Here is a 116,732-nt window from a genome sequence, read left to right on the forward strand (position 1 = left end):
CTTGGGAGAGGTGACAGGCTGCATGGACTCCTGGAAGGGCAGGTCATATAGGGTGGGACTTCTCCATCCACCCCTTAGAGCAGCGGTCCCCAACCTTTTTGGCACCAGGGACTGCTTTGGTGGAAGGCCATTTTGGGGGGCAGGGGGGCGGGGAATGGTCCGGGCAGTAATGCGAGCCATGCGGGGTCGATGCGGAGTGGCAGATGAAGCTTCGCTGGCTGGCGCGATGCTCACCTCCTACTGTGCGGCCCGGTTCCTAAAAGGCAGCAAACTGCTGTGGGGGAGGGGGAAACCCCTGCCTTAGAGAAGCGGGTAAACCTTGAGGGGGACACAAGTCTCAGGGAGCCAAAGAGGAGGGGCCGCAGAAAAGTGAGGGGGGAGGGGTCTCAGCGAGCAGAGGGGGAGGGGCCTCAGTGTCAAGAGGGCGGGGCTCTGAGAGCCAAGAAGGAGGAGCCTCAGGGAGCTGAGAGGGAGGGTCTCACAGAGCAGAGGGGAGGGGTCTCAGGGCCATGTCCCCAGGGCTCTCTGGCTTGACATTTATATCTATGATTTGGATGAGGACCCAGTTAATCGGAAATGGCTGGCTGTCCAATCAAGACTTACTGGGAGGAGCTGGAGAAAATGTGAAGTCCCAGTTAGAGGAGAAAGGAACGACCTGGCCCTTTGGAGTGGGTGCTCAGAAAGCCTTAACAGAGCCCACAGGGTTGAGCGTTCTCAGACCCGACATACGGTGCCGGGAAGATGGCTGCACGCTCAGGCCGGGCCTTGGGCTCTGGGCTAAGCCATGCGTCTTAGGGGGCTCTTAACACCCTACAGCACTTCAGAGAAGGACCTAGAAACCACACCACCTACTGAGTGGTGGAAGGAACCACAAAAGGGAGAGGCCGTGATTCACTCCTTCATTCAATAAATATGTATCATTACCTACTATGGTAATTGTTCCAGGCACTTGGGCTAATCAGTGAATAAAAGACCCCTGCCCTCGGGGAACTTACATTCTAGTGCGAGGAGACAGACAACACAGTAACAAATGAACAAAGCATTCAGTATGTTAGGAAAGTGATAAATGCTCTGGAAAAAAAGGGAAAGTGGAGAAGCTTAAGGGAGATGGGAAATGCCATGACTGGGCAGGTGACAGTAAACAGGTTAGGGGGGACAGGACCCATTGAGGTGGTGGTGGGAAGGGGCTGAGGGAGTGAGCCGGGCAGATACCTGCGGAGCAGGCCCACAGGACGGGGAGAGCAAAGGCCTCAGGTGGGACATGCCTGGCATGTTCGGAACAGCAGTGAGACCAGTGTGGCAGAAGTAGAGGGAGGGAGGGGGAGAGAGCAGTGGGAAGGAGGTGGAAAGGGTGATGGGGGCCGATCAGGAAGGACCTTGTAGGTCTTGGCCTTTAATCTGAGCGATGGGAGTCCTTGTGGGGTTTGCCTGGGGGAGTGAGGTGACTTGTGTTTTGAAAGCTGGCTACCCTGTGAAGAACAGATGTGCTAGGAGGCCACCGCAGTAACCCAGGCAAGATGTTATGGTGGCTCGGACCAGGAAGGGAAGTGATGGGATGTGGAGAGGGTGAGAAGCGAGGAGGTCCTTTGAACCAGCCAGATTTGCCGGTGCACTGATGTAAGGTGAGAAGGACAGAGAAGTGTCACATGACTTCAAGGGCTTTGTCATCAGCTGAGAGGCCCGGGGAGGAAGAACACGATCTCATCTTGGGCACAGCGAGTAGATGTCTGAGCGGAGATGCTAAGAAGGCAGCTGGAGAGCTGGGCCTGGAGTCCTGGGAAAAGGTCTGGTCGCTACCTTCAGACAATAAAGCAGCTGTCAAGTGGAAGAGGAGTGAGAGCTCGTCACTGAGGTCCCCCAAGGGCTGAAAAGGGCGGGCGGATGAAGGGGTGGGAGTCAAAGTGAAGAAGGCTCTGATCCAGTGCGAGGACCTCTGAACCATTCAGAGACTGAGCGAGCAGCCTCATCCGGGCTGTCTTACACTCACTTTTCAGTCTAGTCATCAAATCAGCTCTTTACAGAGGGAGTGCTCTGTTTGTCTGTTTGCTTTCGTTACTTGTGCCTTCCTCTTTATTTCAAGCAAGAATATTTCAGGGATCCTGGCCTCAGCCCCTCAGAATGACAAGTGGGATCAAAGAAAACCTCACTATGGGGAACTCAGTCAGCCTCTCACTTACAGCACCACGTGGAAGGAGTCATGCAGGTAGAAATCTACAAGACTAGGGTGGATTTCTATGCTGACCTCTGGCGTAAAGTGTTACCCCTCTTCACTAAATAAGCACATCCTCAGCAAGTACACTTGGCAAAACACTTAGCACATTCTTGTAGAAATCTACAAGACTAGGGTGGATTTCTATGCTGACCTCTGGCGTAAAGTGTTACCCCTCTTCACTAAATAAGCACATCCTCAGCAAGTACACTTGGCAAAGCACTTAGCACATTCTTAAAGCTTTTCTTCGCTCATCCACGTATGCATTCAGCAGGTATTACTGAGCGCCCATCACGTGCCAACCGCCACGCTGGCTGCGGGTGTGCAGTGGTGAACCGTGCCAACGCGGTACCAGCCGCCACCAAACAGCCTCCATCGAAGGTCCCACCCTCCACAGGGGCCAGAAAGATCAAGCCACGGCACGAGGAGGCCAAGTGGCAAGAGCAGACCTCTCAGGGTAGCTTTTTGTTTCCCTGCTTTGGACAGAGACCTGGCTCTATCTTCTGATAGAGACGGCAGAGAACTGTGGCTCTCCTACAAGAAAACAACAGGACACGTGTGCTGATAAGCCTGCCTGGGAATCAAGCAGGTTCCAGGTAGTGGTGCAGAGAGAAGCAGAAATGGAGAGAGCGCGGTCCCATGCAGAGAGGGCAGCCTGCACTCAGCATCACTGTTCCCACGTAGGGACGCCAGCTCAGGGTCCCCGAGACCTCCATTTCCAAGAGAAGACAGAACTCTTGATTTTTTGTGTGAATTCTGCCAATTCTAAATATTCACTCAAATTTTTAATTTTTTTAACAGAAGTTTTTAAAAATTTTTATTTTTGGCTGCACCGCACAACATGTGGGATCGAACCCGCGCCCCCTGCGGTGGAAGCGTGGAGTCTTAACCACTGGGCCGCCAGGGAAGTTCCCACTCTAATTTTTCTTTTTAATTATTTAACTTGACTAAAATACATCTGGCAGCCTGCTTTGACTGAGGCAGCCATTTTGTGAAGCTAGTCTAGGGGTGAATGAGCTATAATCGGCTGATTATAATCAGCTCTTAGAAAGTTGATGTTTCCTGTGTGACCACAGAAATTAACCTGCAATCTCTCAGAAACCAGGGTCAAAATGAGTCAGGATCTGAATCACAAGTCAAAACCTACACCTTTGCCTCAGACACTGGGTATCAGGTTGCCATTACCGTTTATTTCTGCCCGACAGCTTTTCTTATAAATTTCTAGGAGAATTAAAGGAACAGTGTCTAGAATGCAGTTTCTTTTCTGACCTTTGGAAAGAGAATGTAGCCGCCTGGAGCCTGTTTACAAGGCCCGATGAGAAAACAGACAGAAAGACTCAACCCTGAGTGACAGCATGCCATTGATAAACGCATTCTGGGCTGCCCAGAGGACCAGCTGGTTTTGATCTTTTATCTTGAGCAGCTAAAAACTATGAAAGGCAGGGGGTCTCTGATGTGCAAGCAGACCTCGGACGGAGTGGCTGGTGGCTGGGTGTGCGCCTTCACCGCTCCCAGGGCACGGCTGGACACACACCCCTGTCCCCGGGCTCTCCCCATCCCCGACCTCTTCCTCTGGCTTGAGCATCAGGAGCAAGCGGGGGCTCCACACGGACAGCTGTAGTAGGTAGTGTGTTTAGGTTTTAAATCAAAATAAGGTTGGAGAGGTTCCTTTAAAACAGATGAGGCCCCCAAAGACAGATATATAAGCCCCAAAGCTTTCCTGCAGCTCACGCTTTGCCGCAAAGGCAACGTCCTCCACGCTCATCTCATGTACGAGCTACGCTTCACCTCCTCCAAAAAGCACTCGAGGTAGCCTCTTATGAAAGGACTTGTGGAAACCACAGAGCCGTCAAGTGATGGAGAAAGAGCAGGTCCACTGCAGGCCGAGCTCCCAGGCTCTATTTCCTAACTGTTGGTGAGCGGCCACAAGAACCCGCCTGCTCTGGAGTTACTTTAATCATACCGCCTTCCTGGTCACCACCCAACACAAGATGCTCAATAGGGGGCCCCTAGCTCTGTCTTTACTTTTACTGCCTTGTCATCCCTCTGCCAGGTCAGTTTTCCCTGCCCCGGCAGGTCTAGTTACTCCCCACCCTCTAAACCATCAAGCTACCCACCAGGCCCCTCCCCTTCTCTTCCCCGGATCTCGCAATCTTTTTTTTTTTTTTTTTTAATTTATTTTTGGCTGCGTTGGGTCTTCGTTGCTGCATGTGGGCTTTTCTCTAGTTGTGTCAGGCGGGGACTACTCTCTGTTGCGGTGCGTGGGCTTCTCACTGCGGTGGCTTCTCTTGTTGTGGAGCACAGGCTCCAAGGACGCAGGCTTCGGCAGTTGCGGAGCACGGGCTCAGTAGTTGTGGCTTGCAGGCTCTAGAGCGCAGGCTCAGGAGTTGTGGCGCACGGGCTTAGTTGCTCCGCGGCATGTGGGATCTTCCCGGACCAGGGCTTGATCCCGTGTCCCCTGCATTGACAGGCGGGTTCTTAACCACTGCGCCACCAGGGAAGCCCTCAATTCTTTTCCAGATTTACATTTTGTGAAGCTGCCTGTCAGGAGCTGGGTTCTCTGCAAATAGACTCTAAGATGCAAACTGTTGAGAGGCAAACTGTTGAGACGTAAAATGTGTATTAGGGACAAACCCCTGAGAAAGGAAGGGCAAGGATGCAGGACAGGCCGAGGGAGACGGTGCCGCGGAGCAGGCTTGGTGAGCCCAGCCCGCCTGGAGGAGGCTCGTCGGTGACTACGACCTCTCAGAGGTGACCCGCCTGGATTTTTACACCCCCATCTTGCTTTGTCACCAGCTGTGGGTGCCCCAAGAAGGGCGTGGCTTCCAGAAGGCGGCTCCAGGCAGATGAGGCAGACCCTGAGGGCGCTGGGGCCCGGGACTGGGTGCTGACCACGCCCCGCCGCTTGGCAGCAAGCCGTTCTCGGAAAAGAGCTCTGGGCAGAGCACCTCTATGTTCACCACAGCGACCCAGGCTAATCCTACGGGAATCCGGGAATCCAAGGGCCCAAGCAACCCTGCGGGTGCACAAATACGGCCCATTATTGATACCGACCCGTGTTCTTGGACTCTTTAATCAGTAGAAATTGATACGAGGCCAGACGAGAAATGCAGGCAAGACTTTACTGGGACGCGTGCTGCAGCGTCAGGAGCCAAAACAAGTAAGAGGGGCCCCTGCTCGCTCCCCGAGGCAGGCGTGAGCTGGTCCCTCGAACGGAGTGAGGTCGGGTGGGAGGAGTGGCTTACCTCGTCTGCCCGCCCCCTTGGTGGTGCTGCCTGTAGGGATCCTGTGCGGTTCCCTCCTTTTATTCCTGGCTCCTCAGAAGTGGCAGCTGGGTTTTGACCTTTTCGTAGCTTTGCTGTTCATAATTTGCCCCAACTGCACATGCGTGCAATTATTTTTAGTCCCTTATAGTTTCTTCATATTCTGTTGCTTGAGGAGACGTTTGTCCAGGTGTAAGCACTGCAGTAAGGGGTCCCAGGTCTCAGGTCCCAGGCTGTCTCATTATGAATGTCTTTGACCTCACACCCGTCATCTCAGGCATCAGGGTGCACATATGCTAGAGAGTGATCCTCATGACCTCATCTGGCTGGTTCCCTAGAACAGAGCTTCCCAATCAGAGATCTGGGAAAAGGAAGGCCAGGAGATTTACCTCTTAAGCCCTCAGAGCAAACAGGACGATGCTGGGCCAGTTATCTGCAGTTTATCCCATTGTGCAGAATAACTTATCATTTTTAAAGCTTTGGGATGCCCTGCTCTAGAGCCATCGATTCTTGATCCTTCATTCAGTCACTGATCGTTTACTCTGGGTGTCTTTATGATGCACCAGGCACTGAGCCAACCATGGGAGAGAGAGCGGGGAACAGGCCACATAAGGTCACTGTCATTGAGACACGTAGATATAGTGGAAAAGAAATATTGAACAAGTAAACATGGAAACAGAACCATAACTAGAAACAGGGTAAGTGCTCTAGGAGAGAATAACAGAGTGGGAGAACAGAGAAGGAACAATAAGACAGGAAGTCAGAGAGACTGGCAGGTGCCACATCTCCAGGGCCCTGGGAGCCCTGGAGTGGGGTTCACATTTTATTCTCCGTGCCAGAGAAAGCCATCGGGGGATTGTTAAGCAATGCATATCCTGATGTGATTTATATTTTCCCAAGAACACTCCTCGTGGAGAACGACTACAGGACAGCAGCAGTGGTGACGGGAAGGCCAGTTAAGAGCATGTAGCAGTAATCCAGACTAGAGATGGTACAGTTCACTGCGGGTAGTCACAGTAGAGCAGAGAAGAGAGGAAGGATCTGAAATAGATTTGCAAACGAGAATCAATCCTTCCCGCCATCGAGAAGTTCACACTCTGTTGGAAAGACAGATGTGCAAACAAACTATGTAATATAGCAAAATCGTTACTTTAATGAAAATATAGAAGGTACAGATGGAGCATAGGGTGGAACATGGAAGACGCCCCGGGGGGAGGTAGGTGCTCACAGCTGTGCTAAATCCGGGGAGTAAAAATAGGTGTTTGCTAAGTGAACTAACACTTTGCCGAGGGGGTGGGTGGTGCTTCCAGCAGGGGGCGTGGCCAGGAGCACGTGCCTGGCAGACGTCCAACCACAGGGACCTTCACTGACCAAGGCCCCACAAGCTGTGTCTGTACCACCCTGCCTGGACCTCTTGCATTGTGCTTGCCACTCTGTGTACAGAAATCTGTTTGAATGTCTGTTTCTCTCCCCAGTTTGAAGCTCCTGGAAGACAGTCTATGTCCTGATCACTGTAGCAATAAATAGTTCTTGATGAGTAAGTCAAAGTCTTCTCTAATGACTGCACCACTAAACACCAATGGCTCCTTCACTTTCCAGCTCTCCTCACTGACTTCATGTTGTGCAGTCATTCCAAAGGCGCTGCCTTCAGATGTGGTCTCTCCAACCAGCTCCTGGAGGTGTAAAGCCTCTGCCTTCTCTTTTTGTGCCTTTTCACAGGCCACCATGTACTGATATGCATACTCAAAGGGCCATCCCAAGACCACGGAATGCAATGAGTGAACGACATGCAGTAGGTAATTCCTGACTAATGGGGTCTTATTCCTTTCTCGGTTACCAGGATGACGAAGTAGTGACTCCGCCTGCTGCAGAAGGCTTTCCTCTGCTAAATGCCTCCCAGCATGTCTGCTAGAAATCTCCAGCCATCGGGAGCATCACCTCCTCACCCTTCCACAAGTTTCCACCACTCCACGCAGACCTTGTCTTCACAGGAAGAAGGTACTGAAGGAGATGAGGAGAGTTCAGTGGAAGAATTTTTATTTCTTCAAGAGTTAGAGAGCCCGGAGGAAGACCAGTACCTGGAGGAGGAGGAAAATTATCTGAAAGGAAAGGAGTATCTGGATGAAAAGGAGTATCTGAAGGAGGAAAAGTATCTACAGAAGAAAGAGCTGCTGGAAGGAAAAATGTTTCTGTATGAAAAGTTTCTGGAAGAGGGTGAGTATCTGGGGCGAACATCCCATAGATGGTAGTTCTAGTTCATCACGATGTCGGGGAAAAAAGAACAGGCTTGAGATACAGCCAAAGCGCAAATGATCGACCCTACACACCGCGCTGGCATGCTCGTGAATCATTTCTGACCAAGTTCTACTCACAACTTCAAGAGCTGCGCCCCCCAAGCACTGAGCCTACGGAGCAGACAAGGAGACCTGATGAACGGGAAGCGCCTGTTCATAAAAAACAAAATAAGACAAACAGAAAACACCCCCTAACTTGTATCTTTTCTTTTTCCTTGTTGCACAAGTAATACATGTGCATGGTAGATGTTTGAGAAACCGTATATTCATAAAAAGAAGAAAGCAAAGATCACTCCCATTCAGAGATGATAATCGCTTTTACACTTTGGTTATGTTCTCCCCAGACACTATATAGTGCTTGCAACCTGCCCTTTAAGGTATATTTATTTCTATATTTCTGTATTATAATTACATATAAATATTACATACTTATAGGAATATCATTTCATGCTTTCAATTTTCTACAAGTCATTTTAATGGCTGCATCACATTGTATATTTTCAAACCGTAACATTTTAATTGATTTCCTATTACTGATCATTTATTGCTTCTGATTTTTTGGTTACTCTTTAAAACAGCACTTTGATAAACACCCTTAGAGCTAAATTTTATTAATGGGCTCTAATTATTTCCTAGAATACATTTCCACAATCTGTTACTAAGTCAGCAGAGACTAGTATGCTTCCCAGGGTGCCTGTTCAGCCCCTGGAAGGCATCATCTTACCCTGCTGGAGGGTATTTAACTTTGCAGTGATTTCTCTCATCCTAGAGCTGACATTTTTCCAATACTGTTTCTGCAACTGGCAACTTTTCCTTAAGCTGGGTTTTATTATTTGGCAGTGGTCTCCTTGTGCTGTCACTCCAAGTGGCTGATATGCATTTATTCACAGGCCCACACAGTGTCTTCCCTCGACGTTATGACTGAATGGACATATCCAACCGGGAACGGAAAGTTAAAAATCCAGGTCATCTGCATCGTCTTAATGTTGACCTAGAAACAGAACTAAACTATTTTTTCTGGATCCCGTCCTGTTACCAACCGCAAGCATCTCAGGGAGCTTGAATTTTTAAATCCCAGTCTGATTGCACACTGCCTACATCCTGAAAGCTGCGTGGATTCGGCAGCCACACAGGTGTTGTGCCTTTACCTCCTCTGCATCAAATCAGATGTATCATCCTACATTCCTACTGCCCTCACAGAAGTTAGTACGTTGGAGAGCTCATTCCTCTGTTGCTGGGAAATTCTCTTTTCTGTGCGCCTCTACCACTGAGCTCCCTTTCAGAATCCTAATAACCCTGCTGTTCAAGGACCAAGTGTGATTCTAACACTGAAAACTAGCATTCAAGCCATTTCTTCTGCACAGTATGAATCAAGCATTCTTAACATGTCCCTGCTATGTGTCGGACCTTTGTAAATATATTACCCACTAGAATAGGGCAAATACAGTGCTGTCAAGTGAATGGAACTGTTTATAAAAGCAAAAGCTTTGAAAATAAATGCCCTGCTAGCAAAAATTGGAGAGGCACTGAAAAACCTGTAGGGGAATACTAAAACGCCTTTGAAGGCACATGGAAGCGTGTCTTAGTCTACGAAAACCCAGGGTGCCAAGCCAGACTGTACACAACAGATTAAGTTAAGAAGGGGTTTACAAGAGGATCTTAAATCTTCAAAAGAATTTACATCACAATTTCTTTAGGTATAATTTCTCCCCAATACCTTTATGATGTAACTTTGTTTATCTCTTGTTTTGAACCTCAGAGCCTAACAAGAGCGCTTTCCTGACTCAGATCCTCAGTAAATGCAAACTGAATCAAATTCAGTTTCATTCATTTCACAAAGCCAGGCATATATATACACACACACACACACACACACACACACACACACACACACACACACACACACCTTTTTTCTTGTTTTTGTTTTTTGTTGTTTTTTTTTTTAATTTTTATTGGAGTAAAGTTGATTTACGACGTTGTGTTAGTTTCAGGTGTACCACAAAGTGAATCAGTCATACATACACATATGTCCACTCTTTTTTAGATTCTTTCCCCATATAGGCCATTACAGAGTATTGAGTGAGAGTTCCCTGTGCTATACAGTAGGTCCTTATTAATTATCTATTTTATATATAGTAGTGTGTATATGTCAATCCCAATCACCCATACTTATTTTTTAAAACAGCATTATGAATTAATCGGCGCCTATAAAATGACAAATGGGCTTCCATCTCGCATGCTGACGGATTAATTATTAGAGGTTAGTGGTGAAGCACTGCAATGAGAAGGATTTTGACACCTCGTTTGGGCTCAGCAGGAAAGTGTGCCACGATCCGCCAGTGATGTCTGTCACAGGGGCAGAAGAGGAGAAAGGAGCATGCACGCTATTTACTTGTCTATTTGGTGGCAGACATGAACCTGTCACAGAGAACACTTTTTTTTCTTCCTCTCTCAAGACCTTGACTGCATAGGTTTGAACACCAGCTCTCTCCCACTTATTAGTTGCATGAGCTTGGGCAAGTCACTTAACCTCTCTGTGTCTTAGTTTTCTTAGCTGTAAATTAGGAATAACAGTAGGCCTACCTTATAGGATGTTTGTGAGGATGAAAGGGGTTTAATTACGTAAAGCATTTTGAGCTATGCCAGGCATATAGCATTTTAAGACTATGTAGGTGTTAGCTATTATTGTTATTATTATTATAATATTAGATTTTATTATTTCCTTACCATTGACTTGTGAAGGGTAAATTACATCCCCTGGCCACATTTTCCTCTTTTGTGAAATGGACAGAACAAAAACACAAGAGAAGATGCAATGAACTAGGGTGTGGGAGGAATCTAGGGCCCCCACCCAGCTACTCTGCAGCAACGTCAGAGTCTCCCATTGCCCTGGACCAATCAGGGTACGTCAGACTAACAACCCTCACCCCCTCTCTTCTTTAAAAGAAGGGATGATCTTCTCCATGATTTGTGAGAAAACCCAATAAAATTAGATGAGCAACTTGAATGTAAATGCAGCATCGACTGTCACTGAATAATCAATACCACATGTGACTGATCTCCCCCGATTGGAACTGGGAGGTTCCAGATCACCTCTGTGAAACATGGGTGTAAACCCTGTGATGTCAGAGTCAGAAGACCCAGCACAAGGGTGGGCCTTTGACCTTGGGCATGTCAACTACCTGCTCCAAGTCTCCCTTTCCCCATGTGAAAAAATTCCTTGTGATTGTGGCAATTAAATGAAAGAACATTCTGGAAATGCTGTGAAAGCTCTCCCACCCCATACAACTGTCAGGTGTAAAAATGTTTTTCTGATCTCACAAGGTGCAGGAAGGAAGAAGTACGATCTACATTTCTGTCATGCTGTCACAGAACAGGAAACCACCCCACAATGAGGCCTCTTTTGTTTATTTTGAACCCAAGACCTTCCTAAAGATGAATTCTGCTCTGTGGCAAATAAGGCCGTAGAGGTGTCACAGTATATTCATTTTGATTAGTAATGTTCTTACCTAATGGTATTTTGATGCATATACTCGGCTGGATTTGATTTTCTTTCCCCTTGCTAGCTCCTCTTTGGTGGCTCTGAATGCTATTTGGCCGAAATGCTATAATTTGGTCGCCATTTCCAGTTGAGAGGTGGTGCCCCGAGGACCATTTCCAAAGGGGGAACCTAGCAATTCTGTGTATTTAATAAGAAAGGTTTGAGATACACCGATAAGGCAGAGATGGGAGAGCCAGACAACCTGTCCAGCAGGAAGTTCACAGATAGTGGCAGAGCTTCCCCATCAGGGTGCCATGAGTCGGCCACTACTGGGGGGAGATGCTGAGCCCCAAGACCAGTCGCCCCAGGCTCCACTCTGCTCCTGTACAAACAGTATCACTTTCTGTGTGTGTCTTGCCCTGAAGGTGGGGAGCACAGTCCAGTGGCATAGGGTGTACAGTGTGTATTTCGCAATCTGTTTCCTTCAATTTTCCAGCCACTCTTTACCCCCTGCCCCCTTCACAGATGCGGATCCTGGAGTTTGAGAGAGGGTATGTGACTTCTCCAAGGTCATGGAAAATAATTAGAGGGGCCAAGACAGCCTCCCAAGCCTTCTCTTCTTTCTCTTCTAGTCACTTCTCTTTCTTTTCTCCTTTCTTCCCTCCTTTCACCCTTTGTTTCTGCTTTTTAATAAATTACATGCATGTTTTAATTTGAGAAGAGTAACATAAAAAGAAGCAAAATCTACTTTTGTTCATTTTTTTAGTGGAAAATTTGAAAAGTAGAAAAATAACGCCCAACCTACCAACATCCAAATATAAGTAAAGCTGATTCACATTTTATCATTTTTACTCTGCTCCTCCCGCCCTCATTTTTTGTGTGTTTGGTGGTTGTGGTCCTTGTTTTGTCCTGTTTTTACCACTTTAAATATGCTGTATATAAAAGAAGTCTGTATTTTACTTTTGTAACTTAGTATTGTGACTTCCATATTTGCCCGTATTGCTTAATTTTTGTAGACGTCATTTTTTTTTTTTTTTTTGCTGTGCGCGGGCCTCTCACTGCTGTGGCCTCTCCCATCGCGGAGCACAGGCTCCGGACGCACAAGCCCAGCCGCCATGGCTCACGGGCCCAGCCGCTCCGCGGCACGCGGGATCCTCCCGGACCGGGGCACGAACCCGCGTCCCCTGCATCGGCAGGCGGACTCCCAACCACTGCGCCACCAGGGAAGCCCCTGTAGACGTCATTTTAATAGCCAAGTGATATTCCTCGATAATAGTCTGTCTCATGGGTAAACTATGGATAAGTGTTGAACATTCAAGTTTCAAGTTCAAATTTTCTGACCATCATCTCTTTACTACTTCCACTGTGCCATTCTCTAGAATCTATACTCTATTTTATCCCAATTGTACCTGAAATTCTTGATGTCATATCATTCAAAGCCAACGGTCAGGGCTTCCCTGGTGGCGCAGTGGTTGAGAATCTGCCTGCCAATGCAGGGGACACGGGTTCGAGCCCTGGTCTGGGAAGATCCCACATGCCACGGAGCGACTGGGCCCGTGAGCCACAACTACTGAGCCTGTGTGTCTGGAGCCTGTGCTCCGCAACAAGAGAGGCCACGACAGTGAGAGGCCCGTGCACGGCGATGAAGAGTGGCCCCCGCTCGCCGCAACTAGAGAAAGCCCTCGCACAGAAACGAAGACCCTACACAGCCAAAAATAAATAAATAAATAAATGAATTAATTTAAAAAAAAAAAAAAAAAAAAAAAAAAGCCAACGGTCAGGTGATTAAATGACACAAATAGAGTCTTTACAAGCAACTCATGCAGCTCAATATCAAAAAAACAAACAACCCAATCCAAAAACGGGCAGAAGACCTAAACAGACATTTCTCCAAAGAAGACATACAGATTGCCAACAAACACAGGAAAAATAATTTTTAAAACATTTATATCCTCTGAACCTCAGCCACCTCTCCTGTATAGATAGATGTCCTTCATCCTGTGACAGAGGGAGGCCTCTGTAATAACTCAAAAGATTAACAAAGCAAACCTAAATGTCCCAATTCCATGATTTCACGAAAATTACCTTCTCGAGTTCTAATTTTATCAAATTTCAACCTCATAATTTCTAAAGGAAACCATTAAGAGAGACAATGCTAACGAAAAGCAAAAATAGAAAAATTCTGTAAATCAGGGCCTCTCCACCCCAATCCCAGCATCACATACTTAACAACAGATTTTTTAATAGAAAGATTCTTTTTTTTTTTTCAACATTGTCTTTCTGTTCTTTTTTCCAACAGAATTCAAGGCTCGTTCATCGCAAACCCTGCCTAGTCTTAAAGCAAGGTAAAAGTTTTTGATTTTTTTTTTTCTGATAAGTCAGGTGGAAGTTCATGCTTAGGGATGATGCTTCAGAAGCCTTTGCAGTCCCAAAGGTGGAAAGTGGGGGTGAGAGTGGGGTGGGCCGCAGGGAGCAGGACCCCCGAGGAAGGCGCAGTTCAGGCGGGGGTCTCCTAGAAGTCACACACAAAGGACCTCCCGATACAGCTCCCCTCTGCTGTTCAGCCACTCACAAGCTGAGGGACGAGTCCCAGGATCAGGGTCCTGGGCGCCCAGAACTACGGAGAGGAAAGGGCAGGGGACAGCTGAGTCTGGAAGGAAGGCTGAGCTGGGGAGAAATGGCCAAGGGCCCCGGGCAGTGGTCGCAGTGAAGAGACAAGTGAACACCCACAAGGCAGTTGCCGTCTTCCTTTTGCTCAGGCATATTCCAAGCTCTAAGTAATCGCTCAGTGAGTGTTCATGAAACTCCCACCACGGGACTCAGCCCACGCTAGACGGTCACTGACACAGCTGTGGACAGAAGCCTCTGTGTGCTCAGCTCTGTGGAAACCCATGTGGGGCAGGGGGCACAAGACCTCTGATTCACAGTCCTCGTCCCCTACATCTGCCCCAAAGGATGACTGGGGGAAGGCAGTCATTGGCCTCCACCGGTGAAGTGGGTTGACACTAGCTACAAAGAAAGCCCAAGGCCAGCTGGGTTACGCTGAGAAGCAGGAACGAAACCCCAGCTCTTCTGCGCAGGAAAGACACAGGCTACGATCTGAGGGTACAGTACTCTGCACGGGGCTCCCCTCCACCTGGTGAGGCCAGCTCCCCACTCCCGCCCTCTACCGGCCCCTCCGTTCCACGCTTCACGCTTCCAGAGGCTCAGCACCGTGTATCTGCCAGGTCCAGCCCTACTAAGGCAATCCCTAAGAGGGAGTGCTTTCCCGAGGCCCCTGCACCTCAGCTACTGACACTCACAGAGGAGCAAGCAACGTGGTACTGAAGGGGCCTGATGGTGAAGTGACCCTCTGGAAGGCTGTGATGGAGAACAGGGACCCTGGAGCCAGGGACCCACACCTGCCTGGGTGTGAATCGCAGCTGCTCCACCCAGTCAGCTGTGTGCCACAGGGCAGCCACCTAATCTTCTGCCTCAGTTTTCCCACCTGTAAAATGGGGACAGGAAGAGTTTCCGACTCCCGGGGCTGTGGTGAGGATTAAAGGTACTAACTGACAGGGCGCACGTGAAGCAGAGGTTAGCACACGGGGCACGTGCGGTGAGGGCTGTGGATCGCTGTTATCCTTCATTCTGCTCCCACGAGCCACCACGTGGAAAACTTAGCACATGCTGAACAAGGAGCTTGATTCCTGGTCAGCTTTATTCCAAACACAAGCACCCGTCCAATCTTTTATTCGTATCGCAGCTGAGTTTGTTTCCTGTTCTTTCCCGGGGCCCTGCGGGGAGCCTGGGGCCTGACCTGGGTCTGTCCCTGAGCAATTCGGCTCGCCTCCCCCGAGTCCAGGTCTGGGCCTGGGGGTGCTCAGAGAGGCCCTGGATTTTCCTCACACAAGGGTGCTGAGAGACCAAACCCTCTACAAACCCCTTTGGGCAAGAAGGGTCGCACTCGTGTTTCTTTGCTAAGGCAGGGGGGATGAGAAGGAAGCAGATTCAGGTCAGGTGTTTCATGGGTCCCTTGTAAACGGGAAGGCCCCCTCTTCCACATGCGTCCCCGAGGTCCCCAGGCGCATGCCAGGCCCCTTCCCCGCTCTGAAGCGGCTGCAGGATCAGGCCTGGGATCTCGGGACAGGGGCTCCTGCTTGCAACATCTCCGCATTGCCGATGGGGCAGGGAGGTGGTGTTTGGCCACGCAGGCTGGAGCCCCAGTCCTGCTTTCCGGGTGCTGAGGCCACAGCAGAGCTCTGGCAGGCACCCCAGAAGCCCTGCAACGTCCCAGCCTGGGGCAGGCGTGGCAAGGAGAGTGCTGGGCAAGTGTACATGAGCATGGAAATGACCAGAGCGGCCCTCCATGACCTTAAGTATAATCCCTGTGTTTGTCGACAGCTTTGATTTGTCAAAGTCCATCCATGGGGACCTGCATTATCTCCTTGGGTCCCCGTGGGCACCTGGTGAGTGAGGTAGGACAGGCATTATCCCAGCAGAAGGATAAGGAAACAGAGCCCCGGGGGGTCTCCTGATGTGGCCTTGAGGCCTGGAGCAGGGCAAGGATTGACACTTGCCTAAAAAGCTCACCTTTCTCCACTGGTTCTTGAGCCCTGTGGTCACCTGACCTAAGACCAGAGCATCTTGCCACTTGCCCCCGGGGCCCCTTGCTAGTGGTGCATCCTAAGAACACAGCTGCTCTGCCCCAGCCCACAGGCTGGCACGGACCCTCCCCCGGGTCCCCTAGAACTGGCACAGATCTGCCTGGCACTCCCAGCAATGCTGAAGGGAGAACAGCTTTCTGGCTAGAGCAAGCTACCTCCTCTTCTCTTCCTCAACTCTTCGCCCCCAGCCTCAGACTGCGGCCCCTCTGCCCCCCACCCCTGATCCCTGCATCAGGGAACCCGACAGGGAACAGGCCCGTCTCATGAAGGGCCACTGAACTTCTCATTTTCCCTCTACGAACAATGACAGCCAACACTGCCCACTCTCGTTTTGTCCTCACCTGTGCGGACCTGGGGGAGGGGGTACAATTACCGAAAAGGTGCGGAAACCGAGGCACAGAGAAGTTAGGTGGCTCACCCAAGGTTACTCCACTCTAGCGCAAACGCCAACACTTCAGCTCGGACCGCCTGACACCAAAGTCTAGGTTCTTTCTGCCGCCACAGTCTCTGCCCCCTGACAGGCCGGGCATCTCCCCTCAGGCCTGTCTCTGCCAGTTGGGCCAGTTTCCACGAGATGGCTTCAGGGCCAAAAGCCCCTCTCATCCCTCTGAATCACAGGTTCTTGTCCCAGTTAAAAGGCAGAGATTCCTGAGGAAGGACACGATGTAGGTCGGGGTGCTGGGTCACCCCTTTTGATCCTGAGCTCCCGGGTAGCAGGGCCTGCGCCTCACACCCAGCGCCCTGTCATCAGGCCCCGCGGAAACCTTTCTCGAAGATGGTGGTGTGTGCAGTGGGCAGACTAGCGGGGACAGACGTCGGTGCTTGGTTTGAAGCGGCTGCTGATTTTTTCCGCTCTGCCTGAGGTAGCTCTGAGGCGAGAAGGACGACTGGAATGAGCAGGGTGGTGAGCCAGCAGGGACACAGAATGTTCTGGAAGGTTAGACTGTCCGGCACGGAGGTCTGGCCCGTTGATTGGCCTTTGAAGGCACCCCCAGAGCCTGTCACTCTAAGTGAAGCTACGCTTGGCACCCAGAATGGCACACAGGCCTATTTTCCACGGTCCACAAGGTGGTCCCTTCCAACCGGTGACAGCCACCACCAACGACAGGCCGAAGTCCATGGGGACCGGGAAGCAACCGCCGCCACCACAACCTCCCCGCAGGCCACAGCTCTGGGTTCCTAACCCGGCCCCTGTCTGGAGGTGGACCGACCCCTTGCTCCCCTCTGCTGCTGGCGTCCCTCGGGTGACCACCTTCTTTGCTGTCCCTCCTCCCACCCCCTGAACCTGCCAGCAGCAGGCTTCTCCTCGGTGACACGATGCCGTCTACATCCTTGGTGAAGCACGATGGAGAGTTCCTGGACTTGCAGGACAAGAGCACGCAGACGGAGTGGAGCTGTGAAAGCCAGCAGGGTAAGGGACCCCAGAGCCGGCATCCACCTCGCGGCCGGGCTCCTGGGGGCTTGGGGAGATGTGGCCTTGCGGGCGTTCCGCGGATGTGGAATACGGAGGCTGGAGTGGTCGCCATCGGGCTGATGACGCATGATGCTTCCTGTGCCACCCTAACCCTGGGACCCCCTTCCTCATCCCAGACGCCCCTCAGAGGAAGAGCCTCTGCAAAGTGCTAAGACAAACACCTCTGCGATCTTCCCCTCCATTAGTTTTCCTGTTCTTTTTTTTTTTTTTTTTTTTTGCGGTGCGCGGGCCTCTCACCGTTGTGGCCTCTCCCGTTGCGGAGCACAGGCTCCGGACGCACAGGCTCAGCGGCCATGGCTCACGGGCCCAGCCACTCCGCGGCATGTGGGATCTTCCCGGACCAGGGCACGAACCCGCGTCCCCTGCATGGGCAGGCGGACTCTCAACCACTGCGCCACCAGGGAAGCCCAGTTTTCTTGTTCTTGTTCTACATGAACACAGGCCCTATTTCCCTCGGGGACACAGGCCATTTCCTTCCCAGATTACAGGCTGATTCCCTGCGGAGAGAGGCCATCTCCGAACAATCACATGGTGAAGGGACTGGGACCCACCCCAGACTCTCCATCTCAGCGTGCAGTCAAAGCCAGCCCTGATTCAGAACGAGCCAAGACCATCCACAGGGGGAACTTCTGTGGCCACAACTAGGAGACACTCAAGAGACAGCTGGGCAAGACTGCACTGAGGATCTTAATCCTCTGCCCAATGAAGCCCAAAGGTTCCTCGCCCTAGGACCCTGGGGGTGCAACACTGAATGGCATTTCTCGCCATTAGCAATAATTTAAACCCAGCCTTAGTGAGACTGATCCATCACAGATTCACACATGCGTTTCGCATCTGTAGTCGTGGCAGCGGTAAATTAGATTCCCGACCAGCACCTCACTCCCCTGCCCCCATCCGTGCCTGCTAAATTTTGTAGCTCAAATGTAGTTAAATGAAATTAAGAGTCAGAAACTCTATGAGGGAGAATGGCGCGGCAGAGGCAGGCCCACACAAGCCAGGAGTTCCATGGTGCCGGCTGCCAGCACGTGACGAGGAGCCTTTTACAGGCTAAATCGGTTCACGTGGGATTTTTATTAGTGTGTGTGCTCCGACGGAGCCCTGAAAACAGGAACCATTTCAGAGTCAGTAAGTATGACAGCTGGAAAAAATCTGAGCGTTCATCTAAATATTCATAAGCAGGATTCTCGAAGTCATTTACTGGGTAGTCACCTGAAAAGTGCCAATGCTAAGCTTGAAAGGATGTGGGAGAGGAGAAAGAGATAGGAGAAGCCTGGGGTGTGGAAAGGGAGTCACCAGAGCCTGTTCATACCACTATGCGCCCACCTCCAGAGAGAGACCCTCCGGAAATCACCGCTTCATTTGCCGTGTTCATTCACGATCCTTTTGGTCCCCAAGCTTCATTTACAGAGCCAGTCACGTCTGGATCTAATTTAGGTTTTAAGCGCTCTGCCTATTTGGTCTGTAGGGGCATGTTTTGCAGCTAAGTCTTTTCCAGGACTGAGTTCCTTAAAGCCGACATGTATTTAGTGTTTAGCGAAAGTCTAGCCACCCGCAGCAATACCTACTGATCAGATCCTGTGATGTTGGTGGCCTGGACCAAAGGTGTGGACACTGTTGCAGCAACTAAAGCCAGGGTCAATGTCATACCCCAGGCTCCTGCAGAGACATGAGGGGATGGTGGCTACGGCAGAGATTGGAACACAAGGAGAAGTAAGCAACTCCCTAGAATTCGTGAAGGTTTTTCTTTTCCCTTCTGCCTATGGTTTACAATCAATCTTTTGGAGAGTGTTCATAATAATTGGGCAGAATTTGCTGGCAACACGTAACTGATTGTGTCTGGACAGTGGAATGGGGCAAAGAGGCTCATTAAGAGACTCCTCTGGAAGAGTGAACCGCTGTAAGAGGAGGTAACCGGGGCACGGGTGCAAGGGGAATCCAGGAAGCATGGAGCCCCAGGAAGGAGCTCAAAATCGAGGTAAGAGGAGGCAGAGGGCCCCTGCCACGAAGAAAAGCCAGTCCTTTTGCAGGTGGAGGACAGAACACTAAGGGTTCCCGAGCACGGTGGATGCAAAAGAGAATCTGCTTCTAGCCCAGGGCAGAAGCCACCCATCCACTTGTTGGAGAAACACAGTCAATCAAGGCAAAAGCAATTCAAAGTGCTGACTGAGGGCCCCCAGGAGTGAGCGGAAGTGAGGGTGTTAGCAGTGTTACTCCTCTGGGTCCAGGACTGTGCATCCCCAGCCCCCGCTGCCTGTAAAGAAGCAGATTCCCAGGCTTTCTCATCAACATCCCTGCCTCATCCTTAACAAGATCCCAGAGGATTCCAGGCACAGGAATGGTGGAGAACCAGAGAACCTCTAGGGTAGAACAGATTTCATGGGTGCTAGTTTCCTATTTCTAAAGCATTTTTTATTACGGGACTATTCAACTCCAGTGCGCCAGAAACAGCATTTTACATGGACTCTACAAACAGCACTTTGAACCAAATATGGAGGTGTAACACCCAGATAAATAAATCCCTGAAACCTATTACTACAGAGAGTGGCAGGTCTGACATGGAAGGAAGGGTAAAGGCACCGGGAATGTGTCGTGGCTCGTGGGAGTAAGCAGGTGGAAGGCCAGAAAGACTATTTAGGGCCTCAGGTGTCCACCCAGCCAGGCACAGAGCAGGGTCATGAACAAAGTACACCAGAAATTCTAACACAGAGCATTATAACCCTGCTTGTAGAAATCCTCAAGACTTGGCGTCCTGCACACAGTAAGCGCCTATAAATATTTGTTACATACTTGCGAAACTGCTGCTGAATTCTCATCAGGCTCAAGATCAGCTATGGTGATGAGAAGGTAGATGATGAAGAGGCAGTCTTGGTTAGAAAGGAGCTGTGGGGCTTCCCCGGTGGCGCAGTGGTTGAGAGTCCACCTGCCGATGCAGGGGACACGGGTTCGTGACCTGGTCCGGGAAGATCCCACATGCCGCGGAGCGGCTGGGCCCGTGAGCCATGGCCGCTGAGCCTGCGCGTCCAGAGCCTGTGCCCCACAACGGGAAAGGCCACAGCAGTGAGAGGCCCGCATACCGCAAAAAAAAAAAAAAAAAAAAAAAGTGCAAAGTAGTGTTTGCACAGAGCTCCTTTCAGTGGACTCGGATTTTGAAAGATCACATGCAGAGGTTAAAAAAGATATGATTGTTACCTACGATAAAAGTAGGAAAATGTCTCGAACTTTGAGAAAAGTGTCAGGAGAGCTGAAGCCCAGGGTAAACGTATTCTTACCCAAAAGTAATAATGATAATACTGCAGACAGCAACAAAAGAAGGGGGGTCCTTTTCAAATATGATTCGGGCAAAAAGTAGATCAAGGCACACAGAGCCACTGTTTAGTGCCTGCTGAGGAACGATTCAAAGAAAATCATGTTCTTCCATCGCTATTGAATTCTGACTTCTCTGTGAAAGAAGATGATCTTCAGATTGAAAAGGGTACAGCAAAGTTAGGCAAGAAATAGCAGACACCGGGAGGGCTTCCCTGGTGGCGCAGTGGTTGAGAATCCGCCTGCTAATGCAGGGGACACGGGTTCGAGCCCTGGTCTGGGAAGATCCCACATGCCGCGGAGCAACTGGGCCCGTGAGCCACAAGTACTGAGCCTGCACGTCTGGAGCCTGGGCTCCGCAACAAGAGAGGCCGCGATAGTGAGAGGCCCGCGCACCGTGATGAAGAGTGGCCCCCACTCGCCGCAGCTAGAGAAAGCCCTCGCACAGAAACGAAGACACAACACAGCAAAAATAAATCAATTAATAAACTCCTACCCCCAACATCAAAAAAAAAAAAAAAATAGCAAAAGATTGGTGAGAAGATCAGAAAAGAATGGTAACTGCTGTGTCCTGACCGAGATAGTTTACCCCAGAATATCTACAGAGAGAGAAGAGTTTAATCATGTTTATGGTTTTTGAAGAACTGGGGAAATGAGTCTGTGACCAATCTGGGGCAAATAACTGAGAGCAAAATGACCACAAGGAACCAGCATAGGATCAATAAGAACAGATCAAGTAATACTGGCTTTTAGGTCACTTTTTGACAAGGTTATTAGATCAGGGAACTGTGGAATTCGGAGGCCCGAATTCCAAAACACATTTCTTTTTCAAAGCCTTCCTCATGTTCCTATGGATGACATAGACAAATACCAGGTAGATGCTAGTGCAAGACAATGGCATGATCGCTATTGAATAACCATCCAGAGATACTGTTTAAGGATCAGAGTCAACCCAATTTCCAGTCAGGAGCCACAGGGCTCTGTCCAGTCTGTATCCACAGACTCGGATACAGATGTAGGAGGAATATTTATATCCGTACATGAGTGGCAGCTGTTGGGTGATGCCAATAATGTGATCAGATTCTAAAAGTTCTTGACAGGGAGAAACACTGGATGGGGACTGGCTAGATAAAACAGAATGGTAATTTAGATTAGACCCTGCTCTTAGGCCCACAAAAACAGGATGGAGAAGGACAAGGGGGGAATGCCCTGTCTGTTGTAGATGATTTACTCAACCACAGGCTCAATAAGTGAATGGTATGACTGGTGTGACTGCCAGAATAGTTAATATAACCAAGAACAATTAAAAGGTTATGTAGAGGGAGACGGGTCCTGCTCTAGCCTGCACTGCAGAAGCAACCCTGGGGCCGCTGTTCACTTTGGGGGATCCCACACTCTATGAGGGTTAGAGGCAGACTGGCCGGGGCTCAAGGAGAGGGTGGTGTTAGGCCAACCTGGAGAGCACACCGTACAAAGAACTGCTGAAGCAAATGAGGGCGTTAAGTCTGGAAGACACGTGACTCTGAGACAGGATAACTGCCTTCAAACACCTGATGATCTGACACACAAAACCAAGACCTGACCTCTCCATCTGCACGGAAGGGCTAGAACAGGACCAGCTTGAGGAAAATTAGTTAAGAAATAGACGTGATTCCCAACAGTCGGAGCCATTTATGGTAGGATGCGCGTCCTTAGAAGATGGAGGGCTCCCTGGCCTTGGAGGGCTCGGGCTCAGCTGATGCACTGGCAGCACTGATCCTGCCCAGGGAGGCTTCTCATCACAGACCGAGCTCAAATCCTGCCGCTCCCATGAGAGGGGAGGGGGCAGCTCGCCTCTGCTTCCTTGCCATTAGGAATGGAGTGTGCGTGCGTGCGTGTGTGCGTGCGTGTGTGCGCGTGGGCACCCACGCATGTGTTTGGGAGTAGGGAGAAGGACAGGTAGGGGTGAGGGAGCAAAAAGGAGCAGGGATCACAAAATTCTAGAAAATATAAAACATGGGTAACCAAGAACTTCACAAAAGTTCTCAACAACCACAGTAGCCTCTCGTAGCATAACCCAGTGTATCTGTACTCGCCAGCCCCCATGCTTCCCCGCCAGCCCCCATTACGCACCTTTCCGGGAGCTCTTGACAACAGAGCACCAGAGATGCCCACTTCCTACAGCGATAGGCAGACGCCATTATGAGTCTACACGGCCTTGAAGCCACTTGGCTCTACGGTTCCTGCAGCTCTTCCTCCTACAGAAAGAGGAATATCCCTAAAGTCTCCCCTCAATCCCAGCCATCCTCCCTGTCCTGGGACCAGAGAAGAAGGCCACCGAGGGCCCACATTTCCCAGTCACTGTTCACTGCAGCCCCAGAGTAAGTCAGCAAAGCTAAGAGGAGGAGGCTGGCAGAGGGAGCGTCCAGTAGACGCCAGCAGTGACCTCCAGCCTGTTTTCTCCTCTGCAGCCTTGGGTGCCAAGAAAGAACCTCAGACCCTAAGCGTCCAACATGAACCCCCTGGAAAGTGTAAGGTTGAAATTGTTAACGGCCACCCTCTTCTGTCTTTTAACAGTACCTTTAAAATCAAAATCTCAAACAGAGGAAGACTCAACAACGATGCTAACCCCCTTAAAGTCTGATTCACAAGGTATCATTTTAATTTTATAGTTCTACGATGATTTTAAATGACTCCCGGAGGGTACGAATCCATCTTTGAGACGGGAAGAAGCACAGAATTAGCACACCCTGAGCCAGAGAGAGTCCTCTTCTGACCATTGTAGATTATGGTAGCCTTCATTAAGGCCAGTGGCCAAGGCATTATTTCTAGAACGTGGTGTCAGGGGTCAAGGCTCAGGGAAGAAACTTGGCCAAAGGGTAAAATGCTTTTAATTTTGAATTAAAATTGAGTTTTGAAAGGGGAGGAAATAATATCTACCACTGGAGTTAGGAGGGGAGATAATGGATTATCCATACTCAGTTCATTCCGTGACATTTACTGTGCATCTACTGATATTTACTGTATACCTACTGTGTACTGGGCAGTAGTTTGTCCATCTTTATACGGACAAAGCCATCCTACCCTCTCAGAACTTAAACTCTAGTGGGAAAGATGAACTATGAACAGACGGAGGGGAATCAATGTGTGCTGAGCATAAGCTACAGGCCTCCAACCACTGACCGTCATGGGATCCCCTTACCCTACAATACGCAGTCTCCACCCTGGTCTCCCAGACATTTAAGGGTTAACAGTTCACCGAACCACATCCTATTCATCATTTTTCCTATTTGTTTTCAGTCTTTGTTCCCACTGAAGAACCGCAGAAGGCAGGAAATGGTGAGAGTCCCACATAACCTATCCAAAGATCCCTGCTCCCCGCAGAGCAGCCGGGGCCAGGGATAGCGCCCCGGGCAGGTGGGTGCCTTGCTGGTCCAGCCGGTGCCGAGTCCTAGAGAGGACCGAGGGACATGCTGGGCACACAGTCCCTGAACCTGGATATGTTTCTCTGTCCTTAACTGAAGAAGGGCGCTAGAACAAGAAACAGAGAGAGGGTCTCGGGAGCGAGACAGAATGACTTGGGAACGGCCCAGAGGTCCATCTCTCTACTCAAGCCCTGTATAGGGACCCCCACATTTAAAGAGGGTCCAGTCGGTCAGTTGCTAGGTTCCCTGAAGTCTGGTCAGCAGGGCTTGACTGGGATGCATGGGCCCCTCCAGACAGACTCATTCGATGGTAGCTTGATAGGGAATGAATTAGAGCCCCTCAGATGGTACCCTTAAAGCCTGATTAAATTTTTATTAAGGAGGGGATAGTTGAATTCTATGAAGGGGAAGGACAGGGGAGAAGCCTTTTGGCGGCAGAATCCCAACCTGCACACGTCACTCCACAAAAGCCCTGCGATTAACCAGACCCATCCTATCAGAAACAACGTAGGGATGATGACGTGCTTGCTGTCTGTCAGCATGGGGGCGGGGGAAGAGGGGAGGATGAGGGTTACCTACACAGGTGGCTTATCAAACTCCTCCCAACTCTAGACTCTAAAATTTTCTTCATCTTATTTCATTTCCGGGGTGGGGGGCGGTCGGGGTAGAGCACTGCTGCTCGGACTTTAATGTGCAGAGCGATCACCCGGGCATCTTGTTAAAATGCAGATTCTGATTGCGTGGCTCTAAGACTCTGCATTTCTCACAAGCTCCTGGCAGCAGCTCGAGCCGCTGATCCATGAAGCACACTGAGTGGCTTCAGAACAGATTACAGATTTGTGCCCATAGCAGCTGCCAGACCTGCCCATCGTTTATCCTTGATTTAAGGACAACAAGGGATTCAGTACGTGCAGGGTGGAGGAGGTGAAAACAGGACCGAGTTTCACCTGTGTGCTCCTTTCTCAGAGCCCACCCAGGGCTAGTCGTCTACTGCTTGTCCCCTCCCTTTCCTCGTTTATAACGTGGGGATCTGCCCTGCAGGGCAAATACACCAGACGCAGACATCTACCCCAATTCAGGAAGTATGCTTCTGGCAAGAAAAAATCGTTACAGGAGAGCCACTGATCGGATCGGGGAGAATTTAGATGTGTTCTTCATCAGTCCGGGACAGGCACACTCCACTTCAGGGAATGCTGTGTGCCCGGCGTTCACTGCATTAGCGCCGGTCCCCTCAGCCACCCTGAAGAAAAGCCTTATGGTCCCCATTACACAGATGACGGGGCCTGGGTGCGAGGGGACTGAGTGACAAGCTGGGAGGGGCCTGGGTCCTGGGTAACAGGGCCGCCACTTAGGAACCTGGCCTGACACCTGCCCCCTCCCTGAGTCCCCCCATAAAGCAACTTCAGGGGAAAATAATGATCTCACTAGAACAAAGGTAGAGGTTGACAGAAATCCCCAAAGGGAAAGTTAATTAGGAAAAAAGCTCTCCCTGCTCATTCTGCCCCAGTTGCGGCTGTGTTCCTGCGGATTTACTGGGCGCCTCCTGACACGCAGACAGTGCCTGTTGATGTTAAGGTTAATGATTATGTGGGACCGAATGCCTCTGAACACTGCTGCTCTGTGTTGATTCACTCCTGCCAACTCCCCTTCTTCCTTTGACAAACATCTACTTCTTTTTTTCCCTCGAATTAACTATTATTCAATAAAGCTTACTAAAATACAGCACTCACAAACCATGGGGATTTGCTAAGCTATCAGGACCAGAGCTGGACTCCTCCATGTTGGGCCGGCACATCCTCAGAGACCCTTACAGGGAGGCTCTGCCACCCGGTCTCCCCAGACCCCTGTTCTACCAGTTCCTCCATTTCTCTCCAGTGACAACCAAACGGAGCTTCCTGAGGTTCTTGCCTGAATTCCCAAGGATTCTTGTGGGGTTATCCCAACAAGAAGTTTTAAAACCTCTAGGCCGCATCCCTGGCAGACAGCCTAGTGACACACAGTGTTTTGGAATGAACGGAAAGGGCCTGGTGCCTTTGCCAGTTGTGAGCACCCCAGCGGGGTGGTGAGTGCCTGGCGGGTGGAACTGGCGGGAAGGAACTGTGGGGGGACTCCCACCACACAGGGGCCACCGAAAGGAGGCAGGTTTCCACCAGGAACAAGCCAAGGCTGGGGTAGGAGGTCTGCAGGCAGAGAGGCCCCTGGGCCTGGTGTCAGTACAGGCAGATGCAGCTGAGTGGAGTTCTCCATCCCCTCAGGGGCCCAAAGGAGACAGCGTTTTCATTATTGAACCAAAGTTGGAAAGAAGTGCAAAAATAACGTGCGTGTATGGAGATCACAAAGAATGCCCCTTCTCTGCCCCCCGAGGCCCAACAGGGACACACATCAGACAGAATCGGTCGGCCCAGTGCCAACCCGGTGGATTTTCAGGGCTCTCGGGATGGCCCAGCGTGGAGGGGCTGGTGTCATCCTGAAGCTGAGACAAAGGCCACCGTAATTTCCCCCGGGGCCCAATTACTGTGTGGGAGCCCTTTCCCCCCAGCTCTGCCTCGGGAGCCACACCTTCCCGGGAGCAGGGACTCCAGGCCCAAGTTGTAATTATCAACTCCTCCATTCGGTCTGCACCCCGTCGACACTGGAGGTTTCCAGCCCTCTCCTGGCCCAGGGTCACCAGGCTGTGGCTGACCTTGAGAACAAAGGCATCTGCTCTCTCCGAGAGATTTTTTTTTTTTTTTTTTTTTTTTTAGCTCACTGGCTTGGCGATTCATCTCTTAGGCTTTGATTAGCAATTACGAACCATGTGCAATTCTGGAAATGGGCAATTTTTGACAAAACTGACGGGCGCTAGGGATATTTCTCAGGATTTCCAAGAGAAAAATCACACTCAGGATAGATCTGTCTCGGAATAAAATCTAAATTCCTTCCCGTGGCCTACAAGGTCCTCGGTGAGCTGGCCCTGCCCCTTCCCCTCTCCCTCCTCTCCGGGCATATTGTGCCTCTTGCAGTTTGTCAGATATGTCAACATGCTCCCACTCTCTCTCGCCTCAGGGCCTTTGCACCTCCTTTGCTCCTGGCAGGGATGCTCTTCCCCAGCCATCTGCCTGCTCGCTCCCTTGCTTCATGCAGGACTCACTCAAATGTCACTTTGTCAGATGAATCTTCACTGGCCACCAGAAACACACACTCACTTTCTTAAGTCTGCCACTGAAACTGACCTTTTTATTCCGATTTTATTAATATCCCCAAGTCAAATTTTAAGTGATTTGATGAATTTATTTAAAGTCTTATTGATGACATATGCATTTTTATTCAAAAGCGCAAGTGTAAATGCCATAAATCTATTTCTCTTTTTGTTTTTGTTTGTTTCTTGTTTTGGTTCCTTTTCCAAATGCCTCTCCTTTTGCTGTGCCTTCCAAAATTGAAAGCCGAGGAGTCTGTCTCTAAAGAGAGCTTTTGCGATCGTACGTTAAGTGATCCCACTGGCACACTGGAAGCCGAAGACTTCAAAGCCAATGTAAGTTGGATAAAAACTGGAGAACACCTGGCTCTGAATGTCAGAGCAGAGTGGCCCAGGGCCAGCCGGACACTGCCTTTTGAGCCCTGGGATTCACAGCTTCACTACACTGTTAGCACAGCAGAAGTGAGCTTTTCTTAGAACAGGCCTAAGTGTAAATGACACACATTAAACCAAAGAGGGTCAGAAGAAAGCCAAGTATGGCACCACAAGGTCCTGCTTTCAGTAATATGAATAAAAAACCCTCAAGATTGATTTTGAAGGCAGCTAAAAACAAATCATGTAAGCTACCTAGATACCTAGATATCAAGGCAAATCGTCCTTTGCAGAAACCCTATGTAAAAATAAAGTTGGGACTTCCCTGGTGGTGCAGTGGTTAAGAATCCGCCTGCCCATGCAGGGGACACAGATTCGAGCCCTGGTTCCGGAAGATCCCACGTGCCGTGGAGCAACTAAGCCCGTGAGCCACAACTACTGAGCCCACAAGCCACAACTACTGAGCCCGCATGCCTAGAGCCCGTGCTCCGCAACAAGAGAAACCACCACAATGAGAAGCCCGCGCACTGCAACTAGAGAAAGCCCACACACAGCAGCGAAGACCCAACACAGCCAAAAAAAAAAAATGAAGTTGGATTCTGGAAAGGTGGACTAAATGTAATTTTCCCACTAAGTACAGCTTAAAACCCTATACATTATATATAAAAACAAACACAAGAAGCTTCTAAAAGACGGAGAGAAGAAGGCAGACTGGCTAGGGGCCTTGGGACCCAAGGAACGACATGGCGGTGAGTTTCCCGAGTTTTCTTTTTGCTTCATTTACCCCTGACTGGGTGCTGGAAAAGACAGCGACCAGAAACCCCAACAAGCACAAACAAAAGCCCCAAGAAAAGCCTGCTGTCTCCAACTAAAGGACCAGGCCTGGGGCAGCCCAGCAGGACAGAAACTTTGGACAACAGCGTCTGCAGTGCAAACACCACAACAAAGAGCAGTGGAGCATCTCCCCCAACTCGGAGTCCTACTCCCACACTCTTCAGGGGGGCACAGAACCAGCCCCAGAAGTTTAATGGCTGTCCTTTCCCAGCTGTATCCAATAACCAGAGACACCATGGGAAGTCCCAATTGTTTGAATAAGCCTACATCTACAGCATGTTGCATTGTCTTTACTGCACAATTTTTTTTTTTTTTTTTTTTTTGCAGTACGCAGGCCTCTCACTGTTGTGGCCTCTCCCGTTGCGGAGCACAGGCTCCGGACGCGCAGACTCAGCGGCCATGGCTCACGGGCCCAGTCGCTCCGCAGCATGTGGGATCTTCCTGGACCGGGGCACGAACCCGTGTCCCCTGCATCGGCAGGCGGACTCTCAACCACTGCACCACCCGGGAAGCCCTACTGCACAATTTTTTGCCTGCCTGTACAGGCTTGTGGCTCTAATTTCCTGTGCCAACTTACCTCTAAGACTTCCAACGCATGTTGATTCAGGTTATACATCCTTTCCCCTACAACTAACATACTTTCTCAGGACTGTAGGTATTCACTACAAACACAAGAGTGAAATCTTGTGTCCCTGGAACTCAAGATTAAGCAGATACATTTTTCTAAACTTACAAAAGAAAAGGGGGGGAAAAACCCCTAGGCATTTATACAGTTTTTGCTTTTATTTTAATTGGAAAAATTCTCCGGTCTCAGTTCCTATTTAGGCCTAAATTCCTTACTTTCCAGACATGCTCCTATACACATTATATTAATAAGAACTGCTTTTCAAATATTGAAATACCATGTCAAAGGGAGGAAAAATGATTACTTGAACTTTGATTCACCGCACTGGATTTACTAAGACAGGAAAGTAAGCTCAGGAATTTTAGAAAGATTTTTCAGCAAGAGTTGAAATTGAAAGGAATTGTTTTAATTAGACACAAATTATTTGGAAACCTTCAGCGCGCCTGTCAGTTGAGGTTCTGCTGTGTCTGGCAGAGCTGCAGCCCCAAGCAGAGGGAACATCTCCCACGGAGCTGCGCAAGGTTCTGGATGAGACCAGACGCTGGGAGGGTTCTGTGTGACAGGCAGCCCGTGCAGGGGAGCCCTGGTCACAAGCACCATTCCTTGCCGTCTCAGGGGCTTTGCCGTCTCAGGGGCTTTGCCCAGGTGACAAAGTAAGGCAAAGAGTTAGGGGGATACTTTCCCCCTTGCTGTCTATACCACTCTGCTTCCAAGGATCCGATGCTTAGGAGGATAAGGAGGCAGCACCCGCGGCCCAGCTAGTGGCAATCTGCGGATAGGCAGCTGTCCAGCTTGGGAAGCACTGCTTCTCTAAGCAACGCCATAGGCGGCCGATGTGGACAAGTGGGGCCAGAGAGCAGGACAGAAGGAATGGAGTCAACGCCACGTGGCACCTGCAGCTGGGCGGGGGACACCACAAGCCACTGGGAGAGGCAGCTGAGGCCCTTGGATCCGGATGGGGCTATCACCCGAGACTTTGGTTATTCCGACAATTCAATCTCTCGGCTGCTCTGAGTTCCCTATACATGTCTGAACTGTTGATAGGATACACACGTGCATCACACACCTGCGGTGCAAACTCTCTTGGTTGGAAAAACCAGAGACTCACCCAGGAGCAGTCACAGGGCATGGGAGAAGTCATCACCTGGGCGCCCAATACCCCGATCATGACCATGAGGATAGCTCTCCAGAGGCTGGGGAAGCAAACGGGATGAGCCTCCTAGGAGGGCACATGTGCTGGAGCGGGGTAGCACAGCCTGGTTGGGACGAGAACTTCGACCAGGCCCCGCCAGCGGGTCTGCTGTCTGGTGAACCATAGCGGGAACCATATCTTCTGGTGAACAAATCATGGAATCCAAAGGGGCTGGTGAGAGACCACTGGCCTGGGCAAGCAGGCCATCACTCCACCTCAAGGGAGGGATGGTCAACAATGAAGAACTTAGAGGCAGGGGCAGCCACACCAGAGCCTTAACCTCAGTCTGCCCTGAAGCACTGACTCATTCCCGTATGAAAAGATAAACTGAAGCCTATTAAAAATTTGAAGAGGGCTTCCCTGGTGGCGCAGTGGTTGAGAGTCCGCCTGCCGATGCAGGGGACACGGGTTCGTGCCCCGGTCCGGGAGGATCCCACATGCCGCGGAGCAGCTGGGCCCGTGAGCCATGGCCGCTGGGCCTGCGCGTCCGGAGCCTGTGTTCCGCAACGGGAGAGGCCACAACAGTGAGAGGCCCAAGTACCGCAAAAAAAAAAAAAAATGTGAAGAGTTTATTTGAGCCTGTGTGGATTCAAATCGGGCAGCACCAAACCGGAAGTGGTTAAGAGCCCTCCACCAACAGGAGCTGGGGAGAGACTTACAGGGAAAATGCAGAAGCAAAGCAAGGAAGTTATTGATTGGCCGTAGCTTAAAGCCTGCTGCTTCTGATTGGTTGTCCTCGGGTTTTGATTTCCTAACCTTGAGGCATTTATGGCCTTAGGCTTTGGTTTGCTTACTTAGGGCACCACGGCCTTCCAGCCTCTTCAGTCTGATGGCCTCCGTGTTTCATTAACTGAACACCAGCAATGCGGAAAGGAGCACGCAGAGGCTGAGAGTCAGACAAGGCAGACCTGAGACACCCCAGCTTTTCCCCAACCTAGAAAACCCAGCCAATCACAAGCTCCATTCTTGTATCTGCCCCAGGTCACATGCAACTTCGGATCTGTGGTCTTCCACTTACGATAGAAGGCTTGTAAGTGAATGGCAGACCGCACATTATCAGATGCAAAACAACCACCATAACAACCTCGACCCGTAGGTGAGCAGGGCAACATGACAGACCCATGGTTCTCCTGGACGGCAAGTCAAACTTCACCTTCTACCAAAAGGGATCCAAAAGGAGAAACTCTTGTGAGGACCCACCTATGGGTCAGTCCTGGTTAGCGGCATGGACTTGGGATAGAATGATCAAATTTACAAAATAAAAAAGGAGCTTGCAATGTCATTACTTTGGAAGAATCTTTAAAGGTAGAATCATCCTCTACGAGAACGTGCCAGGTGCTACCCTGCTTTCCTGAAGACTGTTATCCTTCACAATGAATAAATAACCAACCACTGAGAGCTTGGCCATTCCTGGAACTCAAAAAGGCTGTTATGCTCTTAAGGCGTGGAAGCACTTTTACGCTTTACAGCCATCTCTACATTTGTCAGAAGAGGGTAATTTTATGCTCTCAAACGATTTCTTGGTATGCTACTATTTAAAAAGAATTCTTGAGGGAATTGGAGAATGAGAAGAGGGTGTGACCTTAACGGAAAGAGTCTTTGGAACAAATCTTGCTAGCCACCCTACTGTTCCCACTGCTTGTCTTTTTCGAATAACCTGTTGCAATCTCCTCTGGCAGCTTAGAGAGTCACAAAAGTGATCATTAACTAACTGTTAATTCCCATTTTCTGGCTACTTCATTCTGTGGTCCTTCTGCAGGTTGTGACCAGCTCCTATCAGTCAGTGTTCGGGACCATGCTCAAAGAAATGGCAGCTGGCAATGAACTGGAGGAGGATATTAACATTCCCCTGACTGGTCATCTGGAGAGTGAGACCAGAAGGAAACTGGGAATTCTGTAAGTGACTGGAGAGATGGAGCTATCGGTCAGTAGGTGCAGGTAGGCCAGTGGTAGCAGCAGGGAAAGTGTAAATTGGGTCATCAGAGAATAGAGTAAGGCCAGGGTTGGACAGGTCCCCTGAGTCAAAGGGCAGGCACAAGCCATGCACAAGGACAAGGGTAAGATTAGGGGTCATGGGGACAGGGTGGTCCAGCTGCCTGCCGAAACTCAGGAGCAAAGAAATCTACGAGCAGGGGATGTGCAGGACGGGATCAAAGATGAGCAGTGACAGACGCTGGAAATCCAGGGCAGGAAAAGTCTTGAAGGGACCGTGAATTGTATGCAAGTCTGGGAAGCAAGGCTCAGACCCCTGGGCCTTTGAAGTGAGGGGACAATGGGGGATCAAGTTCATGTTCCCTGAGGGGGAAAAGCCCTGAGCCTCACTGCCCTGGGATTCATGGCAAGAGCCCCTGTTGGGAATGGGGGATGATAAGTTGATTGCAGACTGCTGCTGGCACCAAATCTTTCTAGTTGGCATGACTCCAGGTCTCAGTGTTCCAGAACCCCATTTGTACATCCAGACTGCGGTACATGGAAGCCTGGACTTTCACTTACCCAGCTGTCAGAAACCTTGGTGAACAAGGTACATGGTCAGACATCCAGGGGGTCTATGGCAGACTCTGCAGCAGTGGCTGAGGATGAGGCTGTGAGGATGGGGTGCCCTGCATAACCTCCTTGGTGAATGGAGACTCTCACAAAAATCAGGGAGAGGCTGACTGCCAGCAACTTCTGCTCTGGGCTCAGCAGAGTCCTAGGGCCAGAGAACCCTAAGGCTTCTCTAGGAAAAGGGAAGGCAAAATACACAATGCAAAACACAAAGAACATCCAAGCTTTCAGATCCTCATACAGCAGCAAAAAACAAATCCCAAATAACATCCGTGTAAGTTACCCTCTCTCATATGTTACATTTTCTCCCCTTCTTTCCCATTTAAGCCCATAACGGAGGCTCATTCTAACCTAATTGCACTCAATGAATATTTCATGAGCACCTCCTGTGTGCCGGTCTGTACAGTAGTGTGTAACCCAGTCTCTACCACTGAGGAGCTAGCTAGTAAGGATTCCACTAGCTTGCAAAGGTGGGCAAAGAGCTAAGGGAGGAAACTTCCCCAAAGGGCCCTGGATGCCTCATGGCTGGATCCCCTCACTGGAATTTAACTCTTGTATGCACGTGGCATCGTTCACCCCACCCCCTCCTCCGTCCTTACTCTTTCACAGGTGACGGTAGGCAAGGTAACTGCTTCAATTCCATTCAAAGTGCTTGCAAATAAATAACACTTGGTACAAATGGGCCATGAAGAGCTCATTCTCCAGTTCCGCAGTTGCTCCTAAAGTACAAAGAGCAAACCTCTATTTTCCCCCAGACAAAAGAGTCCAGCCCTTTCCAGCAAAGGGTATGTGCTTCCTAAGGCTGCTTGGGATTAAATTATTATGCTCTCTTCAAGGACTCTGAACTGAGAACTTAAAATCTGTCTTGTCAAAGGCCTTCTTCTCTGATCCAATTAAGCCTGGGAGGCTCACTCCTTCCGGCAGATTCCCTTCCAAAAGGGCTCTGATCTGAGAACCAGGAAAGGCAGCTGCCTCTGGAGACCACCCTTATTTGGAAGTAAAACAGTCCAAGCCACTTTAATGCCAGGATGACTCCTTTTGTCTATTGACATGAGAGGGGGATTGAGGGCTTGATCATTTTGAAGAGCTGTGCCTTAATGTGGCTTTCATGATAAGTCATTTTTGAGTGAGTTTATTTGAAATTTTCCTACTAAATGCAAAGGGGTTTCAGGTGGCTCTGTCCGGTTCGCAGACAATGCTGTTTCTCTAAGCTATTTCCAAATAGCCTTCGCTGAAATAGGCACAAGCCGCAGAGAAAGCAAGCTGCACAAGCTTAACTCACAGAGCCAGCCGTGCGTTTGGACCTCCCAGCCCTGGCCTCGCTCCCAGGAGGACCCCCACTGAATTCGTTTTGAAAGGTCTGGGGGTCAGCCCAGGTGCCCAAGTTGAAGGCCAGTCAGAGGCCAGGAGGGACGCACAGCACCGTGTGCTGGCCCTTAATTCCTGAGTACAGACTGGAAGAAAGCTGGGTCCAAAGGCAGAGCCAGCCAGCCAGCCCTCCACCTATGAAAAGGCTGAGCAGGCCCTAGCACGGTCTACTGTGCAGCATGACATGGAAACATGCATTCAGTCTCAGCTTCTAAAGATGAGTCACATTCCTTTTAGGATGAAGAAAAATTTTGGAAAATATAAGGAAACAATCCTCTGGATTATGAAGAAACGTGAAAGTAAGAACCCTCTCCCGCCTTCCACCCCCGCTGCCCGGCTCTCCTGGGTGCGTCTCGCTGTCTCCCACCTTCTGCCGTGTCCGTAAATGCTTGTTTCCTCACCTGAGCGTCTACTGGGCTAGTACGGTCTCAGCTGCTGGGGATAAAATACAGAGCAAGCCAGACAAAGGATAAACCTCGAGGGGTTCATCCTTTGATTGTGCTGGGGGCGAGAGGGAGGGTAGGAGGTGAAGACAGCCAAGAAATCAGGGAATTTGCATATAAAACAGTTAATGGTACCGTCGGAAGGGGATACTATGGGACCACACAAGAAAGGATCTGACCTAGATTTGCCGGGGGTGGGGGGAGGGGGGGTGTCCAAGAAGTCATTAACACAAAGTTTAGGAAAGAGCCCCTTTACCAGATACTGAAGGCATTTGAGGACCAGCTGTTAAGATGTGCCAATCATGGAGGTAGCCAGTTTTTTGGGTCTAATCAAAAAAAGTTTGAGCCAAGAGCCTAAGCCATCAGGCTACTTAATTCAGAAACTCAAAACCACCATATGGAACATCTTTCAGATGACCAGATCCAACTAACGTAGAAATGGCAGCAACACCCACGGCAGACACACCTAATCAATCATGGTGCTTTTTCTTGCTGAGCCAGGACACAGCCCCAGATTCCCTCTCAAGGAAGAGCTCCTGTCCCCATACCAGTGTAGGCCCCTGACCTAATTCCTATGGAATAACTGCTGCGGGCCAGTTATCGGATTCAAATTAATCTCCAGAACCATGTGAAGTTGGGTAAAGAAACTTAGGCCAAGAGAATAAGTGACTTCCCTGAGATCACCCAGCCATTGTGTGGGCGTGAACCACACTCAGGCCCAAGACCCCTCAGGTCAGACCCAGGGCTCATCCCCATGACATGTTCAATGAGCGACAAAAGGCAAGTGTGTCTGGGGAAGTAAAGGGCCTTCTAAGCCTGAGTCTCATGTCCCCACTGGAGTTAGAAGGCAGGCAGAAGAAGGAATTACCACCTTCAGTTTTTAGAATGAGCAGGCCTACCTCCCACCAAGACTCACACAATGGGGTACCCCCCAAACAAGGAGGGGGTTTCAGATGTTCAACAGCCAGAAACACAACAAATACCTGTTATTATGTTATTTCTGTTCCCTTTGGACCAAAGACACCTGTGTCTTTCATTCCTTGGCAAGGCACACAGTAGGCACTCAATAAGTGTTTTTGAAATGGATGCAGGTATGTATGAATTTTTGCTCCTTTGGGGAAATGAAGGCCTTTCAGGATACTCTACGTCACATGCCCCGTGTAGGACTTCTAACCGGAGAGTGAAATTTGACGTGACCAGATTCCCCATTTGTGCCTCACCATCACCCCTGCCCCACTCCCTGCTCCTCTGAACACCTGAGGCCTACAAGGTTTGAGCTTTTTATGCAGAAAAGCAACACATTTCTAATTGATAAGAGGCATCCCCTCCGTGTTCAGGTTGTAGCCAGTCCCAAAGAAATCCCGCAGCCTCCTTTGAGATACAAACTCATTTACTTCCAGGATCCAGACCATTATCTGACACCCCAGCCCCACGTCTCTGAACTGTCCGATTTCCAAGCCAAGGCTGGCGTCGCAGGCACATGACCTGCAGGCACACAGGACCTCACACTTAAGGCCCTGCGCTTGCTTTTAATGCTCTGCTGTCACTGTCTTGAAATCCTTAACAATTTTAGAACAAGGATCCCTGCATTTTCATTTTGCACGGAGACCCTCAGATTAGGTAGCCTCTCCTATTCAGAGACAGCTCGCCTGGTGAAAAGAAGGCGATGACTACACAGCTCGTGTCATGAGCCATCAGAATGCAAAGCTCCCCGTGTGGAGGACACAGGTCTGTTGCCCTTCTGTGGGGCAGCGGGCTCCATGCAGCATCATTTCAGAGTAACCTGATGGGTCTCTGCAGGCAGCATGATCCCACTGTAAGAAAACTGAGGCTCAGAAAGGCAGCCTAAAGCCTCCCCGCTAATAAAGACAGAGCTGGATAAACGGCACAAACCAGAAAATCCATGATTTTAGCATTCTGACAGGAGAAAAACATAAGCTCGTCCATGTCCTCTTTTATCATTACAGTTCAGAAATGCTTTGTATTAATTTCTAATTGATACTCAGAAACAGCAGCTGGGCTCACATCTGCTTTTTCCCCTGGACAAATCATTTCCACTCTGGAAGCAAGCACTGGAGGAGGACTCCTCGGAGGGAGACTGAGGTCCGCTTCCAAGCTTCCCACAAAGGTCTTTCATTGACTCTGCCCCCGCCCACCTCACTCTCACTTTCCTGAGGAAAAGCTCCCCCTGTGAGCTCTAATGAGCGGCCCCTTTAGTTCCTCAGGTGCACACAGGTGTGGTTCTCCTTCCCCACCCCCACCTCTCCATCCTCACTGACACCACCTCAGACACCCTCATCTCCCTAGTGTCCCTGACTCCTATCCTCTCCTTTCTCAGTCCTTTCTCCATATTGTTTCCAGCAAAATCTTTTAAAAACTCTTCACTGGCCCTCCATTGCCTCCAGGAAAATCCCACATTCCCCATGTGGCTTAGAAGGCCCTCACTTTTTCCTCTCCAGACACACTGGCTTTTTGGTTATTCATCAGGGCCAGGCATCCCTGCCCCAGGGCCTTTGGACATGCTGTCCTCTGCCTAGAGCACTCTTCATTCCAATATCCTTGTAATTTGCTCCCTAACTTTATTCAGGTCTCTGCTTAAATGTTACTTTCTCAGAAACAGTTTCCTTGGCTACCCTTTACAAACCAGTGCACACGCTTGCACGTGCGCGCGCACACACACACACACACACACACACACACACACACATCATTTTCCATCCTTCTCACCTGCTTAATGTTTCTTCAGGGCACTCCTAGCCACTGGCACGTGAAGTTTTTATCTGTTCACTTGTTTAACACCATCTCCCCTACTAGAACAGGCAGCAGGGAATGTGGCATCCCCGATACCTAGGACAGTTTCTGGCACATGAGTACACAACAGATATTTACTGAGCGAATAAAGGAATGCTCTAGCCCTGCCTGCCTCTCCTGAGTCGCCAGTCATCACTAAGCCGGTCCCAGACTAGCCTTCAGCCATGTCATGCTTACACTAGGAATTCTGCCTGGCACACTAGAGAAAACTTCCACCAGGAGTGTCCTCGACCGCCAGGGCTGGATACGGTCCCTGTGAGCTCTCATGGCACCCTCTGTGTTGGTTCGCAACCTCGGGGTCCCCCGGGTGAAATTCGAAATTAGCCCCCGTAAGCAGAGGGCAAGGAGAGACCGAAGAAAGAGGCAGCCCGCTCCAGATTGGTAGGTGGCAGGTTTAATAAGCAAGAGAACTTAACATTCGACGCTTGTCTTGGACGGCGCAAGACTTGCAGATTTCCACCCCCGCCCACGAGAACCTTAACGTTTAGATGGAGGCCTTACCTGGCTTCAGGCACGTATCCCTCCAGATGGGCTCAACAGCGCACTGCTCGCAACGCTGCGTCCTTGAAAAGGGCTCGCACTGTGGGAACCGTGGGCAGAACGTACATTCCAAGGACGGGGAAGGGGTGGGGAGCCTTCCATTGCCCTGGCCAGCTCGCTGGCCGAGAGGCGGTCACGTTCTCTCCGAGACCTCCTCCAACACTGTCTTGGCCCCAGTGGTGGGACGACCAACCTCTCTTAACTGACCTCCCCCAAACCTAGTTGCCGAGGGAACCGAGCCCTCTTCCGGGGAAGAGCATACCGGCTGATACCGACCGCGCCGGAAGCTCCTCCTACCGCTGCGCCCCCTGGTGGTCGGACACCCGCCAAGGGTCCCTGGGAGCGGGGATTGTTCCCCCAGGTGGTCCTTACGGGTTTACTCCCCAAATTCAATTGTTATAAAACTGGACCAAAATGAAGATAAAAAGAAACTTGCTGTTGCTGTGAAAACTAAGTGCAATGCTTTTAAGATGACTCAATAAGAAAATAGCTTTAAAAAAAACTGCTTTGAACAAGATGTGGACCAAACATACACAGAAGATTGGAGCATATACAGAAATTTTTTGAAGTCTACAATTCTGCACTCAGACTATGTAGAAATTGCCAAAACTGAAAGTTACAGATAATAAATTATGAATGGGGTTTAAGCAAAAATGACCACAGAGCCCTGCACTTAAAAATGATGTGTTGGGGCTTCCCTGGTGGCGCAGTGGTTGAGAGTCCGCCTGCCGGTGCAGGGGACACGGGTTCGTGCCCCGGTCTGGGAGGATCCCACATGCCGCGGAGCGGCTGGGTCCGTGAGCCATGGCCGCTGAGCCTGCGCGTCCGGAGCCTGTGCTCCGCAACGGGAGAGGCCACAACAGTGAGAGGCCCGCGCACTGCAAAAAAAAAAAAAAAAAAAAAATGTGTTAGTACACATTTCTGTTTTAAGTTAAAACAAGCATGTTTCCTTTTTTTTTTAATGACTCCCCACTTTAGCCTATTTTTTTCCCATTAACAGAATCAGCAGCCACACTTGTTACTGGCATGTGGCTGGTGTGTCACCCCTCACATCCCCAAGCCTGGACCGGGTGGTCTTCACAATGGTGTCTGGCATCTGGCACTAAGCTGGCACATCACAAGCCCCTAATAAATGTCTGCTGAATGAATGAATGAAAAAAAATAAGAGAGCTTGGGGAAATATGGCCAATATCCCAAATCCTCAAGCTCTCTTTGGTGCCCTGAGAGAAACAGATCTAAGTTTTTTCTTTCTCTTTTCTACCAAAGACTTATTTAACCAAAGGGCTACAGAGACTACTTTCACATTCCATGTATGTAATCTACCACCACAAGATGAGTCTGAGAAAGTAGTCAAACAATCTCCTTGTCTTGTTCGCCGTAAGAAGACGTTAGAAATACACACAGACTGGATAAAGAGTAAGATTAAGGTAAGTGTGGCAGTTGGCGTTTGCACTTTGCACAGGGCTTTTTTTTGGCCCAGGTAAGACATATACACACACCATCAGGGAGCTGTCAGGACCAATACACAACATGAATACAAACAAGAAAAATATGTCCCATGTATAGAGGCACTCCTGAGTGTATGGGTTATCACAGACTGACTAGGACTTGTACTAGGGGTTGTTGAGACTCTTCTCCTTGTAGGGCCTACGTTAAGCAATTGGGTGGGGTTGGGAGTAGAGGAAAGGAAACATATTGTAATATATAGGTCCCTCCCCTAACAAATTTAAAATCTATATCGAAAAAGCAATCACAGAGGGACTTCCCTGGTGGTGCAGTGGTTAAGAATCCGCCTGCTAATGCAGGGGTCACAGGTTCGAGCCCTGGTCCGGGAAGATCCCGCATGCCACGGAGCAACTAAGCCTGTGCGCCTGTATGCCACAACTACTGAAGCCCATGTGCCTAGAGCCCCATTCCCTACTCTGTCCTGCCCTGGAGCTTTTGTTCCTGGAGCATCTGTCTCCTAACCAATTTTAAATGTCCTTCCTGCAGCCAGGGGGAATGTCCTCCCCGAGATCTCTAAGCAAAGGATCCTGCCTAACCCACCATTCACGTAGGCTGCCCAAAAGGCCCATGAGGAGTGGGACATTTGGTTGTTTTTTGTTTTTACAAATGGGCGATAAATTCCAAGTCGTTTGCTGAGTCAGGTAGCACTGTTTGTAAGTGTGTGCTGGTGTTCAGGCAAAATCCAGCCCAGCCAGCATCTCTGCAGCAGTCAGGGAGAGATCACAGACAGACAGGAGCCAGGGAGAGCTCAGGGGCAGACAGAGACAGCAGTAGGGAGAACTCACAGACAGACGGCAGCTGTCTCATAGCTCAGGGTCCTGCCTATAAGGCACTGTTTTCCCTCTAGTAGAACTGAAGGAAGGCCAGAGATGTAGTCTCTTCTCTATTAACTTTTAGCTCTTAACCTCATACTTTGTCCCCAAGCCAACAGTGATGAGATTTGGGCTTTTAGATGTGCTATTTATGATATATTTCCCAGTGAGAGAAAATGTGACAACTCTACCTCTGTGTCAGAGATTTTTCTTTGCCCACGGGGTCCTTATCATTAGGAAAATGTCATTCCATGACAAGTGAATTTGACAAGAAGGAAGCATCTTGAGAAATTCTGGCTTTCAGGTGGCTTTTGAAAATAAGACCTAAAATACAAAATCCTCTCCCGCGAACATTATCTAGAAGCTTCGTACGAGCTATTGATAAGGAAGAAACCAACCATGGATGTCCTTATAAAGCACTTTTTTTTAGGTTTAAAAAAAAAGAGAGGGAGAGCAGTGATTTGCAGAGTAAATGTGCCAGGTGGCTGGGAGCTTAATGGCTAGAGGCAGTGTGTTTCCATGGGTGCGCGGGGAAGGGATGGGAGGCAGACTGTGGGAGTCTGGCTCCCCTCTCACTGGATAGGCTTGTGTAAGTCAGGTAGCCTCTCTTACACAGGGATTAATGACAGCGTCTCCTCCATTGGGTCACTGTGTCTTGGAAGTAAAGCGCTGAGCGCAGTGCTGGGTAGGGACAAAAGTCGGTTCCAGGATCATCATCATCACCTCACAGAGAGATTCCTGGGCGTTTAAAGGCCACGCCCTGCAGAGCCCATAGCAGCTCCGCAACCAGCTGCCCCTCTTTCTTTCATTGTCTCGGATTTTGGCATCCTGTTGTGAGCTCTCTTGAACAAAGGATTCTTCAACTGTTAAAAATAAGAGCTCTAGGGCTTCCCTGGTGGCGCAGTGGTTGAGAGTCCACCTGCCGATGCAGGGGACACGGGTTCGTGCCCCGGTCCGGGAAGATCCCACATGCCACGGAGCCGCTGGGCCCGTGAGCCATGGCCGCTGAGCCTGCGCGTCCGGAGCCTGTGCTCCGCAACGGGAGAGGCCACAACAGTGAGAGGCCCGCGTACGGCAAAAAAAAAAGAAAAAAAGAATGAAGACAAAGACAGGACTAAGAGACAGTAGAGGTTTTTTTAAAACATTATATCGGGACTTCCCTGGTGGCACAGTGGTTGAGAATCCACCTGCCAATGCAGGGGACACAGGTTCGAGCCCTGGTCCGGGAAGATCCCACATGCCGTGGAGCAACTAAGCCCCTGCGCTACAGCTACTGAGCCTGTGCTCTAGAGCCCACGAGCCACAACTACTAAGCCCACGTGCCACAGCTACTGAAGCCCGCGTGCCTAGAGCCCGTGCTCCACAACAAGAGAAGCCACCGCAGTGAGAAGCCTGCGCACCACAACGAAGAGTAGCCCCCGCTCGCTGCAACTAGAGAAAGCCCGCGCGCAGCAGCAAAGACCCAACACAGCCAAAAATAAATAATGAATAAATAAATTTTTAAAAATAAAATAAAATCTGCACACACACGTGCACAGAGCGATCCATCTCAGCCTGCTTGTCACATAGACAGGTAAACCGAGGCCCTGAGAAGATTCCCACCTGGAATCCCCGGCAAGTTGGTGGTGGTTATGGGTGGGGGAGTGATGGGTGGGTGGCATACGGGAATCAGAGAGTAAGTAGACTGATCTCAAGCCTTCTAGTGACACCACCATGCTCTGATTAGGGACAATCAGCCCCTGCGAACTTTTCACAGGCTTGTCTCTTCTTCCTAGGTACATCAAGGTGATGGAAAAATCATTCTCTACCCCAGTGAGATTGTCTTCCAAATTCTCTTTCCTGATGGATCAGGCCAGATATAGTATCCACTGGAGCACAGGGACACATATGATGTCTGAAAAGTCTGTGATTCGGGGCTGGGGCATGGGTTTTACTGGGGTCTGCGTCCTCCGCAGGGCTCTGCCCTCTCCAGGGGACCCCAAGGGACTACTTGTGCCTTAACCATCTCCCAGTTATCCATCAGGACACCTGGCTATGCTCATCCTCAGTATAAAAGAGGGAAAGTTCACATACATCGTTCTGGAAGACAGTGAACATATGTGTGTCCGGGCCCTTATCAACAACTCTGGCCATGCCACCTTCTATGATGAAAATGGAAACATCTGGTAAGCTTGAGTCATGAGTCTCAAACACCCCTCCCCGAGGAGAAGCAGTGTGATTAAGGTTTCGATTCCCAGTCTGCCCAGCTGTCCTCTCTCTGGCTAAGCCTCTCTTTCTGTCTCTCATTCACTTATGGATTCATTCATCCGACTCACACATGGGGAGATGGGTATCACGATGGGCCAGTAAGACAGGTCCCTGACCTCAGATGACACACTATCCTTTTCGCACCATTGCTTCCCCGCCAGGAAACAGCAATCACGGACTCAAAGCTGGAGTAAGGTGGGACCCTTTTGGTTTCAGCTCTCTATATCATTTAAGAATCAAACTTCATGAGAATTACCTTAGAAAGACCCAGTGACCCTCTGTTCCAGGTGCCTCGAAGAGGAGGGTATGGTGAGTGCTTTGGAGGGGCGTGTATTGTATTTTAAAAACATAACTTCTAAATATTTCATTGTAACTAGCTTAGTTGTTATGTTCCCATTTCTGGTAATGGTGGGAAACCTCATCTTACCAATTCGAGGTAATTCAGTCGCTTCAGAATTTTTCTCCACCTCTTTGGTGTAAGAACTCTGTCTTTTCAGGATTTCTCCCTTGCCTTCTGCTCTAATTGGTCATGGAGTGGGAAATGCATATTGTCTTGAACCAACTTTATACTTCTTGATAGTCAAAGCCAAAATTTTTTTAATTCCGAAAAAAGATTTTCATTCTCCAGGCTTTGGTTTTTAAGAATATTTTCTCTGCTATGAGGTTTTTCAACACCATTTCCTAGTTGACTACTTTGTTCTCAGGGGTATCTGCCCTTCCTGGAGGGCACTTTGTATAGAAATTGATGTCTGAAATACTACAAAGCTACAGTAATCAAAACAGTGTGGTATTGGCACAAAAACAGACATATGGATCAATGGAACAGAATAGAGAGCCCAGAAATAAACCCACACACCTATGGTCAATTAATCTTCAACAAAGGAGGCAAGAATATACAATGGAGAAAAGACAGTCTCTTCAGCAAGTGGTGTTGGGAAAGCTGGACAGCCTCATGTAAATCAATGAAGTTAGAACACACCTTCACACCATACACACAAAATAAACTCAAAATGGCTTAAAGACCTATATATAAGACACGACACCACTAAACTCCTAGAAGAGAACATAGGCAAAACATTCTCTGACATAAATCATAGCAATATTTTCTTAGATCAGTCTCCCAAGGCAAAAGAAATAAAAGCCAAAATAAACAAATGGCACCTAATCAAACTTATAAGCCTTTGCACAGCAAAGGAAACCATAAACAAAATGAAATGACAGCCTACAGACTGGGAGAAAATACTTGCAAATGATGCAACCGACAAGGGCTTAATATCTAAAATATACAAACAGCTCATACAATTCAATATCAAAAAAATAAAAAACCCAATCAAAAGAAGAAGACTTAAATAGACATTTCTGTAAAGAAGACATGCAGATGGCCAATAGGCACATGAAAAGATGCTCAACATCACTAATTATTAGAGAAATGCAAATCGAAGCTACAATGAGGTATCACCTCACACCAGTCAGAATGGCCATCATTAAAAAATCTAAAAACAGTAAATGCTGGAGAGGGTGTGGAGAAAAGGGAACCCTCCTGCACTGTTGGTGGGAATGTACACTGGTGCAGCCACTATGGAGAACAGTATGGAGGTTCCTTAAGAAACTAAAAATAGAGCTACCATATGACTCAGCAATCCTGCTCCTGGGCATATATCCGTAAAAGACGAAAACTCTAATCCAAAAAGAAATATGTAGCCCAATGTTCATAGCAGCACTGTTTACAATAGCCAAGACATGGAAGCAAACCAAGTGCCCATCAACAGATGAATAGATAAAGAAGATGTGTCATATTTATACAATGGAATATTACTCAGACATAGAAAAGAATGAAATAATTCCATCTGCAGCAACATGGATGGACCTAGAGATTATCATACCAAGTGAAGTAAGTCAGACAAAGACAAATATTATATGATATCACTTATATATGGAATCTAAAAAATAATACAAATGAATTTATTTACAAGACAGAAACAGACAAAAAAAAACAAATTTATGGTTACCAAAGGGGAAAGGGTAGGGGGAGGGACAAATTAGGAGTATTGTATTAACAGATACACACTACTATATATAGAATAGATAAACAACAAGGATTTACTGTATAGCCCAGGGAACTATATTCAATATCTTGTAATAACCTATAATGGAAAAGAATCTGAAAATATATATATAAAACGGAATCACTTTGCTGTACACCTGAAACTAACACAATATTGTAAATCAACTCTATGTCAATGAAAAAAAATTTTTTAAAGAAGGAAATTGATGTCTAAAAGGGGGAAGAAAGCACTGGATACAAGAAGCATCTGGGAGGGGGGACCAGAAACTCAGTCAATTATCTCCAATAGCATCTGCTACATACAGTAGGGCCTCTTCTCCCTAACGACACTTAAATTTTATGGCCACAAGAAACCTAGGGAAAATCTACTTTCACATTCTTGTTGAGGAAACTTAGGGACAGAGAAAATGATGAGTCGTTCGCCCCAAGCCATACATAAAATCACAGGTGAGCAGTTTTATGGAATTTTGACTCAGCCTGAAGTAAAGCATTCTTTTAAATTATTAAATAAAGCTTGCGAGACAAACAACATCTTATTCCAGCACATCAAAACCCAAGGGGAAAAAAAAAAAAAAAACCCAAGGGGAACGATGGTGCTCGGAGCTGGGGAACGGCTGCCCCCCCCCCCCCCCCCCCCCGCCCCCGTCTCGAGATTCTGATTCTCTAGGTCTGGGGCGGGGCCTGGAGATCTCTGCATTCTTTAAAAGCTTCCCGGGGGATTGTAGGGGTTGGCTGGTGCTGGAGCCCAGGCCGGTGTGCCCACCCGTCTCCCAGGGCTGTGGCACCCACTCGGGGCTGTAAGATAAAGACAGGGGACTCCGAGGCAATACATCCCGTCCCCTCCAGGGGGCGGCTGCTGTGTGACACCACAGACCGTTTCTGGGACTCCAGGAAAGCCTCAACTCCACGAGGAAATGGGCCCAGAGGTCCTGTCCTGGGGGAGAGCAGTGACCAGTGGTTCAACCTCTCTTCCTCTGGGCAGCCCAGCTTCCAGGCCCAGGCACTCGCCTCGTGGTCCTCTCCCGGCCCAGGAGCCCCTAACTTCTCATCTCCTGTCTCTTTCCTTGGGACCTGCAGACCTCTTGCCTTGGAAGTTTTTCGGAGACTGTGTTGACCACTTCACAGCTCCTGATTCTCCAGAGCGGGACACATACCTCCCTTTCTAACCCTGGACTCCTCCCTCACGGGGAAACTGGGCCGCTTACAACCAAGAGGCTGTGGGATGTTGAAAGAGTATCGGTTCTGCTCAGAGTGGGCTCCGAAAATCTTAGCAAGGGGCCTGGGCAGCATCCTGCCCCCAGGGCCACAGGCCAGGGCCCGGGCCCCCGAGGGCCTCCACTCTCACCCGCCGCCCGTCAGGGGCCCCCATGGCAGGAGAGCCTCCACAGACGTGTCACTGTTGCTTTTTCTTGCCCTTCCTTCTTGCTGCTGGCCGGGCAGACTGAGTGGGAGAAGAGAAGCGCTCCGACCCCGGCTTCTCTGGCAGGGCCCGGCCGGCCGGGAGGCCCCAGGCGGCCCCCCGCGCTCAGCTGTAAGCAGTTCATTGCCAAGGCTTTCTTACCGCCTCTCCCAAGGGCAACTGCATCTTCCCTCTCTGGGTCAAGCTCTCATCTCATGTGACTTCAACCAAAGTGGCGCCACGGATGGCATTTCAGGCATCAGAGACCTGGATGGGAGAGGGACTGTCCCTGTGTAAAGCCTCACACCCATCACACCTGAAACTTCACACCACGGGGCAGAGCGGGTGGCGGCACCCGAGAAGACTGCTCCCACCGCAGAGGGACTCGGCCCCTGAGTTTTTAATTCATTACATGCATCACAGCCTCTTGTCTAGGTAAAGAGGGATGTGGTTGGACAGGCTGGGCCCCATGGTGAAGGGACTTAACAGTTTGCACTCGGCTCGATGGGCAGTGGGAAGCAACAGGAGGACCTAGCATTGGGGAGTGACCAGAAGAAGTTCTCCTTATTGGAAGTGAACAAGGCAGCCGTTAGCAGGCCTGAGCTGGCCTCTCCCTCCCAGCGTCCTACAAGGCCCCTGAACACCCCCAGACAAGGCCTGGCGGGTGGCCTGAGTAATCCGGGCTCCCCCCAAACCCTACGTTCTCCTGACTAACCCAGGTCCCAGATTCTCTTCCCTTCTGCATTTGGTTCCCGAGAGAAGTTGCTGCCCATCAGCACCAGTTCTCAAGACGGCCCTGGCGGGATTCAAAAAGCAGAAGCCAGGGCAGAGGGGTATGGTGGGCTTGAAATGCCAGGAAGGGACGGCTCAAAGGAGAGCAGGGCCTGGGCTGAAAGAGGGAGGAGCCCACCACCCCTCACTCACCCACAGCTGTTTCCGCGGGCGCCAGGCGCAGTGCGGGGCAGGGGCCACCCGGGAGCCAGACAGAGGTGGACCCTTCCCTCCGGACCACAAGTTACATTTCCATTTTAGTGGGCCAGACGGATGATAAGCAAACCCAGTCGATTCTCATTATTCGAGATAGTTCTGTTCTATAAGGTCTGCAGAACATGGACGAGCAAACCCTGAACCATCGCTCCCAGGGGAAGGATGCAAATGCACGCATTTCACAGAGTCACAAACACGCACAGAGCACTGAAGGATCTGAGTTGCCTGGTGCGCACATTCCCAGCTGCTTTGCCTTCCTAATTCAGCTCTTGACGAGGGAACCAGAGGATGGAGCCAGGAGGAGCAGGGCACGTGGTGCCAGCAGCTTCAGCTCTGGGGCCGCCGGCTGGAATCTACCAGGATGGGTTGTTTCTAGTATGTACGGTTATCTATGTGTGATAGATACACACACCTATTTCCCCAGGGAGCAGCGGTTCAGTATTCACTAACTCTGTTTGAGGCAACTTTACAGAACCCAACTACACCAAATAAAGAGAATCAATGTGTATTAGTAAATTATAGGAAGGAAATTAACAAAGAGATGGAGATAGTCATATCGGGACTCGGGGCTTCAGGAAGGGCCTCTCTGAGGAGGTGACATTTAAGCCGGGGCTTACAGCATAAGCAGGAGGGAACCACGCCAAGCAGGGTGGGGAGACCTCTCCAGGCAGAGGGAACAGCACGGCAAAGCCATGAGGAGTTCGAGAGCATGCGTGACCCGGGAACTGAAAGGAGCAATTGGGTGTGAGGGGCCAGGAGCACCAGAGGAGACAACATGGACAGGGCAGGGCCGAAGGGCTGCGCCTAGATGGTTCACCTCCTTGTTGGCATTTCTCCCACCTGCCAAGGCCCCATGTTGGGGGGAAAGAGCACGGGCGGGAGGGGAGGAAGGAGGGGCGGGCTTGCAGCCCTGGGAGAGGCTGTGCCCTCGCCCCCGGGGCCCACTGCTGTGGCTGCCTGATGCCTTCTTGGTCTAGGTTGAACCTGAGCCCAAACCTGGGATACTACTTCGCCAGAGACAAGTACCAGAAGGCCTGGAACTGGTGGGATCTGAACCGCCACATCCATGCACCCCCCGTCCAGCCCATCTCCTTGAAAATCAACCAGTACATCAAGGTACAAATAAGGAGCCAGGATAAGATCATCTTCCGCTTCATCCACAAGAAGCAGCACATTTGTTTAAACCTAGGCACCAAGTACAAGGTAAGGTCTCAACTCCCCACGTCTCTTGCCAGGTGGGGAACTACCTGCACGCAGGCCACTGCTGGCTTGAACTGGTCCATGCTCAGGCCTCCAAGGCCATGTTTCTCAACACTCCAACCCCTAGGGAAACGAGGCCCCCTTCCCTGACTCGAGGCTTGACCATATACAAAGCAATCATTTAACTTCCGAACACTTATCATTTAACGTAAGATTCGGAGCTGAGGAAACTGACATTCGCATCCCAGCAAGACCCAGACACGCTCCAAGGGAGCCCCAGATGGATGTGGGGCTGGTAGGCAGACACCGTGAGGGCCTCACTTTCCTGCTGTGCTAGGGAATCCAAGGGGAGAAGCTGGACACCCCCAGGAGGGTACAGCCTTTGGAAGGCAGGTCACACCAGGGCCCAGCAGCTGGCCACCCTTTGGTTTGGGGGGTCAGGTTGGGATGTGGCCACGGGCACAGGCCAAGTGAGTGTCTTGGGGAAGCAGCAGCAAGGTTGCCGGTGGTAGGGCTGGGTTCACAGATTCGCCCTAGAGAGTGACGTTTCCAGGGAAGGCTCGGTCATGGCCACAGGGTCCTAATCCTGACGCGGGGGGAGCCTGGTGCCCAGGTAGCATTAATCCTCACGAGCCGCCTGTGAATTCCCACAGTACATTACCCCGGCGGTGCTGAGCGACATGAAGAAGAAAGCAGTCCTGGAGATGGAACTCAGTTCAACGGCTCGGAAGATCCAGATCCTTCTAGGGAAAATGAGGACGATCCTGAGTACACTGACCACCTGTGATTTGGAATGCTTCATACAGGGCAGCAAGATCTTGCCAACAAGACAATATGAGTTGGAGGAGGAACTCTCGTCTTCCAAGCCGGGGCAGTCACCAAACTGTGCTGCTTCGGCACGTGCGGAACGTTTCGGGAAGGTGGAGGTGTCCAAAGCCCCGAGGAAACCCCCAAAGCCCTAGTTCATATCTTGTGGGAGCTGGTTTGTAATTTGGGACCTATCACAGCTCCTTGATTTGGAGAAAAAAAAAAAAAAAAGTTTTTCAGGGGCAGAGAGGGGCTGACAGAGTCTGTGGCTGGGCACAGAAGAGACTTAATCATGCGTCCTGCCAGCATTAGAAGCAAACTGTTTCAGTAGACAATACATGTCAACACCTGTCCCGCTTGCTTCTACTGACCGTATGAATGCAGATGTTCTTTTGTGACTTTCCCATGCTTGGGTTGACTCAGGACACAGACTATCTCAAAGCCTAGCTCTGCCCGCTGTTGGCTGTGTGACCTTGGGCAAGTAGCTCTCTGCCTCCGTTTTCTGATCTGTAAAATGGGTCTAGAAATAGTAGCTTCACAAACACCCCCGCCAAGACAGAGGGACGCCCAGTCAGCAAAGCCGCACCAGCCTGCAGCCAGTCCCCCAAACCAGGAGCCCAAAAGGACCCACCCTTAAACTCTCTTCAATAGCTGGGCCCCTTTTGGTCACTGGTTACATTCACCAACTCAAATAGGTAAAGCAAAATGGGAAACGTGTAATCTGGATGGAAGATGCAATGGGTCTCAGAAAGGACTGGCACGTGGGAAGGCTCCAGGAGCCAGGAGGACTTTTGTTCTCAGCTCTGTGACACTGGTCTTGTTCCAAAGATGTGGGGTTTTTTTGCGGTACGTGGGCCTCTCACTGCTGTGGCCTCTCCCGTTGCGGAGCACAGGCTCCGGACGCGCAGGCTCAGCGGCCATGGCTCACGGGCCCAGCCGCTCCACGGCATGTGGGATCTCCCTGGACCGGGGCACGAACCCGCGTCCCCTGCATCGGCAGGCGGACTCCCAACCACTGCGCCACCAGGGAAGCCCAAAGACGTGTTTTCTATGTATCTCAGTTCACATGGCTTTGTCTCCTGGTCTTTCTCAAAAGATCCCAGTGGTCTCTATTGGCCTGGCTTGATCAGGAGGCCACCCTTGGTATGATGCAGTGTGGTAAGAGAGGGTGGGGTTACGTCTTAGGCTCCTAGTCGATGTCAAGCATGGAGAGGGGCAGTAGTTTCTAGAAAAGGGGGACTCAGGAGCTGGGCAATCCCCGATAGCGTGCCTTTTATACGTCCCTGGGACACTGCAAACTTCCCAGGTTGGCCTCAACTACAGCCTGAACCAAAAGAGTATAGGAAACACCTCCTTCCCGGCTCAGCCTAGCAATTAGCCAGCTGATCCCGGCTGTGAACAGACAGCCCAGCCCCACCTTCGCGGCCCCGCTCTCCAGCCAATCCCACACTGCCCTCACCAAAGTCCTGTCCTCACCCCAAATCCCGACAACTGCGCGCCTGGGGTGGGACCAGGGTGGTCAGGCTGGCAGTAGTGGGGTGCTGCACGGTCACTTCCCCCGTGTGACCATCACACCTTGTCGGCAAGTAGCGTCATCAGCTAAGACAACAGGTACTTTGTTGCCAGGTAGTGACCGCTGGGGAGCAGACCGTCACAGGCCGCACAGTACTTGGGTTGACTCAGGACACAGCCATTCTAGGGACCTTGTTGGTTTACACCTCCGCTGGTGTGGGCAGAGGTCCCTTCTCTTACCAGGCCCTGGAGACAAGGAGCTCCGGAGTCGCGTCTCGCAGCAAACAAATCCTCCCGAGCCTGCGTGCATCTCAGAGCCCCGACGTTCCTCCCTCGTGTGCCCGGGAAGCAGACAGCCCTGGTGGGGGTCTCGGTGCCACCGCCCGCTAGCTGTGCGACCTTGGCCACGGCAGTGAGCCCCTCTGGGACTCCGTTTCCTCCTCTGGAACAGGAGGGCAATCAGCAACACACCTTACAGAGCTGGAGTGAGAATGAAAGCAGGCGGCGTCAGTGGAGCGCTCAGCGTGGCGCTTCACAGATGTGGGCACTTCATTATCATCCGTCAGTGCCTCTCCCCGGTCTTTCTCCTTCCCCAAAACCTGAAGACATGACTCACCCCATTAACACAGAGACTGTCAGCAGGTGGCCTCGCAGAGGCATTGTGCTCGGTCAGCTCCCTGTTTTCAATATTCTATTGCCAACGTCTATAGAGACACAGTATTTCACGTAGATTTTAGGCATTTCCAGCCTCTCTCGTAGCTGCTGCTCTGTTTGAGTGTTATCACCGGCCGGACACAATTACCCAGCACCCAGGGACTGTTTCATAAGGAAAACGGAGTTACCTCACAGATTGTGAAGGAAATAGCGAAAGTAGCCAGATGACCGGGAACTATAAAAATCCAGCCCCCACCCTCTGTATTAGTTTGCTAGAGCTGCTGTAACAAAAAGGACCACACACTGGGTGGCTTACACAACAAAACTGTATCATCTCACAGTTCTGGAAGCCCTAAGTCCGAGATCAAGAGCGTGGGAAGGATGTGGCCCAGGCCCGTCTCCCAGCTTCTAGTAGTTCCTTTGTCTTTGGCAGTTTTCACATGGCGCTCTCCCTGTGTGCATGTCCCTGTATCAAATTTCCCCTTTTTATATGAACACCAGTCATACTGGGTGAGGGGCCCACCCAACTCCAGTATCTTAACCAATTGCACCTGCAACAACAAGCTGGTTCACAAGACGCTTCCTGCTTGGATACCAGGAAAACTCACTGGAGAACAAGTGCCACCAGACACCCCCCAACACACGGCTGCCAGCGCGGTGCAGAAAGCAAAACCCACACCAGAAACGGAAAGAGACGCCCTTCCCCTGTGCCTTGCAGTGTAGCGCCAGCACCCTACCAAGCCTAACTCTGCACCAGCTGGCAACGGAGAAATGTTCTCAGGGTCCAGCTCCAGAATCTCAAAGCAGGGCCCAAAAGGGTGGATTTGGAGCTGAGGGGCACTATATCGATAACTGGCACAGAGCTTCTTCCTCCTCCCTGCCCCAGCACTCAGTGAAGCATGGAAAAATCACACACACACAGGAAGTCAGCTTGGCCAAGATGAGAGCAGTTGCAGTGATGCCAAGTCTAGCACACTGCCACAGCAGTGGACCGACACTTCCTGCTTTGAAAAAATAAAAACCTGCATCTGTAATGCTTCCTTGTTCTCCTTCCTCTGGTCCTCCTGCTTCTGGTCTGTCCCCTGCGCTCCCATTTCCTTCCAATAAAGCCCTTTTCTGCTCCAGTTCGACACGATGCCTTCTGTTGCTTACCCTCAAGGACCCTGAGAGATACAAAGGATGAGTAGTAAGGAGACAAGTGTGGGCAGATAGATATGCAGGAGCCTGAACAGCCCGTGTGCATCAGCAGTTGAAAGTTTTAGCAAAGGGGAAGGAGAGTGTTACTAAGACTAGGACTTCCCTGGTGGTTCAGAGGCCAAGACTCCACGCTCCCAACGCAGGGGGCCTGGGTTCGATCCCTAGTCAGGGCACTAGATCCCATATGCTGCAACTAATCACATGCTGCAACGAAAGATCCCGCACACGGCAACGAAGATCCCACGTGCCGCAACTAAGACCTGATGCAGCCAAATAAGTAAATAAATACATAAACAAATATTAAAAAAAAAAAACAAGACTAGGTTCTTGTAGTAAGGATACTTCAATATTCCCAGCAAGGAATACTGAAAACGAGGGCCTCGACCCAGGGCAATGGCATTGGAAATAGTGGAGGGGAGGAAATAGAGGGGGCAGGAGGGGGTAGAGAACAGGCGGGACTTGGTGGGAATGGGATGGGGAGGAAGGCTGTATGACTTGGGCCCAAGTGGATTCTTTCAACAGATACTGAGCATCTACCTCAGGCACTGTTCTAGGCACTAGGTATACAGCTGTAAACACAGCAAAACTCCTCCCCCGGGCAGCTTACAATCCAGACTGGGGGAGGCAGAAAAAAAAAAAACAAGTAGGGACTTCCCTGGTGGCCAAGTGGCTAAGACTCTTCGCTCCCAATGCAGGGGGCCCGGGCTCGATCCCTGGTCAGGGAACCAAGAGTTTGCACGCCACAACTAAGACCCGACGCAGCCAAAAAAAAAAAACCAAGTAAGTAAAAGACATCATTTGTTGGTATGAACACAACTAAGCCAGGTGAGGGGATAGCAAGTGCTAGGAACTGGGGGTTGCTGTATATATCACAGGGTTCTGCAACCTTGCCACCATCCACATTTTGGACTGGATAATTACGTGTAGTGGGAGGCTAGCCTGTGCACATTTGGCAGTTCTAGTTGCTTCTACCAACTAGAAGCCAGTAATACCCCACACACTCCACTCATGACAACCAAAAATGTCTACAGGCGTTGCCAAACGCGCCCTTGGTAGCAGGGGGCAGGGGTCATCCCTTGTTGAGAACTACTGTTGTATATCACATTTGGGTTGTTTTGTTGTTTTACGGCCCAGCATTTATCTGCCTTGGCAAATGTTCCGCGTACTTGAAAAGAATGCATTCTGCAGACTCTGGTCCATTCTATAAGGAGTCCACACATTATTTAAAAAAAAAAAAGTCATTGCCATGAAAACAAGCAAACAAAAACTTTACGAATTGTCTAAATTAAAAGAGACTAAAGAGATGGAACAACCAAGTTAACACGTATGAACCTGGAAAAGAAAAAGCTATGAAACATTTTGGGGAACAATCGAGGAAAGTGGAATATGGGCTACACAGTAGATATCACTGATTTTTTTTTTTCTTTTAGGTGTGATAATGGTATTAGGGTTACTGTTTGGAGATGGATGCTGAAGTATTTAGGGGTAAAATGTCATGATGCCTGCAACTTACTTCAAATAGTTCAGCAAATGAGTGTGTGTCTAAGCAATGATAATTAAAACTCACCTGACTGGGAATTCCCTGGTGGTCCAGTGGTTAGGACTCGGTTTTACTGCCGGGGCCCAGGTTCAATTCCTGGTAGGGGAACTAAGATCCTGCAAGCCGTGTGGCACAGCCAATCAATCAATCAATCAATCAATCAATCAATAAACTCACCTGATTAATAATAGTGTAAAAGAGCCCAATCCTGTAAGAAAAGTTATTTTAGAATACATAGAAAAAAATCTGGAAGCTATATGCCAAACATTTAACAGCAGTTTACCTTTCAAGGTTCATTTATGGAAGACTTTCACATTTTATGTTGAAATTCAAACACTACAGAAATGTCTAAGAGTGAACATATTTTGATAACCAGGAAAAATGTTTTAAACCCCCCCCCCCAATATGTATTTATTGGATGACTATTTAATGGATGCCATTATACCAAGTTTCCAGCAGCTGTCTCCTTTCTATGGGGGTTGGGTGCTGAGGAAGAGCAGACAGACAAGCTAGTGGAGGAACCACCACCAGAAGAAAAGCACACCAGAAAGGAATCGATGAAGTTCCTCTTTTCTGAGAAGTAACCTTCTCTCCACCAACACACCCCCAGTTCCTTTAATAAATGGACCCTTTGTTTTTTGGGGGTTTTTTGTTTTTTGGTTTTTTTTGCGGTACGCGGGCCTCTCACTGTCGTGGCCTCTCCCGTTGCGGAGCACAGGCCCCGGACGCGCAGGCTCAGCGGCCGTGGCTCACGGGCCCAGCCGCTCCACGGCAGGTGGGATCTTCCTGGACCGGGGCATGAACCCGTGTCCCCTGCATCAGCAGGCGGACTCCCAACCACTGCGCCACCAGGGAAGCCCTAAATGGACCCTTTTTAAAAACTAAGGTTGACTATTCTTTCTTCCTTGTAAGGTAACAGCAGAAGAGAATTTAAAGATATGGGGTTGTGGAAATACAAATTTGTTTTTATCGTGACGTCAATAATACTAAATTTCAGCACTGTTTGTGCTGATGGTACTCAGGAAACTGGCAGTTTTGCAAATAAAGAAAAATTATCTGTCACCTAATGAAGCATTAAGATGCTTCAAAATGTCTTTCCGGGGCTTCCCTGGTGGTGCAGTGGTTGAGAGTCCGCCTGCCGATGCAGGGGACACGGGTTCGTGCCCCGGTCCGGGAAGATCCCACATGCCGCGGAGCGGCTGGGCCCGTGAGCCATGGCCGCTGAGCCTGCGCGTCTGGAGCCTGTGCTCCGCAACGGGAGAGGCCACAACAGTGAGAGGCTCGCGTACCCAAAAAAAAAAAAAAAAAAAAAAAATGTCTTTCCACAATAATCATCTTGCCAGAAGAATCCACACAGTACAAGTAAAACCGGGGAAATCGGAATAAGGTTGGTGGAGGGTAACACTGTCAATATCCTGCTTGTGACACGTGATTGTTCTGCAAGATGACACCACTGGGAGAAATCGGGTAAAGGTACACAGGATCGCTCTGTATTATTTCTCACAACTGCATGTGAATCGACAAGCTATCTTTAATTTCAATTAAAAATTTTTTTTAAAGAATCCACACACAAAACAGACCAATGAGGACAAAAAGTAGGAAGCAAAAATCTTTATTTTTTAAAAAATTCACATTTATTAAAAACAGCAAATTCTAGCCAAATAATATAAAGCATTTTAAATTAATTATTTGAAAGTATGTACACTCTTTGTATAAGTAAACACTTGAAACTGTACAGATTTAAACAGTCAAATTTAGCAAACAAGTTGGATCACTATCACCTACTCAGCACTTTTGTAAGGTGTTTGTTTCAGAAATAAAAGACTCAAAACACAAGAACGAGTGCCATCAAATATTTTTATCCTTAAGAACACGCTCTGCTCTGTACATCAAATTAAATCAGTCAAGTACTGTACGGTAATCATGCCCTCATTTCTCTGGAAAGGCTATTTAAAAATCAAATGTACATATAATATACAAAACTGGATTGTACAGTTTATTTCATTAAACACATATTTAAAATAGTAAGTGGAAGTAAATATAATCTTCCTAATTCATTCATTTCCTGTTGAAGGATGAATATGGACCCTCTTTACCTTCTACCTTCCCCAAATAGAGAGTATTAAGCTCTATCAAGCAACATCCATCACCAGCTGAGCTGAAAAACAAGTGACCTGTTTAAAATGACAGACAGAAGGATATGTAACCTATCTACACATGGCGGGAGTCTGCTTGAAGCGGATGAGAAATGCTACAGTCTCACGGAATGAGGTCTGCTGGCTACATTCCAGAACCCCTGTCAGCATTCTATCTCTAAACTAGTGTCTGAATAACTCAAGATTCATTGTGAACCAAAGAGCAGGTTACATTTACTATAACGTCAGAGGCAAAACCAATCCAATCAGGAAACGTATTTGTAGGAAAAGTCAGAGATGCGCATAATTGTTTTGATGATCGCTGCCATCGTGCGGTTGATTTTAAGGGATGGGTGGTCTTCGTCATCCTTGTCTCTGAGTGAAATGTATCCTGCTGTCGCAGGGTACAGATCCACAAGGCAGGCTCGCGGCACAGCCACCATGAAGGTACAGGACGTGAAAATGTTCACTTTTCAAAGAACTACGGACACGGAAGGCAGTGTGCAGAAAGCTGGTAACCCTAACCTTCGTGCACGAGATACACTATTCATCAGGCTTCCTCTCCTCCTTTATGTGCCAGACGGAAGACGCCAAACTTGGTACTTCCCCCTCACGGACACTGCCTACTGTACCATGAAGATTCTCATGAAAGATACGGCACGTTATCTACCATGAGGACGCTGCAGCTACCGGCCTACTTTTGAACACTCTGCACCTAAGAAATTCATGGAGTACAGATCCAGGGACCTTTACACCTTGAAACTACCTCACGTCAAACACACAGAAAGATAACACACTGAATTCCCAGGAAAGCAGAACATGTTCTCAGAAGCACCCAGTCTATCCCAAACTAAACTTCAAAGTGACAGGAGAAACATTACATTAAATGGGGTGTAGAAATAACATTTCTGGAAATAAAAAAATAGTCACTGTGGAATGCTCAGTGGTTAAAAGTGCAGTGTTTCACGCTTCAACAAACCTTTCTCTTAGAAGCTTTCTAATTAGCTGTATTTCTGTAAAGTTCTTTGCACTATTTATTGTAATCCATTTTCATTGCACAATTTTCTTAAGAACCATTTCACTGCGTGCCCACCATAGCTTCCTCTTAAAACCTTACACTGCTTGTGACCATTTAAATGAGGCAGTAATCAGCGCTCATAGATTATAGCTTATCTTTGGCATTTTGATGTTTTCAAAAGAGAAACACAAATCACGTCACACTTTGCTTCCACTTCATTCTGCGGTCAGCCCTGAGCAGCCCTGTGGTTCTCGGGAAGCCCCTCACACAATTCCCCGGTGTCCTGCAGGCCGTGGGACTTGGCAGCCGGCTCCTGCCGGACCGGCCATTTACGCACACAGCCCGACAGGCCTGGTTATTTAGAAACTGACAGTAGGAGGTTCAGCTGAAAAGCAAAGAGAAAGGCCTTGTTAGTTCTGCTGTGGAATACCATACTCAAGATAAGTTGTTTAGATCCTCAAAAAAGAATGAGAGGAAATGTCTGATTTTTAAGAGACCAGTAAACATAGCTGTAAGGTATAAACTGGACCTGCGGTGCTGATTCCGGAAGCAGTCCCGGGCGCTGTGCATCGTCGGGGCCTGTGGGGAGGTATCGCCGAACCCGGGCCCTCAAAATTCATTAAGAATCCAATCAGGAAGACAGAAAAGAACTACATACCAACACTAACGAGAGACAGAAATGGCTCTAAATAACCGACTTCACCTGCCTCTATGCAGAGTGCGTTTCGCGGAGAGTTGTAAGTAAGCTGAACTCTCTAAATGACTCTTAACTGCACAAGAATAGGCACGGCAGGTGAGCTTCACCTCATATGCTAACCCGGACCAGGAGCCCCCTGTCCCCTCCGTAAAGGAGCGCGAGACCCAGAGCCAGCCCGGGGAAAACCAGAGAAATCGCCACTGCGACAGGAGGGGCTGGCAGCATGTGCTCTGCAAATCTGTCACCCTGGCCTGGAGAGACTTGCGGCTAGATGAGCCTGGCAGTGCGCCCTTCTATACAGTAGGGTTTTGGTAATCAAAATAATCACCCCCTAATCTCGTCTATAAATGTGTACTTCCAGTGAGAGGGACACAAAATCACCTCTGTGTTTTTCCTGCCAAAAACACAAAACCTGAATCTAATCATGAGGAAACAGACAACACCAAACATTCTACAAAATAACTGGCCCGACAAGGTCAAGAAAGCCCAAAAAGGCTGTGGAACTGCTCCAGGTTTAAAGAAACTAAAGGGATGTGACACCTGAAAGCAACACTTGGACTGGATCCTGGACTGGGGAAAATAATTTGAATACGGATGGAGGATTAGGTAATAGCATCAACGTTACATTTCCTGTTTTGATCACTGTGCAGCGTGTAGGGTAAGAGAATTCCTTGTCCTGGTTCCTGCTCTATGAGCCTGTGGCCAAGTGACTCAGTCAGCAGTCAGTATTATCAGCTGTTGTTACTAACTAGAAAATGTTAACGGTTTTGAAAGAGGAACAAGGAACAGTGAGCATGATGGTCTCTATTAGTGCTTTTCTTTTCTTTTCTTTTTTTTAATTTTATTTCTGGCTGCCCTGGGTCTTCGTTGCTGTACACGGGCTTTCTCTAGTTGCAGCCAGCGGGGGCTACTCTTCGTTGCGGTGCCCGGGCTTCTCATTGCGGTGGCTTCTCTTGTTGCGGAGCACGGGCTCTAGCCACGTGGGCTTCAGTAGCTGTGGCACGCGGGCTCAGTAGTTGTGGCTCTCGGGCTCCAGAGCACAGGCTCAGTAGTTGTAGTGCACGGGCTTAGTTGCTCCACAGCACATGGGATCTTCCCGGACCAGGGATCGAACCCGTGTCCCCCGCATTGGCAGGCGGATTCTTAACCACTGCACCACCAGGGAAGTCCCTCTATTAGTGTTTTTCAAACTCTCGGCTGCAAGCCATTGGTAGATCATGAAAATCACTTAGTGGTTCATCAACAGGAGAAGAAGATAAAGCAAAGCAACTGAGCCGCACATAGCGTGTGTGATTATTATCAAACTTTTAAGTTACAGACACACGTACACACGCTAAACCACGTATCTCACTGGCAGGAGTCAAGTGGGAGTCCAGTAACTCTGCATGTTCTCAGCCAGACCCCTGCCTCTCCTCCATCAGAGCTGCTCTCCTCACACCTTTATCCATGCTTACGTCACCCACCACAAGAAGCCCAGGCCTCCCAAGTCATTCCTCTACTACCTCAAGGCTCTTTTCCCACCTCATGGCCCACCTCTCTGAAGTCCTGAAGCCCTGCCCCCCAGCCCTTTGCCAGGACAAGCTTCCCCTGCAGCCTTCTCCAGTGATGGGTGTTTCTCATCCACATGCCTGGAACCACTGGGCCTGGAGGCGGGATCAGAGTCCCTCTGTTCCTCACTGTCATTTCCAGACCATTCTCCTTCCCTCTCCCAGCACCTCACCCCAGCTTTGGTTTTCATTGTATCAGACCATGCCACGCTTCACTCCTCCATCTACGACCCCTCCGCCATCACCCAGCCCTGCACTTCTTGCAGATCTCAGAGCGCTATCACCCTTTCCTAAAACTACTCCTGTAGGACTTCTTGGTGGTTTCAGCATCCAGATAGCTCACCCTTCCAGGCTTAGCCTCAGCTCCTCTCCTCCAGTGACCTCATCTTCCACCAACCACGTCAGCTACTCAGGCTGCGGGCACATCCCAGCCCCATCACTACCTCTAACTGCAACCCCTCCGCAGTGCCATCGTCAAGTAGTTCACTCTTTGATCGCCACAACCCATCTTCCCAGCTCAGCTTCCCTCTCACATTCCAATGCCAATGACCGTCTGACTCTCTGACTCGACCAGGACCTGGAAACCACGGTTCCTCCCCACTCCCTTCCCTCAGCTCCCTCGCTTGAGTTCCACGGCAATCACTACAGCCACTCCCTTCTTTAACTCTCCCGCCCTCACCCGCCCCTGCCTTGTCCCTCCTGGCAAAAGCACAGCCCTGACACAACCCTCCAGCAACTCCACAGCTACACTCATGCAACTGACGATGACTGGAGGAAAAAAAACATGAGACAACTATGCTGAATGCTTTTTCTTGGATTCATAACCGGCCACTGAACTCAACCGAACCTTCCTGCGGGATCTTCAGCACCTCCTCACTTTCAGTGGTGACCCTGCTTCCTGTTCCCCCCACAAGCGCAAAGCAGTCAGAGGAGAGCTTCCGTGAGCACCCATCACACGTGCCAGCTGCCTGCACATGCGCCCACACGCTCGGCCTTTGCTCCTCTCTCCACGCTGAACCCTGCAGGCCCCTGACAAAGGCCCCACTCTCCAACTGCCCCTGCGATCACATCCCCCCTTCTCTTCTCAAGGACATTTTCCCCGCAGCAATTTTTCCCTCTCTTTAGATCTTCCCCACGAATATACAAACATACATTTCCCCTATCTTTAAAAAAAAAAAAAAAAAAAAGGATGAATGGATAATCCAATAACAAATAAAAATAGCTATCTAAAAGGGGAGAGAGGGAAAAGGCTGGAGGGACTGGAAAGGGAAGCAAGACTTCTCCAAATTTACCTTGTTCCATAATTCTGACTTGGGAATCATGTAAACATTTTACATAAAAACAAAATTAAATCAAAACGAGCGGGAAAAAATCTCTAAATATTGAAAATAAACTAACTACATGTCAAGTTAGTGGTATAATCACATAGAATATAATTGCTTCAAATGACTTATAAAAAAGTATCCTGACTGGGGCGTCCCTGGTGGCGCAGTGGTTAAGAATCCGCCTTCCGATGCAGGAAACACGAGCCCTGGTCCGGGAAGATCCCACATGCCGCGGAGCAACTAACCCGTGCACCACAACTACTAAGCCTGCGTTCTAGAGCCCGTGTGTCACAACTACTGAAGCCCGTGCTCCTAGAGCCCGTGCTCTGCAACAAGAGAAGCCACTGCAAGGAGAAGCCTGCGCACCACAACGAAGAGTAGCCCCCGCTCGCCGCAACTAGAAAAAGCCCACACGCAGCAATGAAGACCCAACGCAGCCAAAAATTAATTAATTAATTTTAAAAAAAGAAGTATCCTGACTGTCTACAACCCTAGAACTACAGAGAAATCATTTTAAAATATGACCCATAGAGCCATACAAAGAAATTCATACAGCCATAAGAAAGAATGAAGTTCTGATACAAGCCACAACATGAATGCACCTTAAAAACATTATGCTAGGCCAGTGATGAAAGGCCATGTACTGTACGATTCCATTTAATGCACTGTCCAGAATAGGCAAATCCACAGAGACAAAGGAAGATTAGTAGAAGAGGGGGGAATGAAGAATCTGCTAACAGGTAGGGGTTTCTTTGTTGAGGGGATGAAAGTGTTCTGAAATTAGATAGTGGTGACGGTGCCAGGACTTACTGAATATACTAAAAACCACTGAATTGCCTACTTTAAAAGGGTGAATGTTATGGTATCTGAATTATATCACAATTTAAAAATGACCCCATTTCTTCTCCAGCTACCACCCCATCTTTTCTCTCCCTGTGAAGTAAAACTCCTCAAAAGACTTACCACACGCACGGCCTCCAGTCTCTCTCCCCGCGGGCTCCACCCACAGCAATCGGGCTCTGACCAACCTTACCACTCTCCCCCAGTCTCTCTCTCTAGTCCTTACCCTACTAAACTCCTCAACTAAACTTAAAACCAGAAATAAAATACCCTCCATAGCATCAACCTACTTCTACTCAATAAAAGCCTGCTGACTGAACTGAATAAATGAATGATAATAAACACAGGCTGAGCTCTCTATTTCGTTTTTTTAATTTAGGAAGAAGAGAGAAAACAGAAACACTTCTAACATCTAGTCCCTAAAACACTCTTTTTTTTCATCTAAAACATGGGCCTCCTATCATACATACTGCAAACAAAATTATTCAGCAATCTAAATACCACTGTTTGAGTCTCCCACAAACAGTTCATTCACCTTAAACACAGCAACCTTCAATACCAGAAAGCACTGAAAAGCAGCTAACGCCATCACTAAATATGCGAGAGCAACTCAGAGCTTAACTCTTGTTCATCGGAATAAAACAACGTACAATTTTAAAAATTACAACTAAAACACAGTTACTCAAAGACGTTACGTACTCAAGTAAAATAACTAAAAGGTTATAAAAGTAACAACGATCTTCAGACTTTGGATTACCTGTTCTATAGAAGGACAAGCAATGATCTGGATATCTTCAGGGCTGAACTCTTCCTTTAACAAGACATGGAACTTCTGGAAGACTTGCTGAATATTATTCTTAGAAAGAAGAAGAGGCAATCATTATTACATGAGTCACTGAAATCATAGTCAGTCTTCTTAAATATGAATAACTAAGAAAGCTCAATCTTACTATGTGCCAAAACAAGTGGAGGAAATGTATCTTCTAGGGCATTACCAAAGACGTTCAATTTTCATTAATATTTCACATGCAAGCACTACCTGTCTAAGACTTATCAGATAAGACTTACTGGAAAAACTAAACTCTAGCAAGCCTTATCCCCCACAGAGAACAGTAACAAGTCTTCCGCAGCAATTTCTTCCACAGAAGATAATAAAGTTCCCAAACACATAAAGTGTACTTTAAAAATCAGCCAGCGCCTCGGGGAAATATGTGAGCTCCACACAGAGCTGGAAGCTATGAGTACTAAATTTGCTCTGACATTTAATCCCTCCATGGCCGCTGCAAGCCATTTATTTCCGCTGCTCACCAGTAAAATGGGACAGAATTCCTGAAATGCTGTTCTTTCACAAGTGCTGGGCCCCATCTCATGTGAGGGTCTGATTACTTATTTATTCATTTACTGATTTCTACTTTTAGGTAGAAATTACCCTTGTGCCACAGGTAACCATAAGGAAATTAAGACAAAATGAGGGCTGGGGGCGAGGTCGGGGAGATATAATCAGACAGATGCATGCTTTGTAAGTCTTTCAAGAATCACAGTGCTTTTTAGTCAACTGTACTAGAATAGCAGACCAACATTTCAAAATGTTTACAGGAAGAGGAAAATGGTACACAAGGCAAGAATACTCCAAGAGACGGGCCAACATTCAAAGAGATGATCACGACACTCACCCTAACTGGCTTAAACAGGACGAACTCAGTATCTTTATTGGATAGGTACAATGACATACTTCTCAACGTCAGGGGCAGCTTTGCTTTTATTGTCTTGTAGGCACTTGCCACAAGGTCACTGACTTTTGCTGGAAAGAAATTAACCTCCTTAGTATCACAAATAAAAACAGAAGAAACATTTCCATTTTAATTCAGAGGGGAATAAAAGGAGAGAAAAATAGCAAAAGACGCCTCTTTACTTCCCCAAAGAATTTCTTTCACTTTTCTTATTTATTTATCAAGTTTAATCACAAGCCCTATAAACATTCATTAAGTGCCTACTGTAAACAAAAGTCTAACCCCATGGGCTAAACAGAAAAAGAATCCCCCACCACCACCCTCCGCCATGGCTCAGGACATTCACAGGGATAGTAATATGGTGCCTTCGGCATTTGGAGATAAGGTGTAAGGTAAAATAAAAGGTCATTTGCAGAGAAGCACTAGTAAGAATTACTTCGTACTGAACGAGCTTATTCGTTTGTAGAACTGACTCACAGTAAGAGATGCTCCCTGTCTTATGAGATCATTCAGAAAATACCCACACATATTTAATGGGAACTAAAAATTCATTTGTTACATTCTTATATTGTATTATCAGAAAAGGAAAAGAATTCCAGAAAATTGTAACTGATATAATTAGTAGCCCAGGTGTAGTGTCTGAAAAGAAGTACAAATGGAAAAGAACAGTCGTAATCTGTATGAAATATCTAAAAGAGAAAATTACCTAGAAAGCTATCAAAGAAAAGACTGATTAATAATTTTAAAGATGCTTGACCTCACTCATAATTAAAGAAACGCATATTAAAACAAGTGAAATATTTCAGATTGGTAAAAATTACCAAGGTTGTGAATATCCACACTTGGCAGGGGTGTGGGGAAACAGGCACCCTCATCCACTATTGTCGGGAGTATAAACTGTTCACCCTCTTGGAAGGGATATTAGGCAACGTCTAGCAAAACTGAAAATACACACTCTTTCACTTAACATTTCTACTGCTAGAAATTTGCCTTATGGACATATTTACAAAATACCAAGGTATGTGTGTTTATTAAGAGTGTAAGGAAAAACAAACTAAAAATAATTTAAGTATCTATTAATAGAATTATTAAAGAAATTATGCTTTAGTGATATATTCTACACGTCCATTAAATAGAATGGGTAGAGCTGGATATGCTGGTATAGAAAGGGCTCCAAGATATAGAATAAGTGGTTTCAAAAAAAAAGAAAAAAAAAGTAAGGGATATTTTGTAAGCAGATAGGGTAAGAGGCCCCCGAAGAAGGAACACCAGGACTGGCTTTCTTAACGTAAGAGAAGCCATTTTGGCCTAAACCATTCTGTGATCTCAGCCTGGCCACAAGGCTTGTCCTTTAACAGGTCTCAGTAATTGATGACCTTAAGGGAAGTGAGGGAATGCAGGAACACAGGAAAAGTAATAAGAAACAATAGGTCAGTAATGAAACAGCCCTAGCTCCTCCTCAAGGGATACAGAGAACAATCGGATGCACGTCTTTGAGCTCTGCAGGAACTAAGGCCCCCATTCGGGTGGAGGATGGAACGATGCTGTTGACCCCCGTGACTTCAATTAACTAAAGCTTGGATTCTGTCAACCATTGCCCCGGTTCAATGCTGAATTCTCCTCTCTTCAAGCCCCTTCATGAATACATGTACCCTTAGCTTAAATTTCCCCAACTTTGCCATTCGGGGAGACACTGCTCTGGGAAAGACCCCCGGTGTTCTCCTTCCTCGCTGCAAGTAATAAATCCTTCCTTCTCCCACTCTTTGCCTTGGTTGTGTCTTTTGGCTCAATACCCACCAAGAGGCAAACCCGTTTTTTCAGGTAACAATAGTATAATCTTATTTGTATAACACGCTTCAAGTCCATATATGCTAGAATACACATAATTTTGGGAAAGCCGCCATTAATAGTGGTTACCTTTGAGAGAACTAGTTTAGAGGTGGAGAACAGAATTCTCATTTTATACCTTTCCACAGTTCAAATTTTATACCATGTTAAAAAAATTTTTTTTAATTGAGGAGGGTTGTGTAAGAGCAGGGTGAGAAACTGCCAATGCTCTCAAGAAGAAAGAACAAACAATCCAAGAATTCCTTATTTTTCATAAACAGATGAAAGCTCCTTTAAGACAATTAATTCCATGGGCTCTGGTCCTATGGTCACTAACACAATTCAGGGATCACTGGTGAGTCTTCAGAGCCCAGTTTTATGTGGAGCCTTGTAAATAAAGTATCCTAATTCTTAAAAAGGTATATTTCCCAGAGTAATTAACAAATTAGCATCCTAACTATAACTCAGTCTTGTGAGTTGAGCACGGAATGACCCCAAGAAGTTGAGTGATCAAGTCTGCATGAACCACTAACCCCGGGTTCTGGGGGCCCAAGATAAGTTTCTAGACTGTCCCTGGTGCTCCCACCCCAAAGACTTAAAAATCTTTGACATTTAAGTGTGGGCTTCTCGTATTACAGATCAAGAAAAAGCAACTCCATAGCTCCTTGAGGCTAAATGAGACGGAAGATACAACAACTAGGTAAACTGAAGTGTCACTGCTCCATCTGCCAGGATCTCCTCACTTAGAAAGAAACAAAATGTTTTAAATGACAAAACAGCAAGCCCTATTTCATCTAGTCTTTCTGTCGGTTTCCTTTCATCTACTCCTGCTTTACTAATGACAATTCTAGTAATACTTAAGAGCACAATACACCTAACACTAGGAGATCTATTAGGACTCCACTTGAGAAAATGACAGCGCCTATTTTGAGAAGAGAATCTTCCCAAAGGGGAAAGAAAAGACATTAATTATGCATCAAGCCCCTGGGCTTAGCTGTACTAACTATACTTATGACAATTTGGTGGTTTCTACCTATTTTAAGAGAGATTTATTGCACCCAAGAGTTTCATTTACATTAATGTTCAAAATAAAATCAGGTCCTATTTCTAAATAAGCTCTGTAAATGACAAACCTTGAGCCAATAGCCCAATTAATCCAAAGATGATTAGAATTCCTTCTAGAATCAGTGCTGAGTTACAGCCTGATTACCACCAGGCTCACTATGGTTACAATTTCCAGTATTGTCAGTAAAAGACTGGTTTTCTGTCTCTTGACAGAATATACTACTGCATGAAGGATGCTCTCTGTCCTTTAGTAAGATGGCAAAGATTTCAATCTCATATACAACACAAAGGTTTAAAATAATAAAGCCAGTATAATATTCACTGTCTCCACCACAGTACACAAAAGGCCTAAAGCATGTCACAAAGTTTATTTGCAAAATAAAGCAAATCAATGCAAATCTATATTGACATCATCAAAGTTCACATGACAAATTTTTGAAATAAAATCCTGCCTTCCATTCAAATACCAGTGATCATTCTCTATGCTTACAAATCTTCCTAGGAGATACATAGCTACTCTTACAACTTCTTTGTTCTACTTCAACTTCAAGTTAACCTGAGGCACTAATAAAAATAACTGAAAATTTTAGAATGGCCTCAATTCTTTTTCCCAAAAGAAATAAATACCTGACAGACATGCATTCTTTCATTATGGGAAACCAATCACGTTAAAAACCTAACTCCAGTTTTGGGTGCCTGTAGACAGTCAATTTTTTATGGATGCTAAACCAGAATCATTCTTTGGATCTCTCTCACTGTGAGCAAAAAGCTTCCTACCGACTTGGACACAGCTCACCCATAATTAAAACACTGATTCTTTCGGCATCTTGCCCTTCTTAGTTTCAAAGGATCTCTATCACAATATGGGCCAGGGAATGGCCAGAAGTATCAATCTAACAAAATGATTTATTCTGGTTTAATGACAACTTAAAATGTCACAACATGGACCAAAAATAACCCACAAAACTAGTCGTGATTTTCAATGTCTAATGTTAAAGAGGGAAAAAAACACCTTCTCGCACAAAAAAATTTACATTTAGGAAAGAGTTAAGACTGGTAACATCTCCAGCACTTCTGCCAATCAGTGATGGGGCCTGCCAACTCCTAAATGACACCACATTTTTATAATTTTTTTCAAACACTCTAAAATTTAAAGAGGATGTAACTTGCTTAAAATGTAATGTCCAACATTTCTTCATATAATACTTGGAAACAGTAGCATTCTCTCCATTAATTTCATACTATCAAAACAGTATTTTCACTCTAAGACAATAAAAATCAAGTGTACAGAAACCATCACACTCAAAGCGTTTCCATCTAAGCCATATTTTATTTTTAACTGTGTGTGTATGTATATGTATGTATTTATGTATGTATGTGTGTGTGTGTGTGTGTGTGTGTGTGTGTGTGTATATATATTTTTTAATTCTTCCTTTCTTGGGATGCTTGCTGAAATGCAAGTCGTGTTGGCTCAATTAAGACCTGTCAGCTCCAAAATGAATCTTGCGTTAACCTAAACCACAGCAGGAGTAGGAAACCAACTTCAAGCTGTCGGGAGCGCGGCTATATAAATGCAAATTAACTGACATCCTAAAAAAAGAAATCCCAAACAGTAAAACGTGGGTACCTGGTTGAGCCCAAGGCTGCTGAGAGAGAGTATACTTGGGTCCTCCCTGACTGGCCATTGTGTTTAGTGCTGAAACCTAGTAGAGGGGACAAAAGGGAAAAAGTTTCATTTCACTGATGACAAATTAAACTAGTACTGCTCTCAAAAGATACACCATTTGAACGTATGAAAGAATAATGATAATCAAATGTGCAGCCCTAAAAGAAAATGCATCATATCTCATAGTCCTTTACAACCAATAAAATATTTTAGCAAAACTTCTTCTGTGATTTCAAGGCATACACTGTTTTGCAAAAAGAAAACCATACCAATGTCCTGAGGCATTCAGCCTGAAACATTTCGGGGTAGGAAGACAAAAATGAAGACCAAGAGAAACGTCAACACAAAACAGGCCTCTATTTCAGTGGACTGTTAGGTTAACATTAAATTACTATCGTATGTTATTAGAAAAATGTCACAGCAGTTGGACAAAATCTCCTTTATATACCTAGAGGGTCCTTTTCTTCGTTACAGGCAGAGAGAATGTTATTAAAAAAAAAAAAAGATTTTCAGATAGCATCAAAAGCACGTTTGACTAGCCAGTGTTCTAGGTACAAGAAGTGGATGCCCACCCTCTATTCACCTGTCTTTTCATTTCTCAGCATCAGTACAGAGAAGCAAAACCATACGTTTAGCTTTTGGACAAGAATGTTCTTAAGATGGCAAATTACGGTGCGGCTAGGCTGTAGCTAGGGAGGGTGAAGGACAGAAATGCACAAAACATCTGTAAAAAATGGACTGCTTGGGGCTTCCCTGGTGGCGCAGTGGTTAAGAATCTGCCTGACAATGCAAGGGACACGGGTTCGATCCCTGGTCCCGGAAGATCTCACATGCCGCGGAGCAACTAAGCCCGTGCGCCACAACTACTGAACTTACTCTCTAGAGCCCGTGAGCCACAACTACTGAGTCCGCGTGCCGCAACTACTGAAGCCCGCGTGCCTAGAGCCCGTGCTCCGCAACAAGAGAAGCCACCGCAATGAGAAGCCCACGCACTGCAACGAAGAGTAGCCTCCGCTCACCACAACTAGAAAAAGCCCGCACGCAGCACTGAAGACCCAACGCAGCCAAAAGTAAATAAATAAATTGATTAAATAAATTAAAAATGGATTTCTATTAAAAAATAAACAAACAAAAAGAACAAAAACAAAATGCAATCTAGGGAAGAATTCACAATTACCCAATATGCACCAAGGTCTATACCTTTGTCAGGAACTCCTCCAGCTGCTCTACGAACAGCTTGGTCTGTTGCTGAATAAACTGCTCACAGGCCGATTTCAGATGACGGTCTACATCTTTTTTAGAGTCAAGATAATGTTCTCTTATCTCAGGAGTACCCTTAAAGAGAAGATGACAGTTTCCTCCTGTTTTTATGTGCCTAGAAATTACCAGACATGTAAAGAATATCGTTTATCTCCCACCACCAAGAAAACAGACTCCTCCTCACCTCCAACAAGAACTCTATCAAGGCATTGTTGCTGTTCAGCCTAAAAAATCTTGGAACAGTCATAGGATTCAGGATTTTAAATGCCGCATCTGTGAAACAAAATTACTCATAATTACTCAATAAACAGTTTCAACAAGAAGCCAAGTTCCTATTTCAGTGTGTAAACATACACTAGTTCTCTATTACCACAGAGCAAGAGGGGTTTCATGTCCACCAAGTCACCTCCACGAGTGGATAAGGTTAGTGCCAACAGTGGCTACAGCACTCACACACAATTATCTTCTAGAACTCAGAATTGCAAAATGACTATTAATCACAATTATTCATTTATAGAAAAAAAGAAAAAGGATAAATGGCAATCAATACCTTAAAATTTCACTGCTTTACTTTTATGATGCTAAATAGGTTTTTTAAGAAAAATTCATATACTTACCCAGCTTCCTTTGTTTAAGATCTGGCTGGCACAGAAATTTATTCATTTGAAGCAGAGAATAAACTAATGTGTCAGCCAGAAGAAAGACACCAAAAGGACATATTTACCCCTTAACCTCCAGACTAATTAGAGTCTATGCAAAGTACAAACAGGTCTCATTGATGTTCAAATGCAATAAGGTATAACGTTAGTCATGAGAGGTTAGAGGCTTAAAAGTAAAGATAGCAAGTATTATTAAGTGATAGTCAGAAAAGATCATTTCTTTGCTTTGCCTTGGCAGGCTGGAGAAAGCAAAGCATGAAATGCTTCCAACCCTGGTTTTACAAGAACACACCAGACTGTACTCCCTGCCTTGATCCTGATCTTACTGGGAAAACAAAACACAAAAAACACACCTCTCTATCAGATTCAGAGTAAAGCTTTAGTAAATGACTCTTTGTTTCTGCTGTCTTTTCTGCAAGAAACCTGAACAATTGTAGGTGATCATATGGCAGGATTACATAACCCTCATAAGGTTTTAGGGAAAACATACTTTATACCAAAATTTGCCAAAATTTTAGAGTATTTCATTTTCTCACACCTCAGTGGATCTGTAGTAGAACGAAGCAGCAACAAATTATGAATTAGAAAAAATACGAAAGAAAATAGATCAGCCCTGCTTCGTCCCATTACTTAAATAAAGTGAGGACTATCAGCGCCTGGCATTCCTCAAGGTTAAGGCACTATTTCCACACCTCACACTGAATGGAAAGCAGGAAATCAACCAGAATGGTTGCGTGATGGCAGCCTCCGATGAGAATAAACTAAAAAAATTATGCATTCTATAAGGGCAAAAGCCAGAAAATCTGGCTGCTGTTTAAAAACAAAATTACAAAGTATATGAATAACATACAGGCTTACTATCTAAATACTAGCAGAGGGCTTCCCTGGTGGCGCAGTGGTTGGGAATCTGCCTGCCAATGCAGGGGACACGGGCTCGAGCCCTGGTCCAGGAAGATCCCACATGCCGCGGAGCAACTAAGGCCGTGCGCCACAACTACTGAGCCTGCGCTCTAGAGCCCGTGAGCCACAACTACTGAGCCTGCGCTCTAGAGCCTGCCAGCCACACCTACTGAAGCCCATGTGCCTAGAGCCCATGCTCCGCAACGAGAGAAGCCACCGCAGTGAGAAGGCTGCGCACCACAACAAAGAGTAGCCCCCGCTCGCCACAACTGGAGGAAGCCCGTGCGCAGCAACGAAGACCCAATGCAGCCAAAAATAAATAAATAAATGTCACCAGAACCAAAAGGTAATTCCCTGTGGTGAAAAGGAGAGTGCATTAGGAAGAGAAAAAGAATAAGCTGTTTTAATATGACTCATGATGAGACGACTTGGCTCTCAGGTGAGTTAAATCAAGTCCGCTATTTTATAAACACAGTCATTAGGAAAGTAAGAACCTGCTCCTCTTGGAAATCCTACTATGTGGAGTTCCTCTAAACCACAGAATACAGAAAGTAATTTGAATGGCTATGAATTTTCTCAATTCCCCCAATACATAAGCGAGAAATTCATTCATTCCATAAACAGACGGCTTAAGGTGTTAGAGCTTAATTCTCTTGCAAATGGTTAAGATAAAGTTTAGATAAATTTGTAAGTAATTAAAGGAGATGGATATTTATGGTATATCCTTAACTGTTTAAGATCAACATCTTAGAAAATAACTACTTTGATCTTTTAGAAATCATTACTTGTTAATTCAGTCAGAAACAAACCATCAGGATGGATGAATCACCTTTCCCAAGATGATTCCATGTCTATTACCAACTCAAAGACCCTATCTACATGATTACTTAACAACCAGCTGATTTAATAATAATACAACTTGAGTTTATTTAAGCACCTTAAGCTTACAAAAGCACTTTAATATGTATTTTCATTTATTCTCACTCTTAATGGTCTTGATAACTCTGGTGAGAGCATCACGACAAGCGGATTCTGCTTGTTTTACACAGGGTAGGGAAGCTAAAACACACATTTAAGATCACAAGAGCCAGGAAATGATGGGCCAGGCACAGAACCTGACTCAGACTCTTAGATAAGTACTCTTCCTATTTTACCCAGCTGGCTGTCTCAGTTTCTATGAACTAACAAACCCAACGCAATGTTTAAAATCACTCCAATTAGCTGACACTCTTAGGTAGTTATTATAGGGATTTTTCACTTTTTAACTGGTTATGGTAATATGTGGCAGAGTCTAAGAGAGGTAATCCTCTTTTGCAAGCTGAGATGCCCAGATATAGTTCTCTCCATAAGGAAGATCCAGCGAGTTAGATGTAGCTAGGATGCTGGCGGGCAACACGCCTAGCAAGCAGAGCATGCACGCGAATTGCAGATGAACATACGACAAACCTATAACCTGTGCTGACACATCAGGTCCAGCATGCCCAACTGTGTCAGCCAGGACAATGGAGTACCTCTAGTTTTCTTGAGGTCCAGGGAAATTTCCTTAATGGTGAATTCAGTGTGAAATGGAGCGATCTGTTCACGGAGAATCAAAAGGTGCTTTATTAAGAAAAGCTGTCCATCAATCTGAGTCTAAATTGAAAGACAGAAAAATGGATATCATCACAGATGAAATAAAAATAGGCGCACATAAAACGCATGTTATTAATCAACATTCATCTATCTAGGTCTATGGCCCTTAGCCTAACTATATGGTACCAATACTCCTTTGCTGTGCGATGAACTCTTCCCATTATTTCTATGTTGGAATTATCTGGGAAAATCTTGCTTCAAACTCTTACTAACTCTATCACCTGTTCTACTTAGTAAACCCAAGGAAGTAAATCAGACAAAAAGGTTGTAAAACAACGCATTTAGAAAGAGAAGGCAAATCTACTCTAACCTGGTGCAGAAATAGAAGAAACCACGTGGTCCAATATCAGCACAGAGCAGGAATTAAAAGCTCCAAGTATGAGCACGACTCTGATCTCCCAGGGCTTCCTAGTTTCTCTCAGGAACCTGGCTTTCACTGTTTGGTCAGAGTGGTTTCAATACACAGAGTATCAGAAGTACTCATATTTATATAGAAGTACAAAAGGAGCCTCCAAATGCAAAGTGATTTGGGGTTACCATTTTGGATTATCCGGCCAGCAACAGAGCACTGACTACCTACACCCCTGAGAGGCCCTGCATTTCCTTCTACCCTCTCAGGACTCATCCACAAGAGACTTGTGAATCAAGCTTAGTTCTCAAGCTCCGACCCAGTCCCAAAATAGCGAATAATCATGGCCCTCATTTCAGAAAAGTCTGTATATTAAGAAGAGCTAGGCTATGTTTGCTCCTTCTTGCTGCTACTCAAGACGCAATCTTACTTTGAAAATATTTTTTTTTTATGAAATTATACTGCATTAGGAAAAGAATAACGTTGTCCTTCAGTAAGCAATACAGGCATACCTCAGAGACATTACGGGTTTGCCTCCAGACCACTGCAATAAAGTAATTATCACAACAAAGCTAGTCACATGAATTTTTTTGGTTTCCCAGTGCATATAAAAGTTACATTTAGGGCTTCCCTGGCGGCGCAGTGGTTAAGAATCCACCTGCCAATGCAAGGGACACGGGTTCGAGCCCTGGCCCGGGAAGATCCCACATGCTGCGGAGCAACTAAGCCCGTGCACCACAACTACTGAGCCTGCGCTCTAGAGCCCATGAGCCACAACTCCTGAGCCCGTGTGCCTACAGCCCGTGCTCTGCAACAAGAGAAGCCACTGCAATGAGAAGCCCATACCCCACAACTAACAGTAGCCCCTGCTCACCACAACTAGAGAAAGACCACGTGCAGCAATGAACACCCAATGCAGCCAAAAATAAATTTATTTAAAAAAAAAAAAAAAAGTTACATTTACACCATACTGTAGTCTATTATGTGTGCAATAGCATTGTCTAAATAAACAATGTACATAACTTGATTTTAAAATACTTTATTGCTAAAAATACTAGCCATCTTTAGCGATAAAGTATTTTTAAAGAACTATCGTCTGAGCCTTCAACAAGTCGTAACCTTTTTGCAATAGTAACATCGAAGATCACAGATCACCATGATATAATAATGAAATCTGAAATATTGAGAGACTTAACTAAATGTGATACAGACACACTAAATAAGCATATGCTGTTGGAAAAATGGTGCCAAAAGACTTGTGCAATGCAGGGTTGCCACAAACCTTCAATTTGTAAAGAACAAAAACAAAACCCCACAGTATCTGTGAAGTGCAATGAAGCGAAACACAATGAGATGAGGTGTGCCTGTATAAACTTTAAAGAGGTGATTAAAGTGACTCTTCTCTGTTCTCTCTCCCTGCCTCCCTCCCTCCTAAATAAACACAGAATCAACATATAAGTACGATTTATTTGATGGAAACTCACTTTGTACTCTGGGACACAGAACATTAGGTAAGTAGGAAATGCTACACATTTTGAATGCTTGCTCTATTTTCAAAAGAACTAACAGCTCCAACGGAGAAAATGGTATAATATAGATTGAATTTACTGAAGCTGTTGTGATCCAGCTTTGTGTTCGTTTACTGATATACTAGGTACTCAATTTAAGTATGTAAGAAGAATTTCTTGCCCTAAGAAATTCTCTAAGACATTAAGCCATTTTCATTGATCACTTTTTTAAAAGTTGAAAGGCAAAAAGCATAAACTCAGTCATGAAAATAAATTAGCTAATTCTTACCAAATTGAGGGCTTCCTCACACATACTTAAGCACCTTATAATATGAAGGAAACTGAGTTAATAAAAGAGAATAGCCTTACAGGCAATGAGGGCAAAAGACTGAATAATCAAAAGGCTTTTCACTCTCCCCTTTAAAAAGAGGACAGTGGTACAAGAGGACATAAGTATATGAACTTTTTTTTTCAATTAGGTGATTTTTTTCCTCTGATAATCTAAGAAATACATACTCACTGTAAAAAATGTGGAAAGTAAAGGAAGTGTAAGGAAAAGAAAGAAAAAATCATCTATAGTCACCCAAAAGCTTTCACCGTTACTTTTTTTTAACACGTATGTTCATTACATAAAGTCATAGTGTATATCTGATTTGTATCCTGTGCTTTTTGCCTTAACATACTTAAGTTAAATTTTATTATTTCTTTTTTTTTAATTTAATGTCTGTGTAATATTCCACTATATGGAATATACCACAATTTACTTAACCATTTCCCTAATATTAGACAAGCGTTTCCTAATTCTACCTCCCATACCATAAAAAAATGTGAGAGCTCAGACTTGGAAATACTTTTTAAACTTCAACCTGCCTGTCTATAACTTAACTTTCCATTCTCTTCTAGTCCCCCTGTCAAAATTTCATTTCAACTCTCGATTTCATGAATGGGAGCATATGGTGGTCACAAACAAAGATAGAGCTTTTCTATGGTCCCAAATTCTTTTGTGAGGAGATTTCTGTTTTTCGGTTTTAATTTATCTAAAGTCTTGAAGTTAGAAACCAAGTTTATAAACCTGGAAGTCCAGAAAGGTTCACAGGTTTGAAAACTCCCAGCAGCTATGAAATTCTGGCTGGACACACCCCGGACAGCTTCCTCCCTGTAGGTGGCAACAGGTATTCTCAGTGGAGAGCAAGGTAGAGCAGCACTCCGAACCATACCTTCTGAAAAAAGTCTCAGGGGCCGTGGGAGAAGCACACGTCAACAGCCTTCAGCCCCAGACCCCTTCTTCTCGATTAAAAACTCTTTAAGTTACAAAATCATGGCAACTACTTCTAGTCACATAACCCACGGGCCACAACTGCCTGTCTTCCAAACTGACTGGCTGATTCCCTCCAAGTGAGGCCATTCAACTCTTTAAAATGTCACTGCAGGGCTGATTATAAATTGCTACATTTCCTTGAAAACACTGTTTCGGTATTCCGAGGAAACAGCAGTCCAGTACCTCCCAGTTGCTAAGGCTAGAACAAGAAACCTTCATCCTATAGAATTTATAACCTAAGTATCACTTCTGGCACTTTAGCGAAGCTGGCACTCTCACAGAGAGCAGCAGTTCTTTATTGAGCACTAAAGTGAAGTACTAGCTTCTCTCCAAGGGCCTCAAAATTAAATCATATTAAATCCTACTGCCACAATGGCTTTAAATTTCTGTGCCTATAAATTATTGCTGCATCCCACAATATTACTATAGGCGATAAGATTTCATCTAACACTCTGTCAAACCTTGTTTTTGCTGATAGACTCTGATGCTCCAAGTAACGACTGAACGCAGGCCGCCAAGGCTTCTTGTGATAATCCTTGGAATACTGCCCTCTGGTGAAATAAAAGAGAAACATCACCTTGCAGCACTTCAAAAACAGAAAAAAGGAAACTCCTAGGCTCTGAGTACAGCTTGCTTGCCCTCATCTGACGGATTAATTTATTACTACCAGTATTCCTCCTGGAGTTTCCTATTCCCATGCAACCTTTCTAGACCAGCACATAGTTTCCTAATTTGCATCTCCCAGAACACTCATGTGACCCTTCCACAGTATTTCCTGAGCACCTATTTCATGCAGCTCTGTGCTAGATGCTGGAAGTACAGTGGTAGGTAGGTTCACAAGGCAGATGTGATTCTGACCTCATGGAGCCCTCACTCCAGCATGATCTCATGTTACAGGCTGTTTTTTAGATACATAAAACCAACTTTATAACAAGGCCTCGGTAGGAATTCCCCGGCAGTCCAGTGGTTAGGACTCTGAGCTTCCACTCCCTGGTCAGGGAACTAAGATCCCGCATGCCACGTAGCATGGCCAGAAAAAAAAAAAAGCCTCAGTAAATCCACTTCCAAAAATGTACCCCCAGTGAAATCAGTACTGTATTCTAAGATTCATGCACATGGCTCTTCATCACAGTATTATTTAAAACAGCAAAGAAACCTGGAAATAACTCAGATGTTCAATGATAGGGGCTGACAAATAAAACACTAGTAAATCTAAATTACAGAACACGGTGCATGAAGTCAAAGAATGCTAAACAGGAGGTGGTGCAATTCTCATAAAACACAATTAAGCAAAAACAAAATCAGGTTACAAAATAGAATGTGAAGCATGATTAACTGAACTCTGCCATTTCTACATCTTCCTAGAGGTGTGGGATGTTGGTCTCAGAAGGGACTCCTGTCAGTTCCCTTGGAACTGATGGATGGGTAGGAGTAAAATTTTTATTATTAGGCCCCGTTCTGGGCTCTGGTCTCATACGTGACGCTTTACTCTCCTTTTGTACCGCTTCCCTAACTTCTGTTTCTCACGAGGCTACTGTATAGTAGGAAGAGATGAGGGCTGCCTCTTGCTAGGAAGATCGAATATGCGCAGCTTCGATTGAGGCCCTCTCTTTCTCCTGCTCAGCCTTAATGGGGTTTTCATTGCATTTGTCTCTCCTCACCTTTGATTGGTAAGACAGAGAGGGAGAAGACTTGGATGTAAGCTAGGTGAAAATGTAATGGGCAGGCCTAGGGCAGAAAATAAAAATAGGCAGAGTAACGTCCTTGGGCCTACCTCCTGTTTGGCTAAAATTCCTGTTAAGCACCTAAGAGACTTCACCAGGGTCTGTGATGACAATGGGTTCTATGTGGAATGTGGCTCTGCATTATTTCCCTTGGGATCCTGGCTCCACTGTAGGAAGTTTCTGAATCCCAACCTAACACCGTCATTCAATACACCTCCTGGGGGGACCTGGGGAAGAAAAATTGCCAATGTCCAAACCCCGCTCTGGAAGAGATCTCAGCAGCTGGGCAGAAGGCTGAGACATCTAATTCTGCAGAGGTGATCTGGCCTCACCCCTAAAAGTCCCAGAACTGAGCAAAAGGCACTTTCTGGTTGAATTTCAAAATCTCCAAGCACAAACTCCAGTAACGATGCAGTTTAAAATAGACACCAAGTCGTGAGCACTCTAATGAACGAATGAGTCAACTGTGCAACTTTGCTCAGGCCTGAGGACTCTGAGGTACAAAGCACCTCAGAGTGGGAGGAGATATACATGTACCCTTCTTAAGAAACAGTGGCATCTGGACAATTCATTACATGACCATTATATTTAATCACTTCTCTCTATATGCTGTTTCAGTTGTAACAATCAAATTAATTTTTTAAAAGTGAATTAGGGAATTCCCTGGCAGTCCAGTGGTTAGGACTCCGTGCTCTCACTGCTGTGGCCCGTGTTCAACCCTTGGTCAGGGAACTAGGATCCCACAAGCCGTGCGGCATGGCCAAAAAAACAAAACAAAACAAACAAACAAATAAAAGTGAATTAAAATCACTGATTTTTATAAACTATTTTGGGTTTAACAGTGACAATAAATAAATGTAGACAAATCTGATCATTCTGGGATTGATACACATATCATTGAACTGGAATTCTTAAAATAAATGTTACCTAAAATAAATGCACAGTATAAGTTGGGGCTAAAAAAACTAAAAGGGTACTGCTAATTTCAGCAAATAATTAAAATTAGTCCAGGGTTAGAAACATGTAGTCCGACAACTACTTGTTAAGGAAGCTGATTTAGATTGAGTGCAAAACGAAAGTAGTTGCATTTAGTACTAAATGTATATTATACCTATGTGACATTGGACGTAACCTTTCTGCATCTCTTTTTCTTCATCTATAAACTAAGACAGATGAATTAATCAGTAGTTTTAAATGTTATTTGTAGCCATAGATGTCTGTAAGAAACGATAAAAGCTATAGGTCTTTTCCTCAGAAAGACACAAATACAAACATACAGACAAAATTTTACACACAACTTCAAGGTGTTCACAGACTACCCAAAGCCCATTAGAGCAGCGGTCCCCAACCTTTTTGGCACCAGGGACCGGTTTCGTGGAAGACACTTTTTCCACGGATGGGATCGGGGGTTGGTGGCTCAGGCAGTAATGGGAGCGATGGAGAGCGGCAGATGAAGCTTCACTTGCTGGCCCGCTCACCTCCTGCTGTGCGGCCCTGTTTCTAACAGGCCACGGACCGGTACCAGTCCCGGTCCATGGCCTGGGGGCTGGGGACCCCTGCATCAGAGGATTCTGAGGGTCTACAGAATGCTCAGGTTAAGAATCTCTAAATTAGGGGGCTTCCCTGGTGGCACAGTGGTTGAGAGTCCACCTGCCGATGCAGGGGACACGGGTTCGTGCCCTGGTCCGGGAAGATCCCACATGCCGCGGAGCGGCTGGGCCCGTGAGCCATGGCCGCTGAGCCTGCGCGTCCGGAGCCTGTGCTCCGCAACGGGAGAGGCCACAACAGTGAGAGGCCCGTGTACCGCAAAGAAAAAAAGAATCTCTAAATTAGACTGATCTTAAAGTTATCTCTGTATCTAAAAATCTTATTATTCTCATCTAATACCAAACAAAATATATTATATCAAGATCTTAAAATTTAAATTAAACAAATATTTTAAGTGAAAGAGCACGCAATTTACAGTAAAGATATAAGAATTTACACACGTACATCTATACATCTGTACAATTTGGAGAGACAGACGAGCGTTCGTCGAACTGTAGGATACCACATTCCATGAAGATCTGCTGGAGAAATTGTGGTCTGTGCTCTAGGACTGAGAGATTCGGTTGAACCTAAAATCCCAAATGGAGGAGAAGACATTTCACACACGGAGGTCTGTCTTATTTGCATAGCAATTATAAACTGTTAGTTCTCACTAGCTATCAAAGGCTGGAGGTATCCATTTTCTCTAGCCTCGCCTTTAATCGAGAATGTCAAAGGGAACCTAAATCAGTGACAGGTGAGATTTAACACACTGAGAACGCACGTGACTACACACATATGTACACTCCAGCGTCACACACTCAGCCCAAGTTGCTCTCTCCGAACTGTGATCGATAACCTTCATGGACTACATGAGCAGTATACACATACTGCAGAATACCACGCAGCCGATAAAAAGGAGACAGGTCTAGATGCCGTCACGTGGAAGCAAGCGGGAGGTGGGGGAGTGATAAGAAAACAAAGCATGTTAAGCAGGAAGATTCATCGAAGCCGGTCTGCCTGAGAGCCTGCCTTCCATGTGCTCAACTCCATCACTTATAGGACTACTTAGTGTATGTAATTCCCAAGTGACCAGAGCTGAGTGCCCATCCCCCCACCCGCCCCACCCAAAAGGCAGCCCCAGCAAGTGTGAGGAGGAGCGTGGTGGGGGGGTGCCTGAGCAGAGACACGTCTGTAACGGATGCACCATCACTCTGGTGGAGGGACCAGAGTTCACACGAGCCAGGAAAGTGCAGCTGGGACCATACTTTGGGACAAGAGGGGATACTGAAATATGGACTGGGTATTAGAGCACATCAGGAAACATTACTAAATTTTTTAGTGCAATGATGGTTTATGGTTCTGTGAAAGATGCCTTTTTTTTTTTTGGAGAGGTGCTGAAATACTCAAAGGTAAAGTGGCAATGATGACAATAACTTACTTTAAAATGATTAGCAAAAATATATACATAATACGATAAAATGTTAAGTATTGAATCTGGGTGGTGGGCACAGGGGTTCATTGCATCATTCTGTTTATTTGAAATTTTTTTAATAATAAAAGAAGAAAAGTAAAGCCAAGCAAAACAGAATTCCTTTTTTAAAAAAAGAGCTAGAGGGAATTCCCCGGCAGTCTGGTGATTAGGACTCTGTGCTTCCACTGCAGGGGGCCCAGGTTTGATCCCTGGTGGGGGGAACCAAGACCCCACAAGCAATGCGGCGTGGCCAAAATTTTTAAAAATTTAAAAAGAGCTAGATCTGCATATGCTCAGAAGGAGAACTGGTGCTTGCAGAGTGGATTTATGCAGGCAAGGGCAGAGGGCAATGTTGAGGGCTGGTGCTTTCACTTCATGGTTCTGTAAGCTTAGTTGTTTTCCAAAAGCATGCAATACTTGTAGAATTTTAAAAAGCTCTTCCATAGGGCTTACTTTAAACTAAGATACCTACGTTATAAAAAAATTTCTTAAGGAAAAAGAATAAACTGGACAAATTATATCACGGAATACTCAGGAGGTTAAGTATCCTTAGTTTTGCTAAGAATTAGGATATCTGCGGGATTCCTCCTTCACAATAAAGAGCCAAAAAGGTACTCCTAAATTAAAGTTTAGTGCAATAAATGTATTTATGTAGTCCAAAGTCAGAAGTCAACTTACTTGTCCATTTTTTCACTCTCCTGAGAAGAAGAGTTAATAGCTAAAATAGCTGACTGGGGAGAGTTTATTTACACAGCAAGTCGCCAGGTAAGGTGCCTACTGGCTGCCTCTTCTGAAGAGCTGAGCAAACCCGGTAGCAGGGCTTCTGCATCGGCTCCCGCCGTGGGCCCCCACCACCCTCCCTCTGCAAGCCTGCCGCTGCCCTCGCTTCTCCACGCAGAGAACAAGGCCCATGCGTTCTGAAGACACTCATCGTCGGCCTCCTCACACCGTGGGCCCTCCACCAACTTGCCCTGACACTACTCCCATGACATGAACATCACATCACTTAAAGAGCAATCTCATTTTCTCACTTCCGACATACCCTGGAAGCAGGAGAAGTGATTACACTCGTTCTTTTCTTTTTTGCTCCCCTTGCCACCAGACTCAGAGCCTTGCTTCCCATCCCAAATTCCATGTCTATTCTGAACAGCGTCAATACCATAGGGATGACCCATATGGTTATCCTTGCCCATCTCAACTGCAAAGACCTTCACTTCCATCCCTGCACCCCCTACTCCAGACAGTTTCTTATGACTTTCTTTCAGAATTACTTTCTATAGACCTTCTTATTACTCCAAACTATTCTACCTCTTAATCATGAAAACTCAGCATCTCACCCTCTAACCACGATATCCTCCCATTTCCTGTTTCTCACCTCTTTACTCAAATCACTCTGCCGACCCCTCCTCCTCTGGCTTAATCACACCCTCTGACCCCTCTGGCTGTCCTTCCCCTGTCGGCCCAGCGTACCCCCTCCCTCCATCTGCTCCTAAGACTCTCTCCCCAGACTTCTGTTACTGTCACTCTACTCTCTGTCCTGGCTGATTTCATATGAGTCCGAAGCATCAAGGGTCCTCAATCTTTACCTCTGAATCAGCTGCCTCTTTATAGCTCTAGAGCAGTGCTGTCCAAGAGGACTCTTACGTGAATCATAAGTGTGACACATTAAAATGCCACATTAAAAAAGGTAAAACTAGTGGAACTACTTTGAATATATTTTATTTAATCTAATAGATCAAAAATCTCATTATTTTAATGTATAATCAATATAAAAATTACTAATAAGATACTTTTTATTCTTTATTTCATACTAAGTCTTTGAAATTTGTTGTGTATTTACACACAGCACACTCGGACTAGCCACATCTCACATGCTCTATGGCTCCCGTATTGGACAGCATAACTCTAGATCCATTTAATACAGATCTCTCGGTTGTTCCACATGGACCTTACTCAATCTTCCTTAGCCCCCACATCTAGTGTGTCACCAAATTCTACTGATTCACACTTCTAACTATATCCCTCATCTATACACTCCTCTCCACCACCCCCCATCAACGCCCTGGTTCAAACCACCTTTACCTTTCAGATGGAAGAACACAACAACATCCTAACCAGTCTCCACAGTTCTACCAACAACACCGTAATGTAATGCCAGGCATGAGTTAAAGAATAAGCTTTAATGGGGAAAGGTACAAGGCCAGGGTTGGTAAGACAGACATGTACTCTAGTCTCTCCAGTAACTCTTCAAGCGGCTAACTAGACCAAGATGTGTATTAGGACATGGCATGGGTTCTATTCCAGAGGAGGAAATTTCAGCTCCCTATGGTCTCTCTTCCTATAGGGCAGGCGTGATGAAATGGCTTTGTCAGATGGGGAATACTGAGGCTGTTGGGCAGTCTGGATTTGGGGTGTCCACTGTTACAGAGCTGACTCAGAATAAACTGCTGATGCACTAAGCCTGGGGATCTGGGGGCAGCTGGGGCTCTTTAAAGCCCATGGAGTTACAGTACGCCCGACTCCCAGTCAGTCCCACATGGAGCTGAGTCTGAGTGTCACTCTTACAGCTGAGGGGTGAGGAGAAGGGGTGCCCTACTTCTCATCTAGCCTGTTGTCTAGATAACTCATCAGTTATCCAGGGTGACTCTTGGACAATTTTGTTCCTTGCCTAACAGGTACCCTAGTCCAAGCTATCCCATACGCTTCTGTCAATTTTTTTACCCGAGTCCTAGGCACTCAATACATTTTTAAAAATGCAAATCTGATGGTACAATTAGGTAGAATTTCAAAGTCCATGAGATTATCACCTGACACCTATCACAAGCTGGCCTGTTTTGCCTGCTCCTTCCTACAGGAACCTGTACCCAAACACAGCAAACCACCTGACATCCCCAAAGCAACCATGGTCTTCCATTCCTGTATGCCGTCCTCCATGCGATTCTATCTTAAAACAACCTTATTTCACCTGGCTCTCTCATTCTCATCAACACTACAGCTGTCAGATTCCACACCTCTCACTGAATTAGCCTTCCTACACTCAAAGTTCATCCCCCTTCACAATTCTGATGCCCTTTTCCCGTGGTCCAAGAGTGCCCTGTGGCTACCTTTATCCTGTCACCCCTGAATTACGCCTGTGGCTTGCCAATCTCCGCCTGCTAAAGTGTGGGCTCCTCAAAGGCACAAGCTGTTTTTCTTGCCTGAGACATGACAAGTCCTCAATAAAAGTTTATTAAATGAATGAATAAAAGCTGGAAGTTAAAACATCATAACATACCAGATTTTGTTAGATTATTAGGAGGCTCTGCTTCTTCTAACTGAACGTCTGAAAACAAAGCTTCTGAAGGTGGTACCTTCCTCTGCTCATCTTTTAAACTCTGTGCAATTTGCTGTATAAAGAAATCAGAAGGAACATTAAAGTGTAGTTTTCAGCTGTGTCTAGCAATATGAACACATTCTTTCTATAAAGTAAAAAAATATAAACTAATTAATGGATAAACGAACTAATGAACTATGCCAGAACAACACATGGAGATGAAAAAGTTAAATTGGTATAGAGTGTCTCTATTCTCATAAAGGCACACATAGCCTTTTCTGAACCACTAATTTCAGAACCATTACAAGGTATCTGCTGAAGAGAGTCAAACATACAAGGCTCAGATTAGAAGCTTAATTTTCATTTTTACATTTAGAAACAAAGTATTCATATTTAAGATTGGGTACATTCTAGATGTCAGAAATGCTTTTATCAAGGAGTTGGCAAACTCAAACTACAGGTTTTCTCTTTATGTGAGAACAGCTACAGTTTGTTATTTTTTAAGCAGATTTTAAAAAATTATCTTATGGACTGAGGCTATTTAACTCTTTTTCACTATCTAAAGAATATCATCAAATATACACAGGTCACTAACTACTAAGTTGGCAATGAAAATCCTACTTATTTACATTGGTTATAAAGGTGGAAATATACAGAAATGAAGGCCTAACACAGCAGTCCCCAACCTTTGGGCACCAGGGACCAGTTTCGTGGAAGACACTTTTTCCACAGATGCGGGGGAGGGTGGCTCAGGCAGTAATGCGAGAGATGGGGAGCAGCTGTAAATACAGATGAGGCTTTGCTTGCTCACCCGCCACTCTACTCCTGCTGTGCGGCCTGGTTCCTAACAGGCCATGGATGGGTTGGGGACCCCTGGCCTAACAGACACCCACCTATTGCCAAAAAGAATAGCCAGCTAACTGTTTAGGAGACAGGCTCTGTATCAGTCAGGCCTGTCCTTTCATTCTGCAAACAGAAACCAGAAAGTATAGCTAATCCCTAAATGGCACACAGATGTCACAGCCAGATCACCTTAAATCCCTGACCTTCACCAAAAGAAAAACAAAGCAAATAGATTTACTGGAAGCAGTACACTTAAAACAAGAGGTCGGGCTTCCCTGGTGGCGCAGTGGTTGAGAGTCCGCCTGCCGATGCAGGGGACACAGGTTCGTGCCCCGGTCCGGGAAGATCCCACATGCCGCGGAGCGGCTGGGCCCGTGAGCCATGGCCGCTGAGCCTGCGTTCCGCAACGGGAGAGGCCACAACAGTGAGAGGCCCGCGTACCGCAAAAAAAAAAAAAAAAAAAAAAGAATCCACCTGCCAATGCAGGGGACACGGGCTCGATCCCTGGTCTGGGAAGACCCCACATGCTGCGGAACAACTAAGCCCGTGCGCCACAACTACTGAGCCTGCGTGCCGCAACTACTGAAGCATGCGCACCTAGAACCCATGCTCTGCAACAAGAGAAGCCACTGCAATGAGAAGCCTGCGCACATCAATGAAGAGTAGCCCCTGCTCACCTCAACTAGAGAAAGCCTGTGCGCAGCAACGAAGACCCAAGGCAGCCAATAAATAAATAAATAAACAAAATTTTAAAAATAATAAAAAGAAAACACTCAGGATACTGGCCATGTGTTGACTAAATAAACATACCAAATGTATCACTAAATTAAACTGGGAGGGGGTATATAGTAAATGCAATCACCTAACATCCTATCAGATAGCACTATTAAAACAGGTATCCTATCTAGAATGTAAAAACTGATACAAAGGAGACAAGGAAAGGAGGGGAGGAAGGGGAGAGAGCACAACTCCCTAGATCAGGCTGAGAAACAGACCTGTTTATACCAGTCTGCCCAAGAAGCTGGAGCTGCTGAAGGCCCCCACCAAGAAGAAGGGGGCAGCCTCCTCCTCCACCAAGATACCTTCCTAAGGATACAGCCCCAGCAGAGGCCATCTCTGCAGACCCCTCCTCTGTGCTCAGACCTGTGCAGGTGACCCCATAGGGAGGAGGGATATGCTCCCCAGAGCCTGGGTTGTGCCTCAAACTTTACTGTGGGCCTGGCCCATGGGCAGGTGATCAGCAGGTCTGAAATGCACTGACTGGTTGGCTTCCCAGGGTGCCAAGAACTCAGTATAGGCCAAGGCCGGGAGGATGCCTTCACCAAGTTCCTGTGTTCCCCCCTCACCCTTCCCATATCCAGTCTTCACTGGCTTAACCTGGAGCAATAAACCTGATTTTGTCATTCAAAAAAATTAATAAACAAATAAAAAGAATTTCCAGGTTCTAATTCTGTTTAAGCACTAATACTCTATGCATTATTTTAACTCTGTACAGCACTCAAAGAAAATGAAGATACATATGTAACTGAAAGATTAGTGAGATATACCTAAGTCTTCAAACCATAAACTGGACACCAGCACTGTGTAATTTTGAGGAGACAACCACCAGAGTTTTTAATGAGAGAAGACGACACATGGTTATGTGACCATCAACTCTGGTGGCTTATATGTTATTAATCCTCTTCTATGCCACTTACCAAAAAGAAGAGAAATCATAGAAAGCACTAATTCTATTTAAAAATTGAGAAGACACGCTTCCTGGGAAAGGACAGAAAACTGAATCAAATGTTTATAAAATACAACTTGAAGGAGGGACAATCTAACAAATTATATCTGTTCAGTTTTTTTAAATTTTTATTTCCTATGATTTCATGGCAAGTTTGTCTTGATTTTTGCATCCTGAATGAGAATTAAAAAGAAAAATCCTATTTTCACCAGTATAAAATATCCAAAAGTTGTGTGGGGTAGGGGAAAGATCAAATAAGAAGACCCTACCTCCATCATTACTAACTTATCGGGATACGCTAGATCTCCAGGAGCTGGTTTATAGCCTGTGATGTCTGTCTGAATGTAGATGTGGGTTCGGTAGACAAGTCGCTCTTGTACATCTTCCAACATCTGCTTTACTCCAGCTGCAAATGCCCCCAACTGTTCAGCTGATAAAAAAAAAAAGGTCAATCACCCATTCCTTCAGATTTAAAAAGTACTTTCTTTAAACGAGCAAAAATATTACAAAATTGTCTAGTAATAGTATAAACCACTCTTGCTTCAGGGACTGGTTGTATTCTATTTTGGTATGACTTAATGACCTTAGAAAAATTTAATAAATGTCTTCCAATTTCCTCAAATTTAAAATTGGAAAATAAATTTGCCCTTACATCTTCTTCCTGGGACTCTGTGAAATAATTTCCATTATTAATGTGAATAATAATCTTATTTTTAAAGTGCTTTGTGTTTTTTTAAAAGGTATCTCTATAGCTTCGTACCAATCCTGAGAGATAGCTAAAGCAGCTTATTAATTAGGTTATCACCCCCATTTGGCAGATAGAGTCCCACAGATATTAAATGACTTGTTAACATTCTCACAAAGAAAAATGAATAAAAAAATAAAATGAGGGAATTCCTCAGCGGTCCAGTGGTTAGGACTCTGCACTTTCACTGCCGAGGGCCCGAGTTCAATCCCTGGTTGGGGAACTAAGATCCCACAAGCCGCACAGTGTGGCCAAATAAATAAATAAAATGAGATATGCGTTTGTATAGAACTTCTTCATTTCTAAGATGCCATCAATGTTAAGACACACCAGTGATTCAGTATCAGCTTTCCAAGGGCTGGGGAGTTGGAGGCATTACACACTCATATAAATATTTACATTAATTTTAAAAATCATCTTTAATTCACAGGCATTAAAATGGGAGAAAATGTACATCTTAGAATGAACTAAATGCAACAGAATAAGAAACTCGGGAAGAGTAACAAACCTATAGTGTCTCTTAAGGAAAGTCAAAGTAAAGACAGTAATTTCTGCCAGTAAAATGATTACCTGAAGGGTATTTTTTAAAGGTACCTAAGTATCACTAGGAAAATCATGTTTTTTATGACAATCAAGCCAATTGTTAAAGCATGTATTAGATGAATAAAGTAAAGCTACTCCAGAGAATTGCTTTTCTTTATTTGTAATTTCGAAAAAGATGAATTATTACTATGTATGTATGCTAAAACAATTTCTGTTTTTTAAATTAACACTTATGCAATATAGTCAATTACTTTATGTACTCTGGTAATAGTGTACTAGAAATACCCAACCCAAAACTGATGGTCAGTTCTCTATGGATTTCAGATGCCAGAAAGAATAGTAGCTATACTTATTTTATTACTAATTTTGCCCAGATTTTAAAATTCTTTCCCCATTATTATTTAGTCACAGAATAAGGTGCATCTTGATTCAAAAAGAGACAAGGCATCAACCCAAGTTTTAAAAATATTGTTTATATAGGGATGGGGGGGAGGTACTAATCTTTTTCAGATTCATTGAGCCATAGATATAATTAAAAAGACCTTTGAAATGATCATTTCTACTTATTTACCATTATTCTGTACATGATCTTCAAGCACCTCATTTTTAAGAATCCCACAAAGTTCCGATAAAGTCTCTAAGTGAATAACGTGAATGATCAATGGCCTGAAGACATCATACAATGACACACACAGTTTCTCCAAAAGTTCACTAAAATGAAAGAATAAAACATGGTTATCAGCAGTAATCCTTTCAGTATTTCCTAACAGTTTAAAAGTCACCCTTGATTGCTTCCACCCAAAAAAAAAAAAAAAAAAAAATATATATATATATATATATATATACATATACATATACTGGAAAATAGTACGTGGGGACATTATATGATGAGAAGTGAAAGGCTGAAAGTAATTCTGTGAACTGTTTTTCCTAGAATCAATAATCAAGCTCAGAATTAATAAGCAATCCTCAACAATTAGCTGGCCCCAGCCGAATGTCAATTTATTACAATTTGTACTTATGTTAGCAATAATTTTGTGTATGTCCTTTCAAAAACAATAAAAAATATTACAGTAGACTTAATTTTCCTTTTATAACCTACACCACTATGAATCAAATGGTGACATTTTCCCCAGGAAAGATAGGTTCAAAACTCTTGAATACTTACAGACTTAGATAAACAAAACTCAAAATATTCTGGACATACACCAAGTATTTTGACAATTTTAAACATTTGAAAAGAAAAACATTAGGCTGTCTATACTCTTTATATTGTCAACAGTACTCTTCTATATATAGTATTTCATCAAAACCGTAAGATATATTTGTCTCTTCCCCTTTACAAGTCATAATCTTGGAATTTTTTAACAGTCAAAACCACCAATATGAAGAACCCAAAAGTGACTGACAGTGGGTTGGAAATAACACTTTGAGAAAAATAAGGAAAAGGATTTTAAATAGTATCTATGTTTTTAAGTGTCCTTCATTAGTTAGAATCATAGAATTTTTTAAATAGAAGGAATTATTACATTTACTGTAGATAAAGGGATCTAGATACCAAGATAGTTCCCTATACAGGATTCTTACTATCATAACTTATTGTCTCCATAATTATATTATAAACAATATGAAAGCATGTTGGCCTTTAAGCTGAACATGTATTTCAAAATAAATAACCACTGTCCCATCCAACAATATTCTGTTCACATACCCACAAAAGTTAAAACACTCCATAGTTAACTTTAGAATACTCCTATAATAAGCCATTACAGCCATTAGCGAATTAAATCTTAAAAACAAGAGTTAGATTCCGTGTACCACCTACTCTAATTTTGATGTTGGTTTTGTAAAAAATTCGTTATAAAGTTGGTGCTCATCCTGGCATACATGAACCATAAAGGCACAGCCACTGCGAATCTGTGGGAAACAAACACACACCATCTATAGTTAGAGACACACAACTCCAGCATTTATGAAATAAAGCCAACATTTTATTTACAAAGAGACTATGCATATATAATTCATAAAACAACTCCCTGAAGAACAGAAAATGGTTTTCTGCACAGTGGAACTATCGATGATTTTTATTTTCTTCTTTATGCTTTCTAAGCTTTTGACAATGAAAATCACTCTTCTAGTTGAAAAGTATTTTAAAAAATAATCTTTATTTTTTTCTATAATCTGACTTAAAATCACACTAAACAAAAAAGCACTTCTGCAGCAAAAGCTAAGATTAATTTGTCTACATAAATCCAGAAACTTTGAAACTTCATCTTTCAAAAAACAATACTGATTTGTGAATCTTCATACCTCAAAAAATCAATCAAAATGAGAATATTTTGCCAAATTGAATGCTAATTACTAAACCAGATTTGTCATAACAGAAAGAAACATTATGTAAGCTTGCTGATATGGGGACCAAAACTTATTTACCCAAGTATAGTTTCTAGGGTATCATAACAGCTCAAAAGAAGGTTTAACATTAAACCGCAACAGGCAGAAACTCACCAAGGCACAGTGGTCTCTGTTACTCTGGCTGGTTAACTCTGTTACAGTACAAGTAATACTAGGGCCCAAAAGGAGTTCCCGCTGATCAAGGTAACACTGGTGGATGTCATCTAGCAGTTGTTGGTATCTGATGAAAAGCAAATGAGACTGGAGTACTGTATAAACTTCTGATTTCAGATATGTAAATTAAATCCGATCTTAAATCCCAAAATAGGTAGCCAAACCTCCAAAGCTATATGGTTACTGCTCATTTGCCCACATTAAATACTAGAAATATTTATGTATATAAAGAAAAAACAAACCATAATGAACTACCATAACCTTTATCTTTTAAAGACAGATTTATCTTCCACGAGTAGTGATGTTACATCTACCTAAATGAGAAGGAAATCCTGCTATATGGGAAAAAGATGCCTTACAAACTCACCAAGTCAGGTCTGTGACCTTGCTCCCCAAACTGAGCTGTGTGCTACAAGAAAAGTCTTGTACAGCATGCAAGGTAATTGCTCAGAAAATATCAGGGACATAACAGACTTGGCAAAATAGCACTTCAAGGAAGGTAACTTGGAAACTGAAGAACCTGTGGGTACTCACTCAGGTATTTTTTCAGATCGTTGTTCTATTTGTTCGATGAGAGTCTGTGGAATAAAGAAAAGTCCACTAACGCCATCTGTTTTAGTTATATTTTCAATTGCTTTCTGATTATAATAGTAACACAAGTTCATGTTAGAAAATCTGTTACTACAAAAAAGTTGAAACATGAAAATCACCTAAAACACAAAAAAATTAATCACATTATTTCAGAATATTTTCTTTCAGTTTTTGTATGCACACAGTTACTACATTTTTCTTTTTAAACAAAACTGGAATTATACTATATATTCAGCTTTGCAATCTGCTTTTCTTTTTTAAAGATTTTTTTAAAAATTTATTTATTTAATTTCTTTTTGGCTGAGCTGGGTCTCGTTGCTGTGCATGGGCTTTCTTCTAGTTGCAGCGAGCGGGGGCTACTCTTCGTTGAGGTGCGCGGGCTTCTCATTGCAGTGGCTTCTTTTGCTGGGAGCACAGGCTCTAGGTACACGGGCTTCAGTAGTTGTGGCACACGGGCTCAGCAGTTGTGGCTTGCGGGCTCTAGAGCGCAGGCTCAGTAGTTGTGGCGTATGGGCTTAGTTGCTCCGAGGCATGTAGGATCTTCCTGGACCAGGGCTCAAACCCGTGTCTCCTGCATTGGCAGGCGGATTCTTAACCATTGAGCTGTATCTGGGATTACACTGATTTAAAATATTGCACTGGCTCTCTACTTTTCCTGAATTAGCATGACATGCAACATCCTCTGTGAGATGGTCTTTGCCATCTTTCCTTTCTTCTTTCCTATCACACCAGTCTTAAATGAGGTCCTCCCAAAATACAAGTCTTTTATGTCTCTACAACTTTCCCTATACATGCTGCTCTCTCTGTATAAAATATCCTTATCAATCCCCTCAAGTCTGCTATAAATCTACGTTTTTTTAAGCTCAAGTATCACCTTCAACTGGAAACCTTCCCTGAGCATTCCAGGAACAGCTAGGTGTTTCCTCCTCTGTGGGCTTAAAGCACCTCAACATACACTGCTATAATGTGGAAGGACAAAGCCTACCTTTCATTCAGGTTCATTTTCCTGGTATAAACAAAGGACCTAACATATATTAGCATTTCAAAAGGGCTGGCTAAATAAATTTCATAGCATTATCTTATTTATGTCAATAGACTTACTCTGACTTTGGGGGCAGCAGCTCGAAATTTCACATAAAATAATGTGAAGGCATTGTCTGCATTAGGTACAGATGAAGGATCCTAACGAAACATGGGGGAGGATAGGGAAGGAAGATAATTAGCGAACAAATAATTATTCAGAAAATATAACACAAACCATTTCATATAGCTACTGCTTGGCCTATATACCAACCAAAAGCTTACAGAGAGAAAGATTAAATACTATTATTGCTACAAATGAGAAATAATTATGTGGAGCTGTCATCTCTCTCTACTTTATAATTAAAATTTATGCTGTTACATGAATTTTGGTGGTAAAAAGACTGAACTCAGATTCGTACTCAGTCACTTTCTGAGTGTAGGACTTTGGTCAAATTACTTAACCTCTCTGAGATTCAGTGCATCCATTAAATGGTGATAACACATATGCACAAAGGTTTTACACAGCTCAATTATAAAGCACTAACACATAGTAGGTACTAGTACTTATTAGGCATTAATTTCCTAAGATAACATTTTGCAAAATAGAAAAATCATATGGTCTGTTATGTCAGCTAAGAGCAATGCGAATGGTAAAATGCAATACAAAACTCAGCAGCTTTGAGCTGAAAGCTCAAGATAGTCCGTATTCTTTAGAAAGTAGGCTGAAAAAATAAAATAAATTATCTTTCAGGTTCTATTTTCTTAGGAAAGAAATGTGCTCAGTGACCATCTGATCTAGCTCCACTCTTATTTTCTAACCTAACACGCTGCTAATTTTCCACCTAGCATCCACTAAAATCTGTAATTGATTAATTTGTCTTTTTCCTTCTTTACTGATTATTTCTCCTGAACATAAGCTCCATGAGGGCAGGGACCTTGTTAGCTCCTTTCACTACTGTACAGTTCTTAGTACAATGCCAAGCATTTAGAAGGCATTCAGTAAAAATACATTTGCTAAATACAGTAAATTAAATTATCCATCATTTGTAAAGAAAGAAATTCAAATTATCTATCATATGTAATTCTACCACTCAGACAGAACCACTTTTATTATTTTGGTGTATTTCCTCCTAACATTTTCTTTAAAAAGATAGGAAAAGAAAAAATTAAAGTGAGAAATAGTTTGAATCTTATTTTATTATTTATCATATAGTACTGAATATTTCTCACAGTTATATATATTCTTTGAAAATAAGACTGTGACAGACATAAGTAACACAGGCATTTTTTCTTATTATAAATAAAATTGCAACACCTATTTATTTAACAAAAGGTAAAAAAAAAATTGGAGTTACTAGATACTAATCTCAGACTAACATTATGGAAAATAAATGAATTAAGAAAACAAAAAAACACCTCACCAGTTAACTCACCCTTTTTAATAATTGACTTGTGAGGTTCTGTAGTGTGTTCACTGTATATGTCTTCATGAGGTGCAAAGCTTTAGAAAGACACTGCTTAAACTTCAGTAAATATACAGGATAATCTTTAAAATTTGGCTGTAAAAGAAAGGGAAAGATTTACAAAAATGAAGCAAACTTTTAATGAAAACCAACCTGTCCTTTACGTAAAGCTATACAGAAAGTTCAAAAGGTCTTATGTAGACTGTAAGCTCCTTGAAGACAAATACTATGACTGTCTTGGTCATAGCCAAATTCCCTGTGCCTGGCACAAAGCAAGGGCTCAATAAATACTTGCAGCTTTTAGCAAAATATATTTTCAGTACCCCACAGACCTCAAGGCAAATATGTGAGGCCCAACTAAGAAAAGAATAGGAGTTGGGTGAAATAAATACAGCTATAAATCCTTGGAGGGCAGAAAGAGATGGTGATTAAACCAAAGGACGTGTCCTTTTATTCCCCCCCCCCCCAAGTAATACTTTTTGTTTCCAAGGAAGTATCTAGCAAAACAGTTAAGTCAACAGTCTAAAAATCACTAGTCCTTTTAGATGGGATAAAGTTGTGTCAGCCAGCCGCTTTTTCTATTCCAGGGGTTGCTGCAGCAGCTGAAAGCATTTTTTACATCACTACTGACAATGACTAAGAATTTACTATAGTTTTTCTTCAAGTATATTACAGAAAGAAATAATTAGTTTACTGCATAAGAAATGATATAATAGGGATGTTAAGATTTCTTTAAAACACACAGAAATACCATGACTTACATGAGATGATATGTATGTAATACAGTCATCTAACTTGGCCAGCATTGGTATAAATCCTTCACTATTCACAGACAGCGTGGGAGAATTCAATTTCTTTAAGGGAAAAAAAAATTTTTACATTTTAAGAGTCACCAAATATACTCAAATGCAGCCCATGTGTAACAATACAATAAAGAAAGGACTAATTTAAAAGAATATGGATTGAATTCAGTTTACTCCTAATGACCTTTAATGGGGCTCTTCACGAATTAGCAAACACTTTATACTCCATTGCACAATGTTATATTAAAATAATACATCATGTGCCTAGATTTCCCACTTTCTAGCACTTTACAACATAAATTTTCCACTTTCAAACACTGGCGATCTTCTCAAGGTTAAAAGATTAACTAGCAGTTACCATGTTCAGCAGTCATACTGAAAGTAAAATATAAGTAAACATATACAAGTAGTACTAATATAAGGTAATATATAATATAAACATGATAGTTAATATTTAATATAATAGATAAAATGATAAATATTAAAATATAAACCTATATAATATATATAATATATATAATATAATATATATATAATATATATATATATAATATATATATATATAATATATATATAATATATAATATATATAAAAGATAAGTAAAATGACCCAATTATATATATATAATATATATATAATATATATATATAATATATATATATATATATAATATATATATAATATATAATATATATAAAAGATAAGTAAAATGACCCAATTATTTCTTATCTTGATATACAAATAGTTTGGCAATGATTTATATTTCCCATTGCATTCCACTGTTAACTGGCTACCGGTTTTATTTCTAACTCTTTAGTAAACTATAATAATTTAGATTTAATAATTTTAATAACATGATTTATATGCAGTTATTATGATTAATTTATGAGCCAGAATACAGAGAAATATAATTTACACAGAAGTCTTTATTGTGACTACCTCTTTGGGATCCAAGAATCCATTATGAGGACTATACTCTTCCTCAAACTAAACATGAGATTAGTTTAAGAAATGTTTTAATTACTATTATAGAAGCACAACCATAGCAAGATTTAAAATGGAATATATCTTCTTATAACCATCACAGCTTACAAATATGATACTATAAGAGTTAACCAACAAAGAGATTTTAATAGCAAAAATACAATTTAAGAAGATTATTTAAATCATATTTGGAAATCTGAACTGGTAATGGTATGTCCATCACTCACAAATAGGAACATCTTAACAACAAGCAAACTATTAAGTTAAAATATCACTCAAGCCAATTTATAAGGTTAAAGATTATACTCAGAACGGGAAATATAAAATAAAGCCACTAATTTTAGAAAAAATAAAGAACAGTGCTTACTGTGTTAATAGTTTCCAATTCATTAAAATAGGAAAGCTTTTGTTGAATGTTTTCAGCCAGATCAACAAGTTCCGACTTGAATTTTTTAAAAGAGAAAAATCAATTATTATGAGAACATAAGAATCAACACTCCAGTCTCAAAATTACATCGAAGAGATTTATACTAGACATACAGGTTTATATTAGATATATGATTTCAGAATAATGCCCAAAGACCTCTGCAGTCATGGGCTAAAATAAGCAATGATTATTACAGTAAATTACATATCTTTTCATAAAATAACAGATGATTACCTTTTTAAAAACATACAAAATATACATAGATAAAATTCTGAGATAAGTATAGTAACTTAAATATTCTATCTTCAAGTCACAAGTTTAAGTGCAACCTAGATCTGTTCATCTTTTCATAAACCCCACCATTAGTATAATCACTATGCCTTGTTTGAAAAGTGTCAATAGGGAATTCCCTAATGGTCCAGTGGTTAGGGCTCGGCGCTTTCAGTGCCAGGGACTGGGTTCAATCCCTGGTCGGGAGCTAAGATCCCGCAAGCCGCGCAGCGCAGCCAAAAAAAAAAAAAAAAGAAGTGTCACAAATGTGAATATACCCTCTTCACTCTGAAACTGTACTGAGACCTAACAGCTCAAAACATACGAAAGTGAGCTTCCCTGGTGGCGCAGTGGTTGAGAGTCCGCCTGCTGATGCAGGGGACACGGGTTCGTGCCCCGGTCCGGGAAGATCCCACATGCTGTGGAGCGGCTGGGCCCGTGAGCCATGGCCGCTGAGCCTGCGCGTCCGGAGCCTGTGCTCCGCAACAAGACAGGCCACAGCAGTGAGAGGCCCGCGTACCGCAAAAAACAAACAAACAAACAAACAAAAAACATACGAAAGCTTGCCCATGCCCCTGCTGACATAAGCTTAAAAGCAGGCTGTCAAAGTAATAATTTGCATACTTAGCACAGAGCCTCATACAGAGAAGTGTTCAAAATATACTTGGCGAAATAAAGGAAATTAGAATTAAATTGTATTCATCTATTTAAAAATAAAATATTAAACATAGTCAGTCACTGACACTCTCTCCTACTCCAAATTACCTGCTCTTTCAGGAGCTGTTCACAGGCTTCATGTAGGGCTCCTGTCTTATTGGACACAAAAAGATACTGTTTCTGCAATGATTCCAGATGCTGAAGAGCATTGTTGACATCATTCAATATAGCATCACACTGCTCCTGAAACCCAGACAAGTAATCCCTCATCTGTCTAGAAAACAGAACCAAAAGGGGATTGGCAATAATATTTTCCCCCAATAAGCACAGACAATAAACAACAAGGTCTCGTTTTCCTCCAAATGCTTGCACTTCAGAAGGAAAGTCTGACCTATTCAAAAAGTTTATTATATTCAGAAATATAGCAAAAACTATGTCACAAACTGTTTCAGTACTTAAGAAGGAAAATGACTGAAATTATGAGCAATAAAAGGAATCAGCCTTAAAGCCATAAGCTGGCTTTTCACATGTAGGGCAGTAAATCATGGGCTCAACTTTCAAAGACTGGGACACCAGGCCCATCCCAAGGTAACAAGTAGGTCCATCCTTCAGGTCATGTCTGCCTTTGAGAGATGGTGTGATGTCATGGAAAGAATTTTGGACTTGGAATTGGAAGACCTGAGTCCAAGTCCCAGCTCTGCCCAAGTCTCCATGACATTAGGCAAGTATTTAATAGTACCAGGCCTCAGTTGACTCGTTTGTAAAATGGGAATAATAACACCTTTCCTTAGAGAGCGGCTATGAAGATTAAATGGAATCATACATCAAAGAGCCTAACACAATGCCTAGCAATAGTAGTCACTTAATTAATGTTAAATGAATACAAATGTTCAACCCACGGTCCCCAAATCAGCTAGAAACAGTACAGTCACTTCCCACATGCCGTCAATATACACAAACAAAACAACATAGTTCACACCCTGCCTAGTTGGCCATCCCTAAAGTCTCTTGGGTCTCTCCCTCTAAAGAAAGGCAGCAAACACCTCTTAGAGTTCCTGACAAAACTCCCACTTGATTCCAAGCCTTTCTAGTTATCTAAAATCAACCTCTGCTCCTCCTAACCTATTAATTACAATGTGACTTTTTTTTAAATCGCACAACTTCCAATACCAGTTGGAATGACCCACATCCTTTCTAGCTATTCTTAAAGAAAATGTTGCTGCTCAAGTTTTCTTTGTACCTTAATTTTGTTTAAAGGCACAGATAACGAAATGCTTAAGATGATCTAAGAATTAGGACAGCCAACAAATATAAGAGCCACATACCTATATTTAGTTCCTTCATCCTGATCCATCTGAGTTTGTAGCTTTGCAAACCATGAGAAAAACTGGAAAAATAGGGTATTATGTTGTCAACAAAACTAAAACAGACAAAATGAAAAGTGGCTACATGCTAAACAGCAAGTCAAAAGGGTAGACACTAAGTCTTACTGTTTGGGGCTCAGACATTTATAGCTGTAAGCCAGGAGATGGCAATTTAATTGCATGGTCAGTGTCTGCATTCCAGGAAAAGCAAAGTATCTTAAAAACACGGGCCATTTTCAGAGTTAAATAAGAAAGAGTATTAACACGATAATATGTAGAAATAAACATTTCTTCCTAAGAAGCTAATGCCTACCTGCTAGTTTGCCAAATTTGAGTAGGTAACATAGGGCTCTGGGTAAATATTATCTAATAATAATTGTGAGACTATAAGCTCAGAAACAATATAAAGGAGTGGTTTAAAAACATAGCTTTTGCATCAGCTAAACCTGGGTTTGAATTCTGGTCCTACCATCAAGTTGTATACTTAAAATGAGTACATTTTATTGTATGTAAATTATAACAATGTATTAGATCTTTTTCTTTTAATTTAAAGAGAGACATGCAAGTGCAAATTTAATCCAGAAGATCTTTTTTTTTTTTTTCAAATGGTCCAAGTAAATTCACAGACATGGTGCAAGATTATCTTCTATAATTCTCAAGTGGGATTCGAAGTCAAAGGTATGCTTTATTCTCTGAAGATACTACTCTTGCCAAGTGCCTTGGCTTTCGTTTCCTGAACACTGATTGTGTGCTTGGCACACACTGCACTTACATGCATTATCTAATTTAATTCTCACAAAAGTCCTATGAGATAAGTATAGAATTATCTTTGTTTTACACATTAGGAAACGAGATCTGAGAAGATAAGTAATTTGCCTAAGCTCACAAAGATGGTAAGTGATGGAGGTGACCTTCAGATCCAGGTTGGTCTAACTCTAGAGCTAGAGCTCTTCATCACTTTGCAGCACTGCCTCTCTTGACTGAGTGCAGAGGTCCCCAACCTTTTTGGCACCAGGGCCCGGTTTCATGGAAGACGATTTTTCCATGGACCCAGTGGGGGGCGGGGGGGGGATGGTTCCGGGATGATTCAAGTGCATTACATTTACTGGGCACTTTATTTCTATCACTATTACATTGTAATATGTAATGCAATAATTATACAACTCACCATAATGCTGACAGGAGGCGGAGCTCAGGCGGTAATGCGAGCGATGGGGAGCGGCTGTAAATACAGATGAGGCTTCACTCGCCCGCTGCTCGCTTCCTGCTGTGCAGCCTGGTTCCTAACAGGTCATGGACCACTACCGGTCCATGGCCCGGGGGTTGGGGACCCCTGACTTAGTGTATATGCAATTCAGCACACTTGCTTTATGCTTCACTTGGTAAATGCCTTAGCTTTGATTCTTCTTTTCTTTTAACTGAAGTATGGTTGATGTACAGTGTTGTGTTCGTTTCAGGTGCATGGCAAAGTGATTCAGTTTTATGTGTGTGTGTGTATATCTGTTCTTTTTCAGATTCTTTTCCCTTATAGGTCATTACAAAATATTGAGTATAGTTCTCTGTGCTGTACAGTAGGTCCTTCCTCAGCTTTGATTCTTAAGAGGACAGAAAGATGAGACAGAGGAAGCAGCAGAAGAAACTACTGTACATTTAAGTTTATAGTTGGGAATAAGCAAAAACCAAGAGATTTCACACGCTAAATTTCAGAAAAATAACTATAAGCGTTCGTCTAAAGAGCATATTGAGGTTTTTAAGAAAGAAATTACCTAGCAGCAAGCAGTGAGGGGTGCGGTTGGGGGGTCTGCATGTGTGCATGTGTCCACGCACATGCATGTTGGGGGACACATTAACACAGACACGTACTGGGAGGAGGTCTAAAGGGCATAAAATATCAAAACCTTAATAAATATAATAGTCTATCCAAACTTGGAATAGCATATTTTTATCTGTACTGCAAATAAAACTGGGCAACAGATTCATTTAAAACACTTAAGAAATAACCAGGGCTTCCCTGGTGGCGCAGTGGTTGAGAGTCCGCCTGCCGATGCAGGGGACACGGGTTCGTGCCCCGGTCTGGGAGGGTCCCGCGTGCTGCGGAGCGGCTGGGCCAGTGAGCCATGGCCGCTGAGCCTGCGCGTCCGGAGCCTGTGCTCCGCAACAGGAGTGGCCACAGCAGTGAGAGGCCCGCGTACCGCAAAAAAAAAAAAAAAAAAAAGAAATAAACACAAAATCAAAAATGTTCTAGAAATAGAAACAGCTTTGGGAAAGATCACTGGTGTTCTCCTTACTTGGTGCAAGTAATATATCCTTCTTTCTCCAGCCCCCCCCCCAAAAAAAAAGATGTCCTAGAAAGACTTTAAATACAGTTTCAAATGTTCACAACTTTTAATTAGGACCTCTGTCTTGAGACATTTAAAACAATCAAATATCCTGAGAAATAATGCTGCCATTCACCTGCTGTGCAGTTTCAATTCTTTCTTCTTCCATTTCTAAGGAGGTGAATCCCTTCAAGAGAATGTCTTCTGTAGATTCAGGCACTATTGAAGCCTGTGCGATGGCCAGCGACTGGGATGTTAAACTGCACAAGTCTTCAATTGGGAGCTTGAAAAGAAAAGAGCCACAAAGATATTCAAATAACTTGAAAATTCTCTAAACTTAACTCAAGATTGGTATTCCACCTCAGGTGTTTTGAAAGAGAAAGAAATGTTTTCTGTTAAATCGTCTGATGTTAACAAGTGCCATATGATACTAACACTTATAACTAGGTTCTCTCTATATTAAATGCTGGTCTCAAAATATAAACATGACAACAATACCCAACCATTTGCAAAGTATGGTTTTTGAGTTACCTTTTGAAAACTGGTGGTGAACCTGTACTAATCCACACACCTTTTCCTACTGGAACTTCTTGGGAACTAGCACCAAGTCAAAGGCAAAACCCGCGTGCTAATGAAAGTAGCCGGCCCTCTCCATTATCAACACAAAAGCCTCACCTCATTAATAGAACCAACAGAAAACAAATCGTACCCAAGAATCAACTACCAACAACTATATCCCCTTCTACTATTTCTACACTGCTGCCACACTTCACCCACATCTTCTTGCTGACAAATTCTGAAATTACAACTGAAAAGAAAGAATTTCAGAATTTCCCATCAGCTTCAGAAGAGCCTCACCTTGAGGCCATCAGACCTACAATACTGTCTAGTTTGCCATTACTCAAGATATTCCAGGTGTTCATTTACCTAGGGTCATACAGACAAGCTGTTTCTGGACTTAAAAGAAAGGGAGTGTGAATGCTTGGGAAGGTAAAAGGGTGGAATTATTTCGTTTCAATCCCAGTTTCTGCCCTTAAGGCATGACATCTAAGGTCCGGCAATAAAAGACCTTAATCCAAGGCCTTAGGAAATTGCCTCCTGTCTATTTTTCTAGATACAGAAATTTCGGCTGAAGACAGTATTTTCTCTTCAAAGCTAAAATAAAATAAGCTAGATGCAAAATGCACCATAATTAATTTAGAAATACAACCCTTTAAATATGGGGGGAGGGAATTCCCTGGCAGTCCAGTGGTTAGGAGTCAGTGCTTTCACTGCTGTGGGCCCAGGTTTGATCCCTGGTCTGGGAACTAAGATTCTGAGAGCAGCGTGGCATCAAAAAGAAAGAGAGAGACACACAAAAAGAGAGAGAGAAAGAGAGAGAAAAAGAAAGAAAGGAAGAAAGGAGGGGGGAGAGAGAGAAAGAGGAAGGGAGGGAGGGAGGGAAGGATGGTGGAAGGGAGGAAGGGAGGGAGGGAGGGAGGAAGGAAGGAAGAAAGGAGAGGGGAGAGAGAGAGAAAGAGGAACGGAGGGAGGGAGGGAGGGAAGAGGGAGGAAGGGAGGGAAGGGAGGAAGGGAGGGAGGGAGGGAGGGAGTTTTGTGTCTGGGTTAAAGTGGGGCTGCACCTTCGGGCGCAGTAAAGCACATCACAGTGCGGCCTGGTTTGAACCCTGCTCACTTAATAAGCGTGTTACAACGGGCAAATCACGTAATGCTTCTAAATCTCTATTTCTTCTCTGTAAAACAGGAATTACATTATCTGTATCATGAGGCCATTGTGAAATGAAGAAAACACAGGTGTAAAAAAACAGGCTCCTTGGACCACTGGGAAGCTGCAGACAGAAAAAAAGTGTTCAGAAAGGTCCTCAATCTGCTTTCTCCCAGGAGGGTCCTGGATGTAGAGATACGTCTTACTAAGGGCATCATTGTTCAACATAAACTCTTCCTGAATGGTGACACAATCCCTGAAGAGAAAAGGACTGTTGGGCAGGAAGAGTTAAGTTTCTGAAATCTGATGAGAGTCTATCTTGACTCTAACGTGTCACCAGCAGCTGTGTGCTGCCACCAGAGGTTCTGAGGACAGAGGAAGCTGAGCTGAGCTAAGCCTACCTGCTCATGCTCTGTGCGAGTTACCAACACTCTGTCTCCTCGGAGACGGTGCTCCGTGTATTCAGCATAACGCCTGCCAAATAACACACACAGTCAACCGGAGCCGCTTCTATTTATCATATTACTATTCCTCCTTATTAGTAGTAACAAAGTAAATTTATTTCTTTTACTTTATTTATTTTTATTGAAGTATAGTTGATTTACAATGTTGTGTTAGTTTCTTGTGTACAGCAAAGTGATTCAGAAATATGTGTGTGTGTGTGTGTGTGTGTGTGTGTGTGTATATATATATATTCTTTTTCAGATTCTTTTCCATTATAGGTTATTACAAGATATTGAATATAGTTCCCTGTGCTATAGAGTAAATCCTTGTTGTTTATCTATTTTATATATAGTAGTTTGTATCTATTAGTCCCAAACTCCTTATTTATTCCTCCCCACTTTCACCTTTGGTAACCATAAGTTTGTTTTCTATGTCTGTGAGTCTGTTTCTGTTTTGTAAATAAGTATTTGTACCTCTTTTTAGATTCCACATATAAGTGATATCATATGATATTTCTCTTTCTCTGTCTGACTGACTTAGTATGGTAATCTCTAGGTCCATCCATGTTGCTGCAAATGGAATTATTTTATTCTTTTTTATGGCTGAGTAATTGTATATATGTGCCACATCTTCTTTATCCATTCCTCTGTCGATGGACACTTAGGTTGCTTCCGTGTCTTGGCTATTGTAAATAAGAGCTGCTCTAGAACGTTGGGATGCATGTATCTTTTCAAAGTAGAGTTTTCTCCTGATACATGCTCAGGAGTGGGATTGTAGGATCAAATGGTAACTCTATTTTTAGTCTTTTAAGGAACCCCCATACTGTTTTGCATAGTGTCTGCACCAATTTACATTCCCATCAAAAGTGTAGGAGGGTTCCCTTTTTACAGTAAGTAAATTTACAAATCAGAATCTACACTGCTTCTTGGGAACAGAATCGTCTAAGTTACCTTTACAAAATTATAGTTTATTAGTAGTAAAATTTAGCTATATATGAACAGATCATGACAAAATTCAAACACATAATTCTATCAGCACTGTTTACACGATACCTAAGGAGGAAAAGGGAGAGAGACAAGGATCAGGTACAGATTTGAAAAATCTACCAGAAAGCACATGGAGACTAGGCTAAAAGAATGCTAGACAGAGTGTTGCTTGCACCTTAATAATAAGAAAAAGACAAATAATCTACAAAATCAGGTTCTTGAAGCCATCAGAGAGTTGAGGTTCCAGAGTAACTAAGTAGCTTAAAATCTAGAAAAAGATGGGTATCTCCAGGCAGAGACAGAGTGAGAGCACGGGCTTACCATGGCAGATTATGGAAAAATAGATGACAAATGCCACACAAGTAGGTAAGAATTAGGCTAAAATTTCTTTCAAATTACTAAATGCTAGAGGACGGGTGAGTACAGAATGCTTGGAAGTCACAGACACAAGGGGAATTTGCACCCACTCACATGGTCTTCACGGACCTCCACCAGGTGCTCATGAGAAAGAATGAGGACTGGTGGTGCAGGCTCAGAAGAGGAGGGGTCTGGGGAAAGTGGGGCACAAAGCCCCATCCAGACCCTTCTCCCCAGTGGAACAAAATCTTAAAACACTGAAAAAAGGGCAGCAAGCCCTATCAACCCTAAGGCACAGGGGAGAACACACTACAGCCGGGGAAAGGGAAAAGAAAACAACCATTACCCCTGGAGGAGAGGCAAGAAAGAACCCAAGACCCAGAACATCAGAGGTCTCCTACTGCCGGAGGAGGGCAGAGTCAGTAAGAAACTCCACCCCTGAGTCCCAGGGGCAAAAGGCCTGCCTAAGACTGAGGCTGGATGCAGATGACAGAAAACGCCCACCTACCACCACCAGGCTATAGAGCGCCAGCAATGCTCTCCTGTGGGAGGGGCAAGAGCACAGACACCCTCTGAGACACAGGCGCACAGCACACCAAAAGCTGAGGGTTGAGGAGGAAGGTTAAGAAGACCCCGCAGCAGCCCAGCCCCAATGCTAGGCAAAAAGTAATGAAAGAGAAGTCTGAAGCCAGTGGTAAACTAAAAGCAACCAGAACAAAAACAAAACCCAAACCTAGCCCACTAACCCAAACCTCCACACTAATGACCTAACAGAGTAAGCGTATTCACTTCCAGTCATTCACACTATTTCCCTCATTCTCAAATGTCCTGCATACAACGTACAGTATTTGACCAAAAGTTACATTAAACAGCAAGGAAAATGACCCAGCTCATTGTCAAGAAACGAAGCACTCAACAGAGCCAGACTCAAGAGATGATCTGGATACTGGAACTATATAACTGCAACTAATATGTCAAAGGCTCTGATATGAAATATAAATAAAATGAATGAACAGATGCAGAAGTTAAGCAGAAATAAAAACTATACATGTCCAACAGAAACGCTGGAAATAACCATTATTGTAACAGAGGTGAAGAATACCTGCAATAGACTCATCAGTATACTCAACACAGCTAAGGAAAGAATCAGTGAACTTGAAGATAGGTCAATAAAAATCACCCAAAATTAAACATAAAGAAGAAACAGCGTGGACAAATAAAAACTGAACACAACATCCAAGAACTGTGGGATGGTATAAAATGATCTAATATATGTGTAATCTGAATCTCAAAATAAGGAGAGAGAGAGAGAACAGGGTAGAAGAAATATTTAAAGAGATAATAGTTGAGAAGTTTCCAAAAATAATGAAAGACACAAAGCTACAATTCTGAACTCAGAAAATCCCAAGCAGAATGCACATGCATGTGTGCGTGCACACACACACACCACCCCTAGACACATCACATTCAAACTCAGAGAGAAAATCAAAAGTCACAGAGAAAACCTTAAGGCAGTCAGAGAGAAAAAGATACATTATATACAGGGGAACAAAAATAAGAATTAAAGCAGACTTATCAGAAATCACACAAATCAGGGGACTTCCCTGGTGGTCCAGTGGGTAAGACTCTGAGCTCCCAATGCAGGGGGTCTGGGCTCGATCCCTGGTCGGGGAACTAAATCCCACACGCATGCCGCAACTAAGAGTTCACATACCACAACCAAGAAGCCCGCGTGCCACAACTAAGACCTGGCACAGCCAAAATGAATAAATAATTTTTTTTAAGCTGCTTTTTAAAAGCTTATGAGGGAGTTCCCTGGTGGTCTAGTGGTTAGGACTCGGCGCTTTCACTGCCATGGCCTGGGTTTAATTCCTGGTCGGAGAAATGAGATCCTGCAAGCCACGCAGGGTAGCCAGAATAAAAAATAATAATAATAATTAAAAAAATAAAAGCTTATGAGAAGATGCCCCCATTAGGTACATTTGCCCAGCTGTCTTCTTTTCTCAAAGCACCTGGAAGAGAATGGCAAATCAAGAAGGGTGTGTTGCAGGGAGATCAGCTCGGTGCTTTGTGACCACCTAGAGGGGTGGGATAGGGAGACACAAGAGGGAGGGGATATGGGGATACATGTTTATGCATAGCTGATTCTCTTTGTTATACAGCAGAAACTAACACACCATTGTAAAGCAATTATACTCCAATAAAGATGTTAAAAAAATAAAATAATATAATATAAATGGTAGAACTATTTAAAAAAAAGGGTGTGCTGGTGTCACAAACTTTCCTGTTCTGACTACTCTTTCACTCCTGAAGAGATGTTGACCGAATGCCTCTGGCTTACTCGCACTGTCCTGGCTTCCAGACGGAGCAGACATTTACCACCAGAAAGAGAAGAGCAGAGACCTAGGCTCCTGGTTGGTCCTGGATAGCTACTGTACAGCTTACACAAATGGGGACACTAACATATTAAATACGAATTACAATAAACTATCAAGCCTTGCCTGAGCAGCTCCAGGAAAAAACAAGCAAATATACCTTTCTCTCCCAAACTTTACTTCTTGCACAGTTCTGGGTTGGAGAAAATCACTTCTGTAATCAATCTAATAAATTCATTCCATAAATGAAACCTGACGTTACCTACTCTGTTCGGAGCAAATCATTGAAGAGGTATAGGTGGAGTCTCAGAACCTTCCTCCAGGCACCTAACCTCTTCTTTTCTTACCTTTGGTCTGAGTGACACCTACACAGTACCAGCTCAGGATCGTAACATTCTAATCTATTATTTTAAGGTAATAATCATTTGGGGAGAAAAGCACATGAATAATGTAATACTGGCAGGTAGCTTGCTGTGTGCACTTTATATACTTCATTTAGTTCTCACAACTCCCTGTGACGCAAGTACTATTATAATCCCCATTTTATAAAGAAGAAAACAGGTTCAGAGAAGTTAAGTATCATGTCTAAGGCCACACAAACTTTAGGAAAACAACAACTGTAACAGTAAATTACAGGTAAATTTCAGGATGAATTATCTCAGCATTTTATCAAGAATTACTAAACTCAGCAGAAAGAAAAAGGTCCTCACTACTAAAAAATTTGCCCTGGCTACAAGAAACCGGTCTACTAAATATTCTACTGCAAATTTTCTTATCTAACACCAAGTAAAAAGGTATATAAGACTAGTTCTCCTAAATAAAAAGGAAAACTATAAACAGCTTCATGATATTTGCTCAGAGTTAGCTGGCCTCTTGCTATTCAACTAACTTGCCCAGTTCCAGTTGTTCAGGATGTAATTTATCTCCTGAAAATTGTGAGACACTACAGAAAATCCTTTACAGGTTTTTATTTTGGTCGGACCAAATAAAAATTGAGGCATTCTTTCTCAGTGCCGGTGTTAAAAGAGTGGTAACGGATAAAAAATTCAATTCCAAAGTTTTCCCACCAGACATATAAAGGAAAAAGAGGGCTGTCGAAAGCTGAAGAGCAATGAGAAATTCCTCCTCAAAGATTCCAGGATGGATAAATAACAGGCTGGTATTTCATTCTCACAGCAATCCAACGACAAGGCTGCACGTACCAGAAGACCTTCACTGAACCCTTGAACTTGTCAAGCTCATCCCCTACCCAGGGCTTTACACTGCTTTTTCCTCCAGCTGGAAGGTTATTTCTCTAGTCTTTGCAAGACTGGCTTCTTGTTTTCCATCATGAGTTCTTGCCTGAGGCGGTTACTTTCTTAGAAAGGCCTTTCCTCTTTATCTAAAAGGGCACACCTCATTCCTTGGTGTCATACCATCCTGTTTGATTTTCCTTATATCCTGGAGGACTGTCTGAACTTACCTTCTTTGTTCTTTTTCACATGCTCATAATCACCATAATTATGTCAGCTCCTTGAAGCTAGGGATCTTGTTTTTATCTTTCTGTCCCCCCATTCCCAGCCCCTGGTAAGCACATAATATATGTTAAATGACTGCATGGGGCTAATGGTAGGTATTATGTTGCATAAATATCAAATAATGGGGTGAAAATGAAGAGATCTCCTTTACTTCACTCCAAACCCTTTCCTTCATGCTCAGTGGGAATAATAATATTTTATGGCCCAAGACATTAAAAATAAAATGGGTTACTTTGCTTATGGAATACATTCATCACAGGTACTGTGATGCCCAAGCATCCTGCTTTGGTGAGAGGCCAAATCAATTATAAACAGACTGAAATATTTATAGAGCAAACAACTTCTATTGCCCAGAGTATAAAAGACTCTGATAGCCACGCCAAAACAAATTTCCAGCTGCTTCCTCATTTATTTCAAACACACTTCCAGCACAGAATCCTAGAGGTGGACAGAGAAACCCAAGAAAGAACACCTGTACTTTATGGCAGAGTGTGCAACGGCGAAAAGTGGCGAGAACTTTCAAACCAAAGTTCTTAACCTCTGAAGTGTGAGGGCAGAAAAAGTTTAAGTCTCTAAACTCAGTCTGCCTTTGGACACAACCGTGTAAAGAGAATGCTTCCAACATCAAAAGTAACCTTCAGTGCTAATAAAATAATAACCGCCTAAACCTAGCCCTCAAAACTAGAAGAAGTCTGTCAAACATCTGACTACTCATAAAATGTACTTCTTGCTATTATAACTAATTGAATTGAATCACACAAGCAGTATTAGGGATAATATCCCAATGGCAATTAGGATTAAAAACGTTGACAGCGTTATCTAATAATGTACTGACCCAGCTTTCAAAGAAAAATTTTTATTGCTTTGCTATAAGTCAAATATAAATCGGATCTCCCACAACCTGCACTTGATCGAGAGCTCATTGCTCAAAGTGCGATGAACGAAGCTGTCACCCGGAATCAACTTTGGTCTCCCCAAGTGCCCCTATGGAAAAAGGAAGCTGGGCTATTCATTAAGGTGGTAAACAAATACCAACAGGAGGCTGTGCTGAAGCAAAGCGCTTCGGGTTCAGTGTCTTCTCCTTCCGGGAGAGGGTGGGCAGCAGGACTATGCCTCGCTAACACCAGGGACACCCGGGGCAAGATGCCCGGGGCAAGGCTCCCGGACAACCGCCCCACGCCGCAGGGGGCGGGATGGGTGCCGGCGGCCAGCAGCCGCTGGACGCCCCCGCAGCCGTCCCCACGCCGGAGGGGAGAGTCGGCGGTCCGGGACAACGTGAGGCCTGACAGTCCGGGAAGGTGAGGCGCCTCTCCCACCGGAGCCGACACTGTGATGGGGAGGAGAGGAGAGACCCTGGACAAGGGTCTGCAAGGTCGGGGTCCACCGGCGCGCCCGCGGAGTAGCCCAGCCCAGCTCCCGCCCGTCACCTCACCTCGGCGGGCACGGGCAGGTCCTCGGCCGCCGCCTTCAACTCCAGCACCGAGTCCGTCTGCCGGTCGGTCAGTGGCGCTGTCGTGTCCGGTCTCCCATCCCAAAGAGCCAGCTTCTCCCGAGCGTCCCGCTCCGCCGCCGCCTCCGGCTGCAGTAGCAGCGCCGCCTCCGCCATTGCCGCCGCCCCAGCGGCCCGCAGCAGCAGGGGGGGAGGTGGGAACCCCGACAGAGAAATGTCCGGGTCACTTCCGGGAGAACCGGGTCTTCCAGCACTGCACCGGCGGCGGGGCGGGGCGAACCGGAATACCCTGACCCCGGAAACGCTTCCCCCCGCGTGGGCGGGACTGAGGTCAGGACTGACGTGGCTTTAAACGGGGTACAAGTATTTCCGGTTGGGATGTAAACACAGAGGGCGAAGGATCTAGGCCCTAACGGAAATAGTCATGCCCCTACCAGAAGTCCCTTCCTCAACATCAATAACTTTATTGTTAATATTGTTACTGACAACTGTGTTCAGTGACCCTGCCGGCAGGGGCCTTCGTGAGCCGCGGCATCTACTGCTTCTTTCTGCTCACAGCCTGGTAGTCTGGTTAGGTGTGTGGACTGATTTCCGTGTTGACATGTTGTCAGTTTTCACAACTTTTCAAACATCAATAATTCCGCTGTTAGAAATCTAATTTATGAAAACACATAAAAACTCAAAGATTTATATATATCAGACATCATAAATAGTATCAAATAACCACCTGAACGTCCAACATTGAAGAACTGGATCAATAATTCATGGCACAGACGTGTAATTGGAATACTGTTCTGCCATTTAAATCATGTTGTAGATTTCAACAACAAAATAAATAATGATTGTATTGGGTCATAACCTGTAGAATAAATACCCATGAGTCCATACTGATATAAATAAATGACTGAATAAATAAATAGGGGAGAAGAGACAACTCCACCTTACTGAAGAATTCCAATCAATAAATGTAGAAAGAATGAGGGGAAAGAAATCATTAAGGATGCTACAGTAATGACTGTAGCAGGCAAAATCTAAGGATGGATGCTAAAATTAGTGGGTGAAAGTCTGAGGAGAAACAGAAATTTGCATGGCATCTCTCCAAGATATTTATTAATGGGGGGAGGGGAGGGTGGCTGTTAACTTTACAGTGGAGAAACCTGGAAGACATCCCCCCTTAACCAAATGATCAAAGTCAGCATCATCACCATGAAACTCCTAATATGATATATCAAGAAGCACACAATATTTCTTTTGTGATATTCTTGCCAGAAATGCAAAACCACATTCTAATTATGAGAAAACATCAAACAAATTCAAATTGATGGACGTCCTACAAAACAATTCACGAGTACTCTTCAAAAGTGTCAAAGTCAAAAAAAAAAAAGTGTCGAAGTCATAAAAGACAAGGAAAGACCGAGGAAATGTTACATTTTGGGAATGAGGGAGACATGACAAGTAGATGCAATGTGGGAGCCTGGATTGGATCTTGGGTCAGAAGTGGAAGAACTATAGAATAAAATATAGATATCCAAATAAGGTCTACAGTTCAGACGATAGTAGTGTACCAAAGTTAATTTCCCAGTTTTGATTGTTGTACATGATATAGTTATGTAAGATGATAACATGAGGGGAAGCTGGATGAAGGGCATATCTGAATTCTGTAATACTTTTACAGCTTTTCTAAAGTCTAAAATTATCTCAAAGTCAAGAGTTAAAATTCTCATGTTGTAGAAAGTATTTATCTCCTTGGAGAAATGATATAATTAAGAAGAATGAAACAGTGTATCATCCTATTGACCAAAGGAAACACTTCCAAAATATTCATAGATGGTTAGAATTACTAATAATTATTTTCTTCCTTTTCTTTTTTTTTTTTTTTTCAATGAGTTTTGCATCTAAGCATAAGGGTGTTTGTTTGTTTTAATTGGTATACCTAAAACACACTTCCTCCTTTTCAGGCCAGGCTGATTCCAAAAATCTCAGAAATGAAGTTTATCCTGTTGAGTTTTGTGATGATAACTCTTCACCAAATATCATCCTTCAAGGGCCAAATATAAGCATCTTCTCTCACAAATGTGCTTCTACTGCAGGTATTCCTAAACCTATAATCATGCTACTTTCTTCTAAACATTATGTTTAATTTCTTAAAATATTTCTACCAACTGGTGATTCATGATGCTAAAGGGATGCAGTGCAGGTCATGGCACTGACAGAAAAGATTTGGGACAAGGCTGAATGTCTAATCAGCTGCTGTGAGGGCAAATGAAGGGAGAGAAGGGTAGATATTCAACACAATAATGCCTGGACTATTACTGAATTGAAGAACTGGAGCTAAGGGTGGTCAGCAAAGATCCAGCAGTCACCAGCTGGCCCTGCAGGGTGGGGGAGAGACAACAGCAATGAAGCAGTAACTGCAGTGTTCCTGGGGTGTTTTCATTGCAGAACACTAGCATAGAAGTATATATATTTAAACGATGCACTTGTTGCTCAAAATACAGTGGAAAGGGTAGTATACAATATGCTGAACTCTGCTTCAGACTCTAGGGCTCTTTTCTGTATGGACAAATATTATCTAGTGTGCCCCATCCCCAGAAGAAGTACAAATTTCCTATAATGGATCCACTTTTATACTCTGTATTACAAGTCAAATTTCTTCCTGTTTCCAGCTGGTGATTAGCTTATTCCCAGAAGCACTAGATGTCATGACAAATACAACTGCAGCTTTAATTTTCTACTGTAAGTTTTTTTTGACCGCACCTCAGGGCTTCAAGGATTCTCAGTTCCCCGACCAGGGATTGAACCTGGGTCACAGTGGTGAAAGCGGCAAATTCTAACCACTAGACCACCAGGAAACTCCCTCCACTGTAATTTTTAACAACATTATTTATTTGATTCAAGTATTTATAAGTGTTCCCATAGAAATGTTCAAGTCGATATAGTAAACACTCATATAGCATGTATCTGTACATATGCATGTACAGATACGGCACACATGTATTCATATCGTGTGTACATGAAAAAAGAGAAAGAGAGAGAAATGAGAAGACAGGATTGCATAGGCTGTCTCGGGAAAAGGACGAAGATGAGGTCAGAGGAGTCTCATCCCCAAGTGATCAAGGTCCCATATCATAGTAGATGACGTTTTGTCTGTAAGGTGTTATTCAGATTTCCCTTTTGATCTCTTGATTGAAACCCTGTAAGGCAGGTTATTCTCCCATTTAGATTTAAGCAAATGAAACACAGGATGATGAAGTGAGACATCGAAAACATTCGGGAAAGTGAAGGAAAAGACCACTTTTCTACACTCTTTCTAGAGGGAAACTTGCCAACACCTATCAAATCACAGGCTAGACACAGGGAGATCAGCTCGGTGGTTTGTGACCACCTAGAGGCGGGGGGCCGCTGATGATGGGCGGGCGCCAGGTGCTAGACACAGGGAGATCAGCTCGGTGGTTTGTGACCACCTAGAGGGGTGGGGTAGGGTGGGAGGGAGGGAGACGCAAGAGGGAAGAGATATGGGAACATATGTATATGTATACCTGATTCACTTTGTTATAAAGCAGAAACTAACACCATTGTAAAGCAATTATACTCCAATAAAGATGTTAAAAAAAACCCAAAAACACAGGCTAGAGAAATGGAGAGAGGATAGCTCTTTGATCCAGCAATTCTGTATCTGAGAATCTATCCTAGAGAAATTTACATATTAAAAAAAATAGTAGCACATGCACAGGATAGTTTGCAATGGAGAAAAAGTGGACACAACCTAAGTGTTTTTCAATGGGGAAATGGTTTAGTTTCTATTATTTATTGCTACCTAACTAACCCCCAAATCATGCCCTAAACGAACCACCACTTTGTTTTTATCTTTCATAATCTCGCAGGTCAGGAATTTCTCGAGGGCACATCAGGAAAGACTCCTCCCTGCTCACCATGTCTGGAGCCACAGCTGGGGAAACACAAATGGCTGCAGGCTGGACAGCTGGGGTCTGACTGTGCATCTCTGCATCCTCGTGAAGTCTCAGAGCTGGTCCACCGGGTCTCTTAAGTGTGAAGACCTCAGAGTATTTGGATGTGGCTCAGGGCTGGAAGAGATTGTTCCCACTTCTTCTGCCCTCGCATCAGAAGTCACAGAAGGTCATTTCTGCTGCACTCCACCAAGCGAGTCACTATAGTCCGGCCAGATTCAAGGGGAAGGATTGACTCCACTTCTTAATGCGGGGAGTAGTTAAGAATGGGCAGCATTTTTTTTTTTTTTTTTTTCAGGCTGAGCTGCCTGGATTGCAGGATCTTAGCTCCCCACGAGGGACTGAACCTGCACCCTCGGCAGTGAAAGTACGGAGTCCCCATCACTGGACCACCAGGGAATTCCCTAATTTGTGTTTTAATGTTAAGTTAAGAATGCATAATGTTTTACAACGTATGTGCAACTATTATTGCAGACCTGTCATAAACAGAAAAGTTTGCTTGTGGGATATATTAAAAAATATATCTTGTGAGGATAGATAGATAATCTTGCAATGGTTTGAGGAGCCTTTCAGAAAAGGGTAGAGGAAAGGAGCTTTCCTGACAGGGATTTGTGACTGTCTGCTGACATTAAGAACATGAGTGTAGGGCTTCCCTGGTGGCGCAGTGGTTGAGAATCTGCCTGCCAATGCAGGGAACACGGGTTCGAGCCCTGGCCTGGGAGGATCCCACATGCCGTGGAGCAACTAGGCCCGTGAGCCATACTACTGAGCCTGTGCATCTGGAGCTTGTGCTCTGCAACAAGAGAGGCCGCGACAGTGAGAGACCCGCGCACCGCAACGAAGAGTGGCCCCTGCTCGCCGCAACTAGAGAAAGCCCTTGCACAGAAACGAAGACCCAACACAGCCATAAATAAATAAATTAAAAAAAAAAGAACATGAGTGTAAGCATCACAGGAGCCTGGAAACTGAGCAACAGCTGGGCCAACTGTAGAGGAAAGAAAGGAAAGCTAGAGGCACAGAGGACTTCAGGGGATGGACCAAGTGTTGGAAACCACTCCACTGGCCTCTGCTGGTATTAATTCCCCACTCGGTGCTCATTCAGCCTGCGACCTCCTGCCAGGAACCAGAAGGTTACACTTATAGAACATGTAAATGAATATGTACTAGCAGTAAATCTAAGATAAACAAACCCTGACACAAGGTCTGAAGTGGTTCCCCCCTCCTTCCTTCTCCTCTTGGCGGGGATGAAGGGAGAGGAGGTATTTGTCACCTTTGGAGGTGTCCTCTGGGTGAAGACAGGGTTTCAGACTTCTGTTTTAAAACTAACAGTCTGGTATATGAGGGGTGTTTTGTTTTTGATGAATAAAAACAAAACCACCAAAACGCAAAAACATCTCTCTTCTTTTTCAAATTAAATAGCTTTCACGATTATGTCATGGCATAACGGGCATTCCCCCGGAATAACCTAGATCCTGCATTTTAAAATTTTCATTTGCAGATTTTTATCAGGTGTGGCTGGCATTTTGTTGAATCCAACCGACAGCTTTAAACAGGGGAAAGAGGAGAAAAAAAATGTTCTGAACTTTTTCCTTCCTTTTTTCTCACTTCCTTACTGGGATGTGAGCTTGCTAAAGAACAACTGTGGGTGAGCCTCAGGACCAGGGTTGCCATGGTTTCTATGGCCTTGGGTCCTAGCCTCCCTCCCGCCGCCCTTCCCCAAGTGTGAGCATTTGTGGTTGGCGGCTCCGGGAGGACACGGGGGGCCGCTGATGATGGGCGGGTGCCAGGTGCTAGTGGGCCTGTGGCCATCTCACCGCAACACTGCAACAGCCCCGCAGAGCCCCAGTCCTTTCCGGGCCGGAGCTGCGACTCGGGCCCCACCTACCTGGGAACAGGCTGCTTGGGGTCACTCCTGTCCCTGTCGCAGAAGGCAGATCCCAGGCAGCCATGACCCGGCTCCCCGCTGGAGAACACAGACAGCAGTCAGCACCCTGGCCTAGGGCCTCTTTGGTTTATTCGTTCCACAAGTGATGGCTGGGCTGAATTGTTCCTATCCATGAGGCCGGCCCCAGGGTCAGTGGTCCAGGGTACTCACCAGCCTTTGCCTGTCCACGTGTTGGTGCTGACAACAGTGTTTAACAGCCCGGCCCCGGAGCCCAACCACCCAAGGGTGTACCCTGCTTACCTTCCCCAGGTGAACATGGGCAACTAGAAACTCTGTGCCTCAGTGTCCTGATGTGAAAATGTGCACTGAATAAAATAATAAAAGTACTTGCCCTTTGGATGTGTGGTGAGGATAGCACAAGATGATCTGTGTGAAAGCCCTAGAATGACACAGGGTAGGTGCTCAGTAAGGTATTGGAGAGGAAGAGAGTGGGGAGGAGAAGAGGGAGAGAGTTAGGAGGAGAAACTTTCAAGTAGTTTAGATTTTAATCCCTCTGGAATTCTGCAGGCTGATCTTCCAAAGTCTCTAGGACTTGAGTGCAGCTGTACCTCTGCCTGTGGGGATCTTTAAGAAACATCAAGCACGTTCCAAGGACAACTTCCTCAGCTGCTTTCCAACCAGTTTTCTGTGCCACATCCCAGACGATTGGATCCACTGCCAGCAGCTCCAGGGGTCTATTTCCACCTGGTTCTCAGGTGGGGTGGGGCTCCAGATGGAAGTTCGCTGGATTGAGAAGCCCTGATTCTGATGACACACCACCTTCCCCAGGCCCCATAAGGAATCGTTGTCGTACAGCAGGGACATCCAAAGCGTGTGCCTTGTGTCTGAGCCAACAACAGTTAAGGGGACCCCTTTCTACTCTTCCATGGGGTCAGAGCAGCTAGAAGCAGCTTTGTGGTGATCTTGACAGTCTCCAGCTAAGGTCACAGTGACTTCAGGCTTTATCCCCAGGGAACAAATACCACAAACCAGTGCCTGGCTGTGTTCCCAAATAAGGGCTTTGACCTTTTAAGAAGAGAATTCAGAACTGGCAGAGAATCTAAAGATCATATAATCAAACCTTTCATTCTACGGATGGGCAAACTGAGGCGTACAGAGAGGAGATGACCAGGTGACCAGCCCAAAGTCCTACAGGTGGTTACTGTTAGGACTAGAACTTAGATAACCTGACTTCTGGGGCTGAGGCTCTTTGTACGACCCCAGAGTTCTCCCAAGTTGAGTAATGCACAAAGCCCTTTTAAAAAACTGCAGATCCCCAATGTTGATGTAAATAACTATATTATGTTGCTCAAGTATAAAAAGAAAACTTGACCTAAGCTTTGTATGTTTACATTAAAATGGATTTATAAGTTACATATCACTAGAAGTATAAAACCAATATTCAAATTAACGAGGTGGATGGATGAGACCGTCTTGCTGGAAAACAAAATTGCTGTTGGCAGCACGAAGATGGTGCTGACTGCTACCACACAGCTGCTTTGGGGTTCACGCACTTATGTTACACCGGTAACACGCTCAATCCCCTGACATTCGAATCACCAGGAAGCCTTCACTCAGGCTGTATCTCTAGCATCATTTTGCCTTTAATGGGCTTGTACATACCATTTGCATATAAATCAATCTCTGTTCTTCTTTAATAGCTTAATTAAAATAGTCTAAATACACAAATAAGGAGGGTGGTGGGGTGGAAGGTGAAATCACGTGGCAATCCTAAGACAAGCATGTCGATGATTCAGAAAAAAATATATATATATATATGTTTAAGTATATGAAATGAAAATACATACTTTAAAAACTGTCCACAGGCTCTGGTTTTAGAAATGCCGCACATTATATCCTGCTGCCCTAAAGGCATAGAAAGATAGTGGTGAAACTTCCCTATTACCTTCTGTAAATGTCCCCAGAGCCATAAATTTGCTTCTTAAGACTTCATCTATTAATGTCTTAGCATAGGCTTGTGGGGGACTTCTCTGGTGGTCCAGTGGGTAAGACTCCAAGCTTCCAATGCAGGGGGCCTGGGTTCAATCCCTGGTCAGGGAACTAGATCCCGCATGCACGCCACAACTAAGAAGTCCGCATGCTGCAAGTAAAAGATCCCTCATGCCACAATGAAGATCCCACGTGCCACAACTAAGACCTGGCACAGCCAAACTAAAAAAATAAATAATAAATATTAAAAAAAAAAAAAAAAAAAAAGAATACGCCTGTGGAAAAAATGCCCTAAGGGACAAGAGGCAAGGA

The 116,732-nt window shown here is 45.1% G+C and overlaps 2 protein-coding genes and 1 long non-coding RNA gene across 3 annotated transcripts; 2 read left to right on the forward strand and 1 right to left on the reverse strand.

Annotated features, from left to right (window-relative positions):
• The first annotated feature begins 7,373 nt into the window (after nucleotides 1-7,373).
• ERICH6B (glutamate rich 6B) lies at nucleotides 7,374-49,156 on the forward strand. The gene is made up of 8 exons (XM_032610890.1): nucleotides 7,374-7,686; nucleotides 29,555-29,634; nucleotides 32,032-32,168; nucleotides 34,422-34,530; nucleotides 42,072-42,157; nucleotides 42,309-42,461; nucleotides 47,972-48,197; nucleotides 48,848-49,156. Exons 1-8 carry the CDS (start codon nucleotides 7,374-7,376, stop codon nucleotides 49,154-49,156), a joined length of 1,413 nt encoding a protein of 470 aa, XP_032466781.1.
• Nucleotides 49,157-55,500: 6,344 nt separating this feature from the next.
• On the reverse strand, nucleotides 55,501-108,875 carry COG3 (component of oligomeric golgi complex 3). Its single transcript, XM_032610735.1, has 23 exons — nucleotides 108,561-108,875; nucleotides 99,881-100,027; nucleotides 97,388-97,449; nucleotides 96,171-96,336; nucleotides 95,076-95,150; nucleotides 93,682-93,774; nucleotides 92,891-93,016; nucleotides 91,536-91,616; nucleotides 90,378-90,421; nucleotides 89,784-89,910; nucleotides 89,101-89,192; nucleotides 87,847-87,986; nucleotides 86,257-86,417; nucleotides 83,380-83,491; nucleotides 79,097-79,221; nucleotides 75,842-75,931; nucleotides 72,085-72,205; nucleotides 69,199-69,287; nucleotides 68,955-69,089; nucleotides 67,716-67,791; nucleotides 63,140-63,267; nucleotides 62,224-62,322; nucleotides 55,501-57,442 (listed from the first exon to the last, which is right to left on the reverse strand). Exons 1-23 carry the CDS (start codon nucleotides 108,732-108,734, stop codon nucleotides 57,413-57,415), a joined length of 2,493 nt encoding a protein of 830 aa, XP_032466626.1. The 5' UTR covers nucleotides 108,735-108,875; the 3' UTR covers nucleotides 55,501-57,412.
• On the forward strand, nucleotides 108,028-112,927 carry LOC116742885. The gene is made up of 3 exons (XR_004346617.1): nucleotides 108,028-108,426; nucleotides 110,537-110,668; nucleotides 112,463-112,927. It is a non-coding gene; the product is annotated as an uncharacterized LOC116742885 (long non-coding RNA).
• Nucleotides 112,928-116,732: the final 3,805 nt, after the last annotated feature.

This window comes from Phocoena sinus, chromosome 18, assembly GCF_008692025.1.
Source record: "Phocoena sinus isolate mPhoSin1 chromosome 18, mPhoSin1.pri, whole genome shotgun sequence".
In the NCBI taxonomy this organism is placed as follows: Eukaryota; Metazoa; Chordata; class Mammalia; order Artiodactyla; family Phocoenidae; genus Phocoena; species Phocoena sinus.

What these genes read in the sequence shown, in the direction of transcription:
- ERICH6B (XM_032610890.1), top strand. Translation starts at nt 7,374, where the DNA reads ATGTCTGCTAGAAATCTCCAGCCATCGGGAGCATCACCTCCTCACCCT. An exon ending in CCAGACGCTGGGAGGGTTCT is followed by an intron (nt 29,635 to 32,031) that starts GTGTGACAGGCA and finishes GTCCTTCTGCAG; the next exon opens with GTTGTGACCAGCTCCTATCA. An exon ending in GATGAAAATGGAAACATCTG is followed by an intron (nt 42,462 to 47,971) that starts GTAAGCTTGAGT and finishes TTCTTGGTCTAG; the next exon opens with GTTGAACCTGAGCCCAAACC.
- COG3 (XM_032610735.1), bottom strand. Translation starts at nt 108,734, where the DNA reads ATGGCGGAGGCGGCGCTGCTACTGCAGCCGGAGGCGGCGGCGGAGCGG. An exon ending in AGATCATGTACAGAATAATG is followed by an intron (nt 86,418 to 87,846) that starts GTAAATAAGTAG and finishes TTTTTTTATCAG; the next exon opens with CTGAACAGTTGGGGGCATTT. An exon ending in TGATAGAGTTCTTGTTGGAG is followed by an intron (nt 69,090 to 69,198) that starts GTGAGGAGGAGT and finishes CTTCTCTTTAAG; the next exon opens with GGTACTCCTGAGATAAGAGA.